The sequence below is a fragment of the Bos mutus genome, chromosome 5 (genome assembly GCF_027580195.1).
Source record: "Bos mutus isolate GX-2022 chromosome 5, NWIPB_WYAK_1.1, whole genome shotgun sequence".
Lineage (NCBI taxonomy): Eukaryota > Metazoa > Chordata > Mammalia > Artiodactyla > Bovidae > Bos > Bos mutus.
Window position 1 is genome coordinate 109,867,035 of NC_091621.1, and position 125,433 is coordinate 109,992,467.

Consider the following 125,433-nt stretch of genomic DNA (forward strand, 5'->3'; position numbering starts at 1 on the left):
TGAGAATTAGAAACATAGCCCTTCTTTGGTTTATGTCCCAATAAACCTGTCTCAGCCTTCTCATCCTCTGCCACCTCCTTCTTTTGCTTTCAGTCTTTCCCGGCAGCAGGGTCTTTTCCATTCAGTTAGCTCTTCGCATTAGGTAGCCAAAGAATTGGAGCTTCAGCTTCAGTTCTTCCAATGAATATCCATTTTGCTAGCCTGGAAAACTATCGTAAGTCAAAATACAGTTTATACTAAATGTATATCACTTTGGCGCCATTCTAAAAAGAGAGTCCCTTGGACTGCAAGGAGATCCAACCAGTCCATTCTGAAGATCAGTCCTGGGTGTTCTTTGGAGGGAATGATGCTAAAGCTGAAACTCCAGTACTTTGGCCACCTCATGCGAAGAGTTGACTCATTGGAAAAGACTCTGATGCTGGGAGGGATTGGGGGCAGGAGGAGAAGGGGATGACAGAGGATGAGATGGCTGGATGGCATCACCAACTCTATGGATGTGAGTCTGAGTGAACTCCAGGAGTTGGTGATGGACAGGGAGGCCTGGCGTGCTGTGATTCATGGGGTTGCAAAGAGTCGGACACGACTGAGCAACTGAACTGAACTGAAAGTCAAAACATTTTAAGCTGAACCGTCGTTAAGACCATTGAACCACTGTCTACAGATGTCTAGCATCCAGGGTGCACAGTAAATGGTTGCTAAAGACACTGGCTGAGCAATAGGCAAGCTCTCCATTGCTCCTATTATTTGCACATGAAAACTTGCAGTCTCATCCAGTATCCTTTCTCAGTGTCTTCTAAGTTAGTCTCTCCTGCACCAGGAAGGAAGATTATGGGCTGGGGCTTCTCTATCTACCCCACAGGGAGCTGGCCCTGAGGATGGACTACATGAGGCAGCCCCTCACCAGCTCTCCTCTTTCACTGTGGGCTGTGGATCACAGGCTCCCACACTTCCTCTCTGATCCCAGACCAGCTTTTGGAACCTCTGGAGTTTGGTTCCTTATCTGCCAGCAGGCATGCAGACTGATATGCCCTGCTCTGCAGGGCTGAACTGAGGAGCAAAAGAGAGTCTAAGCAAGATCCAAAGCCCTGTCCCGGGTGGGTAACAGGCGTCCAGAAAGAGCTGACCTCAGTAGCCATCCCCAGTCTAAAGCCTGGAGCTCCATGTCCTGCCCTCAGGGCCTTCTCCCTGGACTTTGCAAGCTGGACTCCCTCTCGCTGACTTTGGCTGGCTCCCTCCACCAGCCTGAGAAGCCCGGCTCCCTCTAAGGGTACAAACTCCCACTTGGGGAAGCCAGCCCTCTATCCCAACCACTCAGTCTCTGCCAGGTCCAGACGAGTCCCAACACCCGGAAAGAAGGCAGGGGATCTGGGCAGAGTGACCATTTTTGCTCCAGCTCAGCCTCTGCTGAGGCCCAGGAAGCTGGAATGCTTCTCCTGTGATGGGGACATCCCCCCTACACCTAGCGGATGGCGCATCCCAGGATTAGAACCCAGCCTCCATAAGTCACTTCCTCAGGAACTGAGCCTTCTTTTTTTCAGTCACTTTGGCCACAGAGATTAGATAACATCATTTAATTTTAAAAAGTAGGGTAAAGAGGAAAGTAGAACAAAAATATAGTGTTGCCATGGAAGGCTGGCACTGGCTGCCGAGATGCTGAAGCCAGAGGAGGTTGCGGATCTGGGGGAAATGAGTGTTCTTTAAAGGAGCGAGAGGATGGGCTGGAGGGAAGAGAACCAGGACAGCCTCTCATCTGAGACCCTCCTAACGAGAGGGCACCACACCTCAAACACCGACGTGAGGGGATAATGGGATGACCTCCATCCCAGGATGGTGAGCCTGGGCCATGGGCATCTGGGTGTTAAGTGACTGGAGAAAACCCAAAGGCTTCCGTCACCTCCAGGCCTCCCCGGGGAGGTCTCCCCTGCCGTGAAGCACAAGACTGGCCTGGAATCCACTGCGGTCACCTTCCTACCCCCAACCCAAGGGGGCTGGTGCCTTCTGACCCCATTATATGATGCGCTCTCTCGGGACTTGATCCCTCCGTTTGGCTAAAAATACCCTCAACCACATTCCCCTCTTCTGATGAATGGGTTTCCCCCTGTTCTCTGAACAGATGTCTTTGGGGGTCTTCATTTTCTCCGCCTGCTGACGCTCTTCAGTTCATCCAGCTCTTTCTCCATTAAGTGGGATTCAGCAGTGGTCTCTGAGAGCTGGAAGAAGAACAGCAAACCATTAAGCGACAGGGACGTTTCACGGCCATGACTCAGGTTGGCAAGGTCAGCCCTGTGCGCTGGTTAGAGGCCCCCTGGCATTTCTCTAACGTTGCCGGCGCCTCCATGATGGGAACCCCTTTGTAACTGGGCAGAGAGTAACCTCCTGATGACTCAGGTCCTCAAGTGCTTGCGGAACATTCACCATCCATTCTGTCATCACTTTTGATCACCTAGGATTGTGTGGCACTCACTGTGTTAAGGACACCAGGTTTCAGGGGATGAAAAGCGCAGATATTGGTGATTTCAAGGCTAAAGGACTAAGCTGCCTCTGAGTCATGGCTCACATAAAAATGGCTGATAAAGAATGCCACATCAGGATCCCTCAACTGTCTCTGGAGGAGAGGGTGGAAGATGCTGCAGACAGGGATGGAGAGACACAGACTCCAGAGGTCAGCTGACTGTGAAACAGAAGAGCGGTACTTCCCGAGCCAGATGCTGTTCCCAGAGCTTTACTTGTATTAACTCAGTAATGAGGTGGATCCTCTTTTCTGGCCCATTTTACTGCTGAAGACACTAAGCTTCTTCACACAGAGTAGTTAAGTAACTTGTCTGAAGTCACAGAGCCAGGGGCGAAGCTGGGTCAGGGACCCAGGCAGTTTAGCTACAGACACATGCTCTTAACCACTACAGGGTGCTCTCCTGCCTCTCGGCAAACCTTCACATACACCTCTATGTTCAACAGGCTATTTTTTTTTTTTAACAGAAATGGAGTTTTTTTAATGTTTTTAAGAAACTCACAGGGAGATAGGAAAAAGAACAGAAAAATAAAAACAGAATAACTAGAAAATTAAAAATTAATTGGCAGACTTAAGCCCTAACATATCATAATTACACTAAATTTAAATGGTCTAAAAAACATCAATTAAAAGACTGGAGGAGATTTTTTAAAATGAACCAACTACATAAGAAACCCACTTCAAATAACAATAATATAGGCAGGTTAACAAAAAAGGATAGAAAAAGATATATAATACAAACATTAATCAAAAGAAAACAGTGGCTATGTTGATATAAAGTAGACTTCAGACTGAAAGGGTAACGGGCAGGAAAGCTAGGGGTCTCTAAACTGAGGAAACAGGCTGCAAGTGTCAGATTCTCCTCTCCCTTCTCTATACAAAGTTAAAAGGAGGTTTCTCTTAAAATTTTGTGTTGCTATGACGACACCTGGTTCCACCTGAACTTGCTGCTGCTGCTGCTAAGTCGCTTCAGTCGTGTCTGACTCTGTGCGACCCCATAGACGGCAGCCCACCAGGCTCCCCTGTCCCTGGGATTCACCAGGCAAGAACACTGGAGGGGGTTGCCATTTCCTTCTCCAATGCATGAAAGTGAAAAGTGAAAGTGAAGTCGCTCAGTCGTGTCCGACTATTAGCGACCCCATGGGCTGCAGCCTACCAGGCTCCTCTGTCCATGGGATTTTCCAGGCAAGAGTACTGGAGTGGGGTGCCATTGCCTTCTCCCAACAGGCTGTTTTAAAAGCCACAAGAAATGCCAACAGGCAGCGTGGCTCTCTGCAGGTCTTCGCCAGGCTCTGGCTAATGGCTGCTTGGTGTGGGTCTCTGCCTAGCCAGGAGCAGACTGTCCTTCACTCCTGAATGCCTTCCGGCCACCATGCCTCCCTTTATCTTTCCTTACATATCCCTTCCCCTGATGGGCTCCTGACTGGACAGATGACGCTCTCTCTCCCCTTTGCGGATGCCAGGCCTGGACAAGACTCCAATCTCTGTCCTTACCCTGAGGACTGTCACCGTGTTTACTGTCCTTCTCTCAGTTAGACTGAGCCCTGGAGGGTGGGGACTGTGTCTGCCTTGGTCTCGTATCTTTGGATTCAGAGCACTGTGCCTGGGAAAGCTGGCACTCGAGAGTGTGGGCCGGCTGAAATGACTCGTGGTGAAGCTGCCCAGGGAAAGCCAAGGCATCGCCCCCGGCCGCCCTCCTCACCATGTCCAGCAGGATGTCCACCTTCAGCCGCAAGAGGTTGTTCTCTTCTTCCAGCTGCTGGTTCCGTCTCCGCAGGCGCTGAGCCTCCCTCCGGTCCACACCGCCACTAATCCCCGTCTCTGGCAGAAGGGGCACAACCAGCGGTCACCAAGTGGTGGTTGCTCCACCATCTTGCTGGGGCAAAACGGCAGGAAATGCAGCCCACCTGCTATCCACTGGCCATTTTCAAACTTCAGGCTCTGCCCGGCCAGGTTCATGGTGGGGGTTCCGTAGTCAAGGCCCAGTTCCACCTCCCGCGTTGACCGGTCCAACTGTGGGTGAGACATTCACGCTGGCATCAGGCAGCCAGAGTACACGGGCTTGTGGCCCAGCACCTCTTCTGCTAGCTGTGAGACCCCCTGCATGCACTCAGCTGCATCAGGCTCTTTGCGACCCCGCCAACTGTAGCTTGCCAGGCTCCTCTGTCCATGGATTTTTCTGGCAAATACTGGAGTGGGTTGCCATTTCCTCCTCCAGAGGATCTTCCTGACCCAGGGATAGAACCTGGGTCTCCTGAATTGGCAGGCAGCTTCTTTACCCTTGTGCCACATGGGAACCCCCGACTATGTGACCCCCAACAACTCATTTCTTTTTCTCTAATCATAACTCGGCACATTTAATAATATTTTTTTCAAATAAAGTCAGAAAATTAAATAAGGTACCAAAAAACTTTTAAACTATAAAAGAAAAGTACTGCTTTATATAACAAGTGTTTTCTAGAAAATCTATATATGATGAAATTTGCAAACTGAATTATTTCATATCTATAGAGCACTTGGCAGTTTAAGAAGTCTCACTGTAAATTTTTTGTCAAGTGAAAAGTCTTTTTAAATGTAAGCCTGAGCCATCACTTGCTTCCTATGGAGCTACATATGTCCTGGAAAAGGCATAAAATGCTAAGTCCCAATTAGTGGTAGCAGCTGTTCTTTAACGTGTTTTTCGATGTTTCTACAGCTCACTGAGCGCCCACCGTGGGCCAGGGCTGGTACTGGATATACAGAAATGAATGCAAACCCTCTATCCTGGAGGAGCTTGGAAACTGCCTTTGGAGCTGCAGCAAATCCTTTTGAACGTTTTTAATGTTGGCAAAACATCATCCTTTGAGAATGAATTTGTTCTCAGACATGACTAAAAAACTGATTCCTGGCCAAGTCTTGGGAATCAACTGAAGTCAAACTGGATAAGATTGTTTGGTCCCCAAAATCATAATGAGAACGACTGTCTTTTATGGTTCTTGAACAGCTCTGTTAAGAATTTCCAAATAGGAGTTAAAACATGTTTTCAGCAATAGCAATCATATGAATTAAAAGGATACCCTCCCACGAGGATGCCTCTGGAGGACCACACTTCCCAAAAGAGGCCAGGTTCAAGGCTCTGTTCACACTGCACACCACTGCTGATACTCACATTATGCAGGTTGGAGAGAGAGGCCGACTTCCGAGGGGGCGTCTTCTTCGGACTAAACGTACTTCCAAAGAGAGGCATCTTCAGCCTGATGAAGGAAAGGTCAATGCTCCCTTCTCCCAGGGTCAGAAAAAGTCAAGGGGTACAAAGAGTTGGATTGTGCCCTTGTGCCCCTGTCCTGCAATCACATAAAACACACATTCTGTTGTGACCATTAACTATCCTGGGGACAGCTCCCCTGTGCTGAGTGCTCATGATGTGCTAGGCAGCATGCCCAAGCCTTGGCGACATCTCAGTCCTCACAATCGCCCTGGTTCAGCTCCTCTGAGTATACACATCTGACAGATGAGCTTTAGAAAGACTAAGGGTCTAAGTGGGAGCTGATATTTGAACACAGGTCTGTGTGACTAGTCTATGTCAACCACAGGCAAGTGCCTAACTGGCTGGTCCTAAGTTTCATTAAAAACTGGCATCACTAGATTTATAGACTAGACCAAGGCACTAGAAGGACTCTCAAGAGAGTCCTTTGGACAGTAAGGATATCAACCCTAAATATTCATTGGGAGGACTGACGATGAAGCTCCAATACTTCAGCCACCTGATGCAAAGAGCTGACTCATTGGAAAAAGACCCTAATGCTGGGAAAGATTGAGGGCAGGAAGAGAAGGGGGTGTCAGAGGATGAGATGGTTGGATGGCATCATCAACTCAATGGACATGAGTTTGAGCAGACTCTGGGAGACAGTGAAGGACAGGGAAGCCTGGTATGCTATATAATTTGTGGGGCAGCAAAGAGTTTGACACGACTGAGTGATTGAACAACAAAAGGCATGAGATCCTTACTTCTGGACACTGCTAAGACTCATAACTGGGGCAACAGCTTTTACACATACTCTATTTTAAATAAATAAAAGCCTTTTTCTGGGAACTTATCTTTTTGCTTTCTTATTGGTTTCTTTTTGATTAAAGAAGTTCTCAATTTTAATGGGATCTGACATTAAATTTTTTTAAGGATTACTGGTTTTTATTTCAGAAATTTTTGCCTACCCTAAGGTCATGATATTTTCCCACACTAACTTTTGGAAGTTTTCTTCTTTCAGCTTTCACATTTAGGACAGCCACTCATCTGCGATTAACTTTTGTATGTGGTGAGACGCAGGGCCATGGTTCATTTCTTTCCCTGTATTGCGGGTGTGTGATTTGCTCAGTGGTGTCCGACTCTTTGCAGCCCCCTAGACTATAGCCCACCAGGCTCCTCTGTCCATGGAATTCTCCAGGCAAGAATACTGGAGTGGGTTGCCAGTCTCTTCTCCAGGGGATCTTCCCAACCCAGGGATCGAACCCTGGTCTCCTGCATTGCAGGCAGACTCTTTACCATACGGGCTACCAGAGAAGCCCAATTTTAATGTATAATACACAGATAGCTTAACAAGATTCCCTCTAAGAAACCGTAGAATGACGAGAACAACAATGAAGGCGCAAATGAGCAAAAAGAAAGCAGCAGAGCTCTCACCTTTCCTCCTCCCAGGGATAAACTCTTCCGTCACCACATTATGAGATAAAAACGGTAATGAGTTTATCATATCTAGCAAGAAATTGGCCAAAAAGAGAGGGTACTTCTCCAGACTACTTGAAACAAGGCTTTATGTCAGCTATTATTAAAAAATAACTCATAGTAGGTTTTCATCACAATTAGCAAGACATATATTCAATAAGAACATGAAGGAAAAATTTTGTACTGTTTTCAGTGATGTAGAAATTAATATCAGTAAAATTAATGACAAAAGTTTAGAAGCTTCTTTAGAAGCTTTACAATATAGATATACATATATGTATAGAAGTATATGTACATATGACTTACAAATAAAATACATAAGACATTTAGGGTGTGTGCTCATGAGTTTTACTGGTGTGTGTTTGTGGTTAAAAACACAGAGATAAAAAACAGAGTTGTGGACACAGTGGAGGAAGAGATGAGACAAATTGAGAGAGTGGCATGAAACACATGCATTACCATATATAAAAAAGATAACAAAGATAACTAGTGGGAAGCTGCTATATAACACAGCTCAACCCAGCGCTCTGTGACAACCTAGAGGGCTGAGATGGGGTGGGGGGTGGGAGGGAGGCTCCAGAGAGAGGGGAACACATGCATACTTATGGCTGATTCACAGTGTTGTGCAGAAACCAACACAACATTGTAAAGCAACAGTCCTCCAAAAAACGGTGGTGGACCCACAGCCTGAGAGATGGCATTTGGGCTGGGGCATCACACTTTAGGACTTGGACAAACCAGAATGCTTCCATCTTGATGGTGAGTGGGATAGCAGTGGGGACCGAGATGCTGAAGGTCTTTGAAGCTGTGCTACTATGTCATCCAAACACCGTGGAAGGCCCTGGCATTGTTTCTGCAGGAGAAAAGAAAAAGCATGGAAGAGGGAAGACAATCACTCTTATGTCCACAGAGGGCAGAACAGGAATGAAATAGGAATATCCAGGGAGGACAGTTTTAACCCAAAAAAGAAAAGGTCATAACAAAAACTAACTAACTAATATCACTTCTTGAGTATCCATGAGAGGTTGGAGCCAATGCTGGGGACAGTTCATACATTTCTTTTATTCCTTGCAGGAATCCCATAAGGTAATTTCCCTGTCCATATCAGAAATGAGAAAACTAGGGCTCAAAGAAGTTATCCAGTTTTCCCAAGGTTCATAGCCATGGTCAGTTGGCTAAACATGTATACCAAATTATCCTTGTATTAATAACTGGTGGGGTACATCATAAAAAGAAGCATTTTCATCCATCATGTTGGCAACATTTAAGAGATTAATAATACCATGTTGGTGAAGGTATGGAGACAAAGATACTCTTGGTGGAAACATAAGATGCTATCATTTTTCCCATTAGGCAAAACCTAGTAAAGTTTTTCAGGTGCATAGTTTTTGGCCAGCAAATCTACTTGTAAAAATTTATCCTCCAGAAAGAAATGGACATGTTCACACAAATATTCTCTGTTGTTGGTAGCAGTCAAAAATAAGAAATAATGCAAAAGGTCTACCAATGGTTGGTATAGCCAAATAATACTGGGGAAATCCATAAGGGAACACTAGATAGTAAAAACAAAGAGACAGTCATACGTGTACTTACTTGAAAAGACATCCAACACACTCTATCGTTAAGAAAGCAAGTGACAGGGACTTGCCTGGTGGGCTGGTGGTTAAGACTACACACTTCCAATTCAGAGGGCATGAGTTTGATCTCTGATCGGGGAACAAAGATTCCATATGCCAATGGCATGACCAAAAAAACCCAAGCAAGCAACACAACAATGTATATATTATAATCCCACATGAGAAGACAAAAAGAAAAAAAAAAGCAAAATATAGGTCTCTAAATAAAAAAGATTTGGAAGGATAAACACCAAACTGCACACAGCAGTTAAATCTGGGAAAGGAAGCAGGATGGCTGACTTAACTGAATTTACCATTTTTAAACAGATTTTTTTAATTTTAATTTTTTTAGCTGTGTTGGGATCTTACTTTCCCAACCAGGGATGGAACCTGGGCCCCTGGCAGTGAGAGCATGGAATCCTAATCCCTGTTCTGCCATCTTATCCCTGAATTTGCCATTCTAAAGGTTAAAAAAACACCCCAAATGGCCAAATAGTGGCAATTTCGTGTTACAATATAAAGTTACAGTAAAGAAATATGTTTGTGGATTTAATGAATTATTACAATGATAATATATTCACATGTAACTTATGAAAACAAACCAAACTAATGTACAAAAAAACAGATAAGAAGCAGTCCCTGCCCCTCCAAGCACCTGGAGACGTCTGAAGAAGGAAAAATAAGCCAAGTTGTTCGTGCAAAGCCCACGGTGGTGCTAAGAACACTAAGACTGAGCATAGTACCTGGACACAACAGGCTAAGTTCTAGGCCCAGTTCTACCTCTCAGTTGCCGGCTAAACCTTGGTCAAGCTACTTTAGTCTTCCAGGTTTTAATTTATTGCTGACGGGGTGGACTTTTGCAGAATCTAATGCCTATGGCCGGCGATTTGTTATGTAAGCGAATACATCTCTGGTCAATAACATTCAGGAAACAAAACCTCTCTGGTAAATAATGTGTTCACAAGGACACTTCACCCATGACCTCACTAATTCTCGTAAACCAATGCCCATCATCAATATATTACAGACAAGGAAAAGGAAGGGTCTGGACTAACTTTTAAGTCAGATCCACTCATCCACAAACAACTCCGGCTGAGACCCTGAGATTCTGGAACATGAGTGTGGACCAAGAGGTACCACCTCTACCCCTGGCCCCAGGCAGCCCTCTTTCCAGTGAAATTCCCTGGAGAGAGAGAGGGCTCAGCACAAAGGAAGCAAACGGAGAGCATCTGGGTTCCATCGGTTGGTCTGCTGTTCACCCCCACTGGGCTCCTGCACTTACTTCTCTGGGCCCCAGGCTTTTTTATTTACAATCAGGGCTTCCCTGCTAGCTCAGCTGGTAAAGAATCTGCCTGCAAAGCAGGAGACCCCGGTTGGATTCCTGGGTTGGTAAGATCCACTGGAGAAGGGCTAGGCTACCCACTCCAGTATTCTGGCCTGATGGAAAAAGATCAAGTAGTTTTTTCCCATCTACAGATCAGAAAACTGAGGCTTAGAGAAGTTAAGTAATGTGCCTCCAGTCATGCCGTGGGAAGGCGGTGGAACTGGGCTTCAAATAAGGTCTACGCCTTTGCGCTGATGATCGTAATCACTTCTTCACTATGCAATGCTTTACCGTTTGCAATGGGCCATAAAATACAGTATCTTCTTTTAATCTAACAAGAAAGTGAGAAAGAAGTCTCTAGCTTTCATCAGAATCTCAAAGACTTCAGAGCCAAGCAAGTACGTGCCACGCAGGTACATGGCCACTTCGCAGGGCTGTTAACCGCAGAGAGCGTTCATTCGCGCGCTCTCGTTAATTACCTTCATCGCTGACCTACGAGGGGAATTACCACCACAATTTACAAAGGAGGGAACACACTACGATAGATGCGGTGCACCGCCTGCGGAGAACCCGGCCCCCGCCCCCTGCTCCGCGTCCTCCGGTCGCTCCAGCTGCCGGGAGGCCCTAGGTCCCCCGGGGAACGCCGGTGTCCCACCCTTTCTCGGACCCTAGGGCGATGCCGGGCTCAGAAACGTACCTGAAGTGCCCTAAAGTCGGGGGTTCCAAACAAACCCCCGACCTCCCGCCTGGTACCCACCAGAGGCCCAGTCAACCGCGGCTAAAGCGAGCGCGGGTGTCGCCCGGCCGCTACGCGCATGCGCGGGCTCAGCCCCGCCGGATTCTACCACCGAGAGATTTGGGGGTACCCAGCGCCGTGCGGTCCCCATCGCGAGCCTACGCGAAGCGCAAAAAACTCATGAGGACGGTTCTTGACATACTTGATAGACTCCACAGAGGCAGTATCTTCTGGAGTCACTTGAGCTATAGGCAAGGTCGAGAAACCACACTCACTCTCCCCGAAAACCCCTTGGTCTGGTCTTTCCCCCGCCCTACGGGGACCGTCGCCATGGTAACGGCGTGTCACGGATGCCGGCAAAGTTCGCGATGCCACCCATTGTTGTGAGAAAAGGTGCAGGTGCCGGCTGTGGCCCGCGTTGCCGGGAGAACGTCAGGACTTATAGCAGCAAAATGGGCCTCTCCCAGACGTCCCTCCTCCTCTTCCTCTTCCCAGATCACAAAACAAAGGGTACCCCTCCCTGGTGGATGTGGGGGCCAACAGGTCTCGGGTGTCCCATCCAGAACTTCACAGGGTCCCCTGAGGGCCCCGTGGCGGAATCGGCACCGCCGAGTTCCGCGGATTCCGCCTGCAGTCTTCAGGTAAGATGAACAGACACAGAGCATGACCCTGCCTTCCCATGCTCGTCGGCTTTGACAGGTGGGGGAGACTGAGGCCAGGGGCCGCTTCAAGGTCGCACCGTGAGCGGGGTGCAGAGAACTACTCGAGAAAAGACTCCAGATCTCCTAAAATCCTAACAGCGTGTGTTTGATAAACATTCCATTTGATAAACGAAGAAACTCGGGCTCATTCAAGGGATATTTACTGGGTGCCTAGTGAATGCACCAGGTCATCCAACCAATGAGGGGCAGGACCCATGGGTCTCTGGCTCCAAGTACAATTTTCTTCCAAGACCTAGTTCAAATCCTTTATGATTATACAGTGGAAGTGAGAAATAGATTTAAGGGCCTAGATCTGATAGATAGAGTGCCTGATGAACTATGGAATGAGGTTCGTGTCATTGTACAGGAGACAGGGATCAAGACCATTCCCATAGAAAAGAAATGCAAAAAAGCAAAATGGCTGTCTGGGGAGGCCTTACAAATAGCTGTGAAAAGAAGAGAAGCGAAAAGCAAAGGAGAAAAGGAAAGATATAAATATCTGAATGCAGAGTTCTGAAGAATAGCAAGAAGAGATAAGAAAGCCTTCTTCAGCGATCAATGCAAAGAAATAGAGGAAAACAACAGAATGGGAAAGACTAGGGATCTCTTCAAGAAAATCAGAGATACCAAAGGAACATTTCATGCAAAGATGAGCTCGATAAAGGACAGAAATGGTATGGACCTAACAGAAGCAGAAGATATTAAGAAGAGATGGCAAGAATACACAGAAGAACTGTACAAAAAAGAGCTTCACGACCCAGATAATCACAATGGTGTGATCACTGACCTAGAGCCAGACATCCTGGAATGTGAAGTCAAGTGGACCTTAGAAAGCATCACTATGAACAAAGCTAGTGGAGGTGATGGAATTCCAGTTGAGCTATTCCAAATCCTGAAAGATGATGCTGTGAAAGTGCTGCACTCAATATGCCAGCAAATTTGGAAAACTCAGCAGTGGCCACAGGACTGGAAAAGGTCAGTTTTCATTCCAATCCCAAAGAAAGGCAATGCCAAAGAATGCTCAAACTACCGCACAATTGCACTCATCTCACATGCTAGTAAAGTAATGCTCAAAATTCTCCAAGCCAGGCTTCAGCAATACTTGAACGGTGAACTTCCTGATGTTCAAGCTGGTTTTAGAAAAGGCAGAGGAACCAGAGATCAAATTGCCAACATCCGCTGGATCATGGAAAAAGCAAGAGAGTTCCAGAAAAACATCTATTTCTGCTTTATTGACTATACCAAAGCCTTTGACTGTGTGGATTACAATAAACTGTGGAAAATTCTGAAAGAGATGGGAATACCAAACCACCTGATCTGCCTCTTGAGAAATTTGTATGCAGGTCAGGAAGCAACGGTTAGAACTGGACATGGAACAACAGACTGGTTCCAAATAGGAAAAGGAGTTCGTCAAGGCTGTATATTGTCACCCTGTTTATTTAACTTCTATGCAGAGTACATCATGAGAAATGCTGGACTGGAAGAAACACAAGCTGGAATCAAGATTGCCGGGAGAAATATCAATAACCTCAGATATGCAGATGACACCACCCTTATGGCAGAAAGTGAAGAGGAACTCAAAAGCCTCTTGATGAAAGTGAAAGTGAAGAGTGAAAAAGTTGGCTTAAAGCTCAACATTCAGAAAACGAAGGTCATGGCATCCGGTCCCACCACTTCATGGGAAATAGATGGGGAAACAGTGGAAACAGTGTCAGACTTTATTTTTCTGGGCTCCAAAATCACTGCAGATGGTGACTGCAGCCATGAAATTAAAAGATGCTTGCTTACTCCTTGGAAGGAAAGTTATGACCAATCTAGATGGCATATTCAAAAGCAGAGACATTACTTTGCCAACAAAGGTCCATCTAGTCAAGGCTATGGTTTTTCCTGTGGTCATGTATGGATGTGAGAGTTGGACTGTGAAGAAGGCTGAGCGCCGAAGAATTGATGCTTTTGAGCTGTGGTGTTGGAGAAGACTCTTGAGAGTCCCTTGGACTGCAAGGAGATCCAACCAGTCCATTCTAAAGGAGATCAGCCCTGGGATTTCTTTGGAAGGACTGATGCTAAAGCTGAAACTCCAGTATTTTGGCCACCTCATTTGAAGAGTTGACTAATTGGAAAAGACCCTGATGCTGGGAGGGATTGGGGGCAGGAGGAGAAAGGGACGACAGAGGATGAGTTGGCTGGATGGCATCACTGACTCGATGGATGTGAGTCTGAGTGAACTTCGGGAGTTGGTGATGGACAGGGAGGCCTGGTGTGCTGGGATTCATGGGGTCGCAAAGAGTCGGACACGACTGAGCGACTGATCTGATCTGATACCTTACTTCATTGAAAAGGGGAAAGTTCCATGTCCTGGAACCAAACTGCCTGGTCTAACCCAGCACCATCCAATGGAAACATAATGTGGGCCACATACATAATTTAGAATTTTCTCAGAGCCATATTTTTAAAAAATTCTTTTGAAAATCAGGTGCTATTACTATGAATAATGTTTATTTTCACTCATATGTCCCAAATACGATCATTTCAACGTACAATCAATATTTTTTACTTTTTCTGCTTTAGGTTTTAAATTTTAATTAGCTAAAATTAAGATGTTAGGACTTCCCTGGTGGTCTACTGGCTAAGACTCCACACTCCCAATCCAAGGGGCCCAGGTTTGATCCCTGTTCAGGGAACTAGATCCCATGTGCCGAAGCAAAGAGTTCTCATGGTGCAGCTAAAAGGTCTCACATGCCACAGGGAAGGTCAAAGGTCCCGTGGGCTGCAGCTAAAACCTGGCACAGCCAGATAAATAAAATATTTCTTTTAAAGATTTTAGTAGTTTGGTCACACTAATCAAATTCCAGGGACTCAGGTGTCACATGTGGCTCGTGGCTACTGTGATGCACAGGTCTAGACTTTTCCTGTCCTTCTACTCTGTGCCCCTCTGCTTGGATGGTGTTTCCCTTCCTCACTTATCTAAGTAACTCCTGCTCTTCCTTCAAGTTGTGACACCTTGACTAGGTCGATCTCCACTATTATGTCGTCTCTCACAGCACTGTGTCCTTCCCTTTGAAACAGCGCATGTGCTCAGTTGCTAAGTCATGCTGACTCCTTTGTGACCCCATGGGCTGTAGCCCACCAGGTTCCTGTGCCCATGGGATTTTCCAGGCAAGAATACTGGAGTGGGAGCAGTGGTCAGTTATAATTCATGCTTCCCAGGTGGCACTGGTGGTAAAGAACCCGCCTGCCAATGCAGGAGACCAAAGAGACGTGGGTTCAATCCTGGGTCGGGAAGATCCCCTGGAGAAGGAAATGGCAACCCACTCCAGTATTCTTGCCTGGAGAATCCCATGGACAGAGGAGCCTGGTGAGCTACAGTCCATGGGGTCACAAAGAGTCAGACACGACTGAAAGCAGCTTAGCGCTAGCACGTAATTAATTAGCACTTGTCACCTCTAGTTGACATAAGCTCCATTAGGGCAGGGATCAAGTCTGGTTTAGTTCACCATCCTGTCCCCCAGTAAGAATGAATTGTTGGTTCTGTTGGGAAGTCAACAGGTAGTCATTTAATGACTGGAGGTTAAACTGAAGAAAAGTCTTCCTGATTACAACCTCAGCATTGTTTTAACTTAACATGTTTAAGTTAAAACATTTAACTTTAAACAGAGGACTTTCAAATCTCATGTGCAAGAATATGCGCTCCATAAGGGCAGAATGTTTTTTTATTCTACTCATCTGCCCCTAATATACAGCACAGTCCTGGACACAGGGTAGATATTCAATGAAGTTAGTGTTCTCCCCATCCTCTTTTTCTCCCCAAGTAATGACAGTAAAAACTTATCATGCTTCAGAGAATACTTATCCTAAAATAGTACAATGAAAAATTCAGAAAGGAACAGAATTTTAAATGTTTATCTTAAGCATAATATTCAGTTCTCCCATTAGACATGAGTCAGTCAGTTCAGTCGCTCAGTCGTGTCTGACTCTTGGCGATCCCATGAACTGCAGCACACCAGGCCTCCCCGTCCATCACCAACTCCCAGAGACTACCCATACTCATGTGCATTGAGTCAGTGATGCCATGCAACTATCTCATCCTCTGTCGTTCCCTTCTCCTCTTGCCCTCAACCCTTCCCAGCATCAGAGTCTTTTCCAATGAGTCAGCTCTTCGCATGAGGTGGCCAAAGTATTGGAGTTTCAGCTTCAACATCAGTCCTTCCAATGTAATGTTAAACGAAAGCAAGAGGCTTCTTAACAGAGTCCCCCTAAGCCTGGCTTTTCAGAGAATGTGTTTAATTTTCCAGTTCATGTTGGGGCAGGGGCGTGCAAGAAAACTCAGAAGCGCTGTATGGCTAAAGGCTAGGAGCAGAGTATTGGCCTGGGCCAACCTTTCCTACAATCCAGCTGACTTGGGGCAACCCAAATAGATAACCTCTTTGGCCCAAAAAGAAATGTGATGAGTTAGAAAGGGACTCAGGGAACTTCCCTGGTGGTCCAGTGGCTGAAACTCTGATCTCCCAATGGAGGGAGCCTGGGTTCGATCTCTGGTTGGAGAACTAGATCCCACATGCTGCAGCTAGGAGTTTGCATGTCACGACCAAAACCTCCCGCATGCTCCAACTAAGACCCAGTGCACCTAAGTAAATAAAATGTAAAAAAAAAAGGAAGCAAATATCGACTGAACCTACTTCCTAGAGGGTAATTTGCCTAATGAAGAAAGATGTGGAAGCAAATTCTTCTAGTTCAGGATAGTAAGTGCTGTAATATTTGCAAGCAGAATCCTGGCCTTCACAGAGAAGGTGTGGTACTAATGGCCTGGAGTAATTCAAGAAGGTTTTCTAAAAGATATATCACCTGGGCTGATTGAATGGGGGCAGCAGCATGTACAAAGGCATAGAGCACACAGCATAGCAGGGACCAGGAAGAAGCTGAGTGCAGCAGGCGTATAGGATGGCTGTCTGGGGAGGGTGGGCAGAGAGCAGAGCAGAAGGCAGGAACCAAAGGAGAGGAAAGGAGACTGTGGTGAAAGGGCACCTGGTTAATTTTTTTTTCATCAAACTATACCTTTTCTCTCTCTTTCCATTATGTATGAGCTTCTTGAGGGCAGATCTGAATCTTTTACTTCATTATAACCAGGCCTATACCCCCAGGCTCTAGACAGGGAGGACCCACAGATGGTAGTGATAAATTCCTCCTGGCCAGTAAGCGAGGACCTCGGAGAGCAGTCTGGCCAGCACATTCCAAATCCAGGAGAAGTAGTGACGGGGCCACTGGAGAGGGAGCAGAAAGCCTCAGGTCCATCAGGAGCCTCATGCCGAGGGGATGGACCGCCCACCCCAGAGTCACAGAAACCCAGTATCTGAGAGCTGAAGAGGGTCCTAGCAACCTAATCCACATCTCCGACTATAGGTGAGGCTTAGAGAGGCGCAGTGGTAGAGAATCCAAAGGAAAGCTTTGACCAACCTAGATGGCATATTCAAAAGCAGAGACATTACTTTGCTAACAAAGGTCCATCTAGTCAAGGCTATGGTTTTTCCAGTGGTCATGTATGGATGTGAGAGTTGGACTGTGAAGAAGGCTGAGTGCCGAAGAATTGATGCTTTTGAACTGTGGTGCTGGAGAAGACTCTTGAGAGTCCCTTGGACTGCAAGGAGATCCAACCAATCCATTCTAAAGGAGATCAGTCCTGGGCTTTGGAAGGACTGATGCTAAAGCTGAAACGCCAGTACTTTGGCCACCTCATGTGAAGAGTTGACTCATTGGAAAAGACTCTGATGCTGGATTGGGGGCAGGAGGAGAAGGGGACGACAGAGGATGAGATGGCTGGATGGCATCACGGACTCGATGGACGTGAGTCTGAGTGAACTCCGGGAGTTGGTGATGGACAGGGAGGCCTGGCGTGCTGCGATTCATGGAGTTGCAAAGAGTCGGACACAACTGAGCAACTGAACTGAACTGAACTGAACTGAAGGCAGGAAATGCAGGAGACTCAGGATCGATCCCTGGGTCAGGAAGATCCCCTGGAGAAGGAAATGGTAACCCACTCCAGTATTCTTGCCTGGAGAATCCCATGGGCAGAGGAGCCTGGCAGGCCTTAGTCCATGCGGTCACAAAGAGTCAAACGTGACTGAAGCGACTTAACATGCACGCTCCAGGCATCTTGTGTTCAGCCTGAGGTTACAATGCTGCACCTGCATGGGGACCTCAGTTCCTGCACAACTCAAAGGTTACGTGTATCTCTTGAGAAGCATGCACACACGCGTCTGTAAAATAGAGAACTAATAGGGATCTACTGTGTAGCACAGGGAACTCTACTCAATACTCTGTAATGACCTATATGAGAAAAGAATCTAAAAAAGAACAGATATAAAACTGATTCTCTTTGCTGTATGGCAGAAACTAACACAACATTGTAAATCAAAAGAAGCAATGAAAAAAAAAAAAAAGAATGGGTTTCTCTAACAAGTCTTTATTCCGCATGTTGTATGCGGCGTGTGCCTCGCCATCAGCCCTGCTTGCGAGATGAACATGGTTGAGCTTTCTAAGTTGGTTCTGTGCTTATTTCTGATTTCCAGGAGGCTGGTTGAACAGAGAACAAGACCGTAGTGGGGGAATGAGAGGCTCTTAAAAGTGGAAACTTAACTGTTGGTCAGTGTACAAGGAAGTGGACAATGGCTCGCTTCAGGAGGTTGGAAGTCGTCAACCTCACTGCTTTGCCCATGGTGCCGCTGGATGAGCCTCTGGGTGTCTCCCTGATTGCGCAGAACGCGCTAAAGGATGCCATGAGGAAGAACCTGAAGGACAATGTGCCCTGTATCCTTGTCTGCAACGGAGACAACACACCTGCACAGAGGCGTGACAGGGGCTCTATCATTCACCACTTACTAACTTGTTTCTTATGTGTGTGTTGATTTTCTTCAGTTATTTAAGCCCCACCTATCCTCTAAAAGAATTTGAGGCTGCGAAGGAGTGTTTGACTTGAGTTGGTTTTACTAAGATAGAGCAGAAATAGCACCAAAGGAAGACATACTGGAAATACTTGTTGAAAAGGTGGGGAAAAAGAGGAAAAAAAATGCTCTTTTTTCCCCATTGTCTCCTTTCCCTTCTACCTTCCAAAGAACTAAACTTAGAAACTAAGTTACAGTCCAAGCCTCTGCCCTCAGACCAGTTAGCTGAGTACTCAACTTTTTTTTTTCTTTTTAAAAAAATTGTATTTGTTTTTGGCTGTGCACAGCATGTGACTTGCAGGATCTTAGTTCCCTGACTAGGGATTGAAACCAGGCACACACGGCAGTGAGAGTGTGCCAAGTCCTAACCGCTGGGCTGCTAGGGAATTCCCTTTCTTTCTTTCTCTCCTTTTCTTTCTTTCTTTTTAAAACTCCATCTGGGGGACTTCCCTGGTGGTCTAGTGGTTGGGACTTCACCTTTCAGTGCAGCGGGTGTGGTTCGATCCCTGGTCGAAGAGCTAAAATCCCACGTGCCTCACTGCCAAAAACCAAAACAGAACACAGAAGCAATATTGCAGCATATTCAATAAAGAATTTAAAAAAATAACTCCATTTGACCTTTCTAACCTGCCAGCACCTCTACCTGGGCCAGACTTTGCCCTTCTGGCATCATCCAGGCACTACCAGAATCTTCCTTCTCTGACTCTGGCCTCATTGATCCAGATCTCACTTCTGACCCTGAACCTTGTGTCTCAGGGACCCACAGAATCCCGTCTCTGGGGGACCATAAAACTCATGCAGCAAATAGAGACCATCTTGGGTTATAAATAAGTCTGTCTTTCCATTTTCTATATAGCTCACTTACCTTCGAGTCATGCTCCTGCCAGCCAAGCTGCGTGTATCTCTCTGCATCACCTCACTTTCCGGGCCTCTCCGAAACCCTTCTCAAGATGAGCACAAATGATCCCATGAGGATCTGCTTCAAGGTCTCACTTTCCTGGGCCTTTTTCTAATGTGCCCTCTCTCTTCTTAATCCCACACTCATCACAACCCAAGCAATCCATTTCACTCCCTATGATTTGTCATGTCTCTCCTTGGCATCTTCATTTGTCAAGTGTCCTCCAATTTGTAAGAACACTTGAGGGTAATGGAAGTAACAGTGAGTCTGGCTTTACGTGAAGGCTGTGAGGAGTGATGGATTATGGGGCTTTTACAAAGGATGTATCCTAGACCACTTGAGGCCACGACAGAAAGAAATGCAAACGTAGAGAGGGTAATAAGAGGGGCCATCAAACTGAGCAGAGATTTCAACAGTGATAAACAAGATCGAGATGCCCTTGGACCCAGGCATCCTTCACCTGAAAATCTCTCTTAAAGGAATAATCCCAAATAAGGAAACAGCTCTCCGTGTGACTGTGTGCATCACAGCGTGATTTATAGTTGCAAAAAATATAAACAGCTTAAATATTCAATAGCCAAGGGACAGTTAAGTCTATTAGGATGCATTCTCTAAATGAATTTGTATACTGCCATTTAAAATATTACAAAGATTATGGAAAGTGATCGTAATAATGAGTGGGAGAGAATTCAGAGTAGTAACTAACCTAGGTATACACTGATATTATAATTATGTGAAAAGGTATGTATGTAATACTGCTAGAAGGAAGTCTCCCCAGAGCCTAGTAAGTTGTCAGGGTGGTAGCATAATGGGTGATTCTTTTTCAAGGTGTCCAGAATATGGTTAATTTTTGTTTACAATTTTTAAAGCAGCTCATTTAAGGCAAGATAAAAGAAGTGTGAATGTTTGCAGAGAAAATAATGGAGTGGGGAAAAAGCACAGGAAAGGAAGTGAGCTGCTGTCCTGGCCGGGCTCCCCCAGCCTATTCTGTTTGTGTGTAATCATCACCCAGAAAGTTTCCTTAACAGGCCCACCTCCCAGCGTGCCTGGTTGGCTCCATTCAGCAGGTGAACCAGGTGATTGCTGACGCGGATCTGAGTCCCAGCCCGCTGGTGCACAGCCTGGTGAGTTTTGAGTGCTAAGGTAAGGCTTCCAGGAAGAAAGGACTCTAGGGACCCCTTTATTAATTTGAAAGCACGTTTGCACAATAGAAGTCTTAAAGACATGTTTCTTTAAATTCATAAACTTTCATTTTTATCTATATAAAAGTCCTATTTTTTTATATAGGATTTGGCTGTGGCAAAATCAATTTGACTCTTCCCTATTCCTTATTTCAGTGGCATTTTCATCATAGTAAACGTGAATATTTTTGTACATGTATCTTGGGACTCATTTGCACGTATTTCTGCCAGATAGAGCCCTGGAAGTAAAATTTAAAATGTTGATGGATACAGTCAAGTTGCCTTTCACAGAGGTTAAGCCACTCTTTACCAAAGCTGGAAGGAGACCACGAGCTTTAGTTCCCTTACCCCGCTGTCGAGCAGAGCCTAGAATTGAATTGTGAATAAAAGCAAAATACACACACACACTATTTGGAAAAATTTTGTTTAAGTTCGAAAGCACTCTGTCTCTGTACGTGTGCTCTGTAGATGTACATGAGGGTGTATGTAGCTGCAGAGGCTTAGAATAAGACTGTCAGAGTTTGAATTCCTGCTGCTGTACTGTTCTGTCACATTCTGACATTAGGTAAACTATTGAGCCTCTATGAGTCTCAGTGTCTTGTAAAATGATGATAACATTGATGCTATATCTACTTCATAGGTGTATTATTATATATGCAAGAATTAGATGAGTTAAGTAAGTTCAGTTGCTCAGTCGTGTCTGGCTCTTTGCGACCCCATGGACTGCAGCACGCCAGGCTTCCCTGTCCATCACCAACTCCCAGAGTTCACTCAAACTCATGTCCATTGAGTCGGTGATGCCATCCAACCATCTCATCCTCTGTCATCCCCTTCTCCAGCCTTCAATCTTCCCCAGCATCAGAGTCTTTTCCAATGTATCAGGTGGCCAAAGTATTGGGGTTTCAGCTTCAATATCAGTCCTTCCAGTGAATATTCAGGACTGATCTCCTTTAGGATGGTCTGGCTGGATCTTGCAGTCCAAGGGACTCTCAAGAGTCAGTCTTCTTCAACACCACAGTTCAAAAGCATCAATTCTTGGGCACTCAACTTTCTCTATGGTCTGACTCATCTTAATAGATGAGTTAAGACTCTCAAAAACCCTTAGATGGCTCTCAGGAAGGACATTATATGTGTGAATGTGTAGGGAAAGAGTCTGGAAGGATACATGCCAAATGGAGTCAGTTCTGGAAAGGGAATGGGATGGAAGATGAGTAAAGTTATTACTCCAAGTATGTCTGTAAATGTTTGGGTATTTTACAACAAGACTATATTTATATGTCAGTTCTGTGGGGTTGTTTTGATAATTTTAGAGCCAGGAACATGAATATTATCCTTCCAGTAGCAGGATCTGGTGACTTTTCAAGCTGCCCAGCATTGGCACAGCTTCTCGGCGTTCTTCATTGCCAGTCAGAGCCAGGACGGGGCTGGCAGGAGCAACTGTGGGTCCTCACGTGACCTGGAAGGGGGGCTTTGTCCTTTCTGCTCCTCTGTCCAGGCAGCCTATCAGACCTGGAAGGTGCTGACTGCCTGCTGCCACCAGAGCCCTCCCCTGGTGACCCTGCCCAACCTCTGTTGACCGCGGTGTGCCCTGACCTTTATACATCAGCCTTGACCATGGGACTGCTCCTCCCACGTCAGCATCTGAGCCAGACTAGTGTCTCCAGGCTCCACGCTGCCCAACCAGAGGGCATCTGGCACAGTACCAGATGCATAAAAAGTGTTCAGTAGATGTGTAGTAAGTGAGCCATCTCCTTCTGAGATCCAGACCCCCCTGCCTGCTTTAACCCTAGCCATGTCCTGTTTCTATTCCTTCTCCCACACCCTGAGTGTGGGTTTCTCCTCCAGTCTCTGGCCATGAACTTGCCTAGCTCTTCTTTCCAGTCTCCTTCCCTCAGGAGCTTGTACACTCACCATTGCAGCTTCACCATTCACTCTTGCAGTAGGGAGTACGGCGTACCTTCCTCTGCCTATAGGCCACAGCCTCTGAAAAGGCCTTCCTTGCACCCTCCACCCCGAGACCAGTGTAGGTGCCCCTTCAGGGTGCACTCCTGACACCGTCCCCCACCCTCAATAGCACTGATTACCTTGGTCACCTTGCAGTCACTGGCTTCTCCCCGATAGTCTCTGAGCCCTCGGAGGACAGAGACGGGCTTTGATGCTCATGGCTGCATCTTCAACACTGGCCCAGTGTCTGACTTTTAGTAGATGCTCAGGAAATATTTGTGGAATGAAGGATATATTTGCAAATTTGAGCTTTTCACCTGTATTTCAGTCTCAGATTCCTAGTTATCTAGAGCAGTGATACCTAAAGCTAACTGATCATCAGACTCCCCTGGGAGCTTTTTGAAAAACTAAAAGTGAAAAGGGCCAGGTGCAGACCTGTGTGCCGTGTATGCTCTCATCTGAATCAGTACAGAATACCTCTAGAAAACCTCTAGAAAGCTATGCAAGAAACTAAGAATCTTGAGTGAGCAGTAGGAAGGAGACTTCTTACTGTGTTTGATTTTGTACCATGTAAAATATTTATGGTTTAAAAAATTTAAATAGAGACCAATTCAGAGCCACAATAAATAAACAGTTCAAAACCCAATAAGGAATGATATTTATTCCAATAAGGAATCAGTTCAGTTCGGTCGCTCAGTTGTGTCCAACTCTTTTCGACCCCATGGACTGCAGCATGCCAGGCTTCCCTGTCCATCACCAACTCCTAGAGCCTGCTCAAACTCATGTCCATCAAGTCAGTGATGCCATACAACCATCTCATCTTCTGTCATCCCCTTCTCCTGCCTTCAATCTTTCCCAGCACCAGGGTCTTTCCTTATGAGTCAGTTCTCATCAGGTGGCCAAAGTATTGGAGCTTCATCTTCAGCATCAGTCTTTCCTCTGAATTTTCAGGACTGAATAAACATCTCTAATAAATCCGTACATCTGAATAATTCCCTAGCGAGGCTGGTTGCCAGCCAGGTTTGGGAGTTGCTTCCTACGAAACAGCCCTACCTGTAGGTCCTTCTGTCATCTCAAATGCAAACTCAGGTCTCATTATTTTTTGCCCTAAAACTTACTTTTCCTCCAGGATTCAAAGTTCCTTTCTGTTCTTACGCTGTGGAAATCTTGTGCATCCTTCTGGGCCCTGCCAGTGTCAGCTACAGTAACATCCTGGTGGGTGGCAGCGGCATGGCTGTATTGCCACGTCGACACTCACCCATCCGATTCATTCATCCATCGTGCCTTCTCTGATGCACGTGATTGGGGCAACAGTGTTGGTGCAAAGACTTATCAGTGTGACTCCTTCCCCGACAGGCCCACACACCTGCACACATTCTAGTACCTTTAGCTCATCTCGCAGGCCAGGGCTGCCAGTTCAGGAGGAAGGTGGCGGGAGGCTGGAGAAGCATCTCACGGTTTATCAAGCTAAGGAGAGCTGCCTCCTCCCTTATCCCCAACACTCGTACCCGACCTTTTCTGGCCAGTCCTCTCTGCTCCAGCCCATACCGATCCCACTCATTTGAATCCTAAACATTTAAGACTTAATTGTCCCATGTATGTTAATTTGGTTCTCTGAATAGACTGGAAATTCCTTGAGGGCAAAGACACAGAATCATACTTGGTTAATTAACTTCATTATCCCAGCTTAGCGCTGGGCTGGTTGACAGTCAATGCAGCTTGTTGGGTCACTGACATTTGTTTTTCTTTCCTCCCTTTTATCAGGGCTGGGGGAGTGGGGAGGAGGAATCAGAGATCAAGAGAAATCTCTTGAGAGGTTGGGGTATGGTGATGATTAATAATAATCATAATAATAGTTACTCTTTATTAAGCAGCTCCTATCTGAAAGCCTACGGAGTGCTAGTGTTTTAAAACACATCAGATTCTTTATAGTAGTATCTCAGCCTTATAAGAGCACTGGGAGGTAGATGTTATTATCCCTCTGTACAGAGGTTAAACAGCAGCTTGTCACCCGTGGAGCCATGATGGGAAGCCTGCTCCAGGCTTCCTTCCTGTGTTCCTCGGGAGTGTGGCCAGGAGGAGGGGCAGCGTGGGAGAAGGTGGGGGTGGGGGACATAGTGGGGGTGGGAGACATAGTGGTGGTGACCCTCAGGGGGATGAGGTCAGTGACACACATGGCCACCAAGGCCCTACCACCTAGCGGGGAGACAGCAAGGCCCTGCCACAAACTTTGCTCCAGGCCTTTTGCGCACCAGCGGGAGAAATGGCCTAGTTCCTGACCCCTGCCCTCCCCTCAGATTTGCACTAAAACCCTAAAACCCCTTTTCTTTTTTGGTTTTTGAAGGCAATTGAGAAATATGAGATGGAGAAGAAGGCTTTAAAAAGAGAGCGAAGTCGTGGCGGCTTGGCAGACAGAGGCAAAACTCCTTTCCTGTAGACTTGATGGTGTTTTTGTGGGGTTTGGATTTTTTTTAGTGTCTAAAATGTAATTGAGTAGGAGTCCGGAGTTTCAGGTGAGAGTATCTCTGGCCTCTTCTGAGAGAGCCTTTAATCTCACTTCTTGGCATCAGGCAAGGAAGGAGGGACAATGCCATCTCGAGACGACCTGCTGGGGGACACCTTGCACTAGGTGTTTTCATACGGATCCCCTTGTTAAAGCTTCCTAAGACCCCCTACCTGTGAGGCAGGTGCCTTCGAACGTGATTTATACTTGAGAGAAGGTAAGGGAACCACTTGCCGAGAACCACAAGGCTTGTCCACCGCAGGTCTTAGATTCGCCCCAGACTGACTTCAAAACCCATGTTTTACCTGCGCATCCTGACTGCTTCTCTGAGCTCAAAAGCAGTCTGATCAGATAAGGAGCGGAGTCTTAGCAAGTCAGCAACTCAGGCAAATTAATAGTGCGTTATGCCATCTGGCTGCTCAGGATGAATGAAAAATCACAAGTATGATTACCACACAGCCGTGGGCAGACCCCGTGGTTACTCACATCCTATTTCTCTTCTTTCATTCTCCTGCAGAAAAGAGCGAAGGAAAATCACAGTATATTTGCAAGGGCTCAGAATTCAGGAATGTCAAATCTTTCGTTATCAAAAGGGTAAGGGATCTCTTGCTGGGTCGGTTTCTGCTGGGCCTGAACTATATTTTATTCCCAGGGAAAGGCCCCTTGGCACCTGGATGGTGATTATGTAGGAAAATGGCAGAGTACCTGTTTTAGAAAATCTTAACCTATCTTAACGTCCAATTCAATGGACATGAACTTGGGCAAACTCCAGGAGATGGTGAGGAACAGGGAGGCCTGGCATGCTGCAGTCCATGGGATCACAGAGAGTCAGACACAACTTGGTGACTGAACACCACCAATGTATTTTAATAACTTTAGAATTTCTCATAACACCTCAAAAAGGTAGAATCAAGAGGATTCCAGAGGTCAGTTGTTCATTTATTTTTAGAACTTAGAAGCTGTTTATCCTTAGAAACAATGAGTTCAGCTTCAGTTCACACAGAGCCACCATGCCACAGAGCTCCCAGGGGTGCATTCCCACAGCAGTGGGGGTTTTTTGTGGGTCTCTGCAGACACCCCAGGGAGCTGACAGGAGCAGTCAGAGGACCCGTCCAGCGTCATGCAGTTTGCTGGTGACAGAGCCCCCTGCCTCTGGCTCAGATACCCACGCCTGGGGTCTTGCTCTCTCAGCGGCCTCTCTAGTAGCACTCTGGCCCCATCTCATAGCCGCCCCAGATAAGATCCTCCTAAGTGCTGTCGCTTCAGTTGTGTCCGACTCTCTTCGACCCCATTGAGCCTGTAGCCTGCCAGGCTCCTCTGTCCTTGGGATTTCCCTGGCAAGAAATCAGTTGTCTTTTCCTCCTCCAGGAGATCTTCCAGACCCAAGGATCAAACCTGTCTCTTGACTCCTGCATTGGCAGGCCGGTTCTTTACCACTAGCACTCTCTGGGAGGCAAGATCCTCCTAAGCTCCCTCTAAACTACCCAGCTCATGTGTATTCAAGCCTTTAAATGCTAGAGGATATGTTACCCTTTTTTCACCTTATAGCCTGGAAAATTCCCACACAGCATAGAGCCCGATGGTTGTGGGTCTACATCAAAACTGTCATACAACCCATGATGGTGGCCGAGCAGGTCTAAATGTCCTGTCCAGAGCGGCACAGCAGTACACGGGGGAGCTGACACCTGACTCAGAGTCAATGCAGTTAGTCACTTGGTTCTCCATTGCCAAGGCCATCACCCAGTTACAGAGGAGCTCAGTCCCTCAGAACGTTTCCAGGAGGTGCCTTTGGGTCATGGTTATTGATCTCTCTTCCTACTTTTCTGTATTTTTACATTTTTATAATCATATTTTTATCCTAAAATCCGTTTAATGATATATGTTAAGAACCATAAAGGTGGGGTGGTCGTATCCTTTGATCCTAATAGTGCCATTTTGAGAAATTCATGCCAAGTAAATAACATCAAAGAGGTGAACCATATGGTCCCAGTTAGTAATAATACTAATTTGAACTCATCTGTGAGTAGTTAATTAAATTATAGCACATCTTAACAAGATACACTACTTTATATGATGAATTTGAAGACAATGTGAAACATCTAAAGGGATAAAGCAAGACATAAAAGCGTGTATGCATATATGTATCGTAAAATGAAGTAACACATACATATTTGTATACATGTGCTCAAAGCCTGAAAGGAAAATAGAAATAATGTAAATATCTTTTGGATAAGAACTACTTGAATCACGCATGCACTCTCATTTTCTTCAACATTCTCTAAGATTGTTAATATTATCTCCATGACAAAAAGGAGAAGATATTGTGTTGTTTTAAACTGTCAAAATGAGGGACCCCATTTTCATATTCTGTTTTTGTCTTTAGAAAACAGCAGATAAAAATCTCCTGGCAGAGCTGTACCAGTACCCATCCTTTGACGACTCTAGGCCAAACAATCTTCCAAATGGGGTGGACTTCTGTGACTTGGTGGGCAACGTGATCCTGGCTGAGAAAAACCCCCTTAGCGGAAAGGTAAGAAGAGAGAGCCCTCTGGGCCGCCCGCCTGCGCGGGACACAGCGCTGTCCCAGTCTCACACCCCAGGGAATTGAGTCTGGCAGGTAAGTTGCTGAGGGCCACACAGTTTGCAAGCAACTGAGCTGAGATTAGACCGTCGGCGAAACCGACATCCTTTCCCCCAGTGCTCTGGGCTCCTAACCGTGCTGATCGCATGACCTGTTAGTGTAGCATTTTGAGGTCACACCCTTGTGATACATGTTAATTAGTGATGCATGTGTTCCCTTGTCAGTCACTAAGTTGTATATGGGTAACCTTAATTTTTTTCTTAATTAGACAGTAGTTAGAATATGTATTTGCCCCATGGTTACCCCTTGGGGTGAGTCACCAGCTTGGAGAGCCGGGTTCCTTAGAAAGGAGAAAAGTAAAAGTGAAAGTCACTCAGTCATGTCCGACTCTTTGCAACCCCACAGACTCTAAAGTCCATGGAATTCTCCAGGCCAAAATACTGGAGTGGGTAGCCATTCCCTTCTCCAGGGGATCTTCCCAACCCAGGGATCGAACCCAGGTCTCCTGCATTGCAGGCAGATTCTTTCCCAGCTGAGCCACAGGGAAGGAAGAAAGGGAGTATTCTAAGGCCCAGAAGAACTTGTGTGTGTGTTAGACAATGCTGGCCCCTCAGAAGCTGGGGGAGAGTTGTGAGCAGGGGTTGAGAGGGGAGGAGGCCCAGAAAATTGTCTCAGCCATCTTCCAGCTGTGCCTCAATGCCTCTCACAGCTGCACAGCCCCAGAGTCCCCAAAACAGCTATGGCCATTGACCCCTCAGCTCCTAACTACCCCCCCATTCCTGGCACCCAGCTTTTCAGTCTCTTCTGTCTGTACGTCTCACTGCTTCAAAACATACCCGCATCTCGCTCTGTCCCTCCTCCCTCTCTCCCTAGCCTTTCTCTGCCTTCTCCTCCTCTTCATGATTTTTTCCCTGCTGCCCTCGGCTGTGTCTCTACCTCTGTTCCCTCTTGCAAGCTGACTTCCTAAGAGCAATGATCTGTTTAGGCCAGTCACTGCCCAGTATGACAGTGGTGTTTGCTGGCTCTCCAGTGCCAGGCTCCAGCATGGACTGTGGTCACTAAGCGGATGGCTGCCTTTCACCAGGTGCTGGTGCCCAGGGCAGGCAGTGGTCACCCTGGGACCAGGTCCTGGATCCCCTGCCTTCTTTAGCAGAGAGGTGAAGGAGCAGCAGGCACTCAAAGCATCACATTCTCTCCAGGGCAGCGTAAAAAGGATGTTCACTACGTGGTTTTGTGATAACAAGGACCTGGAAGGCAGTACATCTTGGAGATTAAGTAGCTCTCTGCACTCTTGTTTATTCTTCTGTAAATAGCAATAACAGTAGCCTCTACCTTGAAGTATTATTGTAAAATTAAATAACGTACATAAGCACACAACATAGCACTTAGGCATAACGTCTCAAAAAATGATCATTTTTATTTATCAATGTTATTAGAAAAGTTTAATGACAGAACATCAGTACGTCATTTTTGGTTTATATATCATGGACTACTTTGCCACTCTAATGAGTATTTATAAAGAGTGTATTTTAACATACTGTGCTATGACATTAAATGACATTAAATGAAAAGCATCAGTATGTAAAACTCTGCAGTACAATGTTATTATGTCAGCACACAGGAATATCTGGGGTGAAACCATTAAGAGATAGCACCAGCATTCTCTGGGTGATAAGATGGTAGTTTTTTTCTTTCTTTATTGCAATATAATTGATTTACAATGTTGTGTTAGTTTCAGGTATACAAGATTGTAGTTTTTTCTTCTTCCTTTTCCTAAAATTTAAAAGAGGAAGAATGACATGAAAAATGGATGGTGTGTTTCCTGGATCCACTGTTCCTGTGCCACCTTCTCCCCATCCTTGTACCCTTGACAGGCCCACTGATGCTTTCTGGAACCTGAGCTCTCGTTCCACGTGCTGTGTGGGTGCCCCCAGGATGGCGACTGCTGTGCTAACTAATGTCCCATTTCTCAGGTCCCCTGGGAAATGTTTTCCTTAGACCTTAATCCCAAGAAAAACTGCATTTCATGGAATGCTTTTAGTCTTATATCTGATGCTGGCTCCTGCTTTTCTTTGGCTCCCAGGAAACCCAAGAAAGATTTGTGCCCTGCCTTTAAAAGGACTCTCTTTCATCCCATTTTGGGGCCATGCCAAATTTATTTGCCTCCTCAAATCTTTTCCTCCATCCTTCCCTATGCCCTCAGCAGCCAGCTTTGCCTCTGGGTCAGAGAACCTGGTGGCCACCCGTAGACCATGAGTTCACTCGTTGAACCCTCACAGCCGTTCTGGAGGTCAGGACTGTCATCACCATCTCCATTTCCCAGATGAGCGCAGACAGATTCAGTACCATCGGTCAGGGCCCTGCAGCTAATTAGTGTAAGAGCTGGACGAGAATCCAGGCAGTGGGGTGTCAGTCTGCTCTCTCCACCCCTCTGACTGTCCCACCTCTCCAAGGAGACATGAGGAATGGCAGAGAGGACTGAACCGAGAGCAGGGCTCAGAGCACTCTTTGCTACCAAGGGCGGCTTGCTTATGCACTCTGCCCGCAGCTTCTGGAGGCCTGAAGGGACTGCCAAGAAGTCTTTCCCTTTGCATCCGGGACACACTCTGTTCCTCCAAATGGTAAGAGGAGAGGCAGCCCGTGCAGTATCTCTGGGGCCAGGCTGCCTGCTTTTTGCTCTTTTTTTGGCCGCTATATGTGGCTTGTGGGATTCTTAGTTCCCCAACCAGGGATTGAACCCGCGCCCCCTGTTTTGGAAGCACCAGGGAAGTCCTAGGCTGCCTGCTTTTGAGCCTCCCCGTTTGTATAAGCTTAGGCAAGAATTCTAACCTTTCAATCCTCACTTCCCTCTTCTATACATTGGGGATAACAGTTTCATCATTCAGCAGCAACCACAGAGACAGATGGTGAAAAAGTGAGATAAGGAATGAATGGCATGGGCCAGCGCGAGATACATGGCAACTGTTCCCCTCCTTCCTGAGCCTCCCTCCCACTCCCCACATCCCACCCCTCCAGGTAGTCACAGAGCACCCAGCTGAGCTCCCTGTGTTATCCGGCAGCTCCCCACTGCCTGTTTTGCACGTGGGAGTGTATATATGTCAGTGCTGCTCTCTCAGTGCGTACCCTCTTCTCCCTGCCCCTCTGTGTCACAAGTCTGTGCTCTACGTCTGTGTCTCTGTTCCTGCCCTGCAAATAGGTTCATCAAGATAATTTTTCTAGATTCCATATATACGCATTAATATATGATATTTGTTTTTCTCTTTCTGACTTACTTGACTCTGTATAACAGGCTCTAGGTTTTTTTTCTTTTTCTAAGTTGACCCCAAAGTATTTTGACTCCAAAGATGATTGGTGGGAAGGTGGTGTGATTAATAACAATAACAAGCCATAGAATGTGGGCGGAAAGGAAGGGTTTGAGTGGAGATGATTATGAATCTGGCTGTAGCTCCAGGTAAATTTCAAAGAATAAATAAATAAATAAGCAATAATAACATGGATTGTGTTTCTTTTCCAGTCTTTCTGTTCAGGTAGAGAATTAGAGAAGTTTCTCTCTTCCCCTTCTGTAAGAGCTATATGGCTGGATAGCTTCTGGTGGATCTTTCATGAAAGGTACCAGGTAAATGCAAACCTGGTTGCTTCTCTTTCCTTGCTTATTTTTCTGTGGGACAAACCCCAGCCTCTTTTTTTTATTTTAAATCCTGGCCTCTTTAACATGGGTTATCAGCCCCTCTGATTCCACAGACCACCCATGGATCACGCCTCACCTGTCACCCTCATCCTTCCCCACCCATGCCTTCTCCAGACACCTTGGGCTGGAAACATTGCACCACGCCTGCAGCAACCCTGAGCTTTAGGAACTGGCCCGTCATGTGGCTGATCAAGGGCAGGGCAGAGAGCAAAGTCAGGACCTCCTGGCTCAGAGTTTCAGGTGCTTTTCTCAACACCCTGCCTCTCTGTACATGTTCTATAGATCCTAAAGCAAATTATTATAGCATTTCATAAATAAAATGAAATTAAATACCTTGCAAATAAGATTCCTAAAAATGAAACACTTAGTTAAGGTTCTCAGCCCTTGACTGTTTCAACAAGTAATTCTTGTAATTCCTTCTCTATTTGTATTCCTGGTAGCCAAAGAAGGAGGTCCAGAGCAAGCTGTTCGACCGGATAGCCCAGAACTATGCTTTTCTTTTGTTTTGTGAATCCAGGACCCATTACGAAGAGGCTCTCTTAAAAGTGAGCATCAACCACTATTTAGGAAAAACAAATCATCTTAGATAGCTATTCACTGCTCGTTCCAGGTTAATACCCTTAACATTCGTTCCATAAGAAAGTAATTAGTAGTAAGTTGTGGTATCTTCCTTCATATGCATGCTTGCTAAGTTGCTTCAATCGAGTCTGGCTCTTTGCAACTCAATGGACTGTAGCCCAGCAGGCTCCTCTGTCCTTGGGATTCTCCAGGCAAGAATACTGGACTGGATTGACATGCCCTCCTCTAGGGGAATCTTCCCATCCCAGGGAATAAACCCACGTCTCCTGCGTCTCCTGCATTGCAGGCAGATTCTTTACTCACTGAGCCACCTGGGAAGCTGATAGTTTCATATACTGACTTGTAATGCTGCAGTGAGAGACTTTATTTTCTTGGGCTCCAAAATCACTGCAGATGGTGACTGCAGCCATGAAATGAAAAGACACTTACTCCTTGGAAGGAAAGCTATGACCAACCTAGACAGCATATTAAAAAGCAGACACATTACTTTGCCAACAAAGGTCCATCTAGTCAAGGCTATGGTTTTTCCAGTAGTCATGTATGGACGTGAGAGTTGGACTATAAAGAAAGCTGAGTGCTGAAGAATTGATGCTTTTGAACTGTGGTGTTGAGAAGACTCTTGAGAGTCCCTTGGACTGCAAGGAGATCAAACTAGTCCATTCTAAAGGAGATCAGTCCTGGGTGTTCATTGGAAGGGCTGATGTTGAAGCTGAAACTCCAGTGCTTTGGCCACCTGATGGGAACAGCTGACTCATTGGAAAAGACCCTGATGTTGGGAAAGATTGAGGGCAAGAGGAGAAGGGGACGACAGAGGGTGAGATGGCTGGATGGCATCACCAATGGACATGAGTTTGGGTCGGCTCTGGGAGTTGGTGATGGACAGGGAGGCCTGGCATGCTGCAGCTTGTGGGGTCACAAAGAGTCGGACACGACTGAGTGACTGAACTGAGCTGAATGCAGCAGTTACAAAAAATAAGGTAGCTCTATAGCTCTATATAATGATATATTTTAAGTGAAAAACAAAGGAACTTATACAACTCCATACTATAAAAAGTTTATGTATATGTATGTGTGCCTATGAGTGGGAAAAAAAGTCTGGAAAAATATTTGCCAAACTCATAGCAATGCTCATCTCTAGGGAATGAAATTGAAAGTGTTAGTTCCTCAGTCGTATCTGACTGTTTTTGACCCCATGGACTGTCGCCCACCAGGCTCCTCAGTCCATGGGATTCTCTAGCCAAGAAAACTGGAATGGGTTGCCATTCCCTTCTCCAGGGGATCTTCCTGATCCAGGGAAACTCAGGGAATGAGGTTATAAGAAACTTCCTTCTCTATTTATTTCTATAGCATTTAAATATGTGATTTCAAAATTGTGAATATACATATATACTTTTTATATGTGTGTGTGTATGTATGTGGGCTTCCCAGGTGGCTCAGTGTTAAAGAATCCACCTGCCAAGCAGAAGACATGGGTTCAGTTCCTGGGTCGGGAAGATCCCCTGGAGAAGGAAATGGCAAGTCACTCCAGTATTCTTGCCTGGGTAATCCCATGGACCGAGGAGACTGGTAGACTACAGTCCATGGGGCCACAAAAAGTTGAACACAACTTAGTGACTGAACAACAGCATGTATGTATATGTGTGTGTGTGTATTTATATACACTAAAAGGGCTGCTAGAAGAAAATATAAGTGAACATTTATATGATTTGAGGATGGGGAAGGACTTTCTAAATATGACCCCAAGGGACTAACCATAAAAGACTGATTTAACTATTAATATATAAATTGTTTAAATTACTGCAAAGAGGCAAATGAGAAATTATGCAAAAATACCGTTAGCATATACGCAACACAACATAAAGAAGTCTTACAAATGGGTAGGAAAAATGGCCCAATGGACAAAGGACATAAGCCAGAAATTCACTAGGAAGAAATACAAATGGGGAAAAAGTTCATCTTTGACAACAACCAAAAATATAAATTAAAACAATAATCATTCAATTCTCCTTTTTACCTGCTAGATTGCATAGATTAAAAGGTGTCAGTCCCAGGATTATGAAGGCTATAAGGATTTCCCCTGGACAGTCTGAGTGGAAACTGAATTGATACAGATGTGCTGAAAGGCACTTATACTGATAAAGTGTCTGCTTAACAAGTCACTTAGGCTGTCTGTGTCTCAGTCTCATCATCCATAAAATGGGGATGATATTAATAATGCCTCTCTCACCAAGTTGTCCTAAGGATTAAATGAGATTGTAAGACATCTGACATATCACCCAGCACTTGATGGGCCTCCAGTATATAATAGCTGCCATGATTACTATTATTATACCATCTAATGCAAGTCATAACCTAATAAATAGTAAAAGCTGCTTTCATTCATACATTCAACAAATTTTTAACTGCCTAATATGTGCCAGATACTGAGCTAACTTCATAAATAAATATAATTACTCTGCATAATTTGTAATGCAAAGTCTAAGAAACATGACAAGATATTGTCATGTTTAAGTAAATTTTGAAATGGCCACTCACACAATATTATGAAGGTCACTTTTGGAAAAAAAATTCCAAAGAGTTTATAATAACCTGGGGAAGTATTTATGTTATGATGTTAAATGAATAAAGCCAGATATAAATGTATAATTTGAGCCTAAGCATAGCTGAAAAGATACAACAATACCACTTGTTCACGTTAAAAAAACTCAGTAAGTAAGACTTAATATTATCTCTGGGATGGAGCAAGATGTGGGTATGCCAAATGTACTTGTCATCTTTGAGCTACTCTTTGACCAGGTGGTAGACAGGGCTGAGCCACAGACCACATGCAGAGGAACTGGAGGAGGGGAAGGTTGCTGGCCAACACAGCACGATGTTTGAGGTGTGGTCTCCACGTAGGATAAGGGGTGCACCTGGATATGTGGCAGCTGCAGATGGAAATTGCTCCCCTCATGGGACTTCCCAGGTGGCACTAGTGGTAAAGAACCCACTTTCCAATGCAGAAGACGTAAGACATGTGGATTCGATCCCTGGGGCAGGAAGATCCCCTGGAAGGAGAAGGCAATCCACTCCAGTATTCTTGCCTGGAGAATCCCATGGACAGAGGAGCCGGGCAGGCTACAGTCCATGGGGTCGCAGAGAGTCAGACACAAGTGAAGCAACTGAGCACGAACGCTAAGCATGTGATCAGGAAGGTAGCACAGTGTCAGGTAGAGCATTTTATCACAGGTCCTTTCTGAAGTCAGGGGCTCTTTTCTGGGTGTGGAAATGTCCAGAACATTGCCCGGGCTCCTTTTGCTCCCAGAGGTTGCCATCGCTTCTGAGTAAAGCCCTGTACACCAGCTTCTGCTGCTGCTTCCCTCAATCCTGGTTCAACACGCACGAGTTCAAGTCTGACATCTGTAACACAATGAGCCTGTGGATTTCAGGTGAGAGGGGGCTGCTTTCTCCTGGGAAAGCCATTCCAGATACATGTCTTCCACCAGAGCCCAGGTGGGTTCCTGTTTGCCATCACACCTCCTCACTGAGCCAGTTGTCCTTTTCTTTCCTTGACAATCAGGAAAGTAAAGTGTGCGGGTAGATCCCAAGGAAATACCCATGAGCCTGCTTCCTCAAGCAGTCTGACACAGTCCTCGTCCCCCTTTGCCCCTGGCTGCATCTGCAGGGAGCAGGTTTCAGCAGTCCTGCCCATTAACCATGTGCTGTAGGTGAGTGGACCCAGGAACCCCCTGCCATGTGCTGACCAGATAGCCCTACCTTCCACCCCCGGTGTGACCCCACATGACCAAGGGTTGTCTCTCTGTCCCTGCAGCACACACAGTGCCAGTTTGACGTTTGCTTTTCAACTATTTTTCAGTCTCCTTCCTCACTCGCCCTCTCTCAACCCAAGTATCTTCTAAAGTCATTGAAAGCTGAGAAGTTCCCTGTGGACTGAGTGCTGTGCTAAGTAAGCACTTTTCACATTTCCTCCTATGTTGAGGATCACTTCCACATCAGGAGATGTGGTCGAACTCACAGATCTCAGCATACAGTTGTATTTATAGCTAAGATTTATTATTGCAATGGAGTGAGGATACATAACCAGATCCTAAGGGGACAGACAGGCAGAGTTTGAAGGAATTCACGTGCAGGCTTCCTCCTCCCATTGATGCAGAGCCCTTCATCCCGATGCAATGAACATGTAGCCACACATGTGTGATGGTTCTGCCCAGACGCCCGTTGGAGAAACAGTGCCCAAGGTTTTTACTGGGGACTGCTCATGTAGGCACCTCTGTCTATCATGTACCAAAATTCCAGGGAAGCAGATTGTTAGCATCAGCTACATTGTTTTATAAGCAGTCTAGGCCCCCTGAATCATTTGTGTCAGGGAAGAAATTTCCCCCAGCTTTATTGAGATGTAATTGACATATGACATTGCGGAAGTCTCAGGTGTACAGTGTGAAGATTTGATGCACGTATATGTCGTGAAGTTTTTACCACAAGCAGATTAGTTAACACATCCTTCACCTCACATAATTCCCGGTCCTTTTAACATGCAGCACTGAGATCTGACCCTCACACTGTCGGGAGGGCAGGGTTGGCCTCACATCTCCATTCTCCAAATGAAGAAACCAGTCTCACGGAGAGGAAGTGGCTCATGCCAGGCTACAAGGCCAGCATGGCGGGGGGCGGGGGGGGGGCTCATGCTGGAAGCCCAGTCCCCCCAGGACCAGCAGGGGTATCTCAGGGGCCTCACTCTTCTGTTCCCTGCCTCCCTTCCTCTTCTGCAGCAGTTTTCATGATCACTCTTAACTCCTTCTCAGGTATATATCCTTGCCCACACAGCTATAACAGCTGGGACTACTCAAAACTGGACCCAGAGAGGTTCCGGAGAGAAGAATTAATGTTTCAGAGAAGAAGACTGCTGAAGGGTAAGGTGCCAGCTAGGGACTACCATGCCCAGTGCCCGATGCCACATCCAGCTACCACCTAGTCCAGGCAGTTGCTATGCTGTGCTAAGTCGCTCCAGTCGGGTCCAGCTCTGTGCGACCCTATGACTGTAGCCCTCCAGGCTCCTCTGTCCATGGGATTCTCCAGGCAAGACTACTGGAGTGGATTGCCATTCCCTTCTCCAAGGGATCTTCCTGAACCAGGGATGGAACCGTTGTCTCTTACGTCTAACCTGCATTGGCAGGCAGGTTTCTTTACCACTAGTGCCACCTGGGAAGCCCCTAGTCTGGGCAGGGAGGGACCTTAATACTGAAATCCTCGGACGTGGTTCTCTCTCAAGGCTTGCTCTCACGTACCTTAAACTGGCCTCCAGCAGACATCGTGGACACCCAGGAATTTCAAAGTAAAAAGAAAAAAAATCTCACCTGGAAATTGTCTTCACATTTAATGACATTTCAGTGAATATTAAATTTAACATCTTAAGAATTTGATAGGTTGTTACTCTTTTAAGTGTTTAGTTCAAGATTTTATTCATTTCAATTCATTTATTCAATTCATTGCAAGGTTCTGAGTTTTTGTTTGTCTTTTAAAGCCAGTGCCTTTTGTTTTCTTCTTGTGAGTTGAGTGCTTGCCTTGTTTACCCTTTGCAGACATTATTTCCTTTAAGTGGCTCATCAGCCCTTTGGAGTAGTTAGTATTTGCACCCTTTCATAGGATCAAACATGTTAGGTAATTTGCCCGAGGTCACTCAGCAGGTGGAATGACAGAGAGGCTCTGGGTTGCCTGATGCCAGTCCTCTTGCTGCTGTTGTAGCCCCCAGGGCTTCCCTGATGGCTCAGAAAGACTCTTCCTGCAATGAGGGAGACCAGGATTCGATCCCTGGGTTAGGGAGATCCCTGGAGAAGGGAATGACTACCCACTCCAGTATTCTTGCCTGGAGAATCCCATGGACAGAGGAGCCTGGAGGGCTACAGTCCATGAAGTCACAGGAGTCGGACCTGACTGAGTGACTCTCACTTTCGTAGCCTCCAGGGAGGAGCTGTCTCAGAGCTCCTGCTCTGGTGTCACCCTCAAGACAAGAAGGAAATGATGAACTACTTTCTTTCCTCTTCCTTAGGAAGAGACATGTCTTTCCTCACTGCGAGGAGGCACTCTGTCTGGAAAGCCACTCAGAACAGGAGGACCTGCTGCCATCACGTAAGTGTGAGGTCCACACTCAGACCTTTGGAGCCCCCTAAGCTTCAGTGACTTCTGGTTGGTTGCACATCTCTGCACTCCTTGCCCCGTCATCTCAGGGAGCAGCCCTGGATCTGGGTCCTCAGGTCTGCAGGGATGAGTGGGGGCGCTAAAGGGCAGCTGGAAGTGCCGGGATTGGGAGGAGAGAGGAAAGGAAGCCGTCTTTCAGTGTAGGCTGCAGCACACGTATCTTTGTATCTTCTCCTCCTTGGTGACCCTCATCTCATCCTATAGCCTGGACATCCTCCCGACACCTCCTTGCTCCTCTCCTCCTGGTTCTTCTTCCCTCCTGTGTAGCGCCGGGCACCACCACCCCTCTGCCTTCCACTTCCAACACCCCAGTTTGAGCTCCCTTCGCTACTGCAGGAGGCTCCCGTCTGCCTAGGCTCTCGTACCCCTTCAAGTTTTTCAAAACACAAATCTAATTACATTATCCTGTCCCCATCGACCCTAAACACTGCCCTGTCTCTCAGCCTTCCAGACCTCAGAAGGGGCAGGGGTTCGATCCCTGGTCAGGGAACTAAGATCCTGCATGCCTGCCACAGGGCCTAACCAGAAAAATAGAAAAAAAAAAGAAGCAGCAGCAGTCAGTAGGAAGGCCCTCGCCTGCCTGCCCCGAGACCACCTGCCCCCGTGTGCCCTCGAAGTCTGCTGTCTAGGAGGAAGGGCCCTCGCCCTTGGACTTGGACCTCACCACTCAGCTTCCACTCCTGCACTTGACACCATCTTTTTTGCAGCATCGTTCCCCCCTCAACCCCCCCACCCCCTCGCCTCAGTCTGTTGGTTCACTCCCATCGTTGAACAGTCCTCTAGCATCTGTTGCCTTTACAGAGAAAACCCACGTTGTCTCTGCACCCCCGTTTCTTGCTGCCTGTCCCACAGAATTTCCTGAAAGACTCGTTTGCCCCCGCATCTCTTCCTCAGCCACCCCATGGTTCCTGCCCGCTGTGCTCCTCTGCACCTGCTCTGGCCAACTTGGCCTGGCCCCCAGTCTGTTCCCTCTTCTGGTCTGTTTCATATGGCTGGTTGCTCTCATCTCCTTGAAATCCTTTTTTCTCTTAGCTTCTTTGTTATCAGACTTTTCGAGTGTCTTCCTCTCCGGCTGGCTGCCCCTCCTCTTGTCTTTCTTGCTAGCTCCCCATCTCATCAGTCAGCTCTGTCCTGGCCCCTTCCCTCTCTATCTAGCTATCCTTTCCAGGTGATTTCGTCTGGTCTGGTGGCTTTCTTTTCTTTTTTAAAATGTATTTATTTATTTTAATTGGATGATAATTACAGTATTGTGATGGTTTTTGCCATACATCAATATGAAGTGGCCATAGGCATTCATGTGTCCCCTCCATCCTGAACACCCTCCTCCCACCTCCCTCCCCACCCCATCCCTTCAGGCTGTCACAGAGCACCAGCTTTGGGTGCCCTGCGTCATACATCAAACTCCCACTGGCAGTCTATTTTACATATGGTGATGTATATGTTTCAATGCTATCTATTCTCTCAAATCATCCCACCCACCCTCTTCTTCTCCCACTGAGTCCAAAAGTCTGTTCTTTATGTCTGAAAAATATGGAATGCTTCATGAATTTGCATGTCATCCTTGCGCAGGGCCCATGCTAAGCTTCTCTGTATTGTTCCAACTTTAGTGTATATGCTGCCGAAGCGAGCACGGTCTGCTGGCTTCCTGCATGCCAGTAACGCCCAAATCTCCCTCCATACCCTGGCCACGCTTGAGACTCATCTGGTCTGTCCAACTGCCCTGTTGGCTTTCCCAGGAGGCCCTCAACTTAGCAAAGCAGGGGCCTGGGGAGACGAGCCCTGAATCCCAACCTGCGCGACCCTCCTCTCCTGGCCCATGGCCGTGACCTCTTCTTGAGCTCTGTTCTTTCACTCTTAGCCCCAGCTGCTCTCCACACAACGACCAGAGTGACCTTTTTCAGACACACACTGGCTGAGGTTCCTGGCTTAAACCTCACCAGCTTCTCCAGAGCCCCCAGTCCCCTGAACCCAGCCTGAATTACTCTGCAGAATCCAGCCACCTCCACCTCTCTCTCCTGCGTCCTCACTTCCATTCCCTCGCTGCACTTCCTTCTGCCTCTGGGACACTCCAGGCCTGTGTCCAGTTGGGTCACCAGCTGTTGCCTTTACCTGGAACATGCTTCCCTCAGGGTTCCTGAAGGAAAGGGCTGGCTCCTTCTTGCCCTTCAGATTCCAACTTGCTGTCATTACCTTAGCAGTGTCCCTGGCTCCCTAGTCACTGTTATCATATCGCCTGTGATTCCCCACACAGTACATATCATGCTCCCTGCTAGTCTTTTTTTTTTTTTCTTGTCTGCATGACACGTGTGATTCCTAGTTCCCCAGTAGGGATGGAACTCGCACCTCCTGCATTGGAAATGCAGAGTCTTAACCACTGGACTGCCAGGGAAGCCCCCTGCTATTCTTACTGCAGGATTTATATGTTGTTCAGTATCTGTCTCCCCCTATTAGAATATAAACTCTATGAGAACAGGACCTCTTTTCCTTTATCCCTCTTCTATCTCAAGCTCCTGGAATAGACTGAGCACAAAGAAGATCCTCAACAATCATCTCTTGACTTCACAGAGGAGGTCATCTATGTCAACTCTTCAGCCTCTGCTTAGCATATAATGTGCTTAGTCACTCAGTTGTGTCTGACTCTTTGCAACCCCATGGACTATAGCCCGATAGACTCTTCTGTTCGTGGGGATTCTCCAGGCAAGAATACTGGAGTGGATTGCCATGCCCTCCTCCAGGGAATCTTCCCAACCCAGGGATCAAACCCAGGTCTCCCACTGCTCTATAAATGTCAGGAGGCTTCCCAGGTGCCTCAGTGGTAAAGAATCTGCCTGCCAATGTGGGAGACACAGGAGACTCAGGTTCAATCCCTGAGTTGGGAAGATCCCCTGGAGTAGGAAATGACAACGAACTCCAGTAATCTAGCCTGGGAAAGTCCATGGACAGAGGAGCCTGGCAGGCTACAGTCCATGGGATCGCAAAGAGTCCAAAAGAGTACAACTGAGCATGCACACACGGTATAAATGTCAGCCTCCAGAAGTACAGACAGAACAGGCACTGTGGAGAGGCAGCTGTCACTCCCAGACCGAGAAGAAAATATTATTCAGTGTTTTTGCACTGCCTGTCACAACTGTGTCAAGCAAATGTATTTTCTTTGTACTGGAATACATAAAATCTTCCGACAGTTATTTCAGAAACCCAGCTAAGAGAGTCCATTTTCTGCCCCAGAAATAGAAATAATCAAAAGCTTTCCAACCTTAAAAGCAGCTGAAGTTTTACTGGGAAAACCAGAATGGAGGGAGTCATCAAATTCCACGGTGGGGACAGAGCTTCTCTCTTGTTTTTAGCAGACACGCTTTCCCATCTGCTCGGGGAGATAGTTGGCTGTGTTCAAAATGTGCTTTTCAGTGGCAGCAATCTGTCTGGGAGTCCACAGTTGAACGGACGAGTGGCAGGTTTTAAGTCTTACCCTGTGGCGTGCCCTATTCCAGTTTCATGTTGTGAATTTGCAGAGTGGGAAAAAAAAAGCTTCTAACTATGTATCTGGCTTCCCCTGTGAGGCTCAGCTATAAATAAGGGCTCCTACCTGTTAGAGACTGAGTCACTTGTTCCCTTAATAAATATGGGAGAATAGTCAAATAAGACCTTTATAAGGAGGAGTCATCATCGTAGTTCTTATTTGCAAACAACGGAAGCTAATCCAGCTGCTTTAAACGGGAAGAATATAATGAAGAGTATTAGTGGTACTAGAATTAGTGGAATAATAGTAATATAATTAGTATTCAGTTCAGTTCAGTTCAGTCGCTCAGTCCTGTCTGACTCTTTGCGACCCCATGAATCGCAGCCCACCAGGCCTCCCTGTCGATCACCAGCTCCCAGAGTTTACCCAAACTCATGTCCATCGAGTCGGTGATGCCATCCAGCCATCTCATCCTCTGTTGTCCCCTTCTCCTCCTGCCCCCAATCCTGTAATTAGTATTAGTGCTATAATAAAGAGTATTAGCGGCCCAGGATGGCCCAGCATGGGCCAGGGCATTAGTTTCAGAGGCCGTGCCACCAAGAATGATGTGCACTGACCGATAGTGGGAACTAACGGTCGGAACTCCACTCTTCTTTCCTTGAAAAGCCAGTTGCTCCTGTTAGAGTCTTTCCAGAAGCTAAAGTCTGCTTGGTTCCTCACTTCCTCACGTTGCCCATTTCCAGCTTAAAGTCTCAGGCAGGTGCATTGCATCTGAGGGCGAGAGCCTAGGTAAAATGTCTGTGCTCAGCCACAGAAGAAGCTGGGAGAGTAGCTCAAGTCTTTCACTCACTTTGGGGCCTGGGTCTTATGTACATGGAGAAAAAAACATGAAAGTGTTAGTGACTCAGTTCTGTCCAGTTAACTCTTTGTGACCCCATGGACAGTAGCCCGCCAGGCTCCTCTGTCCATGGAATTCTCAGGCAAGAATACTGGAGCGGGTTGCATTCCCTTCTCCAGGAGATCATCCCAACCCAGGGATCAAACCCAGGTCTCCCTCATTGAGGCAGATTCTTTACAGTCTGAGCCACCAGGGAAGCTCATGGAGTACATCAAGAACGTGTGACAAATGACTCATCCAGGATGTGCCATTTGAGTTGAGAAACAAAGGACGAGAAGGAGCTAGCTGTTAGAAAAGTGAATGAAAGAACCTTCCAGGAAATGAGAACAGCATGTGCAAAGGCCCTGAAGCAAAAGTGGGGAGTTGATATATTCAGGGAACAGGGAGAAGGCCAGTGATCCTGTAGCCCAGTGTGAATATGGAAGAGGGGCAGAAATTGATCCGGGAAAAGTGGCAGGGGCTATATCCTGCAGTGTTGGCTCAGCCACAGTACGGTGTATGGATATGGTTTCAGTGCTACAGGAATGCGCTGAAGTAGGGGAGCGACATCTGATTTCTACTTTTAAAAGATTATACTGTCTTCTGAAGATGGAGAATATAGTGAAGGGAGGCGACAGGACACCAGTTAGGAGGCTTTTGTAGTTATCTAAGGGCTTCCCTTGTGGCTCTGCTGGTAAAGAATCTGCCTGCAATGCGGGAGACCTGGGTTCGATCCCTGGGTTGGGAAGATCCCCTGGAGACGGGAAAGGCTACCCACTCCAGTATTCTGGCCTGGAGAAGTCCATGGACTAGTCCATGGGGTCGCAAAGAGTTGGACACAACTGAGCGACTTTCACTTTCAAGAAAGAGGCAGTGACAGCAGGAGGCAAGAAGCAGAGGCCTAGAGTGTGTTTTGGGGATTTTGATCTTTCAGGACATGCTAATGGACGGCTTTGGGAGTGGGGTGGATAAGAAGGAAAGGGAGGAGTCAAGGATGTGTCCCAGTGTGTGGCTTAAGCAGCTGAACGGTGTGTGGGGTTTGTGAGATGCAAAGTGTAGGGTCTGGGGTAGGAGAGTATCAAGAGTTCAGTTTTGAAGTTGTTAATAAGATGCCTGTGAGAGGTTCAAGTGGATATGTCACATAGGTAGTGAAACATACTAGGCTAGACTGAAGGAGAGGCCAGGGTTACAGAAAAAAACAATTTCTGCCCTGTGACAAAATATGGAAACTACAAGTGAGTGACCACCGTGGAGCCATAGGCCAAGGCGGGAAGACATACTAGGCTTGGTTCAGAAGAGCTAAATTTTCATCTAGGTGAGGCCACCTATCAGGTAGATAGCTTTATCAGTTCTAGAGCAAATCTGAGCCTTTGTGTTCTTGTTTGTGAAATGGGCATCATGGCTGGTATTTTTTAAGTTAATTAATTTTATTTTTGGCTGCATTGGATTTTTGTTGCTCACAGGCTTTCTCTAATTGCTGCGAACTGGGACTCCTCTCGTTGCGGAGCCCAGGCTCCGGGCTCAAGGGCTTCGGTAGCTGTGGCTCCCAGGCTCCAGAGCACAGGTTTAATAGTTGTGGCGCATGGGTGTAGTTGCTCTGCAGCATGTGGGTTCTTCCTGGACCAGGGATAGAACCCATGTCCCTTGCATTGGCAGGCAGATTCTTAACCGCTGAACCACCAGGGAAGCCCATGATTCGTACTAATTCTTAAAGATTCAATCCATGGAGAGGTGCAGTCCCATAAATTGTTGTCTAGCCATGTCCTGTCAGAATGTTTTCTCATTTTAACCAGAATTTCCTCAAGTTCCAGAGCAGAGGTACATAAGGGTCATTTAACAATAATGACCCAAATTCCTGACGCTCATTCCTGTACCTGCTGATTCCAGATCGGCCAAGCCCACGTCCCTCACAGACATTTCTGGGCATCCCCAGATTGAGTGTCAACAGTGGCTCAAAAGCTGGTCTCCCTGCTGCTCTGTTCCATCACAGCTAAGCCTTCAGTGTACAGAATCTGAGTGTCAGGGTGACAGGGCGGAACGGTCCCATCTCCACTGTGCTGCAGTGGGAAGAGGGTCCCAGAAGAGTCTTAATTTACTCCCCCATCCCAACAACATGCCTCACATGCTCAGAGAGGGGGTTGCTGATCAGAACACATGAGAGTGGGTGGGAAAATAATTTGGAGAGTCCCCCATGTGCAAATTTTCTTTGTGTGTATTCTATCCTAGCATTTACAGCATCCCTGCATGGTAGGTCATTATTATCTTTATCTAACAAAAGGAGAAATAGACTCAAACTGGTGAAAACTTGCCCCAGGCCACATAACTAACTTCAGCTGATGTAGAAAGCTGTTAATCTGAGCTCTTTCTGCATCATCCTACTGCCTCTCCAACAAATGTGGAGGTCTAATGACTTCGTGGCAACCCACTGCAGTGTTCTTGCCTGGAGAATCCCAGGGACGGGGGAGCCTGGTGGGCTGCCGTCTATGGGGTTGCACAGAGTCAGACACAACTGAAGTGACTTAGCAGCAGCAATGACTTCAACCAAGTCCATCTCCTTGTGAATATTCTCCGCTCCATGACAGAGCTCTCTGAAGCCTGAAATCAATGAGTGTGATGCTTCACTGAGCTCTGGGAGTGTCTTTTCTCTGACAAATCCGAGTAACCACTTAGACACTGCAAAACGCAGCTGCTGTTGGACAACCAGCTGCATAGTGGATGGGAAGTCCTTTCAGCTTTCTTCTTCCCATTCAAATATCATATTTATGTAAAAGCAAAGTGATGATTGTTGAGGCTGGAGGGCTGTTTGTCTGCCACTTGGTGGGCCATCTGTTTAAGACTCCAAACTCCTACTCATCTTTAAAGACAGAACGAAAATGTCTTCTCTCCTTGGAAGCCCTCCAGCTCTGCCCCAAACAGAATCAAGCATTCCCACTGGGGCTTCCTAGAATACTCTGCTGGTACTGTTTGTGACAGATTATCAGCTGTTTCCCAATATTTGTTGTTTCTTCCCCCTGTAGAAAAGAGAGAGACTTCCCGGCTGGTCCAGTGGCTAAAACTCTGCATTCCTAATGCAGGGGAGCCGGGTTTTGATCCCTGATCAGGAAACTAGATCCCACATGCAGGAACTAAAGATCCCGCATGCTGCAACTAAGAACAGGTGCAGTCAAATACATAACACACATAACATAATTTTTTTAAAAAGAGAGAACCTGTAAAGAAAAGGTTACATTTCCTTCCCTTCCTTCCATCCATGTGTAACCATGTGACTAAGATCCAGTTAATGAGATATAAACAGATGTGCCATGTGGCAGTTTCTGGGAGTCTTCCTAGAAAAAAAGGAAGATTCCTTCATCTCTTTGTCCTTTTCTCTATTCTGCTTGGAATGTGAATGTGATGACTGGAGCTCTAGTTGCCATCTTGGACCCTAAGAATGAAGGTCCTATCTTAGGAAAAGTGGAACAGAGCTGGAAGAAGTCAGAGTCCCTAAGATTTGTCACAGGAGAAATAATGTATAAACCCTGAATTGCCTACCTTCAGACTGTTATATGGGAGAGACATTGCCACCTAGTTTGAATCACTATTCATTTCAAGTCTCTGTCACTCATGTGCAAACCTAATGCTGAGTTATATCACCTCTGTAACAAATAAGTGGTATTTTCCAATTACCTTAGCATAATTGTGGTTTCCTATTATCGTCCCTGCTAGACTTGTAGCTCCTCTCAGCAGGGACTAGGTTTCAGGTTTGGCTCAGTGCCAGACACATTAGTAGTTGCTCAATGAAATATCTTCTGAAGGAGGTGTGGTGAGTGATTGCATGAACAACCATGCAATGTCTGCAGAGCACTTCAACCATGAGCAACAACTGCACTTTGCATTCGTTAGCTGACTTAATCCCCTTAAGAACCCCGTGAGGAAACCGAGGCAATCAAGACGTTCATTGACTTGCCCAAGATCACAGGCCATTGTGACAGGGCAGAGACTAGAACCCCAGTCTGCCTCAGGCCCCAGCTCACGTGTTTTTCTACATCTCTTTTCCCCATGCTCCCAGGATGGAGGGCTGAGTTGTTGAGCTGTGCCTGAAAGGTCTCCCTTACGTGCCTTTGCTGAGAACAAGGAAAGATACCTAAGAAATTGCATGTATACTTTTTGTATTCCTTTCACTACCAGTTTTACTAAATTTGTTCTTCTGTGATTTTTGTGTGTATTTTCTCTCTCCTGGAGTCTGCTGATATGAATTCAAGCAATGAGAGAGCCAGTTCTGCCCAGAAAAATTCAGCGGATGGCCCAAAAGGTACATTAACCCCGAAGGGTTAATGATTTAGTTATTATCTTCAAAACCCTACTTCCTTGTTGTTTTTTTAAAACCTAATCTGCTGTCCTCATTTACACTAATGGTTCTAGCCTTGGGTCTTGGAAGTAGGTAACATCTTAAGAGAAGACATAATTGTCTTTTCAGTCCGGTTATCACTAATTAAGTTCCATTTTGTGATAATGAGTTCAGCACAGTGTTGATATCTGTGGGGAAGAGAGATTGACGGCACTGGAAAAAGAAACCTAAGAGGTGATTACTGCTCCTCTCCCCCATCAGAAAACAGAATTTATTGAGTTAGAAACCTATTTGTGCCTGGGTGTTAATTTATTGGGTGGGCCAAAAAGTTCATTTGGGTTTTTCTGTAAGATAGTGTAGAAAAACCTAAATGAACCTTTTGGCCAACCCAACACAAAGGTGACTAAGTGACTACATACGTCAGTGCCATTAAAAAAAACTTCATATTCTCAGTTCTAGAAATGGGAGGCATAGCTTGCCATGCAGGGCTATAGGAGGAAGCTCCAGTGTTGTCAGGAGGCAGAAGGGAGTAAGGGGAAGGCATAGGCCACAGCCACTGGAATTTCCTTAGGAAAGGCCAGATATGACAGTGTAAACAGCATAGGATTGGCTATATTGAATAATTCTGGTGGGCTTTAGGGCATAAAGGCTGTCCCTAGTTGTCTGACACCTGGACCAGGATGATTTAAGTCAGGAGAAATATTGGCTTGGTATGAGAGTTAGATGCTTGCTCCTTGGAAGAAAAGCTATGACCAACCTAAACAACATATTAAAAAGCAGAGACATTGCCAACAAAGGTCCATCTAGTCAAAGCTATGGTTTTCCAGTAGTCATGTATGGATGTGAGAGTTGGACTATAAAGAAAGCTGAGCATCAAAGAATTGACACTTTTGAACTGTGGTGTTGGAGAAGACTCTTGAGAGTCCCTTGGACTGCAAGGAGATCGAACCAGTCCATCCTAAAGGAAATCAGTCTTGAATATTCATTGAAAGGATTGATGCTGAAGCTGAAACTCCAATACTTTGGCCATCTGATGCGAAGAACTGACTCATTGGAAAAGACACTGATGCTGGGAAAGATTGAAAGCATGAAGAGAAGGGGATGACAGAGGATGAGATGGCTGGATGGCATCATTGACTCGATAGACATGAATTTGAGTAAGCTCTGGGAGTTGGTGATGGACAGGGAAGCCTGGCATGCTGCAGTCCATGGGATCACAAAGAGTCGGACACGACTGAGCAACTGAACTGAACTGAACTATGAGAGTTAGATAAAGAAGGTGATTCAGATATGGCCTCTGGTTCATGCGGGAGATGTAAACAACTTTGGTCATTAGTTTGGCCCTGTAATTAATGGATCCCAAATAGACAAATACAGAACCTAAGAAAACTGTTAGAACATAAACTCTTAAGTATCATTCTAGATTATTTCACGCGTCATCAGTATTTGAAAAGTTAAGCAATCTTTTTTCTTGATGGAGAAAGGGAGGTACAAAGAGGTATGTAAATTATATCTCAGTAAAACCATTAAAAATACCCTCAAACTTGAGGACCACTCATTGAGAGGTATAGAGGGGGTTCCAAATAGAGGTAAATATTTGTGGGAGACTTTGCAAGTCCCCCAAATCTACATATATATTTAATTCATGTAGAGCTATGAGTCAAAGAGGAAGAATTAAAGGAAATTAGAAAATATTTTGAACTGAGTAGAAATGAAACCCCTTTTTCTAATATGAAAAATGCTACAGAGTTTCTTCTGAACACTAAGCATTCCACAACTGTTTTAGATATAGTGATTTTATTTTTTTCTGTTTGAGTTATTTGTACTTTGTAACTATTATAAATAATGCTGCTGTGAACGTTCATATGCAAGTTTTTCGTGTAGATATATGTTTTCATTTCTCTTGGGTATATGTATACCAAGGGTGGAATTGCTGGGTCGTATGTTCAGCATTTTGAGAAACTGCCATACAGCATTCCAAAGTGATCATCGTACACATTTTAAAGAATGTAAGAGGAGAAAAATACAGTATTATATTTACTATATACAACCAGATAGGTTCACAATATATATCATATATTTATTATTTATATTCTATATTTACTGTATGTATTGTACTTATGATAGATGACCAGGTATTTACAGTTTCTGTTGCTTTTCCTTCATTTCTGAAGTTCCAGGTTTCCCTCTGGAATCATTTTCCTTCTTACAGCCCCTCCCCCCACCAAAAAAAATCCTCTGTTTAAAATAGGCCTGCTGGCAATTCGTTTTCTTGGTTGTCTTTCTTCTGATAATGTCTTTATTTCACCTTCATTTTTGAAGGATATTTTTTCTGGATATAGAATTCTGGGTTGACAGTTCTTTTCTTTCTGTACTTTTCAATGTTGTTCCACAGCCTCTGGTCTCAATGGTCTGATAAGAAATCCACAGTTATTTAAATTCTTGTTTCCTTTTCTCATCATAGCTGACAATTTTATTGATTATTTTTTGTTAATATTGTACTGACAGAGCATACCTATCAGACTCTGGTTTTGAGGAGACCCACAAAACAAGTCAAGAGGATATCAGCAGCAAGAGAACTTGAGAATATGGTTCCTAAGCAGGTGAGCACGTGATTGCAAGTTTCATAGTAGAGATGGCTTAAAAGGTGCTAGGAGTTCTGGCTAGAAAATTTAGGTCTGTGAAAATGTCAGAGTAAAAACTGGGGTGTTTCTGATTGTAGACTCGGTTAATACAGTAAGGAAATCTCCTGCAGATAATTATTGACTGAAGTGGGCACAAGTTTGAGTGAGCATTTAGCCTGGATTTCTCCAGATTTAAATTATTTGCTTGAAACTCAGGAGCCTGGGTGTAATGGAAAGAGAACCCTGGGCCTCCATTTCCTACTCTATAAAATGTGGACAATAATTCCTAGGTCCTGGTGGTCTTATGAGGTTTATCTGAGGTAGTGATGATAATTAACATGTAATAAATACTTACTGTACGTCAGGCATTATACCAAACCTATGGAGAAGGAAATGGCAACCCATTCCAGTATTCTTGCTTAGAGAATCTCATGGACAGAGGTGCCTGGCAGGCTACCGTCCATGGGGTCGCAGGAGTCAGACACGACTTAGCAACTAAACCACCACCACCACCATACTAAACCTGTGCATACAACATATTTTATTTTACTGTCACAATCCTTTGAAACAATTACTCCTGCTATTCTTTAGTTTATTAGTGAGGAAATTGATGCTCAGAGCATGCTGAAACTAAGACCCAGCATAGCCAAACAAGTGTGCATGTGTGTGAAGTTGCTTGTGACCCTATGGACTGTGGCCCACCAGGCTCCTCTGTCCATGGAATTCTCCAGGCAAGATTACTGGAATACTGGGTTGCTATTTCATAATGGCACAGACTGGCCCTCACTGGGAGATGGGGCTTTAGGAATTATAGGACTAAATGATCTATGAGTTCCCTTCTGACTCCAAGTTTCTGTGATCCCAGTGGAATCTTGCTAAAGAGTAGTGATTCCCAACTGGGGGCAGTTTTGCCCCCCAGGAGACATTTGGCCATGTCTGGAGGCATTTCTGGTTGTCACACCTAGGGGTGGTGGGGGCAGAGTACTACTAGTATCTATTACATGGAGACCAAGGATGCCGCTCAGCATTCTACAGTGCCCAGGACAGTCTCCCACAGCAAAGAATTATCTGGCCCCAAATGGCTAAGTGCCAAGGTGGAGACAGCCTGCTATAGATAAAGGAAATCTCATTAAGCAATTAAAATGAATAGGATTAGGGACTTCCCTGGTGGTCCAGGGGCTAAGTCTCCACCCGCCAAATGCAGGGGGCCCAGGTCTGGTCCCTGGTTGGGGAACTAGATTCCACGTGCTGCAACTGAAGATCCCACATGCGACAGCTAAAAAAGATCCCGTATGCTGCAACTAAACTAAAAGAACACGCCGCAACTGAGACCTGGTGCAGCCAAATATTTAGTAAATAAATACATATGTTTTCATTTAAAAAATAAAGTAAAATAAAACAAAGTAAATAGGATTAGAGAATAATGTGGTTAGGTGCTGCTACAGTGTTTATTCAGGACAGAATTTTTGTCTGGTTAAATTATAACCACTTCTTCAAAATAAAACGTATTTAAACAAATAACAAAAGTAGTACACAATCACTACAGACATTTTGGAGAAAAGGCAGAGGAATATAAGGAAAGAAAACAAATCACTCTCAGTCCCTGCCTGTTCTCTTTCCTGATCTCTATTCAGCATCTCAAACACAGAACATCCCAAACAGGCCTCTTGATTGTTCTACTCTGTCAGCCTTTTCTTTCCTAGACTTTCCCAGCTGGGCAACTGGTACCTAACCCTTTAGAGTCATCCTTGACTCCCCTCTTTCTCACACCTACTTTGACTCCATTAATAAATCCTGCCAATTCTGCTTTTACGGTATAATCACAAGTTACATGATACAGTATAATCACTTCTCACCTCTCTCCCAACTACCCAGCCCCGGCCCCAGCACTAACCGAACCACTGTCGAGGCCTCCTAAATGCTCTTCTTGCCTCCATGCTCACCCACTGCAGTCATTTCTTCACACATCAGTTAAAGGGATCTTTAGAAAAAAATTCATCAGATCATGTTGTAACCCAGCTCAAAACCTTCCCAGTGGCTTCAGTCACACTTGGAAAATCCTAACTCCTTTCAGTGGCCTGGAGACCCCACTGCTTCTTCAGCTTCATCATTTGTTCTCTTTTGAGCCACGTGGGCCTGTTTTCCATCCCTAAGCCACACTGAGCTCCTGTCTGTCTTGGGGTTCTCTTGCATTTGATGTCCCCTTTGCCTGGAACACTGCGCAGATCTTCCTTCCATTGTTCAGAGTCTGCCAGGATCGCTCCTCCTCGAGGCAGTCCTTCCTGACCACCCCATGGAAAAGATTTCTCTCCTCCCCAGGCTCCCATACCACCACCCACACGCCTTGCTCTGCTTGACTCTTACCTGAAGCCCTTATTATTCCATAGTATCATGCACTCTCTTACTTATTGATTAGTTTATTGTTTTCCTCTCAACTATAATACAAGCCCTTTAGGGCTGGAATGTGTCGTCTTATTGGCTGATATGCCAGTGTCTAGATCAGTATATATAGTAGTCACCCAGTATATATTTGCTGAGTGAGTTGCTAACATTTTAGGAACTAGGCTTCTAGTCTCTCATCTATCTTTTTTTGTTTGATTTATTTCATATAATTATATTCATTTCATACAATATACATAATATTATCTACCTAATTTTGTATCTTGATTTTTAAAATTACTATTGCATCTGAAACAATATTTTAGTACCAACTCTTAGTAAACATTTTAATAGTGGCATACTATGCCTTTGGGTAGAGATATCAACATCTCCTTGAACATTTAGATTATTCCAGTCTTCTGCTGTAGTAATTATCACTGCAGTAAACATCGTAGTGCGTAAGTCTTTTTTGCTTGTGGGTAATCTTCCTTAGGATAGCATCCTAAAATGAGTTCCTAGATAAAAGATATGAGTCCTTTTACATTTCTTAATATATACTGTAAAAATGGCAGTTTACTTTATTGTACTCCTCTCTCTTTCCTACTCAGTCTTACCCTGCCTGCAAAAGCCCTCCGCTGACTCCAAACCTCTTCAACATTTATGGGAAGAGCCCTCTGATTGTGTACTTCCTCCTGAACTACTCCACCCTGCAGCAGCATGGCCAAGATGTGTTGATGGTCCGGAGAGAAAGAACCAAGACCATCTCATATCCTTTCCACCGTGGGTTAGACACACATCACTCCAGATCCCTGCTTCCCCTTCCCAGAAGCAAGGGTGAAGAGAGACACATCCAACCCTTAGCACAGCACCTGACACACAGTAGGGACCAATCAAGGGTGACCATTGATACATGCCTATGGGTCAGAATCTTGCTCATTTTAATTCAAAACCTGCCTCATGCTGTGTGGGACACTGGGCAAGTCAGATTTCCCTGTGTGCAAAATCTTTTCCTATCTACCATAAAGAATGGGCTACTTAGCGACTCTAACATACTTTGCAATTTACTAATGCCTCCCAGATGCTCACTGACCCCACAGTATATATTGATCAGGAATTTTGGTGTGTAAGTGTGTGTTTCTTCTAGCATCCTCCTCACACACACACCTCCCTCCTCAAGACCCATTAGCAAATTCCTGGCCCCATTGACATTTATCCTAAAGATATGGTCAAAACCCAGATCTTAAGAAAACGGGTGTGATATGTGTTGGCATCTGAGTCTTAGCAGTTTCCATAGAGGGTCAGAACATAGGATCAAATAGACCCGGATTCAGGAACCAACTCAACTGCTTACCAGCTGAGTGATCTTAGACAAGTTCCAGCTTCTCTCTGAGCCTCATTTTTTCACCTATAAAATGGGGATAACAGTACCTGCCTCATAGGGTTGTAATGTAGAGAACAGGTACAGCGCCTGGCAGGTAACAAGCGATTGAACGAATGTTACCTGTCAGCATAGTACTTTGTTATTTATAAAATGCTTTCCCTTATATCACCTCATTGCGCTGTAAGGACAGTGTAGTGTAGTAGAAGGAGCCTGCGTTGGGGATACCCAGCCCTGGATTTGAGTCCCAGTTCAGTAGCCCACTGGCTTCAAGATCTCATGTGCACACCTTCAACTCTAAGCTCAGTATCTTTATCAACTCATTCCTAAAATGAGGATAGTCACACCAAATCAATAGTGTTGTGACCAGGATTAAATGGCATAGAGCTGGTACTAAAAAAAGTAGTAACCATCATTATTATCATTAACAGTACCTGCTGCTGCTGCTGCTAAGTCGCTTCAGTCATGTCCGACTCTGTGTGACCCCATAGATGGCAGCCCACCAGGCTCCGCCGTCCCTGGGATTCACCAGGCAAGAACACTGGAGTGGGTTGCCATTTCCTTCTCCAATGCATGAAAGTGAAAAGTGAAAGTGAAGTCGCTCAGTCGTGTCCGACTCTTAGCGACCCCATGGACTGCAGCCCACCAGGCTCCTCCATTCATGGGGTTTTCCAGGCAGGAGTACTGGAGTGGGGTGCCATTGCCTTCTCTGAGGTAGGTATTATTATCCCTATTTTATAGATATGGCAATGGAGGCACAGAGGGTGACATACATTGTCTGATGTCCCACAGCTCATGATGAGTGAAACTGAGATTCTGACCAGTTCAGAAAGGGTGGAAGGGAGGGGAAGGTAGAGAGAAATTTTCAACATATTAATACAAACATGAGATAGGGAATCAGAATTGACCCTGAAAGGAAAGGAAAGTTGGAATCCCTTTCTATTCACCACTTTGATAATAGAGTAAGAATTTTAGATGATAGTCTAAAATAAGCACTTCTAGGCCTTCCAGGAGCTTCCTACGTGATGCAGTGGTAAAAAATAAATCTGCCTGCTTATGCATGAGATGCAAGAGATGTGGGTTCAATCCCTGGATCAGGAAGATCCTCTGGAGAAGGAAATGGCAACCTGCTCCAGTATTCTTGCCTGGGAAATCCCATGGACAGAGGAGCCCGGCGGGCTACAGTCCATGGGGTTGCAAAGGATCAGACACAGCTTACTGACTGAACATAGCACACAGCCCTTCCATCAGCAGGAGGGGAGAAGGACTTTATTAAAGATGGGAGAGTGGCCGAGCCATGGAGAGGTTAGGCTTTTTCTTTCCCAAGCAGGCCACGATCAAGGCCATGGAGGGTTTCCTGCTCAGGTTTCTAGAAGCAGGTCAGTTTTCCCACTTGGGCATCTCCCCTCCCTGCTCCCCATGCCCTGGACATATCCCATCAACAAAGCTGAGTCAATACCAACTGATGGTGTGGGGTTTTCCTTGACATGAAAGCCACTGAGTCCACCCTGACCTATGCTGAGGTCATCAACCTGACACTGAGCAACATGAAGAAGCGGAGGGAAAACTTCCACCAGCTGAACTGGCTACACTTGAGTGAGTGGAATTATTTTGACGAGTACCTGAAGGAGCTGCAGGACAACTTCCTCAGGTATTTAAGGGGCCTTCAAGGGAAAGCGGCGTGGTTTCAGCATTTGTCTATTGCAGCATGTCACACTAATTTGTAACTGGGGTCCAGCCCTGTAACCCGTGCGTTCAGAATGTAAATTCCACAGTAACAGAGACCAGGTCTTTTTTTTTACAAGTTATTTTTTTTCTGACTACAAAAACATTTGTGCACAATGAAAACAAAGAACCTGGAAAAACACCTATAGGTACACACTCACATTGCCAGTATTTTCCTATAAATCCATCCAATCTTTTTTCCTGGGCACATATGTCGGTATCTCCAGGGGTGCAATTGGTGAATCTGGAATAGGAAATTCTATAGCACAAATAAACTGGTTTCTTCAGCACATAAAAAGCAAGGAAAATAGAAGAGGAGGGAGGAGGAGCTGTTGTTGTTTAGAAGACACTGGAGAGATATATTAATCAAAACATTGTTTGGATCCTGACTTAAATCAACCAGTTGAGATCATTATCTCAATTATGAGATAACTGGGGAAATTTGAACATTGACCTGGTTTTAAGTGATATTAAGAAATTTGTTTTATTAGAGTGTTCTTTCTTAAAGATATTATAATAATTTTGTAGTTATTTTTTAAAGAGTTGTGTCCTAAAGAGATATATCATGAAGTATTTATGGCTGAAATGACACAGTGTCTAGGATTTGCCTTAAATTAAACCATTTGGCATGGGGACAGGGAAGCAAAGGAGATAATAGATGAATCAAGACTGACTTCATATTGATAACTTTTGAACCAAGATAATGGGTAAATGATGTTAATTATACAACTTTCTTTATATACGTTTAAATTTTTGAACAGTCTTTTTTTTTTTTTTACAAAACACAAATTGCAATGTTTATTAGATTCAACAGATAAAAATTACATTTCCATTAATATAATAAAACAAATAACAAAGGTTAAAAAAAGTACTATAAAACTATATATAGTTCATTGAAAGTGTGCCTATAGGCAATCAATATATAGAATCACTATCACACTCATAATTTTTCTCCTTGTGAATTATAACAAAATTTAAAATTATGAGTGAAATAGCAATTCCCCACATTTAATACACAAATGGACACTTTAAGTGAACATTATATATATCAATGTTATTTGTGTGTTGTCGTTGTTCAGTCACCCAATCATGTCTGACTCTTTGTGACCCCATGGAACATGCCAGGCGAAGTTTGCCCAAGTTCATGTACATTGCATCAGTGATTCCATCCAGCCATCTCATCCTCTGATGCCTTTTTCTCCTTCTGTTTAAGTATTTGTATACTTTTTATATATATATATATGCTGCTGCAGCTGCTAAGTCGCTTCAATCGTGTCCAACTCTGTGTGACCCCATAGACAGCAGCCCACCAGGCTCCGCTGTTCCTGGGATTCTCCAGGCAAGAATGCTGGAGTGGGTTGCCATTCCCTTCTCCATGAACAGTCTTTATTGTTATTCCATAACAGTAATGGAAGATGACAAATGCCCACGTGGAATATTAGTTGTAGGTGGGTTAGGACTCTTCAGGGATGTCAGTTACCACTTGTTCCCCTAATGTGCCTCCCTTGTGGCTCAGTCAGTAAAGAATCTGCCTGCAATGTGGGAGACCTGGGTTTGATCCCTGGGTTGGGAAGATCCCCTGGAGGGAGGGCATGGCAACCCACTCTAGTATTCTCGCCTGGAGAATTCCCAAGGACAGAGGAGCCTGGCGGGCTGCAGTCCACGGGGTTGCAGAGTTGTACATGACGGAGTGACTAAGCACAGCATCTGTAATGTAGCATATCCGTTTGGAGCACTGGCATTGAAGGTGGACAGAAGCTGCAGGTACAGCTCTGTCTCACCCTTTCTATGAATTAGGTCCATCATTTAGCCCATGCGAGTCTTGGATATCCCATCTGTAAAACAAGGACACTACTAACAGAGTAGTTGTGTGGGTTAAAGGAGATGTCTAGGTTGGTACCTGGCTCACAGGAAGTGCTCAGCAAATGACGGCTCTTAGAGGTAATACATGTGACCTCATTCCCTGAAAACTGCAGGATCCAAAGCAGCACCAGGTCTTGGAGTTGGAGAGTTTGCTACTGGGGAGGCCTAGAGCAGTGTTCCTTAGAAAAGGCAATCCAGGAGCTATCTTGCAGGGATCTCTGCTCTAGGTGGAGGAAGAACCTAGTTAGCACATGCAGTTGGAGCTGCAATGAAAGAGCAGGATCAATTGCTGCTGCAGAACTTAGTTTCCTTGTGAGTCAGAGCCATGATCCTTAAACTTGTATGGGGGCCAAGCACCTGCAATTCAAAACACCCTTTGCAGAATTTTATGAAATGTTTCGACATATGACCCTGTCATACAAACTAAAGATGCTCTTACTAGTGGAAAATAGGCACCTAAGACAGGTATTGGAGAAGAAAATGGCAACCCACTCCAGTATTCTTGCTTGGGAAGTCCCATGGACAGAGGAGTCTGACACACTACAGTCTGTGGGATCGAAAAATTGTTGGACATGACTTAGCAACTCAACAACAAGACATGTATAGGCTTCAAAATCCCAAGAAATGACAATATAGGAAATACTGCTCAGTTGTTCAGTCATGTCTGACTCTGTGACCCCATGGACTGTAGCTCACCAGGCTTCTCTGTCCATGGACTCTTCCAGGCAAGAATAGTGGAGTGGGTTGCCATTTCCTTTCTCTGGTAGAAAATACTATCAAGGATTTATGTCCAAGTTTTCCTGTTAGAAAATGTCATCACAACAAAGACAAGTGCGGTTTGCTGCTTCTTTGTCTCTCCACTGCAAGCAGAAGCTGGCTTCAGAAGGTTAGGAAAAGAGGATGCCAAAAGTGAGAATGTTGTGTCAACATGATTTTTTTGTCTTGACTTGGGGAAAGACGTTGGAATAATCTCTGGTTCAGGCCAAGGTCAACAGTTGTTTCTTACTACCAGTCTTTTTACATCTATTCCATAGCAGCAGAGAAGTATATGATACATCTTAATTCATTTGAATATATTTTTATTGCTATTTTGACTACCTTGAATGTCCATAACTTGTTTCTTCATTGAATAGAGGTCTATTCACCTTTCAAAGGTCAGCTGGTGTACTTCCCAATTCCACTGAGAACCTTCTCCTATCATAATAGCAGCAGCAGCAGAAACTGACATTTACTGAGCACTTCCTGTATATTACTACCAGGCCCTGTGCTAATCGCTGGACCTATGGTAACTCAATTTATCCTCAACATTATACTCGGTTCTATTATTACCATGTTGAGATGAGTACACTAGCGAGGAGAGGTTAAGTAACTTGCTCAAGGACACACAGCAAACGGCAGAACCCCAAACTGAATTCCGCTTGCCTCAAGTTCATGCTTCAGCTTTCTCTCAGATGGTTGGTTTTCCTCACCTGTCTTCCTAATTTGAGTACATTCCGCTGAGTAAGGGACAATGTCTTATTTCTCTGTACCCCACAGGGCTGTATGACTCCCAGCACAGAGCAGGAGCTTGGTGACTGAGTTGCTGTTGTGTGGCCAACATTCTGCTTCAGTCAGTTGCTCTTGACAGATGTAATGAATGAATTTGTAAATATCTGACACTTTTTCATGTGAAGATAGAGTAAAGAGTAAAAAGATAATGCTGACTCTTTAGTCTTTTTCCATGTGTCTTTGTGATTTCCCCACAGGGAGGTGAAGAATATTGATCAAAGAGCGAAAGACAAAAAAAAGGCAAACCACATGTTCATCCAGGCTTCAACCTTCCTTGAGGACATTCCTGAAAAGAAATCTAGAAGAAGATATCAGAGGGAGACTGAGTTTATTTTGAGGTTTGTTTGAACAAAGACCATAGGCAAAGTAGAAATGTGAACATTGTAGGAATTCTTAATACATGGAAAGAAAAAAATATATATATAATATTTTTATATTATAAAAGTCCACTCACTTTTATATGTTAATCACTCAATTCTCACTTTATTTTTATTATTATTAGGGGTAACTGTAAGGGCTACCAATGACCTTGTACTTCCTCTATGCCAAATACTTGTACTTTATGAACTGTTTGAGTCAGAGCTCTTAGGTTGCAAGTGCCACAAAACCAACTCAAACCCGCTTGAGTGGAAGGAAAATCTCATGGTTTTTGTAACTGGAAAGGCCACAGACAGACTGGCTGTAGGTACGATAGACCTGAGGGCTCAAAGATTTTTTTCAGATTCTTTCCTTTTCTTTGTTTCTTAAAAATTTTTTTTTAATTTATTTACGTAGGCTTTACTGGGTCTTTGTTGCTGCACGTGGGCTTTCTCTAGCTGCAGTGAGCAGGGGCTACTCTTCATTGCAGTGCAAGGGCTTCTCACTATGGTGGCTTCTTTTGTTGCAGAGCGTGGGCTCTAGGGCACATGGGATTCATTAGTTGCGGTGCTTGCAGGCTCTAGAGAGCAGGGGTGGGGTGGCTCAGTACTTGTGATAGTCGTGTAGGGGGGCGGCTCAGTACTTGTGATAGTCGTGTAGAGAGCAGGGGTGGGAGCGGCTCAGTACTTGTGATAGTCATGGCTCTTGGCTCTTGGGCTTAGTTGCCCTGAGGCATGTGAGATCTTCCTGGACCAGAGATCCAACAGGTGTCACGTATATTGGCAGGCAGATTCTTGTCCACTGGATCACCAGGGGAGTCGTCTCCCTTTCTTTTATGACCCTCTGTTCCTGTGTGCTGGCTTGCTTTTCAAGCTACCTCTGCCCTTGAAACAAAAGACCCTGATGCTGGGAAAGATTGAGGGCAGGAGGAGAGGGGGACGACAGAGGATGAGATGGTTGGATGGCATCACCGACTCAATGGACATGGGTTTGGGTAAATACCAGGAGTTGGTGATGGACAGGGAGGCCTGGCGTGCTGCGGTTCATCGGGTCACAAAGAGTAAGACACAACTGAGTGACTGAACTGAGCTGCCCTTGAAAGAAAGAGCGCCAAGAACAGCCCCAAGCCTATGTCTTTATAGTGTATGACCTGAAAGAAAGAGAGACACCCTCTCCCAGCCTCCATAAACTAAGTAAGCCTCATAAAAGTTTCTGATGGTGATGCCAAAAGCTCAGTCTCTGAACACCAGTGCCGAATCGAACCTCAGAGACAGAGTTTTGGATGAAGTAGAAAAGAAGAGACTTATTGTTTTGCCAGGTGAGGTGGGGACACAGTAGGCTCCTGCCCTCGAAACTGTGTGTCCTAACCCGGGAGGATTTGATGAGTTATGTAGCAATTTCTCTTGAGTTTTCTTTGACCTATGTGTTGTTTAGAAGCATGTTGTTTAATCTCCAAGTATTTGGGGATTTTCCAGCTCTCTCTCTCTGATATTGATTTCCAGTTTGATTCCATCTTGGTCTGAGAGCAGGCATAATGTGATTTATCTTTTTTTCAGATTTGTTTAGGTATATTTTTTGGGCCCAGAATTTGGTCTGTCTTGGTGAATGTTACATGTGAGCTTTCAGAGACTGTATAATCTGCTGTTTGGGGGTGATGTAGCCTACAGATGTCAGTTACATCCAGTTGATTATTGGTATTGTTGAGCTCAAGTATGTCCTTACCGATTATCTGCCTGCTGGATCTGTCCATTTCCGATTAGAGGAGTGTTGAAGTCTCTGACTATGATAGTGGAGTCACCTATTTGTCCTTGTTTTCAAGCAGTTTTTCCCTTGTGTAGCTCGATGCTGCTTTGTTAGGAGCATACACATTAAGAATTGTTATGTCTTCTTGGAGAATTGACTGCTTTATCATTATATAATGTCCTTCTTTATCCCTGATAACTTTTTTTGCCTTTGAATCTGCTCTGTCTGAAATTAGTATAGTTACCCTTGCTCTCTTCTGATCAGTATTAGCATGGTGTATTTTTCTCCATTCATTTACTTTTAATCTATAGCCACATTCTCTTTTAAGGAGCATTTCCAGAAGTCCCAAACAACATTTCCACTTCCATCTCATTTTTGCTAGAACGTGAATGTATGGCTACAGCAATTTCTTTATTTTTAATAAATATTGTTTAAAAATATTTAGCATGTTCTTTTATTAAAATAAAAATGATTATGATTTTATAATATTAATGAGGTACAACTTAGCATAACATTTGCCTACTTTGCCAGTGCAATTCAGTGATTTTAGTAAATTCACAGAGATTTGCAACAATTACTGCAATTTAGCTTTAGAACTTTTTCATCACCCTAGAAAGATCCCTCATGCCCATGTGTAGTCAATTTCTTTTAACTTCTCCCTTTTTAATAACCTCCTTGGAAATATCATATAACATTACTGATTTATTTCAAGGGCCAGATATTAGTCACATGGTGATGTTGGCTTCAAAGGAGACTGGGAAATGGGTTGTTTGTTTGTTTTTTAAATCTGGGTACATTACCATCTTAAACAAAAACTGGCTCCATTGCTAAAGTGAAAAGGGAGAGTGGATGATGAGTTGTTAAATAACCATCTCTACCACAGATAGATGTGTTATACTCTCCATTTCAGAGATAAAGAAACCAAAGCATAATGATTTGAGAAATTTAATGAAGGAAAACTTTCAACCTTCTAGTTGAAATTTTCCTTCAAACCGGGAAGGAAATTTTCCTTCCTTCCTTCACATTTTAAAAATAATAGTTTAGCTTGAGGCCCACCTGTTTGAGCCACGGAATCCTGTAAATTCAGTGATGACTCATTAGCATTCTTTCTGATATCCAGATTAGATTCTCAGAAATACAAAAAGCCAACTAATGTAATTCACCAATGTTACTGTTATTCCCTCAGACAAGACTATCTTTCAATAACTTCTTTTTTTAAATTGAAGTATAGTTGATTTACAATGTTGTGTTAATTTCTACTGTACAGAAAAGTGATTCAGTTATACATCAAAATAAATTCTTTTTATATTCTTTCCACTACAGTTTATCTCAGGATATTGAATATAGTCCCCTGTGCTATACAGTAGGACTTTGTCATTTATTCATTTTATGTGTAATAGTTTATATCTGCTAACCCCAAACTCCCATTCTATCCCTCCCCCACCCTTTCAGTTTACAGCTTTTCACCCTTACTTCTTAATCTAGCTAACCCCTCAGTAACCCTTAAAACTCAGCTCAGACATCACCTCCAGGAAGTCTTCCCTGATTTACCCACTCAGGGTATTGTCCTGTGCTTTCCTGATCACATATCACAGAACATAGTATATTCTAGTCACAGATTTGCTTGTCCACAGATTGAGATTTGTCCTTGAGGTCCGGAATACTGCCCTAGATGACCTTTTTTTTCCCTCCAGGGCCTAGCATCCAACAGATCCTCAGTCAATACTTAGAAGATGAATGAGGGAGTCATTGCCATGTGTTCAGCATTCTGCGTCAGTTATTTGCTATTGCCAATGTTTTGGCTGATTTGTAAACTTTTTCTGTCAATACTTATCAAGATTCTAGTGAAACCTTTGAAGAGATCACACTTTTTTTTGAGCCAATTTTTGTTAATGTCTTTTTTGTTTCCTCCACAGGAAGGAAAAGGAAGAGAGGGATGGAGAATGGAAACAGAATTTGACTGACTCTTCCTTCTCACCATCAAGCACTGATGAAGTCTCGTCCCTGTAGGAACTTGGAAGCTCCTACAAAATTTCTGACATTCCTGCTAGTAGGAGAACAAAAACAGGAGAAAAAGAAACTTGTGGCCAAAGACTGAGAAATAGAAATAAATATTCCCAGGATCGGGGAAAGATTCCACTACAGTTTTTCCTACGTTGAGTGAATAGCAGGAGTGGGGAGATTTTTCCTTAGGTCACTACATTTACTCATGCATTTACTCTTTTACCCATTATTTTACTTATATAGCTAACAATATTAAGTGGTGGCTCAGACGGTAAAGAATCCACCTGCAATGAGGGAGACCTGGGTTCTATCCCTGGGTCAGGAAGATCCCTTGGAGAAAGGAATGGCGAAGCACTCCAGTATTCTTGCCCAGAGAATTCCATGGACAGAGGAGCCTGGAGGGCTACAGTTCATGGGGTCGCAAAGAGACAGCTGAGCAACTAACACTTCCACTTTCTTTACCAGCTTACTGTTTACTCTGTGCCAAGCATAGAGCTAAACACAAGACAAACATGTACGTGCGTGTTCAGTTGCTAAGTCATGTCTTAATTCTTTGTGACCCCGTGAACTGCAGCCCTCCAGGCTCCACTGTCCATAGGATTTTCCAGGCAAGATACTGGAGTAGGTTGCCATTCCCTTCTCCAGGGGATCTTCCCGACCCACTAGGGAGCAGCAGAGGCAAAGACTCAGACGCAGCAAGTAACATGGCAGGAGGTCAAGGAAGTATGTGAGGGGCTCTAGGAGAGATGAGCCTGGAGAAGATTCCTGGACAAACCATGAAGGAATTTTCTAAGCAAAACCACTTTAGTATCTAAGTGGTGGGAATCCATGAACCATATTAAACAGGGAACCACATGGCCATATTTGGACTTTTCAAGTTCTGGTGGCAGATGGTGGGCTACATGATGGAATTATGTATGTACTTCAGGGGATTTGCAAAGTCTTCCACAAACATCTACCTCTACGTGAAACCCTGGCTATCTTTTTGATCAGTATTCTCCGAGCTTTTGGAGAAGGCAATGGCACCCCACTCCAGTACTCTTGTCTGGAAAGTCCTATGGACGGAGGAGCCTGGTAGGCTGTGGTCCATGGGGTTGCTAGGAGTCGGACATGACTGAGCGACTTCACTTTCACTTTTCACTTTCATGCATTGGAGAAGGAAATGGCAATCCATTCCAGTGTTCTTGCCTGGAGAATCCCAGGGACGGGGGAGCCTGGTGGGCTGCTGTCTATGGGGTCTCACAGAGTCAGACACGACTGAAGCAACTTAGCAGCAGCAGCAGCTCCAAGCTTTCTTGATCTTATATCTCTCTTAATAAAACATTTATGAGAACTCAGCTAACAGCTTGTTACAAAAATTGCACTCTTCCAGACCCCTTGCCTATTCCACAGCAACACTTTCCACTTTCTTAACGGATTGTTTTGTTTTTTGTTTTCCTCCATATGTTTAAATACCCTGGTGCTCTTGATTTTCCAGTGTTAGGCATTATCTATTGAATTCTCACAATGAAAGGTGAGGACTAGACTCACACATGGACACACTTTCCCTCTCCCATCCTGCCAATGTGTTTCTGTTGTGATTTTTGGCTGGTTCCTTAATCAGTATTATTATACCATCAACACCATTACCATGAGCTACAGAATATACTTTGATTGTTTTTATTTCTTGCCAAACTCTTTGCTGTCACTGGAACTAAGTCTCTTTTTCAATCTACTTGTTTTCTTTTTTTCCTTTTTTAGTATACTTATCACAGTCTATCTCCAAATTCTCCCAGTACATTCAGACACTTTACATAACCTATCAGTTTCACCTCCATTTCCCAGCCTTCTGATCTACTTCACTCTAGGTGGTTCATTTCCAGGCTGTTTATATAGTGATGGGAATTCCTTTCTTCATTCTCTTGATCACATTGGTTTTTTAACCTACTTCTCTTTGTGTCTTTATGGTTCACCCACAGAAAGGTGATCAAGAAGTCAAATCCAATGCAGAAAAATGAAATAGTCTTTATCCTCTCACTTTCCATCTCACCTGCATGAATCCTTGTCTCAGAATCAAAAGAACTTTTTGGATGAAGTCTTCACATGCTGTTGGATTTACTCTAAAATAGAAACAAGAAAACAAAAAATAATAAAATAATACATTTAGTCATTCCCCTCCATAGGACAAAGAATATTAAAGTCCATTCCTACCTGAGCCAAAGTCAGAATTTAAATTGGCATAAAGTGACCTCATTCATTCATGTATTTGCTTACTAATTCTTTCATTCACTTGTTTATTAATAATAACACTATGGAGTATATATAGGTATGTATTATATGTATCATATAATAGTAATCATGCTGCTGCTACTGCTGCTAAGTTGCTTCAGTTGTGTCCGACTCTGTGCGACCCCATAGACAGCAGCCCACCAGGCTCTCCCGTCCCTCAGATTCTCCAGGCAAGAACACTGTAGTGGGTTGCCATTTCCTTCTCCAGTGCATGAAAGTGAAAAGTGAAAGTGAAGTCGCTCAGTCGTATCTGACTCTTAGCGACTCCATGGACTTCAGCCTACCAGGCTCCTCCGTCCATGCGACTTTCCAGGCAAAAGTACTGGAGTGGGGTGCCATTGCCTTCTCCAAATAGTAATCATAGGAGACATCATTTCTTAAGTACTTACTAAGTGCTGAGTACTCTAAGTCCTTTTCAGACATTATCTCAGATTTAACCCCTTTCCCCTCTTTGCCCCTAGGTGGGTGTTGGTACCTCCATTTCTCTTAGGAGGACACTGGGGCTTGAAAAGAGGTTGAGGGAGCGTTCACTAGGTATCTATCTTACGCCATGTTTGCACACACCGGGTCCTGTTGATACAGAGATGAATAAAGACATCATGCCTGACCTGCAAGAGAGGGAAGATGTGTAAACCAATACATGCATTAAAGTTGTGCTAGAGATCTGTGTGGAATCCAAGAAAAACCAAGCCCAGAGAGACTTCACTGAGGCCCTGAAGTACAGGGGCCAATGTGTAGAAGGACCTGCAGTTGGCTTGAGGGGCTCGGCCTTTATCATATGGGTCTCAGGGCACAAGGGAGTAACCTGGTCTGTGTTAGAACAGTCTGCCCAACCCAGCCAAGAGGGAAAAAAAAACAAGCAAATGACTGCCTGAACCAAGAAGCAATTAAGTACATTCTTGGGACAGATGGTGTCTCCCTTAGATAACATCTTCACTTGAACTTGAGTGTGATTCTAGGGGACCCCCTTGGAAAGTAGTACCCAGGTAAAGGGATGGAAGAGGGGTAAAAGGGAAGAGCTCAAGGTTTGGACCCAGAAAATTCAGAACTTTGTATCCCTGTTTTGTGTCATAGTAGATTTATGACCTTAGGCCTAGTAGCTTTTGTGACTTGACTTTTCTGAACATGTTTTCTTGAATGCAGAAAGGGAATGTCTGCCTAGGAAGGTAGTGTTGTGTTGGTTAAATGAGATAATTTATGCAAAGTTCCTGGCTTAGCATGTTTCACTTGATAATTGCTACCAGCTATTGTTGTTTGTTATTATCATTACTGTTAAAAGGTATACTCTTCTCCTGAAACAGGACATGTTGAACATGGAAGCCAGGACATGTCTTTCAGGATAATCCTTTGCACAGCTTGGGTCCCAGATCATGCCTGCTCGGACCCCTTCCAGAAGTTACTGAGGACTCATAACCATAGGCCTCTTGGCAGTTCAAGATGAAAAGATCTGTCTCTACTCTTTGTAAATATTAGAAGGGAAAATTGTGGTGAAGAATTCTTCACACCCTTTATAGGGGGGGGGGATAAGCGCCAAAGGGAACATTCAAGAAGCACTAGCTATAATATGGAATAAAGCAAATGAGTAATTGTGTAATACCCCCATTCTGTCCTTCCTACAGCATGGAAGTAAGGAAAATCAGATGTTAAGCTAGAAGAAGTTAAAATCCTATGGTCCTGAGTTTGAATTGATTATGAATTGAGGATATATTTTATATTTAGTTACTGTTAGTTGCTCAGACCAACTGTAACCCACCAAATCCCTCTGTCCATGGAATTCTCCAGGCAAGAATATTGGAGTGGGTAGCCATTCCCTTCTCCAGGGAATCTTCCTGATCCAGGGATGGAACCTGGGTATCCTGCACTGTAGGCAAATTCTTTACCACCTGAATCATCAGGGAAGCCCTGTCTTTAAAAACAAATAGTTGCCTAAGGAATGAGTGTAGAAGTGGCTAAAGAGGGTAGAGGAGGAGAGGAGTAAGAAATTACAAAGGGGCCCAAGAAAACTTTGGGGGATGGTGGTTATGTTCACTGTCTTCATTGTGCTGAGGGATTCACAGAGTTTAAATATGTTCAGTTTCTTGTATATCATTTATATCTCCTTAAAGTGTAAGAAAAAAAAAAACCAACTAACTCTGTCCATTGAAATGACTTGGAAATGAAGACTAACCCAGTAGTAATGAACTAGACTGTGGTTTTGAAATACTATTTGCACTAAAAGGATACAGGGATCCTTGAAGAATTGTCTGGTTCCAGGTCTACGGCAGGAAAATCATGAAATGAACTTGGAACATCGCCATACTAGATAGCAAGGAAGCTACCAAAGATGAGAGTCCTGTTAGAAAGCCTCCATAGCCAACTTAGAATCCCATTGGCTAAAGATGGGACCATCTAAGTTTAATAATAATAGTCATGGACTGAAGCATGTCAAACATGTTTTCACCCACATATTCATATCTTACTTAAAAAAAAATAATTGGTCACCGTTGAAAGATGCTAGGGGACCAATTTGTTATTTTGAAAACTAGCAAATAAAGGAAATAAATCAGTATTTATCATGCCATTTCCATATGAACTGTCAGTTTCGGTTTCAGTTCAGTCGCTCAGTCCTGTCGGACTCTGCGACCCCATGGACTGCAGCACGCCAAGGCTCCCTGTCCATCACCAACTCCCAGAGCTTGCTCAAACTCATGTCCATCGAGTCAGTGATGCCATCCAACCATCTCATTCTCTGTCGTCCCCTTCTCCTCCTGCCTTCAATCTTTTCCAGTATCAGGGGCTTTTCCAATGAGTCAGTTCACATCAGGTGGCCAAAGTATTGGAATTTCAGCTTCAGCATCAGTCCTTCCAATGAATTTCAGGGTTAATTTCCTTTAGGATTGACTGGTTTGATCTCCTTGCTGTCCAAGGAACTCTCAAGAGTTTTTTCAAGCACCACAGTTTGAAAGCATCAATTCTTTGGCACTCTGCCTTCATTGCAGTCCAACTCTCACATTGATGCATGACTACTGGAAAAACCATAGCTTTGACTATACCGATCTTTGTCAGCAAAGTGATGTCTCTGCTTTTAATATGCTGTCTAGGTTTGTTAGGGATTTCCAGGTGAGGTGGTGCTAGTGGTAAAGAATCCACTTGCCAATGCAGGAAACATAAGAGACATAGGTTCAATTCCTGGGTCAAGAAGATCCCCTGGAGAAGGGCATGAAAACCCCCTCCTGTATTCTTGCCTGGAGAATCCCATGGACAGAGGAGCCTGGCGGGCTACAGTCCATGGGATTGCATAGAGTCAGACACGACTGAAGTGACCTCGATGCACGCACGCTAGGTTTGTCATACCTTTTCTTCCAAGGAGCAAGCATCTTTTTAATTTCAAGGTTGTAGTCACTGTCCATAGTGATTTTGGAGTCCAAGAAAATAAAATCTGCCAGTGTTTCCATTTTTCCCCATTAGTTAAGTTCTCATTAGTTATCTCTTTTATACATAGTAGTGTATATATGCCAATCCCAATCTCCCAGTTCATCCCACCCATCCCCTTCCGCTTCTGGTATCCATACGTCCATTCTCTACATCTGTGTCTCTGTTTTGACAATTGGTTATTTGAATGCTGTCTGGATATTTGATATTAAAAATTATTATTTTGGTGGTATGATAATGGTGTTATGGATATGCATTTAATCTACAGATGAAATAATATGACATATAGAATTTCCTTAAAAAAACCATATGAAAGGGAGGAAGAGGATGGAAGTATAAGTGAAACAAGGCTGGTCATGTGTTGAAAATGTTGAAGCTGAGTGATGGGGATGTAACATTTTACTTAAAAACAGTAAAGGCATTGCTGGGGACTTGTACTTTTAAATGTATTTTTACAGGTTATTTTGTCTTCTCTCATGAAGTAAATGTGAATGAAGTAAAATTTTTCCCATTTTCAAACTGAGGACTTTCTTGGTTGAAACCACCATTACCCCTGGCTTGGACTTTTACAGTGTTCTCTGAAGTATTCTCTTTGCCCTCTCTCCTAACTCCATTTTCCACATAGCAGCCCAAGTACTTCAAGTATATTAACCCACTAATTCTCATACCAACTCAAGACTAATACTATTCTTGGTTTTCAGATGAGGAAAATAAAGCACAAAGATGTTTAAATAAATTTTCCCCAAGACCAGATATCTTGTAGATGACTGGACTGGACTGTAATTTGGGCTTAGTTGCCATGCCTGTGTGTGCTTATATCATACTTCTCTAAATGGAAAATAGAATCACATATATCAATATACAAGTCGGCCATATACTCATTTAGCATATTGGCTGAGAGCCTGAACACAGGAGCCAGACGGTAAGCCTTGGGCAAGTTACTTAACCTTGTGATACCTCAGTTCCATCATCTGTAAATAGAGATAACAATAGTTCCTACCTCATGCTATCTCTGCATGATGTGGATATGTTCATCTGTGGAAAGCAGTTAAGTGATATGTTAGCTATCAACAAATGCTACCTTTGGTTTCGGAGAGTTCCTTTTTTCCTAGTATCTTTCACTCCAGCAGAACAATTTGCAGCTCCCTAAATAAGCCTCTGTGTTCCCTGTGCCCTTACCCTGCCCAGCTGGAAAATCCCTTATTATTTCAGTCCCAAATAAACGGTCACCACTTCTATGAGGATCTTCCACAGAGATGTCTACATGGCTCCCATCTGTATCTAAAATCCTTCTTACCTCACCCTGTTTGTCATTATCTCTTTCTATATCTATCTTCCCTACTAGACTCATTTCTCCTTGAGAGCAAAGACCTGTCTTTATCTTCATATCCAGCAGAGAGATGGGTCCAAGCTGTGTTTAATAAATATTAGTTAAATAAATGGTCACAAGCATGCCTCTCTGGGCAGCTGTGCACCAAAGTTGGAAGCTTTTCAAATTTGGAGAGAAATCTAAATAAATGAGAAAGCCTCAAATGACTGATATGTATGTATGTGTATATATGCTACTGTAATTGCCTATAAACTTATCTATAATCCACACTAGAGTTTTTATTTTGTTTGTTATTGAATCTCTGGCACCCAGCACCTAGCACAGTGTCTGACAAGTAGTGTGTGTGTGTGTGCACGCGTGCATGCGCTTAGTTACTCAGTAGTGTCCAACTCTTTGCGACCCCATGAACTGTAGCCCACCAGGCTCCTCTGTCCATGGGATTTCCCAGGCAAGAATACTCCAGTGGGTTGCATTTCCTTCTCCAGGGGATCTTCCCAATCCAGGGATCGAATCCACATCTCCTGCGTTGGCAGGCGGATTCTCTACTGCTGAGCCACCTGCGAAGCCCTTGTCAAATAGTAGGGATTCAATAAACATTTTTTAAAATAAATGCTAATTTAAAAGGAGATATACCCAATGACATTCTCTTTTTGTAATGACCCTTCATTCTTTAGTTCTTTACTGAAACATTTTTCAAATTTGAGCTCTTGAAACCAAGAATACACAAATCTAGAGGCACCAGTTTGGAGAAACTTAACCGTACATGGTGGAATTATATAACTTTATTTGATTATAAGGTGGTTGTCCACAGAGGGGCAGTACAGTGTTATGGTTTAAAATTCAGGTTGCCCTGTAATTCCACTCTCTGTTCTATTTCTTAGAGTATCATAAAATGACACAAATTTTTAAAATTTTATGGAGAGCTCCCAGACTTGCTAAACTTATTTGAGAAACTGGAAAAGCTAATTGACACAATTACTGTTTGGTTACTAATTGACACAAAGCCTTGGTTTGCCATGCTTTGTATCTAGGATAGGAAAGTAGCATTCTGCCATGAAGGATTTAGTAATTCTTATAAGTTTTTTATGGCTTCTAAGTTTTATGTCATACTTAAAAAGACTTTTCTTACTCTGAGATAGTAACATTTTTTCTCATGCTTTCTTCTAGCACTTTTATTTTTCAGACTTAATTTCTTGATCCATTTGGAATTTATTTTAGTATAAGGTGTGAAATATGGTTCCAATTTTATTTTTCTTCCAGATGACTACCTAGTTTGTTCCAACACCATTCACTGAATTCATTTCCTCACAAATTTGAAATACCACCTTCATTATATTCAGAATTTTTGTAAGATATTAAAGACTAGTCTTTTTTTGTTTGTTTGTTTTTTGTCCTGATTTGAGTGAAAAGATTTTCAAGTGTACTTTTTAACCACCCCAGGGTTTTGGATTTTTTAAAAATAATTTTTTAGTTGTAAAAAGCCATCAATATCCTATTCAAACAAGATTTTTATACTCACTTCACCAATTTGTCATTACCAAGTTCATTTTAGTTTAAGTGTACTGCACACAACCTTCAAATATTATGAACATTTCTCTCTCCCAGCTGTCACTACACCAAACTACATATGTTATATTTCCCTAAACGATCTTGCTGTGCTCTTTGCAGCTCTTCTGTACAGTTGATGTCTCCATCTAACAAGCTGCTCAAAAGTTACTATAATTATTTTAGGTGAGGCCCAAGGTGAAAGCCCATTATGACCACCCAGTTCATCTAAAAAATGGGCATTAGTTTCCATTTAACCTGAACAGGTTGTTTCTGGAAAATAACAGATTTTGAAGAAATATGGCAGTCATTTGTTGGCACTTTAAACAGACCACCTGGGTCGGGGCAGGGGTGAGGGGGGGTAGTCCTACAAAATGCCAACTGCTATTGTGGAATTTTTTTGCTATTTATTCCAGCAAAGAATGATTCAGACACTGAAGAAAAAGGGTCACCCTGTACTAGGTCTTGAACCCAAAGAACTATTTGTACAGATACTCATCCAAGACACATCACAGCCTCTACCTCAACAGATGCTCTTTGAAATGTTTCATGACTCCTCAACAGTCAGTCTCCATTTAAGGGGAGGAGTATGATGCTGCCAGAGACAGCTCTGCTGGCATGAAGGCTGGCCTAAAATTTCTATTTAAAAGCTGGACCAAAATATGTTTGGCTTCTGTTGGCTACTTAAAATTTCAAGTTAAGAGGAAGAAATATTACTCTCCATCCTGAATGGGCCTTGGGTGCCTCACTCACAGACTAGAGTGGTAAATAGTAAGAGAGTCACAGAGAAAGAGAAATTAGGAACACTGACTGAGGTATTAGGTACAGATTATGAAGCCAGATATGAAAAACTTGGAGTGAAAAGAAAAGCCTTGAGTAGGGAGAACCACACACCCCTGCCCCCGCCATATTCGACCTCCTAACCCGAGTATCCTGATTAAGATAAGTATTCTGCACGTCACCTGTCACCACGTCAGTCACCTCTGCTTAGCACCCTTCCCCTGCCTCATGGTCTTCCACCTCCTGACCCCTTTCCAGTGGCCTCTCTTCATCTCAGAACACGGCCACACCTAAGGGCCTTCTCTCTCACTGCAGCTTGTTTTCACCTCAGCGCCCACCTCAGTTCAGTTCAGTTCAGTTAAGTCGCTCAGTCGTGTCCGACTCTTTGCCACCCCATGAATCGCAGCACGCCAGGCCTCCCTGTCCATCACCAACTCCCGGAGTTCACCCAAACCCATGTCCATTGAGTTGGTGATGCCATCCAGCCATCTCATCCTCTGTCGTCCCCTTCTCCTCCTGCCCCTAATTCCTCCCAGCATCAGAGTCTTTTCCAGTGAGTCAACTCTTCGCATGAGGTGGCCAAAGTATTGGAGTTTAAGCTTTAGCATCAGTCCTTCCAATGAACACCCAGGACTGATCTCCTTTAGAATGGACTGGTTGGATCTCCTTGCAGTCCAAGGGACTCTCAACACCACAGTTCAAAAGCATCAATTCTTCGGCACTCAGCTTTCTTCACAGTCCAACTCTCACATCCATACATGACCACCGGAAAAACCATAGCCTCGACTAGACGGACCTTTGTTGGCAAAGTAATGTCTCTGCTTTTGAATATGCTATCTAGATTGGTCATAACTTTTCTTCCAAGGAGTAAGCGTCTTTTAATTTCATGGCTGCAATCACCATCTGCAGTGACTCTGGAGCCCCCCCAAATAAAGTCTGACACTGTTTCCTCATCTATTTCCCATGAATACCCCCTAATTTCGATGCATCGCCTCAGCGCCACCTTTCAGAGTTCGTTCCTGACCTCAACATCTCCCTCCGCTCTAGAGACGCCCCAGCCTCCGCTCCACCAAAGCGCCTCTCCTCTGCGCACTCTCTGCACCTCAGTGTCGCTCCCTCACCGCAGCGCGACACCCACACAGGTTCTTTCGCGGCTCCTGGAGGATTTCCCGCAAGACCCTCCCACGGCCCCGCCCCTCCGTTCTTCTCCAAGTCTAGGGCCCCGCCTCTCAATCTTCGCCCCGCCCTTGGTGGGGCCGCCCCACACGTCCTGGCCCCGCCCACTCCAGGCGCGAGCCCAGACTAGCAGTTTGGCGCCAAACCTATTGGTCTGCGACGTGTTGGACGCGTGTCTCAGCGTTCTGGTTCCGAATCAGAATCCCTGAGGACTAGAAAGCCCCGGCCGGGGGCGGAATTCGAATACCTTGAGAACCCGGGGGAGACTGTGGGTACGAGTGGTGTTTATGGCAACAGGGGAAGGCGGGTGAAGAATGTGAGGGGAAGTGGGGGCTTCCTTTCTGAGGCCTTGCTCGACGGTCGTTGCTGGGCCCTAGGCTGGTGGCTTTGTGCTTTTCGACTCCCATCCCAACCCTGTCGAGTGCTCTTGAGGGATTTCCAGAATCCTTATTTTAAACCAAGTCGGACCTAAGTCTTGAAGAGGCCTCCTCGGGCCCCTTATGAGGGAGTCCGGTGTCAGGAAAATGGCCCGTGGGCGGGGAGGCGGGGAGGGTGACCTGGACCGCGCTCGCCACGGTAAGGGACCGCTTCTGGCGCCTTAAACCAAGGTGTTTGGGAGCCCTACTTTAGATCCAACTGTTCATTCCATCAACTGCTATTTGAGAAAGATGGAGAACAATCATTAAGAAAGAAAGAACAGTCACTTAGAGATTTTGGGGTCATCATGTATATGATTAGCTGTCTTGAGTGAGGGACCGCATTCCAGAAGATTCTGTTTACATTGTCTCCTCGTTTGCCTCGAATACTTTCTTGTACTAGGTGATAACGACCCTACTTCTGCCTCCGAAGTTTGTTCCCCACTGAGCTGGGCCCCAACTTAGTTTGGTGTTCAATGAGGAGATGAAATAGAGCAAAACTGATTATTTGGACCACATTTTCTAACGAACACATTCATGCTTTGTAGATTCCTGACTTAGAACAAAGGCTTTATCTGCTTATTGGCCCTAATATTTTATCATTAAAAGATTATTGTTGTTTAGTTGCTAAGTCATGTCGGACTCTTGTGTCCCTATGGACTATCCACCATAATTTTAAACCTTAAAATCATGAAGCTAGTTAATATTATAAAATGAAATACATCTAATGTTTTATGAAACAAAAAAAATATGTTACAAGAGAGCTCCTCGTCATTCCAAAGCAGAAGGGAGTCCTTGTACATGAGAAAAATAATATCTTTTTATTGAGAATAGATTTAAGTTCTAGGTGCCAGGGAGGATGCAAGGAAGACTTAAGGTCGAAGTTCTTAAGATTGTTAACAAATATGAAAGTTTAATATCAACATTTAATTCTAAGATTCTACTTCTAAATAACCTTCCAAGACAACAAAAAAGATATTGTTAGTCATGATTAACTGTGCTATAGGAAATCAAAAGATGATACTGTATCAAAAGATACAGTGTGGCCATTTTTGAGGAAATAAATGAAACTAGTCCCCTCACCCACTGGAGAATGAAATGGCAACCCACTCCAGTCTTCTTGCCTGGAGAATCCCAGGGACGGGGAAGCCTGGTGGGCTGCCGTCTATGGGGTCGCACAGAGTTGGACACGACTGAAGCGACTTAGCAGTAGCAGCAGCAGCAGTCCCCTCACCCACACATACCACACCAGAAAAAAGAAATAATGCCACAGGCTTAGGAGAAATGAGATAGGCCAGCCTAGTTATGGAGAAGGCAGTGGCACCCCACTCTGGTACTCTTGCCTGGAAAATCCCATGGACGGAAGAGCCTGGTAGGCTGCAGTCCATGGGGTCCCTATGAGTTGGACACGACTGAGCAACTTCACTTTCACTTTTCAGTTCATGCATTGGAGAAGGAAATGGCAACCCACTCCAGTGTTCTTGCCTGGAGAATCCCAGGGATGGGGAGCCTGGTGGGCTGCCGTCTATGCGGTCGCACAGAGTCGGACACGACTGAAGCGACTTAGCAGCAGCAGCAGCAGCCTAGTTAGTCCAAACTATTTTTTCTTGAAAAAAAAAAAAAGGAATTTTTAAATTTAATTTTATTTATGTGTGGCTGCTCTGGGTCTTCCTATTTGCTGTTCTTCTCCAGTTGTGGCCAGCAGGGGCTTTTCTAGTTGCTGTGGGCAAGCTTCTTATTTCAGTGGTTTCTTTTGTGTGAAGCCGGGCCCTGGGCGCACGGGCTTCAGTATTGTGGTGCTTGGGCTCAGTAGTTGTGGCTCATGGGGCTCTAATATTTGTCTAATTATCTTTCTGGTCCTTGATGACTGAAATGAAATAAAAAATTCCTCGGGTAAAGGATTTTGTACTATATGATCTGTGACAACTTACTAATATTTCTTGTTTTTCCAGAATTGATTATTTTTCTGCTGTTCACCCTTCAATATGAAGGAGGATCAAGTTGTGCTGGAAGAACCGGGATTCCAAGATGAAGATGTATGCCTAGAATGTTGAAAGATACATAGATATTCATTCATTCTACAAAAATGGAGTTCCTTCTCTGTTAACTACTTTTAGAAACTTAACTACTATTTTTATTTATTAGAAATAAAACAGTTCTGGAGAGAGGCACTATTACAAATATGTAACAACTTGTTTGGCAAGGGGAGCTAAGATTAGCTACTTAGCAGCTGGCATGAAAGTATTTTAATAATTTAACAATTGGTATGGCCATATTGGTACCAAATAGCAGAGGAGGGAGTTCAAGGTCTGGTGGAGAAGACTGAGAAAACATATTTAAAAATAGCTTGTGTTGTTCCACTCTTTTGGATTAAGGTCTTAAAGAGTTTGGAGAGACTGTTGGAACTCCCCGGGGGGTCAGTGGCTGGGACCTGTGCTTCCACTGCGGGGGGCTGAGTGCCACATTGGGCTTCCTAGTGCTTTCAGTGTTGGCGCTGCTTTTAAGTGTGCATCAATACATTTGAAAAAGTATTATTGATCCTACCTCAATTTGTCTAGAGAAGCGGAATTTGAGGCGTTTTGAAGTGACTCATAATGCTGAATTAAGTCTTTAAAATATGTGAAACAGTTGGATATGAAGAATTAACACTCTTTTTTTTCTGTTCCATCTCCTTTAGGAATCTTTGTTTCAAGACATTGACCTGTTACAAAAACATGGAATTGTAAGTATTTTTTCAATACTCTGTGAAATTGTCCCTTTGAGAGTTTCTCAGCCTTGACTGTATTGGCATTTGGGACCAGGCAATTCTTTCTTGTTGAGGTGGCTGTCCTGTGCATTGTAGGGTGTTTAGTAGCATCCCTGATTCCTAACCACTTACTCTATGCCAGCAGCAACCCTCTGGTTGTGACAACCAAAAATTTATCCAGACATTTTTAGGTGTCCCCAGGGGGCAAAATTGCCCACAGTTGAGAACCACTGGTCCAACGGGAGGCATTCAGAGCTATCTACTGAAAATTTACTTTCTGTGTCATGTGATTAGAGTAAGTACAGTTCAGTTCAGTCGCTCAGTCATGTCTGACTCTTTGCGACCCCATGAACCGCAGCATGTCAGGCCTCCCTGTCCATCACCAACTCCCAGGGTTCACTCAAACTCACGTCCATCGAGTCGGTGATGACAGAAATCCAGACTTTAAGTAACAAGCTAGATGAATTTCAGTAGCAATCAGTTGACAGTAAAACTTCTCTGACACTACCCTTTGAAGCCCTCACATTTACTCTCTTTCAGTTGAATTTAGAAAGTTGGAGCAAGAGAAAATGCTGGTTTTTTGGTTATGTAGTTATTTGCATTCTCCAAGGGTAAAGAAAAAAATCTTAAAAGATTTTTAAAGAACATACTGGTAATGAAGTTCTGTAGAAAGAAGGAGCTGAACTGAGGGGGTGAATGTGTGATAAATTTGTTAGCTTTTCTACCAACAGACTCTTCTTTTGAATTCCTTGTTACATTGCCATGGTCTCACTAACATTCTTGGGAAATCAGGGCACAGCCAGAACATTTGGCAGCATGCTGGGTATGTTCTACTCAGATATTTCCAGAACATTTGGCTACATGGTGGGTGGGTTCCACCTGGCTGCTTGTGTAAAATTGGCATCATAATGGAAGTAGATGGACATGAAAGCACATGACATAGTAGGGGAGCCTTTCAGGCTGGCATTTTCTCAATCTGCTGCACCCATTCTTTTACTTACAGAATGTGGCTGACATTAAGAAACTGAAGTCAGTAGGCATCTGTACCATCAAAGGGATACAGATGACAACAAGAAGAGCCCTGTGCAATGTCAAAGGACTCTCAGAAGCGAAAGTGGACAAGATTAAAGAGGCAGCCAACAAGCTTATTGTAAGCAAAATCCATTCTTTGTTGTTTTAGCTTAAATGGGCCCTGGGAATCTCTGTAGCCTTTTTCATTACATACACTAGAAACTATTGTGATAACTGTGAGTTCCTGTGCATCACTATACATTATATGCCCCATGTTAACTTTTCATCATGTAAGTTTCAAAGCAATAATTTCTGAAAAAAAATGAGACAGAGGTTAAGAGACCAGGAAAACTATGAAGGCAATCATTTTTTACAAAACCTTTTATTTTTGTCTCCTTTTCTATCACTTTTCCCTTTTCTGTGCCTCTGCCTTTCCTTCTTTTCTTCTTTTTTTGTCCAGGATGTGCTGCTTACAAGATCTTAGTTCCATGACCTGGGATCAAATCCAGGCTCCCAGCAGTGAGAGTACCAAATCCCAACCACTGGACTACCAGGGACTCCCTCCTTTTCATATTTTTTTTACCTTCCTCCTCCTTATTTTTTTGCATTATCTCCTCAAACATTGTATATATGGCTGTTGTGAAGCACTCAGCACCAAAGAAATTGCTCTCTCCTGGTATAGGCATTTGATAAGAGAACATTGCATTTGAAAAAGACTAACAGTGGCTGGGTCTCCATTTGTGCAGTTAAGATAGATATGACCAAGAATGTGCTCATTGAGGCACCTGAGCATAAAGCTAAGTGAAACCTGTACTTTGTACCTGGGCCCATAGACCATAAGAGACCTATGCCGCTGATGGCTCCAAGCAGAAGCACATGCCTTTGACCCAAGTTTTTGTGTAGCACTTTTGGGGGCCACTGGAGGCAGCACCTCTGGAAATAAGAATGTGCAGAAAGGCCAAAGCCTCTCTTTGCAGAAGAGCAGGCTTCTCCTTTTCTACATGTGTATAAGAGAGTCTCATTCTCACCAAGTCCTAGAAATTCTCTTCACCAACAGTTACCTCTTTCCTTCCAGTTGCAAGTGTCAGTGTGGTCCTGAACTTGGAGAGGACACAACTGAACTGGTCTGAACACAACTCAGTTGCTCTATGTTCTGAGTACTCTTGGGCTGTATACCCACAAGGCAGTTCCGTAACTGCCAGGGTATCTAAGGAAGCCCTAGTGCAGTACCCAGGGTTTGGGATTTAAACTGCTCCTTTATAGCTCAAGGCATTAGTCTTCTTTCCTTTGGAAAGTAATTCTATTACCAAAGAGAAGAATCTTTCTCCTTCTCGTGTACCCACTAATGCACCAACAGTCTAATCCTCTCTTAACTGAAACTGTTTTTCCTTAGAGAAAGAGATTGAGATATAGAGGGAGAGACAGAGACAGAGAAAGTTAATTTCATAGTACAGTGGTATGTATCAGAACTATCTGGAGTGGCTAATAAAGAACACAGAGGGCCAGCATCATTGAATGAAATCAACTGAATCACTTAGTAAAGTACGAGTCTGCTTTATGCCATAAATGTATCTCATTTAACCTTTACAGCTTCCCTATGAGAGAGACGCTATTATTATCCCATTTGACCCAAAAGAGGAAGCCAAAGTACAGCATGATTAAGTAGTTTACCACACATTGCACAACTAATAAGTGTTAGAGATGTAGTTTGAACCTTGGTAAGGTGACTCTAGAGCCTGTGTTCTTAACCATGATCTTGTGCTGCCTTCAAAGACAAATGAACTGTAGCTTATAGCAAATGATGACCGAGAATCAAGTATATAGTTGTTGGCAGCATTTGAAATTAAGATATTCATCTAATATCTTTTTTGAACCTTTCCTTTTGTCTTTCTGTAGGAACCAGGATTCTTGACTGCATTTGAGTATAGTGAGAAGAGGAAGATGGTTTTCCATATCACCACTGGGAGCCAGGAATTTGAGTATGTATTTATATTTTTTATAACCACTAAGCACAGTCTTTGGAATACTACATTTCTTTTCCTCTGTCCGAGTTGTTATTTTGACTATAAACAATAGCAATAGCTTCTTACTTTGCAGAATTTTTTTTTCCCCTCAAATGGCAACTGAAGCAAATAAATTTTAGACTGCTTGTAAAAATGGGATTACCTTTTTTACAAGAAATTCAGACCCAAAGTATAAGTAGTTTCTGAATCAGTCTGTATTGATTAATAAGCCATTAAAGAAATCAGTTTAACTTTTCATTTCCTTTTTATTCTCCATTGATCAAGGAAATTCCATTTCACTTTTGGTTTTCCTTAAAGATCAGTTGTTAGGGACTCCTCTGGTGGTCCAGTGGCTAAGACTGCGAACTCCCAATGCAGGGGAGCCAGGGGCTCAGGTTCCACCCCTCCTCAGGGAATTAGATCCCATATACCGCAACCAATTAAAAGAACCTGCACGCTGCATTGAGGGTCAGTTGAGACCCAACACAACCAAAGAAATATTTTTAAAAATTCAGTTGTTAGAGTGAATATTTTAGAGGAAATAATCCAATGTTGTTTTTGCTTTTCAGCATCAGCAGTTTTAACTCCTCCCCACCTTTTTTTTTTTTACCATCTTATGATTCCTAAGACATAGTCACCATCTTCGCAATGCAAGTTGACTACGGTGTGTGTGTTTTTTTTTCCCTGCCTTAGTAGGCAGAATTACTATTTCATAAGTTAGAGAAGTTTCCAAGAGCAATTTGAACAAAGCAGTATTTCCTCAAAGTATTCCTCAAAACCTTGACCTCACAAAAACTCCAAGAAAAAAAAAGAGTTTCATAGTCAAATATGCCTCCCCATTTGAATGTCTGCTAGGCAACTCAGACGTCACAGGTCCCAAATCAGATTTCTAGTATTTGCCCCAGATTTGCTCCTCCTAAAATCTCCCTCAGCTCAGATCTCTTTCCTAATCGTCAGGTCTGGAACCTTAGTGTCATCCTTGGTGCCTTTTTTACCCCCTCACATGCTAACTCTAATCTCTTAACAAATCCTGTCTGCTCTGTCTTCAAATATATTTAGAATAAACCAACCAGTTTCTTCAACAAATAAATTATAAAGAATAGAAAAGAGGTGGACTCAGGGAGAAGACCTAGAGAGTAAAAGGCATTTAAAAGACATGTCACTTAATCTCAATACGTAGATCTTATTTTGGAGCCTAATGCAAACACACTACAGGAAGTAAGACATATGAGGCTGAAAATTGAACACTTACTAGATGTTGATATTAAGGAATTACTAATTTTTTAGATGTGATATGGTAATGCAGTTATATTAAAAATAAGAGTCTTCATCTTGTAGAGATACCTACTGAAATATTTAGGTGAATTGATATGTTGCCTAATATCTGCTTAAAGTAATATGAAAAGGGAGGTAAGTGGTTGGCAGTTTATATGGAAAAAATTTTGGCCATGAGTTCATGGTTGATAACTGTTGAGGCTGAGGGATAGGTACATGATAGTTCATTATTATAATGTTTTTTGTCTACTTTTGTTTATGTTTGAAATTTTTCATAATACAAAGTTTATATGTATATTTTTCCTATTTGTACCTATATGTGTACAGAGAGGGAGAAAAAAATGTAAATTTAATTACTTCTCACAACCTTCTCCTTTGTTACCTCACTGGCCTAAACCATCTATTAATATCTGTTCTGGATTATTGATAATAACTTCTAACTAGCTTCCTTCCTTTAGACATTGCCCCTACCATTTATTCTTCACATAGAAGGCAGGATAAATTTTTTTATATAATTTTATTTATTTATTTTTGGCTGTGCTGGGTCTTCATTGCTAGGTGGACTTTTCTCTAGTTGCTGGGAGCAGGGGCTACTCTTCATTGCAGTGCACAGGCTTCTCATTATGGTGGTCTTTCTTGTTGCAGAGCACAGGCTCTAGGGCTCATGGGCCTCAGAAGTGGTGGCACGTGGGCTCAGTAGTTGCGCTTCCAGGGATCTAGAGCGTAGGCTCAACAGTGGTGGCACCAGGGCTTAGTTGCTCTGCGGTATGTGGGATCTTCCTGGACCACAGATTGAACTCGTCCATGTCTCCTGCATTGGCAGGAGGATTCTTTACCACTGAGCCATCAGGGAAGCCCCTGAATAATGTTTTTAAAATATAGATCAGATCATAATACTCTTCTGTCCAAAACACCCTAATGACTCCCCAGGCTCACTCAGAGCAAAAGCCAAAAATCTTCCCTAATCTCAAATCTAAGCTCTTATTTGTCTTCTGGTTTACTGTGTACCAACTGGGCTAATTTTTTTGCTATTCCTAGAAAATAGCAGACACACTCCAACCTCAGGGCATTTGCACTTAGCATTCCCTCTGCCTGGAACTCTCTTTCCTCATTATGTACCTGGCTTGCTGTCAGATTTTTCAGGTCTTTGCTAACTCACATGGGCCTTCTGTGATCATTTTCTTTGAAAATTTATTTGAAAACTTCCTACCTTCATCCTCTGCATCTTTTATCCCTTTTCCAGATCTAATTTTTATTCATACCATTTAATAACATCTGACATACCACATATTTTACTTACTTATGTTTATTGTCTGTTTTCTCATTAGAATTGAAGCTCCACAAAGTGATGGATCTGTCTCTTTCGTTCACTGCTTTACTCCAGTTAGACCCAGCTGAGCACTGAGCACATACACACATCACTCCAAGTGCATAAAGCACTCTCTGGCACAAACTAGATGTTCAGTAAATATTTGTGGAATAACTAATTGACTGAATAAGCAAATAGTAAAATATGTTGGGGAAGTGCAATAAACTGTATTTCTCGGAGATTTATACATTTTATTAAAGGGTCTGAATTCCTACAGTGAAGTAAAACACCTGTTTAACCTAGCATTGCCTCAAATTTTTAAAATTTTTAAAATCACAGAACCTTTTGTTCAAATAACAGCTAAGGAAGAGTCTTTGGGAAATCTTGCTCCAAGACTAATTGGTCAGGTACCTTCCTGGTGGTCCAGGGTTAAGAATACAACTTCCAAAGCAGGGGACGTGGGTTTGATCCCTGATTGGGGAACCAAGATCCCACATGCGGCCTGCACACTGTGAGAAGAGCCCACGTGCCACAGCTAAGACCCAACACAACCAAAATGAATAAATATTTTTTTAAAAAGACAAATTGGTCCAAGTCAGGTTGATCAAAATAACTTGATTCAAATGATGACTTGATATTCTCCAGTTGTTCTACCACATCATGGTTTAAGAATCATCTGGCTGGACTTCCTTGGTGGCCCAGTGGTTAAGAAACCTGCCTACCAGTGCAGGGGACACATGTTTGATCCCTGGACCAGGAAGATCCTGTATGACACGGGTCAGCTAAGTCCATGCACCACAACTGCTGAGTCTGCATGCTCTAGAGCCAAAGCTTTGCAACAAGAAAGCCACTGCAATGAGAAGCCGGAGCACCAAAAATACTAGAGAGTAGCCCCACTCATTGCAACTGGAGAAAGCCCACGTGCAGCAACAAAGACCCAGCGCAGCCAGAACAAACAAATAAATAAATACAAATTTTAAAATTTGGCTTAGAGAAATTATTACTCTATATATTACTTATATATTATTAAGTAATATACATTATTATTTATGTATTATCAGGGCTTCCTTTGTGGCTCAGTGGTAAAGACTGCCTGCTGCAATGCAGGAGACCTGGATTCGATCCCTGGGTCAGGAAGATCCCCTGGAGGAGGGCATTCTCTAGTACTCTTGCCTAGGGAATCCCATGGACAGAGGAGCCTGGCACGCTGCAGTCCATAGGGTCGCACAAAGTCAGACACAGCTAAAGCGACTAAGCAGCGGCAGCAGTATATATTATTACTTAATATATTTTTTCTTAAGCTGCAAGCCCATTTATAAATTTGACAAATTTTAAGGAACTTTTCTAATATGGTTAACCAAATTTCCTTGAATATTTTAACTTATATTTATAAATTTATTATATTTCTCCTCAGAACTTTGCTTGTATAATTACTAAAATCTTTTCAATTACTTGAATGTCTTATAAATTTAATGTATTACAGGCAGATTCTTTATGATCTGAGCCACCAAGGAAGCCCCTATAAATTTAATAAATTAAACATAAGTATAGTGAGTCTTAGACACTCTTAAATGTTCAAATACTGTGTATAAAGTTAGCTATCAACTTAGAAGCTGCAGCTTTATATCATTTAATCAATTACAGGCTAATATGTTATAAAAATGTCAAATTCTCAAACTATGAGAGTTTTCAAGTACCAAATATGCACAGTTTATTCCTAAATTTAATATGAAAATAGTAATCTATGAGTTTGATTTTTGTCTCTATTTTAAAATCTTTCAAGATTTAAAAGCACCGTTTCTATTCCTAATACTAAATTTTCCTCAGTTTCCCAAGGGAACAGTTAGTTATGCTATCTCAAGCAATTTGGGGTACACTTTCAGTTGAATTGGGGGTTCATTTTTTCAGAATATCCACCAGAAATTTTGTCTTAGATTTTCCAGGGCTATAACCATTTCTCTAAAATTTCTCTAAGCCAAAGTTTTAGGGTGGTTTTTCTCAAGATGAAGAAGGACAAGTAAAACTTCCTTTAATAATTGGTAGACTTATAGAATCTCTAAATAAAAATCTAAATAAATTCTAAATATAGAATCTCTAAATATGCCTTTCAAATGGAGTGGTCTCTCCAGCATGTCCTTTAGATTCAGTTTATGCGGGTCAGTATCTAGATTTTTTTCTTTTTCTCATTGAAGTCCACAGCTCTCAATTTGTGGCCAACTTCCAACACTGCTTCAAGTTACATTTAAGTTACTCTCAAACTATGTAAATGTACATCTGTTAAATTATCCATATCTCTTAGAGCTCTGTCTGGTCTGTGACCATGTCCCAGAAGCCATGCTAATACAAACTACAAAGATGTTTAAAGTGCTCCTACCAGATCTTAGGGCAATTACTATAGTTAATATTTGTTGCATTAAATGAATGACTGAGATTATTTAACTTTAGGTCTTTTCATATCAGGAATATATATCAAATGCACTAAATCACTGAGTTACCAATTAAGTACATGCTGTCAAAATCTGACAGTTATTTTTCTAACTGCTAGCAGTACCTATCACATCTTTGAATATTTTCTATTCTGACATGTTCTTCATAGAATTTGGCTTGTGTGAGATACGTCAATCATGGTGACAATCACTGGATTCTCCTAATATCTATTTTTCACGTTTCTCAGTACTTTAAAAAATTTGGATATTTGGTTGACTTTTAGAAACATAGTCCCAGCACAGTATGAAGAACCCAATTAATAACTAAAACCATTTATTCAAACCTCAGTTCAATTCTAAAGAATAATGAAATATAAGGCCTGCATAGCTCATTTCCTGTTGGTAGACAGGAGTGGGAACAGCAGGACTTATAGATTGTTTTGTTGATCCCCCTACCCATACACAGTATAACCGGTGATCTAAGCAGGTGGGAAGCCATTTGTTCAGCCAAGAGTGTGTGTTTATCTTGGATGGATAGAAAGACACATAGATCAGTTCAGTTCAGTTCAGTCTCTCAGTCGTGTCCGACTCTTTGGGACCCCATGGACTGCAGCACGTCAGGCTTCCCTGTTCATCACCAACTCCCAGAGCATGCTCAAACTCATGTCCATTGTGTCAGTGATGCCATCCAACCATCTCATCCTCTGTCATCCCCTTCTCCTCCCACCTTTAATCTTTCCCAGCATCAGGGTCTTTTCCAATGAGTTGGTTCTTCGCATCAGGTACATAGATAGAAATAATACCAATGACATTAGCACTTTCTCCTTTCTTGATATTTCTATTTCTGTTCCTGTTACTGAAGCTTACTTTCTATTTCTAGTAAGTTGCTAGGAGGTGGAATTGAAAGCATGGCAATCACAGAAGCTTTTGGAGGTAGGTAAAAGCTTAATATTTTGTTATATGAAAAATATATGTATGTATACACACCCATATCAATGATAAATTGTATCTGTTTTGGAACTTATGATGAAATATCAGTTGTCATAATGCAAGATCTTTCTGGGCTACAATTAAAATATTTTCCAACATTAACAGATGAGTTTTATTGACATTTTTCATCTTTTTATCTCTGATTCCTATAGAAGAAAATTTTTTCCTCTCATACCTTCAGAAAGTAGTTGTATAATGAGACTGATCTTATTAATATTTTTAAGAAATGCATATATCAGGAACATAGAGAATAGATTTTTCTCTTTGTTGTATCCTCTATTAAAAAAAAAAGTTGGAAATTCCCTGGCAGTCCAGGGGTCAGGACTGCATTCTCACTGCTAGGGCCTGAGTTTGATCCCTGCTTGGGGAATTATAATCCCACAAGCCTCGTGGTGCAGCCAAAAAAAAAAAAGAAATCCATGCATAGCTATTTTATGTACTGCTCCTGACAGTTCCATTATTTTCAGTCCTCAAAGAACCAAATCTGTTTTTTTGTTTGTTTGTTCAGTGTTGATGTTTCTGCTGACTTGGAGAAATAAATTTTTGTTTATTTCTGTTGACTCCCAGTCTTAATGGCTTGTTGTTTGGTTGCTAAATCATGTCCGACTCTTTGCGACCCCAAGGACTATAACTCACCAGGCTCCTCTGTCCGTGGGAGTTCGCAGGCAAGAATACTGGAATGATTACCATTTCCTTCTCCAAGGGATTTTCCCCACCCAGGGATTGAACTGCATTTCCTGCATTGCAGGCAGATTCTTTAGCACTGAGCCACCTGGGAAACCCACTTGAATGACTTACCTTCTTGTGTGTTTATTGATATTTGTGAACATATTTCTTAATTTTAATCTGTTGAAGTTCAGTGGGCCTAAATTGGTATAGTGGGGATGTTTTTCTCTAGAGAGTATTTGCTTTTGTTGGTAGCTAGGAGATACCACCAATTTGAGGATCACCCTGGTATTCCCCTTGAGGATCTCAGATCAGGGCGAAAACTCCAGGCTCTCTTTCCTTTGGTGGAGCCTTACACTTTCATTTATATGATTATTCCTAAGAAAAATTTGGGTTTTATGGCAGAAAATGAAGAGGAACTAAAAAGCCTCTTGATGAAAGTGAAAGAGGAGAGTGAAAAAGTTGGCTTAAAGCTCAACATTCAGAAAACGAAGATTATGGCATCTGGTTCCATCACTTCATGGGAAATAGGTGGGGAAACAGTGGAAACAGTGTCAGACTTTATATTTTGGGGCTCTAAAATCACTGCAGATGGTGACTGCAGCCATGAAATTAAAAGACGCTTACTCCTTGGAAGGAAAGTTATGACCAACCTAGATAGCATATTGAAAAGCAGAGATATTACATTGCCTACAAAGGTCTGTCTAGTCAAGGCTATGGTTTTTCCAGTGGTCATGTATGGATGTGAGAGTTGGACTGTGAAGAAAGCTGAACGCCAAAGAATTGATGCTTTTGAACTGTGGTGCTGGAGAAGACTCTTGAGAGTCCCCTGGACCAGTCCATTCTAAAGGAGATCAGTCCTGGGTGTTCTTTGGAAGGAATGATGCTAAAGCTGAAACTCCAGTACTTTGGCCACCTCATGTGAAGAGTTGACTCATTGGAAAAGACTCTGATGCCGGGGGGTACTGGGGGCAGGAGAAGAAGGGGACAGCAGAGGATGAGATGGCTGGATGGCATCACCGACTCGATAGACGTGAGTTTGAGTGAACTCCAGGAGATGGTGATGGACAGGGAGGCCTGGCGTGCTGCGATTCATGGGGTGGCAAAGAGTCGGACATGACTGAGCGACTGAACTGAACTGAACTGAACTGATCATCTAAAGGACAGTTCTGAAAAAGAAAACCTTTAAAAAGTTATTTTTATTACTGGTATTCATATATGTAGAATCCATTCATGACATAGAGGCACTTCGTGTATGAGATTTGACAGTTGGAAAAGGAAACCATACTCTAAGACCATATCTAGTCTTTATGAAAATAATCTAACTCTTAACTATTTTTTTCCCTGTGTTTCACAGAATTTCGAACTGGAAAAACCCAACTCTCTCATACCCTCTGTGGTAAGGATATATAACAACAATGATAGCAATACCAATAATAATCATAGCCATTACTTACTAATCTACTTTGTGCCTGGTACTTTATATAATCTCATGTAATCTGAACAAACTTGCAAGGAAACTAAAACTCAGAGAGATTACTTAACTCCCCACGGTTACACAAATACCAGAGCTGGTCTGTGAATGTGTGATACGTGAGGCCATGTTGTGTGTACTGCACCCTGAACACCTGAATAGAAATAGGGAGGAGGTGAATGGATATATGAATGTATTGGTGGAGAGAGGTATTTGTTCATGGCCTCAATTTTTCCTATTCTGTCTTTTGTATATCATGTTTATAAGAATATCACAGAATCTATCAAGGCTTTAGAATTCCTTACTTTCCATAGAGTAAGGGTGGAACTAAAAAAGACTTAAAATAAGCAAAAATATCTCCTTTTACATAAAGTCATTGTACTGTATTTCTTAGACCCAAGTAGAAGGAAAATGGGTGTTTAGTAAGGGGATTCTGGAATCCAAATAGCTCTACCCTTAATAGCTGCATGACCTTGGTTAAGTTGCTTCACCTTTCAGATTTTCCCCATCAGTAAAATAGAAATAATGCTAGGGCCATTTTAGGATTGTTTTGAAAAATAAATGAAATAATGTGTGTGCTTAATGTAAAATAATTCCTTAGTGTTAGTACTACATATAAAGAAAATACATTTAAAATTAATGCATCCATTAATTGAAAAGTTACTTAAATGAGTTACATAGCATAAATTATATTTGTGATTATTTCTTATAGGAAGAAAGTAATATTTAAATTCTACCTCTGTTCTTTTTAAAAAATTTTTTATTACAATATGGTTGATTTACTATGTTGTGCCAATCTCTGCTGTACAGCAAAGTGACTCATTTATGCACATATATACCTTCTTTTCTATTATGGTTTATTGTAGGATATTAAATATAGTCCCTTGTCCTATATATTTGGACCTTGTTATTCTACTTCTGTTCTTTAGGAGAGCTAAATTTCATGAATATCTCCCATTGTGAAAGATACAGACATTCTTTGCTGAATTACTGTTATGCTGGAAGAATACTTATAATTTTACCACTGGTTAGTAATATAAAAATATAGCATGCTATTTAGAAACTATTATTTGCTAGATGGCTAGAGAGTTGCAACCAGAATAAATCCCATGTTAATTTGTATATCCATTTGTACAGAGTTTATTCACTCTTGTTAATATTAATTAATTTTTAATTGCTTCCTAGTGACAGCTCAACTTCCAGGAGCCGGCGGCTACTCAGGAGGAAAGATTATTTTCATCGATACAGAAAATACTTTGTAACCCTTTTATTTATGCAAATTGCAAACAATAGTGTGATATAGTACTATTACTATAAAAGAGAATTTGAAATATGTCATTTTTATAACTATCCTGTAAACCAATAATAATGAAAAAAAAACAAGGGGAAACATTTGCTAGTTGAGTTCTCAAATCACTTTTTTCCTCTTAAATCTTTTTAAGAATTGTGTATTTTTTTTTTATTGACATAGAGTTGATTTACAATGTCATGTTAGTTTCAGGTATACAGGAAAGTGACCCAGTTTTATATATATATATGTGTACACATACACACACATATGTATATATCAATCAGATCAGTCTCTCAGTCGTGTCTGACTCTTTGCGACCCCATGAATCGCAGCATGCCAGGCCTCCCTGTCCATCACCAACTCCCGGAGTTCACTCAGACTCACGTCCATCGAGTCAGTGATGTCATCCAGCCATCTCATCCTGTCGTCCCCTTCTCCTCCTGCCCCCAATCCCTCCCAGCATCAGAGTCTTTTCCAATGAGTCACACGTATATTGTTGTGATTGTTTAGTCACTAAGTTGTGTCCAACTCTTGTGACCCCATGGTTTATAGCCCACCAGGTTCCTCTGCCCATGGGATTTCTCAGGTAAGAATCCTGGAGTGGCTTGCCATTTTCTTCTCCAGGGGATCTTTCCAGCCCAGGGATTGAACTTGCATCTCCCACATTAGGAGGTAGATTCTTGACCACTGAGCCACCAGGGAAGCCCATATACATACATATGTATACATGTGTATGTGTTAATCACTTAGTTGTATCCGATTCTTCGTGATTCCATGGACTGTGGTTAAGAATCTGCCTTTCAAGGCAGAGGATGTAGGTTCCATCCCTGGTCAGAGAACTAAGATCCCAATGTCCTGGGCAACTAAGCCCTTGCCACAAAAAAAAAAAAAAAAAAAAATTTTTAAGAAGAAAAGGGGTTCCACACAGAGAGAGGGTGTAAACTGAGAAGGATCACTGAGATTTGCAATTAGGAGTCCAAGAGACCATTTGCGGTAAAGAAAGATGATGGAAGTTGTTGCAGATAAACAGTAAGGAATTGAGTAGTGTGTAATTAACCAATAAATAGAAGAAGTAACAATAGTTTGAGGAGCTATCAGGTTCAGAAGACATTCCTTTTAACAATAGGACTGAAGCAAGAGTTGCTCAGCTGGAGTTCATCTAGTTTCAGAAATAGTTGATTAAATATGGTTCTTTGAGAGGGAGGAATTGTTCTTGAAGAATATCTGCCACTGTTTGGCAATTTGGATTTTATCCAGAATGGTAGAAACAGCTAAGAGCCAGGTCATGTAAGAGGGAATGCAGGGGAACAAGGATATGCAAGGGCCCAAGTGAAATGTCATTCTTTCAGTGTCTCTTACATGTATACTGCTCTATCTTGATATTTTTCTTTTTGTGTGCTTATATTTTGCCTACATAATTATATTTTACACTTACTTATGGCATAAATTATCTTATGACTCCTTAAATCCTCCGTAGTGCCTTACACTGGTAATTGGTTAATATGCTGATAATTCCATATGCTGATCTGCTAAAAAACATTTGTAAATTGGTTTGAACTTCCCTTTAGCGTAAGCCCAACTTTACATTCCTGGTTATATAGTCACCTGGTTTTATAAAAACTGACATAGTGAAAAAAAACTTTTTTATCTCTTCCAATTCCTTGTCTTCTTTGACTTGTCTACCAATAACATCTGAGTATACTCAGCAGCAGTAGAAGATTTTAGTGGCTGTCATTGTAGCTCTGAAGAAAACATATATAGTGCTGTAGGATGACTGGGACTGAGAAGGCAATGGCACCCCACTCCAGTACTCTTGCCTGGAAAATCCCATGAACGGAGGAGCCTGGAAGGCTGCAGTCCATGGAGTCGCTGAGGGTCGGACACGACTGAGCGACTTCACTTTCACTTTTCATGCATTGGAGAAGGAAATGGCAACCCACTCCAGTGTTCTTGCCTCAAGAATCCCAGGGATGGGGGAGCCTGGTGGGCTGCTGTCTGTGGGGTCACACAGAGTCGGACATGACTGAAGCAACTTAGCAGCAGCAGCAGCAGCGTGACTGGGAAATCCTAAAGACAGTTCAGCATTTACTGAACTAGTTCCAAGTGTCAACAAATAAGGTTATAAATGGTCCTTGCTTTATAGTTACTTACAAGCTTCCCTGGTAGCTCAGCTGGTAAAGAATCCACCTACAATGCAGGAGACCACAGTTCGGTCCCTGGGTAGGGAAGATCCCCTGGAGAAGGGATAAGCGGCCCACTCCAGTATTTTTGGGCTTCCCTGGTGGCTCAGATGGTAAAGAAACTGCGTGTAATGCGGGAGACCTGGGTTTGATCCTTGAGTTGGGAAGATCCCCTGGAGGAGGGCATGGCAACCCACTCCAGTATTCTTGAGTGGAGAATCCCCATGAACAGAGGAGCCTGGCAGGCTGCAGTCCATGGAATCACAGAGAGTCAGACATGACTGAGCAACCAAGCACAGCACAGGATAGTATGATCAGTATTAACACAAATACTGTAAGTGAAATGAGTCCATGGACATGCATTTTATCTTATGTCATTCTGAAAAATATTGGGATCACCAAAGACCTAAAAAGATGTTTATTAATACTCTTTATAGTCTAGATAGATATAAGTGATTATTAGCATCTTCCAGAATACCTTTCCAGGTACACCAAATTTGTCCCCTCTATGAATTTACTAATTTCAGAATGTTATTAAAACTCCTTTAGAAGAAAGTGGATTTTAAACCTGAAATAAATGAAAAACTATATGGTGATAATTCCTTTCTGTACCCTTAAAGTGACTTTTTTGAACCTTTGGTTCATGTAGTCAAATTTATCTTTATTGGCAACACGTGATTAGTGGTCTATTAAACTGTTGTGTGTTGAACAAGTGAGGAACGTGAGTGAATTAATTCACTTTGAAGTGACTTGAATTATAATTCAGTGATATTATCTTCATAGAAGAGATCTATTTTTATAGAACTGAGAACAAAAGAGGTTCACAAATCTTAATTTCTAGTTTTTCTCCTATAACTGATTTGCTGCCTACCTCTAAGTCATTTGCCTAATCTCTGTCAGTGTCCTCATTTGTAAAATGTAGTACAGGCCATAACAACTCACTTCCAAGGTTGTTGTTTAGATTAGATAATTTAATACTTAAATTCATTACTGTCTCATTATTTCTATCACTGTTATTACTACCTAATTAAGGCACTTAGGAAAAATAAAGTCTGATACAGATTTTAGGTGATTATTAGCATCCTCAGAATACCTATGCAGGTAGAGTGTTTTGCCTCTCACTCACTTAGAGCATTATTGTTTGTAGTTGTTGTCTAAACTTTTTGGAATTGATTTATTGGATCCTTAATCTGGCATACTCCAGCCGTCCAGATCGCCTTCGGGACATTGCTGATCGCTTCAATGTAGACCATAATGCAGTCCTAGACAATGTACTTTATGCACGTGCATATACTAGTAAGAACCCCATGCAATTGGATGCTTAGGCTGTTTTAAGGTTGGCAGCATTGATGTATTATTTGAGCGATGCTTTATTTTGACATTATTCTTTTCTCCTTCTGTTTTACTTTTCTCCAGATTTACTTAGTCAATCCACAGATTTTATCTAAGTCCTTAGACATTGAAATGTTCTCAAATTATTTCTTATTCTATGTCTTTGAAATGGAGAGTAACATTCTTTTGGATAAGGTATCATTTGGTATGTATGCTACCATATTTAATAAAGTCATAATTAAGAAATCCTTCAGGGGCTCTCTTTTGCCGAGTTCCAAGGACATACATAATCTTAGTCTCTGCTTCTTCTAGCTTTTATAACATTTTCCCACTGCATTTCGCATCAGGTGAACATCAGATGGAGCTACTTGATTATGTAGCAGCAAAGTTCCATGAAGAAGCTGGCATCTTTAAGCTACTGGTACAAGCTTTTAAATACTGTTCAATCTGCAGCTATTTAGCATATTATCTTTCTTCTGTTGACTCCAGTTCAAATTAACTTCCATTTCCAAATGCATTATTTATTTTTACATTAATTTTGCACAGATCATTGATTCAATAATGGCACTTTTCCGAGTGGATTTCAGTGGTCGTGGGGAATTGGCTGAACGGCAGCAAAAACTGGCCCAGATGTTGTCACGACTCCAAAAAATCTCAGAAGGTAGATGTTTAAAATAAACGGTGATATCAGAATAGCATCTGTGACTGTTTGCTGGATAAGCTTTGCAGAGAAGCTCAGAATAATGTCAGGAGACAATCTGTTTTTTAAAAGATAAAATTTCCTTCATGGGGATACAACACTTTTTTAAAACCAGAAATACTGATTCTAAAACAATAAGGTACCTAAATAATATAACAATAACTTTACGTTAACAGTGAAAAAACAGAAATGTAATCTTGTTTATCAAAGAAATTCGTGGCACAGTGTTTCTAAACTCTGAAATCTAAGCAATGAACTTTTAATTTATATTGCCATTCTCTTAGTTTCTTAATTTTATTTCTTGATGCAGAATATAATGTAGCTGTGTTTGTGACCAATCAAATGACTGCTGACCCAGGAGCAACTATGACGTAAGCCCCAATATTCTGCTTTTGTATTTCACAAAAGTTAATATCAAAAGGGTTTGGTTCAGTTCAGTTGCTCAGTCGTGTCCGACTCTGCGACCCCATGAATCGCAGCATGCCAGGCCTCCCTGTCCATCACCATCTCCTGGAGTTCACTCAAACTCACGTCCATTGAGTTGGTGATGCCATCCAGCCATCTCATCCTCTGTCGTCCCCTTCTCCTCCTGCCACCAATCCCTCCCAGCACCAGAGTCTTTTCCAATGAGTCAGCTCTTCACATGAGGTGGCCAAAACACTGGAGTTTCAGCTTTAGCATCATTCCTTCCAAAGAACATCCAGGGCTGATCTCCTTTAGAATAGACTGGTTGGACCTCCTTGCAGTCCAAGGGACTCTCAAGAGTCTTCTCCAACACCACAGTTCAAAAGCATCAATTCTTCGGCGTTCAACTTTCTTCACAGTCCAACTCTCGCATCCATACATGACCACTGGAAAAACCATAGCCTTGACTAGACGGACCTTTGTTGGTAAAGTAATGTCTCTGCTTTTCAATATGCTATCTAGGTTGGTCATAACTTTTCTTCCAAGTAAGCGTCTTTTAATTTCATGGCTGCAGTCACCATCTGGAGTGATTTTTGGAGCCCCAAAAAATAAAATCTGATACTGTTTCCACTGTTTCCCCATCTATTTCCCATCAAGTGATGGGACCAGATGCCATAATCTTCATTTTCTGAATGTTGAGCTTTAAGCCAACTTTTTCACTCTCCTCTTTCACTCTCATCAAGAGGCTTTTTAGTTCCTCTTCACTTTCTGCATAAGGGTGGTGTCATCTGCATATCTGAGGTTATTGAGTGGGAAAAAAAGGGTTTAGAGTGTAGAATAGGAAATAATTCCAAAATGATCAGTCTTGATATGGGCACAAATCTGTCTCAAATCATATTTTTCAGAGTGCATATTATTTCATAATTGCAAATATCACTTATTTGTTATCCAGATCTATTTGTCTCTAGTTCTTTATAAAACAAAGCAATATTTTAACTATTTTCAGAGATAGTTGGGGTTCTTTTTTGTCTAAGATTAAAAGGATATTGGAGAACAATAAAAAATCTTGGAAATAAAAACTTATATACAAGATACATGAATGGTTTCTTACAGGGCGGGCGGTGACATTTATTATGTGCAGGAAGTGATGTGGAGACTTCACTCACCAAAAATACATGAATGGTTTTTGTTGCACCAATAAGCTGTTAACCTGAAAACAAAAAAGCAGGCTCTTTACAGGATATACCCCATATATATACATATATATGGGGTATATTTGTAAGAGGTCCTATGAGAGAAGTCTCCTATTTGAAGAAACAGAATTTCAGTCTATGCCAGTCCATGCTGGAAATATTCATTTTTTGTTGACGTATTGTGCACATAACATACATATTGATGCCTCTTCTTGAAAGATGGCAGTGAATAGACAAGGAGAGTGAAAGTAGTCTAGTGAAACAGAGAATTCTAAGAAAGGTTAGTTGCCACCATCACAAATTTTGAGCAGTATGTATCTGGATAAGCAATCAAAATAACCCTGAATCTATGTATTGCTTTTTTAAAGATCTTTTCAATGACTTTTTATTTATAATAATTTTTAGCCAGAGAAAAGTGCAAGACTAGCACAATAAATACACAAATATCATCATTTGCCTAGGTTCATCAGTTGTTAACATTTTGTCACAGTTTTTCTATGTGTTTGTGTGTGTGCATGTGTATGTAAAATCTCTCTATATACTACATATGTACACAGGCTTATATATGTATGTATATGTTTTGTGAACCCTTTGAGAGTTTTTTCCCCTGAATTATTGAGAATTATTTGCAGACATCACGACACCTCACTTTTTAAACTTCAGCATATCTCTTCTAAGAAGAAGAACATTCCTGTACATAACTACAACATAATTAGCACAGTCAGGGTGCTAATTAATACTGGCGTACTAGTTGTCTAATATGCAGTTATATTCAAGTGTCTCCACTTGTTCCAATAATAGCCTTTGTAGTTTGAAGGAACATGCATTCCATGTACTTGTCATGTCTCTTTAGTTTCCATTAATCAGAACAGCTCCTCAACCTTTGTTTGTTTTTCGTGACGTTGATGTTTTTGTCGCACCATGTGGCACACAGGGTCATCAAGCCCATGCTGCCTGCATTGGGACCATGTAACATTTTTGAAGAGCACAGGCCAATTGTTTTTCGAATGTGGAGTTTATTTTTTTCTCATTATTTAAAACGTTAAACACATTTGGCAGGAAAACTATATAAGTGATGTTATGACCTTTTCCATATATCATGTCAAGAGGCACACTCTTTCAGTTTGTCCCATTACTACTGATGTTAGGTTTGATCATGTGATTAAGATGGTGTTCACAAGATTTCTCCATTGTAAAAAACCTTTTCCCCTTGGTAATTAATAAGTAATTTCTGGGGTGATACTTTGAGACTTATGTAAGTATGATGTTCTGCACCCTTTGATTTTAGCATCTATTGGAGATTCTTTTGTTTTTTAATTATTTATTGATTTATTGGCTGCACTGGGTTCTTAGTTGAAACTTCCCTGGGTCTTAGTTGAGGCACACAGGATCTTCCATCTTCACTGGGCGTGTGAGCTCTTAGTTGCAACATATAGGATCTAGTTCCCTAATGAGAGATCAAACCCAGGCTCCCTGAGTTAAGAGCACAGAGTCCTAGTCACTGGACCACCAGAGAAGTCCCTATTGGAGATTCTTGTTTAAATCAATTATTACTGTGATGGGTGCAATACAAAGTTCTGTTACTTTAAAACTGAGTCAGTATGTCATTTGTTCGCAGATAAATCAATCATTGATATATATAAGAAGATATTTGATATAATATTGTAAATTCTGAAAATTGTTCTGAAATGAATGTATCTCTCTTTAGGCATTTTCTGAACTCATCCTAAGAATATTGCTGCATCTTCTGCAGTTTGATATAACTCTCACTTTTCAGTACCATTTTATTTTCTACTTAATTACAAGAGATTCCAATGTGAAAAGTTTTAACTACACGAAAGGTTTTAAGCACATTTTTTTGCTTTGGTCTTTTTTTTGGCCTCACCTTGAGGCATGCGGGGTCTTGGCTCCCTAACAAGGGACTGAACCTGAGCCCCCTGCAGTGGATGTGTGGAGTCCTAACCACTGGACCACCAGGAAAGTCCAAGCATGTTAAAATGACTGGGGAGAGAGAAATTATTCATTCATTCAATATATATATTTATTGAAAATATACTATGTAACAAGATTCTGGGAATTCACTAGTGAACAAACAAGACTGTGTGCCTTGCCTCCATTAGGGAAAAACAAAATACATAATGTCTTAATTTAAATTTTAAAGCTTTGAAATGTCATGCAAAGTCTGTAGTCCTTGAGTGGTTAGGGCAATCTCTGTTTTATGTGGTGTCTTTCATACACAGGACATGAAGTACTTCACAAAAAGAATAATTTTAAGCTGAAGAGAAATGGAAGATTTTTAAGGCTCACTTTAAAAAGAGAAAATGACTCATTGGCTCAGAGGGAGGAAGTGGGTTGCATTCAAATAAAACAGTACAAGTTAAAGAGCAATGTTCTTTCTTCAGGTGTTGGGAGGGAACATTGAAGAGGCCAAAACTGTCGATCTAGAGTTAGAAGGCAAAAGAAGTCTGTGGAAATTAGGTCAGATAGGATTCTTTTTCTTATATTTGTAAAAAGTTTCGAAGGGAATCAAATCATTTTGAATTGACTCCAGTAAGAGAAAAATAGAGAGGTGACAGAAAGGAAATAGTTGAAGAGTCAGAGAGCAGAGGAGATTTGTAATGAAGGAAGCTAGGTAAAGAGCCAAAGAAAGTAACAAAGGCTAGTATTTTTGCTTGGTGAATCTGCTTTGAAATAGCATCCCCTCTACCTAGCCAGGTTATGCAGAAACAAGTTTCACTATAATTAGTATATTCTAAAATGTATTAATATTATGGCAATATAAATTAAATGGATGTGCTGTGAAGCACATAAATTGCCACAACTAAATTAAAAAATTTTAAACTAAAGAATTCCAAATGCTATTAGAATACTTTCCATAAAGAAAATATCTTTGTTTCTCAGTGTTAAGGAACTCCAAGCTGCAGCTCTCCTGGAGCCTGTCAGAGAACTATCACTATAATTGGTATGAGTCCCCAAGTACACTGACAATAATTGAGGCTTATATCCCATGCATTATACTCGATGGCACATTGTATTAAAAAGGAACAAAATTATAGAGGCGAGGAGCTGCCATATGATACAGCAGAGCAGTAATTCCTAGATAAGGCTCACAGATACAGATTTTAGGACTAGAATGATCCAGTTGGTAAAGGCCTGGAAATAATCAAAGTATCAGCCTGTGAAGCTCCATACCACAGCAAATAATCAGATAAGCAACAAATAAGACCTTGATGTCCCCCTACTTCATTTGTGTATCTGTTTCCCTAAAACAAAAAGTCATCTTAGAATGTTTGCAGTCCTGTAAATGTGCAGTTTATTCTTTAAGGATGTCACTTACTGATTCTACATCATTAGTATAAATGATTGAGGACAGGAGGAGAAGGGGATGACAGAGGATGAGATGGTTGGATGGCATCACCGACTCGATGGACATGGGTTTGGGTGGACTCCGGGAGTTGGTGATGGACAGGGAGGCCTGGTGTGCTGCGGTTCATGGGGTCACAAGGAGTCAGACACGACTGAGGGACTGAACTGAACTGAAGAGACAATATGGTAGAGAAAAAACATTAAGCCAAGATCACTAGCATGCTGACCTTGTGAAACATTTAAATTATTTGAATTTCACTTTCCTCTCCCTCAAAATTAAGAGCGCTTATATTCATTGGTTGCTCACCATGTGCCAAGTGCTTTCACTTATCATCTTATATAATTCTCATATCACCCCTTCAAAGCTCGCCTACTGTGCTGTACTTAGTCCCTCAGTCATGTCCAACTTTTGCGACCCGGTGGACTATGGCCCACCAGGCTCCTCTGTCCATGGGGGTTCTCCAGGCAAGATTACTGGAGCGGGTTGCCATGCCCTCCCCCAGGGGATCTTCCCAACCCAGGGATCAGACCCAGGTCTTCCGCACTGCAGACGGATTCTTTACTGTCTGAGCCACCAGGGAAGCCCAAGAATACTGGAGTGGGTAGCCTATCCCTTCTCCAGGGGATCTTCCCAACCCAGGAATTGAATCGGGGTCTCCTGCATTATAGGTAGATTCTTTACCAGCTGAGCTACCAAAGAAGCCCTGGCTTGCCTCCTAGACTTCCCTATTCTATGAAGCCAGTCTCAGAATATTGCCACATTTCTCCCCATCTCACCATCCTAAACCCAGAATTCTGTCTTCAAAAATTTTTTAAATGTGTAGATTTTTCTGCATAGTTTGAGAGGAAATAGTGGTGGGGTTATTTAACAAAACTTTTTACACATACTGTATCTTTTAAAGCCATTTTTTTTTTTTTTTTTGCCAAAATTCCTCTCTTTTGGCAGTACACTTCTCTCTTTATCTTCCTATAATCTCAAAACATCCTCCTCACTTTTGGACATGTTCACTCAGTCTCTTAAAGGACTCCTTCTAAAAAATTCCATCTTTAAGCTTGCCCCTTAGCAAGTCAAAAGTACCAGGAGTGCCAGTTTTCTCTCACGTTTGCCCTTGCCTGGACCGCTCAAGGTCTCCACTCCAGCCAGTATTTGAGGTTGACACTGTTGTTATTCCTAATTTATAAAGGAGGAAACCGAGGCTTAGAGTGCCTACTTGGTCAATCACACAGTTAAAAAACAGGAGCCAGAATTTAAACCTAGGGATCTAACTGCAACACTGATGTTCTTTTAGCCTCACTGTGCTGTTTTTCCTATTTCATCCCAGAAAAATACCACCTGCCCTACCATCACCATAATCCTATGCTCCTGCACCGTGATTTGAAGTTGAAAGATCAGGAGATTCTTTGTCTTGCCGTTAACTATATAACATGCTGTATCCTGTTCAACCAGAGCAGGATAAATGAAACAATTTTTCTTGGCCTATCTATTCCAAATATCTACCCCTGTCTCTTCCTCCTCATCATACTCCCCCATCCCCTGAGAAAGGGAGAAAAGAAGAAAAGATAATATAGAAGACGGGGAAATAAGAGAATAGGCTAAAGGAAGGATGTGGGTGGCTTTCTGAAGCTGTTTTCACTTGGTCAGAAATAGAAGTAAATTAAAGCCCTCTAAATGAATGTGGAATGCTATTATACCTTCTTGCACTTTACCTCAAGACATGTTTATAATTGCTAGAACACTCAAGAAGTTCAAAGAAACTTGAAGAAAAATTACTTGATTTACATGTCACTGAAAGAGTGACTCTTTTAACGAAATCATAGTTAAATAATAATAGTCTCCATTTATTGAGTGTCTTTTGTGTGCTGAGATTACTGGAAGGGTAAAGCTAATGCTTTATAAATGATGTGGCACTGTTCCTGGCATGTAGTAGGCTCCTCATGAGTTGTATTAAATACGCCTTGAATCTTCACAACCGCCCTAAAAAGTAAGAGGCTTTTTTGGTTCCCATTTTACAGTTAAAGAAACAGATTCATAAAGGTAAATAATTAGCCCAAGGTAACGTAGATAGTGAGTCAGGATTAGGAAGGCAGATAATAATTTCAGTTACTGGGTTACTGCCTTATCTAAATTATTTCATTTTATTCTTACAACTATTGTACCAGTTACATACAGTTATTATTCTCCATTTAAAATCAAGAAACAGACATTGAGAATGAATAACAAGTTTCCTGAGGTCATATGGCTGGCTGGTAAGCCAAAATTTGAACTCAGGTCTAACTCTAAATCTCTTATGCCACATAGAACATTAAAGCTGTATATGCCAGGGGAAAGGTTAGCATGCTGTCATTGGATAGGCTTTGGAAGGATGTGTCCATCACCCTGTTGAGTTGACCAGAGTTCAGGGCCCTTACCCTTACAGAGGATTGATTTGGTCATTCACTGAGAACAAATCCATTTCTTAGGGGCAGACTCACATTAATCAAATTTATGAGACTCAGTGAAAGATCAGAGGGCCAGTTTACTGATAAAGAAAAATGTAATTTCATTTGAGGTTCTTATGACCAAGGTATTCTCTCTTTGTGGGCAGATCTACAGACCTTGGATTCTGTAGGCAGAATCCAAATTTTAATCAAAAATTATTTACTACATATGGAATCCCAGCAAAGGAAAATAATTAGATGAGCTAGAAGAGTGTCTGCCACAGAGTAAGGACTCAATAAATCTTGGTTGTTACTATTATTGTTAATACCTGTCCACACCAGAGCAGGAAGGAACTATGAATCTCCTAAACTTACGTGAAAATTTTTATATGTGTACATTTGTGCATTTTTCTGGGAAAGAGTTTATATCTTTTATTAAGTTATTAAAGTGTTGGTAACTTACAAGAAAAGTCAAGAGCCATAAATTCTCCATGAAATTCTACACAGAATCCTGAACACTTTGATGGAACAAGTAAAATTTGAATTCATTTGATATTCTCTAGAGCTAAGGCTATTTATTGTGCTGTGTTGTACTTTGTTTTAAATAAGTATAACCTCTTACATTATGAGTTATTTTTAGGACATTTTCTCCCCATGTTATCTTCCCTATTTTGATTTCTTAGCACTTTTGCAGATCATATCATTTATTTCCCATTTTGTTCATTCAAAATCATCTCTCTTTGGAAATGAGTGTTCATCCTCTAGTAAGTATATCTGTCTCTCAAGAGTGTCAGTATTTGTAATGACCTTGTAATCATAATTTATTTTGGAATCCATATGATCATAGTAAGAGCTTATCTTTCCTGTATCCTATTTTAGAATAAACATTAGACATCAGCAATAAATATATTTCTGAAACTCTTCCCAAATTCAGAACCATATAACATTGAAGGCTTCCAATAGTTAATGAGCAAGAAAGAGGTTCTCAATATGCTCTCATTTACATCAGAGCATCATGCAGAAGGGTTGGGTATTTCTTATTTCTTATTTATCCCTTGCCATTCTCCATAGAGAATGCCTTGTAATCGCAGGTATTTTTGTATATAGTTCATATGATGAAACCTGAAAAGTGTTCTGTTAATTCAGTTTTCAAGCAGACCCCAAAAAACCCATTGGGGGACACATTCTGGCTCATGCTTCAACAACAAGAATAAGCTTGAGAAAAGGAAGAGGAGAGCTGAGAATTGCCAAGATTTACGACAGGTAAATATTTTTTTACTCTTAATTAGATTCTTGTGCATATGATGTTATATAGAATTACTTCTCCAGAGAGGCTATAATTATTCCAAGGGCAGACCCTACATGCTTGGATTTCCTTCTCAAAAAGTATTAAATTCATTGGGAAGTTCCTAATATGTACTAGGTTCTAGGGATTCGAGGATTTTGTTGACAAATAGACTTGGTCCCTGACCTTCCAAATCTTACAGTAAAGCTAGGTAATGAAATAATTGATTTCCACTTTAAGTGAGGTAAATGCAGGAAAAGTGCAGCATGTTATAGGGATGTTCTTCTTTCTGCTAGTTTTCTTTTCAGGTTTCAGTTTAAACAGCACTTTCTCAAGGAACATTTCCCTGACCCTTACAGTCTAGGCTAATACTCTGTATTACACCTTATATTCTTTCACAGTACTTACTTATTTAATTAATAGTTATAAGCTTAGATTTTACCAATAGTAAACCTAAAGCGATTTGAATTGAGGAGGCTTTGCTCACCCCTTCCTGAGCATTGCTGCTGACCCTTCTCTGTGGACCTCCCCCATTTTTGCCTGTTTTGTTAACTCTGAAGGGTTGGCAGGGGAGGGGACCTTTACCCTTCCTGCAACTGTTCCTCAGTAGATATACCTTTGACTGGGTCTGGAAAGGCTGAGCTGGAAGGAGCAGCCCTTGGTTCTGAGCACTTGTTTCAGCCCTGAGGCTGGTGGGCATGGGGGTGCTATTGGAGCTGGACTTCAACACCTAGGATGCTGTTGCCCAGCTGGTAGGGTTGCTGGGCTTCAGACTCCAGCTCCAGCTCTTGCCCCTCTCTGACCTGAGAGAGCTCCTTGAGCCCCTGAAGCCAATAAATGGAGAGAATAAGAAAAGAATCTTTAGAGTGAGAAAGCTAATATTTTGGCCACTTAGAGATGAACTGCAAAACAAGAGCCTGGCATAGGGCTGGGACTAAAGATTTGTATGGAATTTTTCAAGATTTGCAAGTATGTAGCTTGGAAGGAGACTGGTGCTTTTGTTGTTAAAAAAAGCAATAACCTGTCATTTCCTGTAATGTTTGCATAGTACATCTTACCCCTCTCCTGTCTCTCGCTGCAAAGATGGTGCTGGAACGTTCTGGAGGGTCATGTCACCTTCAGCTTCTCCTATGGAGACTGAAGCCTTTGGGGTTTTCTGTCCAAATTCAAAAGGAGTCATACATGAGTATGTATGTATATGCATATGGGTTGATGTACATACATTTTTGTTGTTGTTCATTTGCTAAGTCACGTACCAGTCTTTGCGATGACATGGACTGTAGCACCCCAGGCTTCTCTGTCTTCCACTGTCTCCTGGAGTTTGCTCAAATTCATGTCCATTGAGTCATATTCATGTCCATTGCTATCTAACCATCTCATCCTCTGCTGCTGCCTTGTCCTTTTGTCTTCAGTCTTTCCCAGTATCAGGATCTTTTCCAATGAGTCAGTTCTTCACATGTATGTACATATGTACATGCATGTATTTTATATAAATATCTATCTATCTATATATATATATATCATGGGCTTCCCTGATAACTCAATTGGAAAAGAATCCGCCTGTAATGCAGGAGACCCTGGTTCGATTCCTGAGTCGGGAAGATCCCCTGGAGAAGGGAAAGGCTACCTACTCCAGTATTCTTGGGCTTCCCTGATGGCTCAGCTGGTAAAGAATCTGCCTGCAATGTGGGAGACCTGGGTTCTATCCCTGGGTTGGGAAGATCCCCTGGAGAAGGGAAAGGCTACCCACTCCAGTATTCTGGCCTGCAGAATTCCATGGACTGTATAGTCCATGGGGTTGCAAAGAGTTGGACACGACTGAGTGACTTTAACTTTCATGTAAGATCATGGCATCTGGTCCCATCACTTCATGGGAAATAGATGGGGAAACAGTGGAAACAGTGTTAGACTTTATTTTTTGGGGCTTCAAAATCACTGCAGATGGTAATTGCAACCATGAAATTAAAAGACGCTTACTCCTTGGAAGGAAAGTTATGACCAACCTAGATAGCATATTCAAAAGCAGAGACATTACTTTGCCAACAAAGGTCTGTCTAGTCAAGGCTATGGTTTTTCCAGTGGTCGTGTATGGATGTGAGAGTTGGAATGTGAAGAAAGCTGAACCCTGAAGAATTGATGCTTTTGAACTGTGGTGTTGGAGAAGACTCTTGAGAGTCCCTTGGACTGCAAGGAGATCCAACTAGTCCATTCTAAAGGAGATCAGTCCTGGGTGTTCTTTGGAAGGAGTGATGTTAAAGCTGAAACTCCAGTACTTTGGCCACCTCATGCGAAGAGTTGACTCATTGGAAAAGACTCTGATGCTGGGAGGGATTGGGGGCATCGAGTCCACCGACTTGATGGGTGTGGGTTTGGGTGAACTCCGGGAGTTGGTGATGGACAGGGAGGCCTGGCGTGCTGCGATTCATGGGGTTGCAAAGAGTCGGACACGACTGAGCGACTGAACTGAACTGAACTGATACAATATATAAACACATGCAAATATATGAACAAACTTTGACAAGGTAATTGATGTACATGGTAAAAAAAATCAATAAAATCAAACAATACAAGAAAACAGTTACAAGCTTAGTGGGTTTTTACAGAGAAACGTATTACACTTCAGCTGTTCTCCATTCTGGGGACAGAGCAGTGAACCAAACAAAAAGACAAGACTCTGCCTTCATGAAGCTTACATTCTGTTGGTAATGATTTATGTATGTCATCCCCACTAGACAGTAAATACCCTGAGGACAAGGACACTATTCTCTTGCTTACCACTGTATTCTTAGTGCCTCAGACATAACAGAGGCACAATATTTGTGAGTGACTGATTAGCCAGTCTTGGGCAACAAGGTAAAGATTTGTAATAACTCTTAACCCTAGGGAGGTTAAGAAAAAATCAGCCGAAAGAAATCACATGAGCTCTTAATCTGGTTTTAGCTATGAATCATAGTACTTATTTTGTATTGTAATTTAAAATATTAAACGTCAAATAATCAGTTCCCGTATCTATCTGGGTGTTGTTTTTTTTTTGGCTGCACTGTGTCTTCATGGCTGCACACGGGCTTTCTCTGTTGCAGCAAGCAGGGGCTACTCTTCGTTATGGTGCTCTGGCTTCTCATTGTGGTGGCTTCTCTTGTAGTGGAGCACAGCCTATAGGGCGCTTGGGCTTCAGGAGCTGCAGATCATAGGCCCTAGAGCATGGGCTCAGAAGTTGTGCACAGGCTTAGTTGCTCTGTGGCATAAATATTCCCAGACCAGGGTTGAACTCTTGTCCCCTGTATTGGCAGGTGGATTTTTATCCACTGCACCACCAGAGAAATCCCTTTATGTGGTTTTTATTCAGACCATTTCACTTTTCATCACTGGTCCTCATAGAGTATGATACATATGCAAGTGCTATGTTTTGTGGAGCTTCAGCAATCTCTAGAAATTTGTTACAAATGAACTTTGTTGAATTAAGTAGATAGTAGGATTGTTTCATCTTTTTACTAAAATTTCTAGGTTTATATCTTGAACAGATTGCTGTGCTTAAAACTTTCCCAACTATTTTTTCACTCTCAATTGTAATCAGCCAATTACATGTACATCTCCCTCACTACAATGATTGAGTCTGGTTTACTAATATCCCAAGCAGTTAGCATGGTACTTGGCATCTAGTAAGAGCTCAATAACTATTTGTTGAATTAACAAATGAATGAACTCCATCTACATGTTCAATCATTTGTGTATTTAATCAAGTCTTCTAAACTTTTAGGAACAAATAACCCCTGCCGTTTTTACAGTCCTAAGAGAACACTAGGGTTCTGCAGACTCAACAAAGGATAATTAAAATTATCATAGAAGTTAATTATGTCAAATATCCATAAATTTGAATAAAAATAGCAAAACCAGATCAGAACTTAAAATGTCAAAATAGTTATCTGTGCAGCTTGTACTTCCTTCTTTATGATTCCTAAAGATTTCTCACAAAGAATTCTCCTTGACTTTAGAAAAAACATTTTGATAAAGATCATGAAGCTAAAAACAATAACAATGCTAGCTAACACTTAACTGAGTGGGTTCTATGTGCTAGGCCTTGTGCCAAATGGAGATTATTATCTCCATTTACACATGAGGAAGGGCTTCCCTGGTAGCTCAGTGGTAAAGAACCCACCTGCCAATGCAGGAGACACAGGTTTGATCCCTGGATTGGGAAGGTCCCCTGAAGAAGGAAATGGCAACCCACTCCCAATATTCTTGTCTGTGAAATCCCATGGACAGAGAAGCCTGGCTAGCTACAGTCCATAGGTTTCCAAAAGAGTTGGACACAGCGACTAAACAACAATAACAACACATGAGAAAACCAAGGTCCCAGGTAGTTAGGTTACCATTGCCCCTCTAGAGTCTATTTTAAACATAGACGCCAGAATGATCCTTTATAACACCAAGTCACGTCATATCTATCCTCTGTTTAAAACCCTCCAATAGCTCCCCATCTTGAGTCAGAATAAAAACCCATCTCTACACTGCTTTACAGAGCACTACATGAATGGCCCTATTCTTAATTCATGCTAGAAATGGAATACCCCCATTTCTGCCTCACAGGCCTCTATGAAGTCCTTTATAATCTATGAAACCTTTCCTGAGTAACCTAGCCTGCATAACTTCTTCTTTCCTTAGAGTTCTATAACATATACTGACTTTAAGGAACTTAGCTTACTTTGCATATTTGTTATATCATAGTTCACCTTTTAGGCTTCTTCAGAGTAATGCACACATCCGTTCTAAGTCACTTCAGTCATGTCCAACTCTTTGCAACCCCATGGACTGTAGCCTGCCAGGCTCCTCTGTGCTTGGGATTCTCCAGGCAGGAATACTAGAGTGGATTACCATTTCCTTCTTCATCTTGAGAGTAAAGGCTGTCTCAATTTTATAAATTCTGTGGGATCTAGTACTTGCTAAAGTCTGATTTTCAGAGTTAAAAAAATTAAAAACATCACTTTCTGTAAATCAACATAAGATGGACATGTGTTAGAGATTTTCTTCATCTCAATTAATGAAGAAACCACTGATTTAAAGGATAATTTGAGGAACAGAGATTTATGTAGTTGGTCAGTTCAATGAAGAAATAAATTTGCTAATAGATGCAAAACTGGTTAATATCCTGCCAGGCAATAAGTTATAACATTTGAAGTTGTCGTTTCTACTGGAGAGAAACCTATTGTTTCTCTACACAGTGAAATTCATTTCCATTGTTATAGACTGGCATTATAAGAATAATTTGCACTGCTATCAGTTTTCTACAAATAAATCTCTACTCCTATAGAGTTGTAAAATAAAATGTAAAATTTAAAAGAGCATGTAATGGGGGGTAAAAAAATAAAGAGCTTGTAATCATGACTCGTACAAATATAAAATGTCAAAGATCATATTTAACTCAGTAAGTCATGCAGGAACCAGTAAGATTTTATAACCAGATCAAATGAAAAATCAAATTAACACACAGATGCAGTCATATAAGTAATGCTGAAATGAATTCTAAATTGATAAAAATGGGTTAGTATCCATAGGACAATAATCAATTGCGTTCCTCTTCACATAATTTACGTTTCTATGGACAAGAATAATTTGTGTTACTCATAGTTTTCTGCAGCTCATGGAGTTGTAAAATAGCTCAAAGACAACGAAAACCATGGAATCCTCATAGATTTGTATAACCTGGAAGGATGTGTTAGGCAACCTCTTTTTCCACTGAAGGTACTCAGTAATCTTTTAGTTCATTTCAAAGTCTTTCACGGTTTTTCCCTACATTAGTCATGGAAAGATGCACACCTATTTATTTTAGTATTTTTTAAAAATGTTATTGAAGTATAGGTGATTTACAGTGTTACATTAATTTTTGCTGTAGAAGTGATTCTGGTATACATATATATGTATTCTTTTTCATATTCATTTCCATCTTAATTCATCACAGGATATTGAATATAGTTCCCTGTGCTATGAGGAAGAACTTTGTTGTTTATTCATTTTAGATATAATAGTTTGCGTCTGTTAATCCCAAACTCTCAATCCTTCCCTTCCCCACCCTGCCTTGGCAGCCACAAGTCTGTTCTATCTGTGGGTCTGTTTTGTTTCATATGTTATGTTCATTTGTGTCTTATTTTAGTTTCCACGTATAAGTGATATCATGGTATTTGTCTTTCTCTTTTTGATTTACTTTGCTTAGTATGATAATCTCTAAATCCACCCATGTTGCTGCATATGGCATTATTTTATTTTTTTATGTGAGTAATATTCCATTGTGTATATGTATATGACATAAACATATATATACACACACACATATATACATTCATTTGTCAATAGACATTGGGTTGTTTCCATGTCTAGACTATCATAAATAATGCTGCTATGAACATAGAGGTGCATGTCTCTTTTTGAATTATGGTATTGTCTGGATATATGCCTGGGATTGGGATTACAGGATCATATGGCAACTCTGTTTTTAGTTTTTCAAGGAACCCCCAAAAAACAAAGGAACCTCCATACTGTTTTCCATAATGGCTGTACCAATTTACATTCCCACCAACAATGTAGGTGGGTACCCTTTTCTCCAAATCCCCTCCAGCATTTGTTATTTGTAGACTTTTTAATGATGGACATTTCGACCACTGTGAGGTGGTACCTCAGTGTAGTTTTGATTTGCATTTCTTTGATAATTAGTGATGATGAGCATCTTTTCATGTGCCTATTGGCCATCTATATGTCTTCTTTGGAGAAATGTCTATTTAGGTCTCCTGCCCATTTTTCAGTTGGGTTGTTTTTTTGTTATTGAGCTGTATGAGGTACATACCATTTAGAATCAGTAAACCCCTAAAGGTCTTCTGCACAATGCCTGATAGTGCACTGTAAGAACACCCAGTTATCCCTGTTGCCTATTTCCAAGTTTAGGATAATTTTTCTTGACATCCAGAACCTTAGAAGTTATTATATAGAAGTTATTCTATAAATGTTTGTGACAGTTGATAATACTTGTAGATAAATTCTGCAATCCACATTTAGCTGTACCAACTCACATGTCTCAGGAGACTCAGACTAATAGGAATATGATGCCTGTGACATGAATACAGTATTTATAGCAATAGAGCTTTTTATAAACTTCTGTTCCCTTGTATTCTGTTAGCCCTGAGATGCCTGAAAATGAAGCCACCTTCGCAATAACTGCTGGAGGAATTGGGGATGCCAAGGAGTAGGTGGCGAATTGATGCAGATTGCTTCTTAGTGCTTATTAGGAGCTGAAGAAATGGAAAAGCAGTCTTAAATTTCAGATCTTGAAGTAAGAGTTTGGTTTTTTTTCATGTGTTACTAATGGAAAGTCAGCAGAAGAGATTTAACTCATTTATTTTAAAAGTCTCTGATTTATAATAACTATACATTATATGTCAGTTCAGGAATATAAATATGTATATGAATGAACAAATGTTTTGAGAATTAGGGAGGGATTACCTCACTTTAGCTTTTCAAAGTGAGCCACTAAGCAGATGGAAAGTCTAAGAGCTCAGAAATGTCCCCTTCTGCAACTTCCCCATGAACACAGAAGTGAATAAACTTACAAAGGAGGGAGGAATGTTTGCAGGACACACACAAAAAAGCTTTTTAATTTATGATATCAAACTGTACATTCACAATTTCAGCAACAGAAATGAAACATTAAATTAAGCTAAATTTTTAAATCATTTGACTTTTAGACAAATTGAAATTATTTTTTAAAAATGTACTTCTGATTGGGAAGATAAAAGCAAAGGTAATTAGGATCTTTTCAGTTTTAGGTGGTCAATATAGTGTGACTTATATTTTAAGTTTTGGGTAGAGAATTCAAAATCTTTTTTAAAATACTAAGGTTAATTGAAATGTAAAATTTTGTATACTAATTTTATAAATGTGTAAAAATATTGTTTTTTCTAAGTGTTAAAATCTGGTTTTCAAAATGTATGTATAATAAAAATATTTATAAAGTAAAACAGTAATAGTATTTATACTGACAATCTTTATAGATCTCAAAAAGGTTTAATTTCTTACGTTGCATCCACTTGTATGAGAATATTCAAGTGCTAAAAGTACCATTTGTTGAGGAGGGAGGAGGGTTCAGGATGGGGAACACAGGTATACCTGTGGCGGATTCATTTCGATATTTGGCAAAACTAATACAATATTGTAAAGTTTAAAAATAAAAATAAAAGTACCATTTGTTACAAAAGGTATTTGATTATCCATTAAATCATTCACTCACCAAGTGAATGTTAAGTCTAAACAATCTACAAAAGAAGTAGGTTCCTGCCCTCAAAAGAATGTATATACTAGTTAAAAGAAACTCCTAATGTTTATGAAAGAATGAGAGAGCAAATGATTAAAAAATACTTTGGATTCTGTGATTCCAGAAGTGGGGGAAGAACAGTTAAGCTGTGGGATAGCATATGCAGAGGTATAAAAGCTAGGATTTAGGAACAGAGACCAACTTGGCAAGCAGAAATTGTTTATAGTGTGAAGTACTGGGAAATAAGAACTTTTAAATTTTACTATTATTTTTAAATCTCAGAAGCTGCTCCTCTGAGTAAGCAGAAGTTAAAGTCATTTTATATTTTTGCAAAGTCACTTTTTGGCCTTTTTTTAGTGTGCAAATATAAATGCACACTTTTCCTGAGCGGGGGAAGGTTTTACTACTTGATAAAAACTGAGCATTTCCAAGAGATTCCTTGGTATGCCAATCCTTGGAGAGGAAATGGACTAATCTGTTTAGGAGCCCAGAGCTTTCTTAGTAGGACAGGAAATAAATCGCTTAAGATTTGAAATTCAGGAAAATTTTCTAGGTTAAGCTGAGTACCCCCAGAAAAGAAGACTTTACCCATTGGTATAGAGGTGGAAACCTACGGTTCTGTGGGAAAGGCTGGTTTCAGTGTGGCACATGGCTAAGGCTGGAAACCTCTCTGGATCCAGCCACTCTTATATGTCCTGGTTTAGAGAACAGTAGCTAAGCATGTGAATGCGCACTAAAAAGAAAAAGCCTATAACCTTGGGGCCCAACTTTGGGAAGGCATAGCAGATTGTGCAGTGCCCACTGAACTTTTCTAGGCCAGGTTCTATTTGTCACCAGTGACCAAAGTATTAAGTCTTTCCAGTCTTCCTCCTCCATCTGACTATAGAAATAACTTTGGCTTCTTATTCCAAGGGGCAAAAAAGAGATGCTGTTGGTCAGGACTATTTTAATTGCAAGCCACAGAAACTCAAACTAGCAAATGCAAGACATGAATTCATTGGCTCAAGAGACTGAAAGGTCCAGAAGTAGAGGTGATGACCTTAGCCATCCATGGCTGGAGCCAAGATTTCTAACAGAATCCTCAGGACATTTCTCTCTGCCTCTGCTCATTTTCATGCTGCTATTGTTCTTTCTCAGGCTCTCCCCACATAGTAAGTAGCCAAAATGCTGCTTGTAGCTCTAGACTTACATCCCACTAGAAAAGGCATGCCTTTTTCCTCCATAGATTATTCATTCTGTGGAAACAAGCAAAAACCACCAAATGAGAACAGAGGCTATTTATTCAGAGTTGCTACAGCCAGAGTCCGTGACCTTAATTTGCTTTTGGTAGAGATTCAAAGGCAGGCAGAGGAATGGGAAGGCTTTATAGAGGAAAGAAGGAAAGGCTTCAGGTATGCTCTGATTGGAGGCTGTTGGCATGGAGAGTTGGAAGAGTAATTTGATAGAGATGTGGAAAACAGATAAGGGAAATAATACTGGCATCAGGGAGCTAATTTAGGAAACACATGATAAATTAATTGTTAGGTGATAAAGAATGGGCCTGGGGTCGTAGCAATGAAATGGATAGACAGTTCAAAAAAGGTAGTTAAGATTTAGTGTGAGACTGAATATAAAGAGAGGAAGAGAAGGCAGAGTCACAGGTGACTTGACAAATTTCTTTAACCTATGAGAGGAGATTATGTTTGTATCATGAATACAAATGCAGAAGTGTCAAATAAAGACTAGGGACTTTACCTGGGAGGGTAGGTTTCTATTAGTTTGCTAAGGCTGCCATAATAAAGCACCACAAACTTAGATGGCTTAACAGAAATTACTGTTTTTGAACTTTTTATTTTGTATTGCAGTATAGCTGATTAACAATGCTGTGACAGTTTCAAGTGAACAGCAAAAGGACTCAGCCATACATATACATGTATCCATTCTCCCCCAAACCTCTCTGTCATCCAGGCTGCCACATAACACTGAGCACAGTTCCATGCGCTATACAATAGGGCCTTGTAAGTTATCTGTTTGAAATACAGCAATGTGTGCATGACCATCCTAAACTCCCTAACTGTCCCTTCCCCCCAGCAACCATAAGTCTAAACAACAGAAATTATTGTCTCCCAGTTCTAGAGGCCACAAGGCCAAGGTCAAGATTGGTTCCTTCTCAGGGCTGTGAGGAGAATCTGTTCCATGCCTCTCCCCTAGCTTCTGGTAATTTTCAGTATTCTTTGGCTTGTAGAAGAATCACACTGATTTCTGCCTTCATCGTCACATGTTTTTTTCCCCTGTGTGCCTGTCTTTTTGTCCAGATTTCCTCTTTTTATAAGTATACCAGTCATAATGGATTAGAGGCCCACCCTACTCCAGTAAGACCTTAGCTTAACTAATTACATCTACAATGACCCTATTTCTAAATAAGGTCACACACTGATGAATTGGGGTTAGGACTTCAACATATAAATTCTAAGGTGGACACAATGAAGTAATGGTAAGAATCAGACACAGTTAATGGTCAAACAGGATGCACTAGATACAACCTGAACTCAATACCTGCTGGTCAGAAACATGGAAGGCAAGATCTGGGGAAACCTAGTATTATATTTAGAAGATGAAGAGTTTGAAATAAAGAACAAAGGAAAACAAGGACAGAAAGCTAGGAGATCAGAATAGGGTGGTCAAGCCAAAAATAGGGAATACAATACACCAGACTCAGAAAAGGGATATCTTTCATAGAGAGGAGAGAGATCAGAACCTTAGACACCAGGTTTCAGCCAGCTGTCTCCTTCACCTGACTCAGGCTTGTTGGATATGGTGAATGTTTATCACTGTTTGGTTGCACAATTTTCATTTATCCATCATAATAACACTCTGCTTTTCTTTTAGTCACCTCTTCCCAATTCATGTAGTCTATCCTGAGACATTGGATACTGAGCAACAGTCACAAGGATGAGAGCATGGATTAGAGGTCACAAATACATGCAGTGACAGAAAGGGCAGGAAGGCTGGCAGCAGTGGCACTGACCTGAACAAGCTGTTCCTGCTACTAGACTGCAGGCTTCTGACTCCTAAACTGCACAGTTATTTAGACTCCTGTCCTTTCCTATGGTAGTTCTCCAGCCTCCTGACAATTCAGTGACTCCTAATGTCCTTCTGATAAATTTATCTTTGCTTCACTAGTCAGAGTTGGATTCTATCATTTGCAATCTAGAACTCCAACCACGGTGACACCCAAATGCTGCTTCATGGGACTGGAAAAAAAGAAAGCCAGGAAGGGCTTACTTAACACTCAGGTGGATGATTCCTCATTATTCATATACTCTTCTATACCAGTCTTCAATATTTTAAAAGGAAAATTGTTGAAAAGACTATTAGTCAGAATTTTACTTGACTGAACCCAAAATAATTGTATCTTAAACAAAATCAAGGTTTATTTTTCTCTCGTAGACAGAAATCTGAAGCCAGGCAAGTCCAGAACTATTACAGTGGCTCTACTTTGTAATCAGGACTCCAGGCTTTCTGCTTCCATCCTGCTCTTGGCTTCCATTTTCAGCGTCAGCTCACAGCTTAAGATAATACTGGAATTAGGGTCAGAGAAATCAAGTTGGGGAAATAAAAATGCAAGATAAAAGGGCCAAAAAGGGTCCTTTCCAGCTGAGTCAGCTCCTATGAAGCCCTCTCCCAACACAACACTTTTACTTACATCTCATTGGCCTGAACTCAGTCATATGGCTCTATCAATACACAAAGACGTGGGAAATACTGTCTTTTGTTGTAAGCAGCAGTATCCCCAGCTGAAAATCATAGTTCTGTAATTAAGGAGGAAAGAATGGCTACTGGTAAGCAACTACCAGTTTCTACCACAAAATCTTCTTTTACTTTCTCAGCAATGACAAATTTCTCAAATGTCTATTACTATATACAAGGCAGAGCACTTCAGGAGTTTTATACTTGTGCCAGTAAAGCTGGTTGAGGAGTATATCCGTTAGAATGCCCTCAGCTGCAAGTAACAGAAAACCCAACTGAAAGTAGCCTAAACAATGAGGAGATATGCCATCTCTTATAATAAGAAGTGCAGAAGTCAACCAACTGCTATGTTAATTCAGCAACTCTATAATATCATCAAGGGTTCATGTTCTTTCTTTTCACTTCCCCTCATATGGTTATAGGTCTCTAAAAGCCCCACTTTGGTCAGAATATGACTATGGAAGTTCTGCCTTCACATCCTAACTTGAAAACACCTAGAAAAAAACAAGGTATTCTTTCAGGAGCAAGGAAATAGCTCACCCATACAGTTGCATTCAGCTTGTGGTTTGGCTAGAGGGTCTAAGATGGCTTTGCCTGTATACCTGGTATCTTTGTGGGGGTGGCTGAAAAAGTGAGACTTCTGTCATTCAGTAGTCTAGCCTGAGCTGCTTTACATGGCAACTGGGTTCCAAAAGGGCAAATGCTTAGCAAGCCTCTACTTGCCTTATGCTTGTTACTGTCTCATTGGCCAAAGCAAATCACACAAGAGGTCCAGAGTCATTGTGGGAGGGGATTACACCAGGGCTTGAATACCAGGAAATGTGCTTTCTTGGAGGTCATCAGTACAATAGTCTTCTACAGGGTACTGTTTTGAGCCCTTTGGGATGGGGCATTTGTCTTCAAGAACTTACAATATGGTCAGGGATGTGAGACAAACTCTTGGAAAGTTAAATAGAAACTCATGACTTCAATATCTAAATAACATTTTAAAGACTATGGAAGTCTGAAGGCAGGCCCAGAGAGAGGGGTTTTAACTTGGAAAAGCTAGTTGGATTTTTTTCCCAGGAGATTTCATGTGGTGGTGAATGTTCCATGCCCTCAGGGTCAGGCCTTCAGTGTTCATCTTCAGTATGTTTAGTGCCCTGGGTGCATGCATGCTGAGTTGCTTCAGTTGTGTCCAACTCTTTGCAACCCCATGGACTGCAGCCTGCCAGGCTCCTCTGTTCATGGGGATTCTCCAGGCAAGAATACTGGAGTGGGTTGCCATGACCTCCCCCAGGGGATCTTCCCAACCCAGGGATCAAACCAAGGTCTCCAGCATTGCAGGCAGTTTCTTTACCATCTGAGCCACCAGGGAAGTCCAAGAATACTGGAGTGGGTGGCCTATCCCTTCTCCAGGGAATCTTCCCGACCCAGGAATCGAACTGGGATCTCCTGCACTGCAGGCAGATTCTTTACCCGCTGAGCTACCAGGGAAGCCCATTTAGTGCCCCGCTGCTGCTGCTGCTGCTAAGTCGTGTCAGTTGTGTCCGACTCTGTGCGACCCCATAGACGGCAGCCCACCAGGCTCCCTCGTCCCTGGGATTCTCCAGGCAAGAACACTGGAGTGGGTTGCCATTTCCTTCTCCGATGCATGAAACTGAAAAGTGAAAGTGAAGTTGCTCAGTTGTATCTGACTCTTAGCGACCCCATGGACTGCAGCCTACCAGGCTCCTCTGTCCATGGGATATTCCAGGCAAGAGTACTGGAGTGGGTCGCCAGTGCCTTCTCCGATTTAGTGCCCTGGTACTGGTTAATTTCTAGAGAAATTAACTTCAACCTGACTAAACACACAAGCTGCCAGGGAGAGTATACCAGGATGCCAGTGACACTGAAGAGTAGAATATAATCTCAAGCAGACCAGATGTGAAGATTGACCTGAACAGCCAGCCCATTGCCTCAATGAGCAAGTTCATTTGAAGCTAAATATGCTTGATGGACACAGATTCAGAATAAGGCTGCTTGGACATAAAATTTGAATTATTAATGGGTTCTGGTAGCCCATTACATTGATCTTCATTTATTCATATGTATATTTTCCGGAGAAGGCAATGACACCCCACTCCAGTACTCTAGCCTGGAAAATCCCATGGATGGAGGAGCCTGGTGGGCTGCAGTCCATGCGGTCGCTATGCGTCGGACACAACTGAGCAACTTCACTTTAACTTTTCACTTTCATGCATCGGAGAAGGAAATGGCAACCCACTCCAGTGTTCTTGCCTGGAGAATCCCAGGGATGGGGGAGCCTGGTGGGCTGCATTCTATGGGGTCGCACAGAGTCAGACATGACTGAAGCGACTTAGCAGGGGCATGAAGTGCATGTGTGCTCACTCGGTGATGTCTGACTCTTTGTGACCCCATGGACTGTAGCCCACCAGGCTCCCCTCTGTTCATGGGATTCTCCAGGCAAGAGTACTGGAGTGGATTGCCATTTCCTTCTCCAGGGCATCTTCCTGACCCAGGGATCGAATTTGAGTCTCCTGCATTGGCAGGTGGGTTCTTTACCACTGAGCTACCAGGAAAGTCCCCTTAATTACTCTGAGCAGGAGTCATTTTAAGGGGAAACAACAGGACTGCAGCACTTCCATAAATTCTCAAACATGTCTAGAATTACATATGTATACAAAAGCAAAAGCCCCTTCTTTCAACTCCAACTGATTTCCACCCAGTACCGATATGAACCACCTCCAGATCAGGTAGGGCTGTGTGTTTATTTGGGATTGATGTCCTTGTTTGGTACAGTCTTTTATCAAAGATAACCCTAATGCTAGTTGGTTTTCCTCTAAGTGTGTGCAAATTATATTTTGCCTTTGTGATCAAAATTATGTAAATACCAGAGTTTTCCTTCTCATTAATATCTTAGAGACACCAGTTGGTGTTTCACTGACCTATTGATGTTTTCACTGTCTTTGTCCTTATGTTCTAATTCTTGATGCCAGTTTGTTTTTCTTCACATTATTAAGTCTATTTCTAGAATACAATTGACTGTAACATAATTATATACTTTGGGGTCAATTCTCTTCCGTTCCATTCTGTTTCTTAGAAGAATGTTGCCAACTTTCCTCTCTGACTCTCCACTTAGCTCCATATCTTTTCAACACTGCTGTATCTATCTGGGCAACACAGAGTAATCTATTAAAAAACATGAATCCACATCTCTAACTCTTGCTCAGCTACTGAGTTTGGTCTGTATTTTAGCATTTACCTACTCCCTCCCTCTAGGTTTCCCAGGTGGCACTAGTGGTAAAGAACCCGCCTGCCAATGAAGGAGATATAAGAGATGCAGGTTCAATCCCTGAGTGGGGAAGATCCCCTGGAGGAGGGCATGGCAACCCACTCCAGTATTCTTGCCTGGAGAATCCCATGGACAGAAGACCCTGATAGCTACAATCAGGGTCACAAAAAGTCAGCCACAACTGAAGCAACTTAGCATGCACTCCTTCCCTCCAGCCTTTGAGGACTGACTTTCCTCTTTATGCTTGTCAGAAGCAAACCAGGAATCTCAATCACCTTGGTTTTCTTCAAGGAAAAAGAAAGACTTGTCTGTATTTCCCAGCAAAGACAAGACCCTTCTATATAGTTCAAGAGACTCCCAGGGCCTCCCAGGCACCAGCAGGCATAGTCTAACTGGCAGGTCTGATCTTTAACTCTTGAGCCCTCTTGAGCCCATTTCATGCGAAATGCCAGGCTGGATGAATAACAAGCTGGAATCAAGATTGCCAGGAGAAATACCAACAACCTCAGATATGCATATGATACCACTTTAATGGCAGAAAGTGAAGAAGAACTAAAGAGCCTCCTGAGGAGGGTGAAACAGGAGAGTGAAGCTGGCTTAGAACTCAAAAAAACTAAGATCATGGCATCCGGTCCCATCACTTCATGGCAAATAGATAGGGAAACAATGGAAACAGTGAAAGGCTTTATTTTCTTGGGTTCCAAAATCACTGTCAATGTTGTTGTCAGCCATGAAATTAAGACACTTGCTCCTTGGAAGGAAAGCTATGACAAATCTAGACAGTAAAAGTAGCAACATCACTTTGCTGACAAAGGTCTGTATAAGCTCTGGTTTTTCCAGTAGTCATGTATGGATGTGGGAGTTGGACCATAAAGAAGGCGGAGCACCAAAGAATTGATGTTTTCAAACTGGTACTGGAGAAGACTTTTGAGAGTCCCTTGGACAGCAAGGAGATCAAATCTGTCAATCCTGAAGAAAATCAATCCTGAATATTCATTGGAAGGACTGAGGCTGAAGCTCCAATATGCTGGCAACCTGATGTGAAGAGCCGGCTCATTAGAAAAGACCCTGATGCTGGGAAAGATTAAAGGCAGGAGGAGAAGGGGATGACAGAGGATGAGATGGTTGGATGGCATTGCTGACTCAATGGATATGACTTTGAGCAAACTCCAAGAGACAGTGAAGGACAGGGAAGCCTGGTGTATTGCAGTCCATGGGATTGCAAAGAGTCGGACACAAGTGAGCGACTAAACAACAATTATTGAAGGTGAAGTCACTATCTTATTGTTTCTTCCCCCACTTTGCCCATACAAAACTTTTTTACTTTTTCTGGCTTCTCAGATTTTACTCTCCCATTCCCATCATTTAACACTGTCTTTTATTTTGCTTTTTATTTTTGGAGCATAGAAAGCTTTATTTCAGGCCCAAGCAAGAACAGGTGGCTCATGTTGAAAAACTCCAAATTCCCCGATGGTTTTGGGGGAGAAGTTTTTAGGTGAAATTTGAGGTGAGGACTGCAGGGTGGGTGACTTTCTTCTGACTGGTGAGGAGGTAGCAGGATGATGTTCCAGGAATTTTGGGCTAAGCTTGAAGTTGCCATCCTCCACCTAGGTGGGGGCCTTAGTTCCTGGGAGCCCTACAGGGTCCTGCTCAGTTTCAAACCAGGATCAGATTCCAGAACCAAGAGATTAGAATCATCCACCTGGAGTCTGAAGTTCATCAAAACCCATCTTTAAGAAATTAAAATAAGAACCATCTGGTCTCAGGACCGAAGCTCAGTAGGTATATGTCTCATCTCATAAAGAATCAGTGAGATACAAAGTGAGAGGTAAGTGTATCTGTGTATTTACTTAGGGAGACAGACATTCCATAGATAGAATGGATCTATGTCAAAAGGCAAGAATGGCCTTGGGAGAAATGCCCCACAGACAGAGTGTGGGCCATCTCAGAAGGCAAAAGGCAATACCATCTTTAAATTCATTTATATTCAACAAACCAAAGAGGCTTCAGCCATTAGGATTCCCTAACTTAGAAGGCTGCTAGGGAACTATAACAATTTTTTGTCATCAAATAATATTTTCTTCTCCCACACTAATTAGAAAGGTCCATGTGCTGAGGCAAAGGGCACTGTGGATGGAGCATCCTGTGCTTTCCCAAAGATAAGTGCCAAATATTTGTATGTGAATGTAGTATTTGTCACACCTTGTTAATTATAATACCCCTTTCTCATTTAAAGCTTTCAAGATGTATTAATACTGTTATTCTGAGTCATTCTCTCTAATTCTGTTTCACCCCTAGTGGGCTACTGTACAGTCTGTACACTCTTTTTCAGCTAGCATGTGTGCTGTGTGTTGAGGGGAGGAACTGAACAGCTGTCCCCATTATCTATAAAGAGAACAGAAAAAAATACCATTTTCAGGTGGTGATTAATGTGTCTAAGTGCCACAGGACAGGAGATCACATAGCTAAGATTCCAAGGTGGGGGGAAGGGGCAGAAGTGAACCTTGAGTTTTCCTATTTGCATGCCTCTAGAGGGATTAACAAAAAAATAATCACAGAGATTGGGGGGAAATGCGGGGGGTGGGGTGGGGAGTAGAGAACAGAGATTTGTTAAAGCAAGGAGGTGATGAGAGGCTGGAGGCAGAATTTGGAAGCCCTGAATGTCAGACTGTGGAGCTAAAGCTGGGTCTTTAGGTCATAGGAAACAAGACACTTACAGACTAGCAAAACTGAAAAACACCTGGGATTCCATTCTTCTATGCCTCTCTAATACAGAAGTCACTTACAGACACATTCAATTAGTTAATAATCAACAACTCTGTACCTAAATTTCTGCTTGGCAATAATTGGCTGAACAGTAAAGCAGCTGCTTTAGATGGAGCATGGCTCTCCAGCTCCCTCAGGCCCTACCTGGTCTGGGTTCGCTTTTTTAGATTAATGGCCTTCAAATCATAGTTGCTAAAAAAATTCTGAAAAAATAGGTTGCCTAAACTTTTAAAATTATCAGTTTAAATTGTTTTAAAGGATGTAATTTGATACGCTGAAACATTAACATTTTTAAATGAAGCTGTCATATCACTCTTTTAAATGCATCCCAGTTCAGTCACTCAATCATGTCCAAGTCTTTGCAACCCCATGGACTGCATCATGCCAAGGCTTCCCTGTCCATCATCATCTCCCGGAGCTTGCTCAAACTCACGTCCATCGAGTTGGTGATGCCATCCAACCATCTCATCTTCTGTTGTCCCCTTCTCCTCCTGCCTTCAATCTTTCCCATCATGAGGGTATTTTCCAATGTGTCAGTACTTCACATCAGGTGGCCAATGGAATTTAAATACCACGCGGTTTGATACCAACATCATGCTTTAAAAATACATGAATAAGGAACTTCCCTGGTGGTCCTTTTCATACTGTCCATTGGGTTCTCAAGGCAAGAATACTGAAGTGGTTTGCCATTCCCTTCTCCAGTGGGCCACATTTTGTCAGAACTCTCCACCACGACCCATCTGTCTTGGGTGGCCCTACATGGCATGGCTCATAGTTTCATTGAGTTAGCCAAGGCTGTGGTCCATGTGATTAGTTAGATTAGTTCTGTGATTGTGGTTTTCAGTCTATCTGCCTGCTGATGAAGAAGGATAAGAGGCTTATGGAAGCTTCCTGATGGGAGAGACTGACTGAGGGGAAAACTGGGTCTTGTTCTGATGGGTGGGGCCATGCTCTTTAATCCAATATTCTGTTGATGGGTGGAGCTGTGTTCTCTCCCTGCTATTTAGAGTCAGTAAGGCAACCCACTCCAGTACTCTTGCCTGGAAAATCCCATGGATTGAGGAGCCTGGAGGGCTGCAGTCCATGGGGTCGCTGAGGGTCGGACACGACTGAGCAACTTCACTTTCACTTTTCACATTCATGCATTGGAGGAGGAAATGGCAACCCACTCCAGTGTTCTTGCCTGGAGAATCCCAAGGACGGGGGAGCCTGGTGGGCTGCTGTCTATGGGGTCCCACAGAGTCGGACACAACTGAAGTGACTTAGCAGTAGCAGCTGACCCTCCGGCTTCCCTGGTGGCTCAGACGGTAAAGCGTCTGTCCGCAATGCAGGAGACCCTGGTTCAATCCCTGGTTTGGGAAGCTCCCCTGGAGAAATAAATGGCAGCCCACTCCAGTATTCTTGCCTGGAAAATCCCATGGACGGCGGAGCCTGGTTGGCTACCATTCATGGGGTCACAGAGTCGGACATGACTGAGCGACTTCACTTTCACTTTCAGCTGACCCTCAGATCCTGGATACACTGGAAAGGAGACTGTGACATGGAGGTCTGACTAGAAAGACAGAAACTCAGGCGGCGCTGAGACCTCCAGTCGCGATAGACAGGGTGCCTTATGAACCATGGACAGAAGTTCGTGACATTGTACAGGAGACAGGGATCAAGACCATCCCCAAGAAAAAGAAATGCAAAAAAGCAAAATGGCGGTGAAAAGAAGCAAAGTGAAAAGCAAAGGAGAAAAGGAAAAGATATGTCCATTTAAATGCAGAGTTCCAAAGAATAGCAAGGAGAGATAAGAAAGCCTTCCTCAGTGATCAGTGCAAAGAAATAGAGGAAGACAATAGAATGGGAAAAACTAGAGGTCTCTTCAAGAAAATTAGTGATACCAAGAGAACATTTCATGCAAACATGGGCTCAATAAAGGACAGAAATGGTATGGACCTAACAAGCAGGAGATATAAGAAGAGGTGGCAAAAATACACAGAAGAAGTATACAAAAAAGATCTTCACAACTCAAATAATCACAATGGTGTGATCACTCACCTAGAGTCAGACATCTTGGAATGTGAAGTCAAGTAGGCCTTAGCATCACTACGAACAAAGCTAGTGGAGGTGATGGAATTCCAGTTGAGCTAATTCAAATCCTAAAAGATGATGCTGTGAAAGTGCTGCATTCAATATACCAGCAAATTTGGAAAACTCAACAGTGGCCACAGGACTGGAAAAGTTCAGTTTTCATTCCAGTCCTAAAGAAAGGCAATGCCAAAGAATGTTCAAATTACTGCACAATTGCACTCATCTCACATGCTAGTAAAGTAATGCTCAAAATTCTCCAAGCCAGGCTTCAATAATACATGAACCATTAACTTCCAGATGTTCAAGCTGGTTTTAGAAAAGGCAGAGGAACCAGAGATCAAATTGCCAACATCTGTTGGATCATTGAAAAAACAAGAGAGTTCCAGAAAAACATCTATTTCTGCTTTACTGATTATGCCAAAGCCTTTGACTGTGTGGATCACAATCAACTGTGGAAAATTCTTCAAGAGATGGGAATACCAGACCACTTTACCTGCTTCTTGAGAACTCTGTATGCAGGTCAGGAAACAACAGTTAGAACTGGACATGGAACAACAGACTAGTTCCAAATCAGGAAAGGAGTACGCCAAGGCTGTATATTGTCACCCTGCTTATTTAATTTCTATGCAGAGTACATCATGCGAAATGCTGGGCTGGAAGAAGCACAAGCTGGAATCAAGATTACTGGGAGAAATATCAATAACCTCAGATATGCACATGACACCACCCTATGGCAGAAAGTGAAGAAAAACTAAAGAGCCTCTTGATGAAAGTGAAAGAGGAGAGTGAAAAAGTTGGCTTAAAGCTCAACATTCAGAAAACTAAGATCTCGGCATCTGGTCCCATCACTTCATGGCACATAGATGGGGAAACAGTGGAAACAGTGGCTGACTTTATTTTTGGGGCTCCAAAGGCACTGCAGATGGTGACTGCAGCCATGAAATTAAAAGACGCTTACTCCTTGGAAGGAAAGTTATGACCAACCTAAATAGCATATTAAAAAGCAGAGACATTACTCTGTCAGCAAAGGTCCATCTAGTCAAGGCTATGGTTTTTCCAGTAGTCATGTATGGATGTGAGAGTTGGAGTATAAAGAAAGCTGAGCATCAAAGAATTGATGCTTTTGAACTGTGGTGTTGGAGAAGACTCTTGAGAGTCCCTTGGAGTTCAAGGAGATCCAACCAGTCCATCCTAAAGGAAATCAGTCCTGAATATTCATTGGAAGGACTGATGTTTAAGCTGAAACCCCAATACTTTGGGCCACCTGATGTGAAGAGCTGACTCATTTGAAAAGACCCTGATGCTGGGAAAGATTGAAGGTTGGGAGAAGGGGATGACAGAGGATGAGATGGTTGGATGGCATCACCGACTCAATGGACGTGAGTTTAAGTGGACTCTGGGAGTTGGTGATGAACAGGGAGACCTGGCATGCTGCGGTCCACAGGGTCGAAAAGAGTGGGAACCAACTGAATGACTGAACTGAACTGAACTGGTGGTCCAGTGGTTGATTCCAGCCTTCCACCACAGGGGACAGTTTCCATCCCTGGTTTGGGAAACTAGGATCCTGCATGCCACGTGACAAAAAGTTAAGAGTTGAACATTTTATTAATATATGGTTCCTTTTTCTCTTTGAAATCCTATTTTCTTTCTAGAATTTTATACTGTAGTTTCATGTCAAATGTCTTATTCATCATTTCATTTTCTCTGTGTATAAAAATTTCTTTTGGATTGTTATTGCAATTATTGAAACACAATTAAGCAAAGCAATATATTACAACCTTAATAACTATTAAACAGGAAGTAAATTTTTTAATGGAAATGCCTCTTTTAATAAGATAGACTAAAAATAGTAGCTCCTGTATCCATGGAAAAATATTATCTTGACAATTTTTTTCTTTCTATAGCCATTAAGAGCTGAGAAACTTTGATCACACAATTTAGTAGGTGGGATTGAAAAGAGTTTTGTTACGGTAATGTCCCTCAATTATTTGATCTTCTTCCAAGTTATAGGGCAGAAATCCAGTAATCTATGTTAAGAAACTAAAGGATCAGCTGAAAATTCCCTGTAGTCCTCCTTCTCTATTGTTGAAAACTAAGAACCAGAATTCTGATTTGCAAAAGGATATGTTACGAAGTCATTACTCTTTTCACAATATTAGGGTTTCTAACTGTCCTTCTATTTGTCACCTCTGAGACTGTGAGTAGAAGAGAAATATTTTTGTTTATAAAGTGGAAGGGTGCAATTTTTAAAAAATTTCTCAGTCATATCAATTTTAGAAAAGACTATATATAATGGGACTTCCCTGGTGGCCCAGTGGTTAAGAATCCCCCTTGCAATGCAGGGGACACTAACATCCCACATGCCACACGCTTATGGAGCAAGTAAGCCCTCCCAGGGCAACTAGAGAGTAGCTCCACTTGAGTCAAGTAGAGAAAGCCCATGTGCCAACAATGAAGACCCAGTGCAGCCAAAAATAAAAATAAATTCTTTTAAAATGTCATTTGATCACGAAGGCCTTCTCAAGACAGCTCATGTAAACACTCTTACAAGTATACGTTGCTCCGCCCCCTCCCCCCAACACTATCCCTTTTCTATGCTTTAAATTTTTGTTTTAGTTAGCAATTGCCTGATATTTGTCTATCTCCCCTTTGGAGTGTTAACGGCACAGGTGCAGGAACTCGTTTGTTCACTGCTGTGCCACAGTAGCTGGCACAGTGTGTGGACCATTAGACCTTCAACACTTGGTCCAGTAAATCCATGACTGTCCATTTTCCTTACAGCCTAAGTGACATCTTCTCGCAGGTCAGGAAACTCCTTCCCTCATGTTGGTTGCTACTGCCTGCTAAGTCGCTTCAAGTTGAGTCCGACTCTTTGCAGCCCCATGGACTGTAGCCACCAGGCTCCTCTGTCCATGGGGTTCTCCAGGCAAGAATACTGGAGTGGGTTGCCTTCTCCAGGTGATCTTCCCAACCCAGGGATCCAACCCGCATTTCTTATGTCTGCACTGGCAGGCGGGTTCTTGACCACTGCCACTGGGAAGCTCTTTTCTTATGCTACCTCTCTAACAATTTGGGAAATCACTCATAAGAGTAGGAGACCCCACTCAACCCCCCAAATGGGGGCTTCACCACCTGTAGAAATAAGAATCCTTCAACAAGTTACTCCACAAGGGCTGTAGCAGCTGACAATCCTGTGAAGCCGTCTGGCCAAGCTTGTGAGACTTTAAAAGTGAAATTAGAGAAGGAAGCAGGGAGAAGTCAGCCAGCTTAGATGGAATTGAGAAGGCAGTCTAGCCTGTTTCCTGTTTAAAAACATGTACTTATGCCTTCACCTTTTCAGTGTCTGAAGACCACCGCTTTTAAACTAAATCTTTTCCTCCGGGGAGAGCGCGAAGAGCCAGTAACAGATCTCCCGAGGCAGCGCCATTTAAAGTCGGCCCAGGGGCCTCAACGTCTACCTTATAAGAGGGGCTCCACCCACATTTCAGCTCTTTGTTAGTCAACCGTGCCCAGCCGGGAACAACGTAAATATTCTGTTCACAAAATGCACTTCACTGAACGAAGCGTAGGACAGCGGTCTAATTCAGCTAGGACCTCGGCGCCTGACCAACTCCCCCTAAGAACCGACCAGGCGCCTCCATCATGGCCGCCGCCGACAGCGCTGAGAGGCAACTGATAGGAAATGGCGCCGGGGCGCTCGGCCAGTCTCGCCAGGTCCAGGGCGACGGGGCCAGAGGGCTGGCAAGACCGTCTAGGAGCGTCGGCCAGGGTCCCTGAAGACGGTCCTCGGATTTTAGCACCTAGAAACCCTGAAAGTTGACGCCTGCAATATGGAGGACGGTTATTGTCTCTGCAGACCGATTTGTACGAGCAGGCCCTGATTCCGTCTCGCGTAGGAACCAGGCAAAATCCTCTATTCTCTAAACAG

The 125,433-nt window shown here is 42.6% G+C and overlaps 3 protein-coding genes and 1 non-coding gene across 14 annotated transcripts; 2 read left to right on the forward strand and 2 right to left on the reverse strand.

Annotated features, from left to right (window-relative positions):
• Positions 1-1,556: 1,556 nt before the first annotated feature.
• On the reverse strand, positions 1,557-10,973 carry CBY1 (chibby 1, beta catenin antagonist). Of its 11 annotated transcripts, none has more exons than XM_014479340.2 (6): positions 10,846-10,973; positions 7,947-8,061; positions 5,658-5,742; positions 4,417-4,522; positions 4,212-4,330; positions 1,557-2,210 (listed from the first exon to the last, which is right to left on the reverse strand). In XM_014479340.2, exons 2-6 carry the CDS (start codon positions 7,958-7,960, stop codon positions 2,130-2,132), a joined length of 405 nt encoding a protein of 134 aa, XP_014334826.2. In that variant the 5' UTR covers positions 7,961-8,061; positions 10,846-10,973; the 3' UTR covers positions 1,557-2,129. The 11 variants fall into 11 exon arrangements, with proteins under 11 accessions (XP_014334826.2, XP_070227671.1, XP_014334828.2 ...); XM_070371570.1 differs by having other exon boundaries at positions 7,893-8,061; XM_014479342.2 differs by lacking the exon at positions 7,947-8,061 and having other exon boundaries at positions 5,658-5,832; positions 10,906-10,973.
• A 304-nt stretch (positions 10,974-11,277) lies between these two features.
• On the forward strand, positions 11,278-63,544 carry FAM227A (family with sequence similarity 227 member A). Its single transcript, XM_070371576.1, has 17 exons — positions 11,278-11,525; positions 18,149-18,386; positions 20,460-20,542; positions 24,888-24,960; positions 25,564-25,640; positions 27,430-27,576; positions 31,142-31,243; positions 31,756-31,860; positions 35,199-35,322; positions 36,697-36,804; positions 37,941-38,020; positions 46,645-46,714; positions 49,259-49,353; positions 52,362-52,519; positions 54,630-54,782; positions 58,465-58,605; positions 62,284-63,544. Exons 2-17 carry the CDS (start codon positions 18,245-18,247, stop codon positions 62,375-62,377), a joined length of 1,752 nt encoding a protein of 583 aa, XP_070227677.1. The 5' UTR covers positions 11,278-11,525; positions 18,149-18,244; the 3' UTR covers positions 62,378-63,544.
• Positions 39,614-39,720, reverse strand: LOC138988090 (U6 spliceosomal RNA). The gene has a single exon (XR_011464425.1). It is a non-coding gene; the product is annotated as a U6 spliceosomal RNA (small nuclear RNA).
• Positions 63,545-73,019: 9,475 nt separating the features above from the next.
• On the forward strand, positions 73,020-108,602 carry DMC1 (DNA meiotic recombinase 1). The gene is made up of 14 exons (XM_070370086.1): positions 73,020-73,153; positions 75,250-75,333; positions 75,975-76,019; positions 77,047-77,193; positions 78,951-79,033; positions 84,948-85,000; positions 87,081-87,122; positions 88,383-88,455; positions 91,873-91,964; positions 92,348-92,421; positions 92,547-92,661; positions 93,011-93,071; positions 101,229-101,345; positions 108,533-108,602. Exons 2-14 carry the CDS (start codon positions 75,283-75,285, stop codon positions 108,600-108,602), a joined length of 1,023 nt encoding a protein of 340 aa, XP_070226187.1. The 5' UTR covers positions 73,020-73,153; positions 75,250-75,282.
• The last annotated feature ends 16,831 nt before the right edge of the window (positions 108,603-125,433 follow it).

Bases quoted from the DNA above. Each gene is read 5' to 3' on its own strand.
- CBY1 (XM_070371569.1), bottom strand. From the start codon at position 7,236: ATGATAAACTCATTACCGTTTTTATCTCATAATGTGGTGACGGAAGAG. The intron at 4,523-5,657 runs GTGAGTATCAGC...TCTCACCCACAG, and splicing joins CTCTCTCCAACCTGCATAAT to TTGGACCGGTCAACGCGGGA. The intron at 4,331-4,416 runs GTGGGCTGCATT...CCCTTCTGCCAG, and splicing joins AAATGGCCAGTGGATAGCAG to AGACGGGGATTAGTGGCGGT.
- FAM227A (XM_070371576.1), top strand. From the start codon at position 18,245: ATGGCTCGCTTCAGGAGGTTGGAAGTCGTCAACCTCACTGCTTTGCCC. The intron at 20,543-24,887 runs GTGAGTTTTGAG...TGGTTTTTGAAG, and splicing joins GCCCGCTGGTGCACAGCCTG to GCAATTGAGAAATATGAGAT. The intron at 52,520-54,629 runs ATATCCTTTCCA...CATGAAAGCCAC, and splicing joins GAAAGAACCAAGACCATCTC to TGAGTCCACCCTGACCTATG.
- DMC1 (XM_070370086.1), top strand. From the start codon at position 75,283: ATGAAGGAGGATCAAGTTGTGCTGGAAGAACCGGGATTCCAAGATGAA. The intron at 75,334-75,974 runs GTATGCCTAGAA...CATCTCCTTTAG, and splicing joins CGGGATTCCAAGATGAAGAT to GAATCTTTGTTTCAAGACAT. The intron at 77,194-78,950 runs GTAAGCAAAATC...GTCTTTCTGTAG, and splicing joins AGGCAGCCAACAAGCTTATT to GAACCAGGATTCTTGACTGC.